This window comes from Cryptomeria japonica, chromosome 9 (assembly GCF_030272615.1).
Source record: "Cryptomeria japonica chromosome 9, Sugi_1.0, whole genome shotgun sequence".
NCBI lineage: Eukaryota > Viridiplantae > Streptophyta > Pinopsida > Cupressales > Cupressaceae > Cryptomeria > Cryptomeria japonica.
The window spans coordinates 559,120,314-559,264,492 of record NC_081413.1 but is presented as its reverse complement, the minus strand read 5'-3'; the positions used below and the strand labels follow the sequence as shown (position 1 = coordinate 559,264,492).

General features: G+C 35.4%; 1 protein-coding gene across 1 annotated transcript; it reads left to right on the top strand.

Moving 5' to 3' along the window:
- The first annotated feature begins 38,698 nt into the window (after positions 1–38,698).
- LOC131070818 (glucose-1-phosphate adenylyltransferase large subunit 1) lies at positions 38,699–132,325 on the top strand. The gene is made up of 15 exons (XM_058006480.2): positions 38,699–39,267; positions 51,223–51,336; positions 51,939–52,112; positions 52,261–52,353; positions 52,490–52,573; positions 52,751–52,806; positions 65,057–65,150; positions 65,273–65,385; positions 65,680–65,752; positions 65,929–66,009; positions 106,746–106,832; positions 106,936–107,040; positions 107,144–107,250; positions 107,330–107,390; positions 131,967–132,325. The coding sequence occupies exons 1-15, from the start codon at positions 39,085–39,087 to the stop codon at positions 132,066–132,068; spliced, it is 1,527 nt and encodes a 508-aa protein (XP_057862463.2). The 5' UTR covers positions 38,699–39,084; the 3' UTR covers positions 132,069–132,325.
- The last annotated feature ends 11,854 nt before the right edge of the window (positions 132,326–144,179 follow it).

The window sequence follows — 144,179 nt, the reverse complement described above, 5'->3', positions numbered from 1 at the left end:
TGCCATTTGAAAGTTTTCAAACCCTAAGAATCTTTTGTTAAGTGATTATCCGAAATTTGAAATGGCACCGAAGATCTAGAAGCCCGTTGTTGTTGAGAACATTGAAAAGCCCTCACTGAAATACTCTTTAACTCCCAAAGTAGCATCTGAACCGGATGATAAAACTACATTTTCACTCATTCCAAATAGGGTTTTACTAGTTGAGGATGTTAGATTCTTCACTAAGTGTCGTGTTGAGGAGCTAGGTCATGTTGAGATCAAGGACACATACGATGAATTATGTACCGATGGGAAATTGGATAGCAAGTGTGAACACATTAAAATAAAGGGATTGACCAAAGCCCTAACCTATCTCCATGTCTTCAAACCCTAATGGGTCAAGTTTGTTCTTAGTAGAGTTCATGATGATTTCATGTGGTTAGAGGAGCAACCATTCAAAATCACCAAGGAAATCATTCATTTGATCACCGGTTACCCTATTTTTGATCATGCCCGAGCTCAGAAAATGATATCACAAAAGGAATTGATCACTTTAACCGGAGTTGAATCTGATTGCAGAGGATTGAAACTGAACAATGTGACAGATGCAGAGCTAAAGTTTTCCATTAGAGTAATAGGTTATTGTTTCTTTCAATCAGCAAGGGAAAACAGTGTACCCTGTGCAGTAGTCGATTTAGCATATAAAATTGTGAAGAAAGGAATGAAAATTGATCTTTGTGAAGTATTGTTGAAAAACCTATTTGAGAATCTAAACACCATAAGGAAGCCGAAGAAGAACAACTCGGCTAACACACTGAAGTTTGGATCACTTTTGGTATGCATATTTTTCTATTTTGAGAAATTCTTTCCATCAGTCGGTAATGTAGTTTGGGAGCTACATCGACCAATCACCCATCAAATCAATGACTTCATCAAACGGCTAGGTGATAACTTTAATGATGTTATGGATGATTACTTTAGCAAGTTTCAGGACAAGATGCATAACAGGTATAGGATCCCACCCCAGTTAGTAGAGAAATACAAGGATGACATATGCTTTGAAGTGGACACTGACTACTACTATGTTAATGTTGTGGAACCAAGAACTCAGTCTTTGCCACCTATGGGTTATGAGATTGATTTTGACATCACACAACAACAGATAAATGCTTTTCTTACATTACCAAGGCATGCTACTGAGCTGAGATATGGTACATATGAAGAAGTTAAAGAGAAAGTTAAGATGAGTATTGTAGTACCCAAGGCTACAAGGAAAGCAACAAAAATGATCAAGGCATTAACGGAGAAATTTGGTGAAGGTTCTTCCTCCACACCTGTCAAGGGCACTCTAATCATCACCAAGGAGGAATATGAAGCCCAAAAGGCAGCTATTACATTGAGCACCGAGTTACCTAAAGGGAAATTTTTGAAAAGGAAGAAACATGATACATCAAAGGTATCACCGACTCCTTCAGTAAAGCACCCAAACACAAGATCATCTGCAGCGTCACCGAGTAAGAAACCAAAGAATGTTGTCGCACCAAAGGTAACAAAAACTTATAAGAAATCTACTCGGAAGCTCATTTTGACTAAAGAGTATAGTGACACCGAATCTGAAGATGCAAGTAAATTTCAAATTATTAAGAGCAAAATGGAAGAAGTACATAGTGTTGATAACTTCTGTGCTAATCTGAAACTATATGGTGGATTTGGATCATTTAGATATGTAAAATATGACTCCAGATCTGATGTAGAAAAGAGACAAATTGAAGAAGTCGTAATCTGCACACTTCTGAAATTCTGATTGGTCCCATTGGAAGTAACTAATTCTCTTCCAAAAGAATTGTATTTGCATATTGATAACAAGTGGAAATATGCCATGGACTCGGAAAAGAAGATGAGAGAAAGAAGTCTGATACATCTCTTTCCAGACATGTCAGTAGATGAAATAAGTGAACATCTGAAAAACTACTACTCAAACTTCCTAGTCAAGCAAAGAGCCTCGAAATTAATGAATGGCCTTTATTTGGATGTAGAGAATGAGACCAAAGAAAAGTGGTAGGAAATCTTTCGAATCAAGAATGATGGTGAGCAAGTTGAAGTTGAAACAATTGATGTTACCGAGCAAGATCCTGATATCATCGAGCAAGACCCTGCTGACACTATACAAATTGATGAGGATATCATGGACACCGAGGCACAAGAACAGGAAATGATAGAAGGGAACGCATATGCCAAACTGGTATCTAGTGAGTCAGTTTTGGAACAAGTTCAGCCCTATCCTCCAGTCACTCAGCCTGTCTCAACCGAGGCCCCTCAGCATACTGAACAAGGAATAGAGGGTCACAAGTCTATAGAAGGAGAAGCTACTTCTCAAGCCACCAAGGAACAAACCTCTCAAGCCCCTTCTAGCACTAAAAATGTTATAACTGAGACCCCGAGCAAAGATTCACCGAAGGCTACGTTAAAGAAATTGATAAAAGTGTTGCCTCTACCGAGCAACCTACTGAGAGTCAACAAGCCTCCCAAGCCATTGTATTAGTTCAACCGGTGAAACCTAAAGAAAAGAAAATGAAAAAGCATAGTTTCAAATTAGATTTGTCAAAACCAATAGTGTTGCCAAATGTAGACATATCCAAATTAAAAGGGCAAGCACTCATTGAATTTGGTGAACTATGCAAAGCCAAAGCAGAACAGGAAAAATAAATGGCTATTCAAAAGAAAAACACAGTACTTTAGAAGGTGAAAGCACTACTAACAGATATGCTAGCTGAAGCTACAGTGACAACATATGCAGCCATCCATATTCAACTGGATGAACTCCTCAATCAGATCGAGACATCTGGAGTAGACGCATCTGAATATTTGAGCAAGTTAAAGGACAGAGCTCATTGCAAAAATTATTGAAGAGGTACAGAAAGCCATTGCTATTGGCAAAGTAAAACTTGTCAAATTTATTGCTGAGTTGTCCCCTCAACTCAAGCACATTCTTTATTTATTTCAGAAACTCTGTACATTCTCTTTATTCATTAAAGATATAAAAAATAAAACAGAAGTGGTTGAGAAAGAGATCACCGCTCTCTCAAATAAGTTGACCACTAAGCCAAATTCTATTCAGAATTTCTATACAAAGTTACAAAAGCTCATGGCTCAACAATTGGAACTTAGGAATGAAGAGCACCAAATCAGGATGGACATTATGACTCTTCAAACCTTATTCATTTCACACTTGTCCTCCGTCCAAGAGTAGATCAACAAGGCTACCTCCCTATCCACTCAACAAGAGGGAAGCACTTTAGATGGACTAATTTCACTGTTAGCTGACATTATAGCTCATAATTCACTCATGAATAGTGTCAAAGATGTCCTCTCTGCCGCTCTCACCGAAGCAAGGACAAAGTACAAATCCATTTTTGACCAGTTGCCTCCACCGAATTGTAACTAAGTTTTGATGTTTGTGAAAAAAGGGGGAGTATAGAGTATAGAGTATAGAGTATAGAGTGTAGTATACAGGGGGAGTATACCAAGCAGAACAAAGTATCAAAAAGCACAGTTAATTTTGACAGGGGGAGCAGTAGGTAGAGCAGTGAACCGAGCAGTGACAACCGAGCAGTTAATACAAAACATTGATCACCGAGCATGCAAAATCAAAGTTTTGTACAATATATTGATAAGGGGAGTATATCTAAATATACTATTTTATTGACTAATGTATATACTGTCAGTTTAGTCAAATTTTGTAAGTATATAGATCTTGAGTTATGACTTTGAAAGAAGTTTTGTCAAACATCTCAACTAATGTCAAAAGGGGAGATTGTTACTACTTACTAAGTTGCCATTAGTTTTATGTCCAAAGTCATTCTATATACTCTAGTCGGTTACTACTACCGAAATATTCAGTCGGTAAGCACAGAGCAGTCGGTTATAGAAGAAAGTAGTCACAGAGCCTAGTATACACCAAGCTGTCTACCGAGTAACACTCTATGTCTACCGAGCAACAATAAAGATATACCGAGTGAACACACACCGAGTGAAACGTGTTACCAGATTCATTGAACCTGGACACTTATGTGGAAACGTGTTACAAGACCGAGGAACAAAGAACCGTTATCACATTGGAAATTGTACTTAAAGATCTTGTATGATTTTGAGGTCATCTATCCAATGAAATATTTTGTATGGTTATTCATTTGATAAATCATGTTTGTAAGATCGAAGCAATGAACAGATCACCAACATAAGAGATCTATTTATACAACATGAATTGGGATCAGATATAAGAGATATAGAGGTGTATGAAGCAAGACATGTGTAATACATAAGGAAGCACTGAGTATTGTGATTGTCAGAGACACAGAGGTCACCGAGAAGGATTTTAGAGAACAGTCAAGGAACAGAGTAAACAGAAGGGTTTACCGAGTTAATCTATGGGTTACCGAGGTATGCTATAAGCAAGGTAATCTCATTTTGAGTACATAGAATCTGCTATAACATTTTAGATGTGAAGTTGCAGATATTTGTAAAGATTTTATTGTAATATTTTGAGTTGTAAGAGAAACCTTTAACAGGGTAAAAGACTCTAACAAAGTCTATAAATTGTAAAGCCTTTAACCAGGTGCAACATTTAGAATAAGTGTTGTAAAATCCTTTAGCAAGGTAGATCTAACGATCTTGATACTCCTAAAAAGGTAAGCTATTAGAAATAGCTAAACATGTAGCTCTAACCGAGCACCCTTTATTATTGCAGTAGTGAAGTTGTGGGTGCCATCCACACCACAGTTTTTCTCTCTAACCAAGAGTTTCTGCGTAACCAAAATATATGTGTTATGGAGTGAATCATGTATGATTGTTATTTATTTGTTTTAGCATTATATTATGTTACAGTAGTTTTTGGTTTATGCATAACAGTAAAGTTATTGTTGAAGAAAAGATTTGAAGTACTGATTCATCCCTCCCCTCTCAGTACATTAGCTTTTCATATTGGGTCTAACAATATATAGCAGAATAATTACCTTAATGAAGTTATGTCAATCATGTATTTTCATCCCTGACCCAAATTCACCTTTCTTTGTCATGATATTGTTTATGTTCGCAACAAATCCTGTGGGAGATCGAATTTTTCGTATGACTTTTTTTTATAGCATTGTTTTACTGCTCCGTTAATAACCAAGGAAGGTTATATTAATTTGGCCTCCATCGCTATTTAATTGAATGACATTTTTCATTGCACGATTGGCTTCCTGAATGCCACTACAAATTTTGACATTTTTTTCTTTTTCATGCCTTCCATCCAATATTTTCCATAACGCTTATGTTAAATTCTTTTTGATATGCATTGTATCAAACACATGCACAATTTGTAGCTACTCATAGTAGGGCAACCTACTAAATTGTCTAGGATAACTTTTCAATCCCTGTGGAATCCGACCATTAATGCCTTGACGACCTTCATGAAGCATATAAGTTAAACAAATTAACAACAACAATCATTGTCAATTACAACATGAGTCAACAAAGCACAATATAAAAATATAAATTCCAAACATATCATATATGATAGATAAACAATTTGATCCGATGTATAACCTTGACGATTAATTTTATTATATTCCAACTTCCATAGGCGAGGTGTCATTCTTCGTGGTTTTGATGTTGTCTCTTCTTTCCCATTGAAAATATGTTTTTCAATAGTTTGATACTTATGATTTCTGTGGAGGAAGTACCTATACTCATCAAACACCTGCTTTCCTAAACTTGTTGAACGATGAGATTTCATCTTTGGACGACAAACTGGACATGCTAATTTTCCCTTTGTTTGAAGATCTGTAATATCATATATAATTGGATTAAATATGTCAACTTTCATAATTATATATAAAGAATAGATTATTTAAAAAACATGTATGATATCTACTTCACAAAATTAAATATCATTAAGGTGCAATTGAACATTATAACATACCACAAAAATGTGTTAGCCTCGGTGCATCATGAATTGTCCATACACGCATTGCATGGAATTGAAATTGTATTTGTCCTATTGGTCTAGAGACGTTGATACATAGTGACACCATTCCATAACTTTAGTAACTCGTCAATAAGAGGCTCGATATATACATTCATATCTTTAACTTGGTACTTACCTAGTTGAATGAAGATAAACATTACATAATTATTATAACCATTTTACTACAATATATATAAATTAATCTACATGACTATTAAATGAAAAAGATATGTCATTATGTAACAAATAAGACAAATGAGATGCTACTATGTTAAAGAAAATTGATGTAAACAAATACGTGGAACAATCATTGCCAACATTATGTACTCCATCTTTATTGACATCCATGGAGGAATGTTATTGTTGATAACAAAAACATGCCAAACCGAGTAAATAGATCTCATCTCTCCAAATGGATTGACACCATCCGCTGCCAATGAAAGCCTGAGATTATGAGGTTCTTCTTTAAAGTGTGGCCATTTTTCCTCCATGTCCCTAAATGCAAAGCCATTTGCAGGCATTCGAACAATGTCATCTCTACTTCTATTTTGTGCATGGTAATCCATAAATCATGCTAAGCTTTCGCACCTAAATAATTGTTGCATATGTGGAACAATGGGAATATAACGAAGAACCTTGCGAGCCACCTTTTTTGTTAGTTGATCTGTTCGATATCTATTGAGATGACATTCTGGGCATTCTATTGCAAATTCATGTTGTTTATGATATAAAATATGATCATTGGGACATGCATCTATTGCTTGATACTCCATTCCAATATCTTCCATAATGATAGATAAATCTCAGTATGAGCGAGGTAAAATATTTGATGGTGGTAAAAAAAATTCACCTATCAATCTACAACAAAAAAAATAATTTGTTAATTAATATAACGAACATTAATGGTACATATTTCATCCTTTATTTACTAGTGATGAACTAACAACAAAAATATATGAAAAAAGATGACATATATAACATATCTTAACATCTGTGAGATAGCTATGTTGGATAAACCATAAATAACCTTCAAGTTCACTAGCAACAATACAAAAGAGAAAAGAGTTGTTTGGGAGCCTTCATAAAGGGGCTCATATGCCTTCTCAAGTACAAGTAAATCATGAACATCATCAAAGTCATCTAGATCATCATCATGATCAGCTGCGTCACTAAATGTGCCATGGATCAATATATTTGTACTATCATCTTCAACTGTGTTTTCTGGCACCTAATCATCTTCTTCCATAGGATCATTAACTTCATCTTCAATATTCACAACTCCATGTTCCTCCGCTTGCAAATCCACATTCTCCGGCCCATGATAATCCATATCATGTGCCCTAGGGCGCCCCACCTCTATAATAATGATCGACACAAATAAACCATGATCATGATCAAGTGATCTATATATATTAAAAATCATGTTAAAATGATATAAATATTTACAAATTCAATTAATATAAAGACATATAATGAAAAACTTACCAATGGATGATAATCATGCCCCCCTTCAACATGACCATGTTGCCTACAATGTTTCTTGGTTGTTGTGATTAAAAGTCTTCTCGTCTTTAAGCCCTTGCAATTATTGCAAGGGCAATAACATTTCCCATCACCCTTTCTTTTTAGTCTAGCCCACAATCTAGCAAGCATTTCTTCATTTTGTTCTGCACTAATATTGTCTGACATGATTTTTCTTTACCATAAATTGTCAAAACAAGGCTCCAATCAACAAACCCACCCACAAGGCCTTCTTGGCACAATGTCTCATCAGGATTTAACACATAACAAGGCCAACTTCATGGATACAAGACTTGAACAAAGGAACAACATGTTCTTCAAAGGAACAATACTCTTGATAAATAGGACAATAGGGAACAATGAAACCATACTTCAAACATGTTGCTTTACACATCCACTCATGATATCAATGCACCTTCACAAGGACTATATATGAACTTTGGATTCATAATTTTGCCACAAGGATCAAACTCTGGGAACATTGACATTAAACCTTGTAATGCAACCTTTTCCAATATGCTTTTGTTTTGTAACAACACCCCATCAAGTTTGTGAACTTCCTGTCAAGGGCCAGACTTACAAACTTTTGTATGCTCATTACAATTGTTCACCTTCCACATGGATCACAAGGGGAGTCAAGGTACTTTCATGGATGTCTACATGCACTTGAGGCAACGTTCAAAAGGTCCTTAAGGCCTATAAACAATGGAAGATTCCAAAAATTAGAAGAAGTCAGACTTTTAAAGTTTACTGTGAAGACAAACCTAAATAGTCATCATTTGTTCGTCATTATCAGACAACTCCATACACTAGAAGTAATAGTACATTTGTGATAACAATCATGGTTCTTTAAAGTGAATACAAAGTGAGAGACGACTGTACTTAACAAAACAAAACTTCTAAATAGTAACTGTCACTGTTTTTGGGATAGCTTGACAGTGGCCTTCAAATCAGAGACTAAAACAACATAAAAAATCCTTGTCAAGTGACTATAAAGGAATGTTTGGATTACTCACAATATTATGTCAACCTCAAGTGCCAATTGGAATCATCAAATAGGTCTGTAATTAAACATATTAGAATACTCGGCTAGAGAATCAAACTATATACCTGTCGACTGACCACACATTAAGAAAGCACGTGCTAACAAAAAAAACACGTTGGAAACATGTTGACTTTAAGCGTCTGTCAGAATAACGTCGGAATAGCGACGAAAATTCTTGTTCGTCGAAATTTCGACGAACGTTGGGGACCAATTTAAAGAAAAAATGAAAATCTTGCATTAAATTGAAAGGTACCCGACGAAAAACAATAAATTAATTCACTTTCGTCGAAGTTTGACCTCAAATGAGTTGGTGTCATTATTTTCATGGCAATGTATTTTGGATAATTGTGTTTGGAGCTCTGATTTTATGATGTGCTTCTCTTTCAAAACTTTAGCCAATGTTGCTTGTTGCAATATAATATCAGAAAGTAACCCATGCATAATTACTTCCATTTAAAGAAAAGTGTTACAAAAGATAGGTTTACATTAGATCCTCCAAATATATAAAATGATGCATTAACAAAAAGATTTTGATATCATATTTTGTGAGTAGTGCGATCCTAGAAGAGCTAATTTTTTATTAATAAGGCTCAAATACGAGTCATGATTTCTTGCCAAATTTGTTGACTATGCTTGTAAGTCCAAAATGCATCGATAGTCTCTAGCTTGTGACAAGAAGGGCATTTAGTGGAATGGTTGGGAAGAAAAGTGAGACATTCTCCCACAACAATTTTGCAATGAATAACATTCCATGCTAGCAATTGAGCTTTGGCCTTAGCTTTATATTTTCACACTACAAAGCTCAAGTTGAACCATTTGAATTCATGCCAATTCAAACTCCGTTACAGACTTAACCTTGGTTGGATTTGGATTGCAAGGAGGATTTTAAGGTAAATTATTTTGAGGGGGAAGTTGTCAATATTATAATCTGGACACCTCCTCCAATCTTTAAAGAAGTTGCATGAAATGGGGCTATAAATTTTTAGTTGTAGACTGAAAGGAACAATATCTTGCACCTTGCTAATGTAATTGATACTTGAGCTTTGGACAATTCAAAGTCATTCTTAATTTACAAGTTATTTTTTCTAGTTAAGAATGTGAACTCCCATAAATCCCTAAATTCCATAATGCCTTTTTTGAATGGAAGCTTGCTATGCGATTGAGGATTAGTGGCAAGAGGTTGCTCATGAGAGTAGACCAATCTATTCCACCAAATAGAAGAAGTAGAGAAACTCATGACATGACTAATATCTTGAATTTTCCATCCAAGAAGAGAAGAGGAGAGATTAGTTGCCAAGCTTTCCATATGCTTAAAAATCGACTAAAGGCTTTGAGGTTTGAAGTACTTAGCAATAAGAACTTTATCTTTCCATCCAACCACTTTTCAAGCATTATTGGCTTTCTAAGCAACAATTCTATGTCTAATAAAAGTTGTTTTCCGTCCCTAATGAAATAAATTTAAGAAAATCTTTTAAAACTCTAACCAATTACAATGATCAATTAGAGAGATGAGATTTCCACAATCCGTGTTAAATTCATATATTTTGCTTCTAGATTCCCCTGTGTAGATCAAGTAATACTCAGTACAAGGATCCTAGATAACCCTCAACCCTTAGCGCTTAGCCAAAAAAAATTCTAATACTCCGACTTCAAATAACAAAAACGAATTTGTGCACAAACCCTCATCATAAAAAAAAGTTTACAAATTCATTAGACCTAGATATATTGTAGGGTGCTATTGATATAGCTGTGCAGCGCATTATTTGCTTTTGACCAGGCAGGCTGTATATGACAGCGGCCAAATTTCCCGCTAGTCCTTTTTTGAAGAAAATGAAAAGGACGGCTTCTCAAATAATGATCTTCGATCTGTATTTGACCAGACAACCAGCCTGTGAAATACCCATCTATTCATTTGCCGAAGAAAATGAAAAGGACGATTTCTTAATAATTCCAGGTAGTCTTCCAATGCCAACATACCAGAAGGGTATTGTGTATCCAGACATCAGGAAGCGTCAGGCTGCAGCCAATAACTTTTCGTAGGATTTGTTCTGATTTCCGCATCAAAGCTGCCGGTCGTCGTTTATTGGCTTCAAATCCCCTCACGGTACGCTTCGAGTATGATTACCAATCAAGGCACAAGAGATTTGAAGCCCTAACACATTTTAAATATGGTGAACTGGTACGAAATGAGGGATTTCGGGCAGATTCATTCTATTTGACCTGTGTGTATGAAGATGGAGATAGAGCTCAAGAAATTTAGGGCTCCCAAATCCCAATGCTTAATAATTTCATTGAATCGCGTTGTTAATGGCGCGTCTCCCAATGGCTGGCCCTGACAGGACATAAATCTTCAACATTAAGAGCAAAAGCTAATGCTCTGTATTCTTAAACGGAGTGGAACTGGTAACTTTCTTCTTTCAGGTACAGGGGAACACTGGTTCGCATTGTCGCTGTAAAGCTTCACAACCCTTATCAATATTAATGGAATGATCATTCTGCTTCTTCCACCTTATTTGCTAGCATCACACCTTACTGTTTAAGGGCTCTGAAGTTGATGGTTTGACAGGTAAAATTAATTTTCATGAAAGCGGTATTTTTGTTGTGTAGTATATAATGAATAGTTCTAGAGTACAAAATTTGTAGGGGATTTTGTTTTTAAAATCCTGTAAAATTTGAGGCTGATTGTGAGTAAGATTCTCTAATATTTTAGAAGATTAATATTGTTTTAGGTGATCTCCTTACAAATCTGGACATTTGACGCTTGTAAACATTATTTAAATGATTACCCACTCCACTACGAAAATCTGACTCTGCTCTGTGCAGAGTCGGATTCTAAAATAGTTTCTTACTATTTGCATCCGCATGTTTATAGATAACCCAACTCCAAAGATGTAAACTCGTTTGTCTTCTTTTCATGTTTATTTGATGTATTTGTTTTGTTATATGTTTATAGATAATCCATTTTCAAAGATGTAATCTTTTTTTTAATAAAGAGTTGTTTATTTGATGTATCTGTTTGGTTATTTGAAAATTGTGTTTTGAGTTGCAGAGAATGTGAACTGAGTTTGTTTTCTGTGGTTTTAAAATATCTGTTTTATTTTTTTTTTCATTTTTTCATTTTATCATTGAATTGTTTGATGTTAAAGTAAAGTAGTTGTACTGTAAGAAAGAGTTGTTTATTTGATGTATCTGTTTTGTTATTTGAAACTATTGTGTTGTGTTTTGAAATTCAGAACATTCAAAATCAACTTAAACTCCTCTAAGGATTTTAGCAACCACTGGTGAATTTCTTCCACCATAATCATTAAATTATTGCCTTCCATAATAAAATAAAATGGGCAAATTGGTAAATTATTTTCTTAGTAATTTCAAGAGGGGGCAAATTAGTATTTTTTTTTAGTTATTGTAATAAGCATGCTCCAATATAATGTAGAGATTCATAGGTCAGAATTATGATTTTCTGTCTAATTAAAATATAAATTTTATTTTATTCATTTTGAGATATTATCTACATATTTTGAATTCTCACAAATTTTGCATACATGATAATCATTACATTAATAATAATCATTTTCATAAGATTTTAGTAATAGTTATAATTTGGTAGAGTATCCATTTGCATTCATAATAATCATTTCCCATAGATTTTACTAATAATTATAATCTAGTAGAGGATTTCCTTATATAAATCATTGCATAAACAATCCTACATTGAAAACATTTCAAACCTTAAAAAATTCCAACAAACTTCCTCAAGAACATCTTTTTTGGAGCTATTGACATGTAGTTGTTGGAGCTAACAGTTTGATTCAAACCAATTCAATGTGTGAATTATCTTTTTTTTTTAGATTAACGTATTCCACAAGTTTTTTATTTATAAGTTTCTACAAATTCTTATCCTCCACTATTAAATGTGATGTTATTTGTCATGTATAACTTTTATGCTTTCGTTTCATGATTTTTTAATAGGTAATTAAATTGAACTATTGTTTGATACAATGTTATGTAGAGAAATATATTTTTAAAATGTAATAATATGAATTTTAGAAACCAAATTGTTTAGAAAATCTAATTTAAATTGAAGAAATGTTAATAACAAGAGCCAATTCAATTTCTTAGATCACCTATGTAAGAAGAGAGTCATTAAAAAATAATAGTTATTCTTAAAAAAATTGAAAAATATAATTTTTTGATGTATAGATCAATTGAACAACATACCTCATATAAAATAGATTATAACATATAAATTAATGTTTTATTGTTTTTAATTATTAACAAACAAACATTATCTTTTTAACCTATAAACTAAAAAAAATCTATCAACTTAATCCTTGCACCCTCTTCTGGTGCAAGTGCTAGTAGATAATCCAATTTCAAAGATGTAAACTAGGTTTGTCCTTTTGTAATAAAGAGTTGTTTATTTGACGTATTGCTTGGTTATTTGAAAATTGTGTTTTGAGTTGCAGAGAATGTGAACTGAGTTTGTTTTAAAATATATGTGGTTTTAAAATATTTGTTTTATTTTTATTTTTCATTTTATCATTGAATTGTTTGATGTTAAAGTAAAGCAGTTGCACTGTAAGAAAGAATTGTTTATTAAATTTGTTTTTCATGATTTTAAATATATATTTTATTTATTTATTTAGTGTTAACTGTTTAATGTTCAAGTAGAGTGAAGTTAAAACAGTTGCATGAACTGTTTTCTGAAGTAAGAGCTTAAGATTTGTCATTTTATCAGAAACAGTCATTATTTGATGTAACTGCTTTGTTATTTAAAAATATTGTGTTAAATTGAAGTAATGTAGTTTTTACAAAGATAAGTAATAGTCTCTAGATTGAATTGTGTACAAGTTTTTACATCAATATTTCAGATCATGCATGATCCATCATCAAGATTATATGTATAGAGAGCAAAGAGATCATCAAAACTAAATTAGTTTTTTGAGATTTTAAATAATGTAGTTTCCACAGTACATGAAGATAAGTGGTAGATTTTTGAATTAAATTGTGTACAAAACTTTTGCATCTCAATGTTTATAGATAACCCAACTCCAAATATGTAAAGTCCATTTATCCTCTTGTAAGAAAGAGTTGTTTATTTTATGTATCTACTTTGTTATTTGAAGATTTTGTGTTGTTTTGACTTGTAGAGAATGAAAACTGAGTTTGTTTTATGTGGTTTTGAAATATCTGTTTTATTTTTATTTTTTAATTTATCATTGAATTGTTTGATATTTAAGTAAAGCAAAGTTAAAGCAGTTGCACTGATTATTATTTGAATTAATAATCTAAGATTTGCCACCTTATAAGAAAGAGTTGTTTATTTGATATATCTGCTTTATTATTTGAAAATACTGTGTTGTGTTTTGAATTTCAGAACATCAAAATTAAATTTGAAAATATTGTGTTAAATTAAAGTAATGTAGTTTCCACAGTTCATGAAGATAAATAGTAGTTTCTGGATTGAATTATTAAAAAAAAAATTCATCAATATTTCAGTTCATATTACATTATCCATCATCAAAATTAGATGTATAGAGAGCAGAGAGAACATCAAAATTAAATTTGTTTTTTGAGATTTTAAATAAAGTAATATAGTTTCCACAGTCCATGAAGATAAGTAGTAGATTTCTAGATTAAATTGTGTACAAATATTTTCATCAAAATTTCAGATCATACTAAATAATCTGATGAGATTTACCAAAAATAGAGTGAGAACATCAAAACTAAATTTGTTTTCTGAGATTTTAAATATTTATTTTATTTTTATTTTAAATTTGTTGTTGAACTGTTTAATGTTAAAATAGAGTGAGGTTAAAGCAGTTGCACCCGATGTTATCTGAATTAAGAGCCTAAGATTTGCAGCATTTGGAAACAGATTGTTTTTGGAAAAAACAGTTTGGGTGCAATGGATTCGTTGAATAACGGGGACAGATATAGTAAGGTGCAGACCTGCAGAGGGCTGAGAGATCGAAGAATAAGGTTGACCTCTGAAACGGCCATAAAATTGTATGACATCCATGATAGGCTTGGCTTCAAGCAGCCTACCGAGTCAGTGGAGTGGCTTCTGCAGCAGGCCCAGCCTGCAATGAGTCATCTTTCACCGACCCAATTTCTGGAATCGGAAGAAAACATTCCATCTTCTTCTTCTCCTTTTACCCATAACTCCAATCAACAGTCTCCTACAGACAACAAGTTGCAGAGAAGAGTGTCTCGTTCAGTGCCGTGTAGGAAGCACAAAGAGAATGACAGAGAAAGAGTTGAACGCAGAGCCAAGGCCAGGGATAGGGCTCGCGAGAGAACTAAGCAGAAGTTGAACATTAATATGGAGTTGCATGATTCAACTTCAAGCTACCCGTATCAGGATGCCTCCATTTTGACAATTGAATCATCTCTCCCCCAAGATGAATCAAACCTCTATGCTTTTGTTCAAAGCCCTGCTCGGGAAGACACATGCACACAACATGTTTGTTCTTCAAATGATACGTTATCACCTTTACTTTCTGATTTTGGATTTCCCTCCCCAAACTATGACAATGCATTTGTTTTTGAAGATGACTTTTATTTATGATGTGCCAAATGTTCTTTGTAACAATCCATTGGAGTTAAGATATTAGTGCTAATGAAGAAAGTTCTTGGCCATAATGCCTCTAATTTTCTGACTTTGGATATCGTATTATTTCTCTGTGGTACAAAATTTGTCAAATTGATAATATAAACAGTTGTAGCAGTCTGTAGATAAGCATTCGGTGTCAGAACAATTGTATTAGAATGGAGGTATATTTCTTCAGAGGGCATTATTTTATCCATATTCTTTATGGCGTCCAAGTCTAAAACCCACCAAATTTGAACTCTCGATAAAAAAAATTCTGATTTTTTCATCATTTGTTCGTCCAATTCTTTTGGGGCAACATCTATCCAGACATCAGAATAGACTCACTTTTGGGCAACATCTCCTGCTGTGAACACCAGGAAGAAGTCTGTTTGTGTACTCGAGTGTTGAATGCATCACTTAATAAGTGATCCATGCCTTAAAATGTTTATTTCCTTAACATAGTTTAATTCAGCTGATCATTGCTCTAGCTTTTATGATTTATTTTTAGTTTTAAAACCAAAAATGGACGTTTGATCTTTTGCATGGCTGACTCATCTTGGAAAGGCAGAAATTAGAAGAATAAGTACCATTTTCAGAAGATGGTGAAATAGAAGACATCGCACAGTTGTGCGTACATGATGATGCATAATAGTGCGCTTTTCTTTGGGTGGAATTTGCATACAGACCATCATTAGCTGATTAGGAGAAGGGTACTAGTAGTGGACATAGCTAACTTCGCACACATGGTACTCTCAAACCATACGTCGGATTTCAACTTTGTTTTTGGTTGTCTCCGTATACGACTTAACTACTTATAACTAAGGATCCGGCTTCTAGGTAGTGACGATGCACGCTATGGAAATCGTTATGTGCCGAAATATCAAAAAGTGGTCATTTCAAAGTGTCTACCCATACATAACTCCTTTGCGCCAATAGTAGATAACTCGTAATTTCCAATAGTAGTCCAGTAGTAATGGACAAATGCCCCAGTAGTTTTGCACAAATGTCCAGTAGTGGTGCACAAATGAGCTAATAAAGGGCAAAAAAGTTGAAAAATTATCCACTATTGGTGCATGTGATATTCACTACTGGTGCACTATTGTTACATTTTTTGGGCTCCTTTACGATCTACTATTGGAGGGTTGGGTTGACAAAAAGGTGTCCATTATTGGAACTATGTCCACTACTGGTACCCTTCCCCTAGGAAGGCGTTTGATATAAATCAATCACTTTCTTTTGTCTCTTTGTTTTATGGTGCGACTTCATCACTTACAGTGATGATAAAAACACCCCACCATAGTTGTCTTCGCATAGACGTGTCTTTAAGAGAATGATTGCCAATTTTTCAAACTGATAAAATCTTTTTGAAAGTGCACTTTATTTGGGTACTATTTCTCCATTAGGCGACTATTCTTTTATTTAATATATGGTTCGATTCATTCACTGAAGCTTCTTTGTCTTTAGCAGCAAAAATCAGAAAAGCCAAAACACTTCATAGAATGTGCATAAATGTTTAGTATGCAATACCTAACTTCTTTTTATTATTATAAAAGTGATTTTTAATCAGAATCACACTCTGAGAATAAAATGTCTTTTTGATTAAATTGCCGCTATCGTACAAAAGATTTAAACTCTTTCCTCTCATTCTTCTTTAGTAATTGTCAAACTTATATTCAAACAAGACATTCTAAAATTTGTGTCAAAACTTTTATCTTTGAACCTTCATTAGTGTCATTTTACTTGTCAATATATATTTTTTTCAGTTCCCCAAGTAATTTTCATCATTGATTAAGAACTTATTTATTGTTGGGATCATCATCTACATAGACTTCATCATCATTCATTCTTGATTAGCTTGAAATGATATTTTATCCTATAATGACTATTAATACAGAATAACAAAAATAACATAAATTACTAGGGCCTTAAATTATTATGTTGTTTGAATGTAAATGAAAGCAAAGTTTTAGCATTAAAACTTGATAGAATGTGAAAATTTTGATGAGTGTACAACAAAATTAATAGAATAGTCCACGAGATGTAAAGAAAATAAAAGATTATACTATTTTTTAAATTTAAAAAAAAAATTCTTTTAAAATATTTATTCTTAACGAATACTTATATACAAATATCTAAATGCAAATAAAATTTAGGTATTGTTGTCTAGGTAGTTCTTGACAAAAAAACTCATATCCTTCAAAAAAAAATCCTTTTACAAGTCAATCTCATTAGTTCTTTCCAATTGATCATTTGTTCTTGAAATCGAAGAAATGGTATTAAATTGCATGTCTTGGAAATAAGTCTAAGTATCATGAAAATTAAAATTAAAAAAACTAAGAGAGTGGATTTGAATATACCTGAGCTTTAAAGTTTGTATGCATTTTTGTAGTTTACAAATTGCTTTCTAATCTTTAATTTTTGACAAAATATAAAGCAGAGTTTTCTTGTCATTTTGTATTTTTTTGCAAACTACTCTCTAATCTCTAATTCTCAATCCAATTTTGTAGTTGCGATTTCAAACTCACCAATAGTTTTGTAGAAATGCTAATTGCTTCTCAACTCTCTATTCATAATATTTTTTTTAGTAGAACATTGGAGATAAAATTGTATAAGTGCAACCCTACAAAATTACTTGGCAAGTCTACAATTTTGATTCCTTTCAAAAGTGAAATTTCAAACTCTAATGCAACCTATCAAGATTGTAATTTTTTTTTTACCTCTAAACCTTTGATGGCCAAAGATTAAATGCACATATTCTCTCATGCACACAAGCACCTATATACTCATTTGTTGCATTATTTCAATCACTCTAATTTTATATGCACGACTTTGCTCTCCTTTGCAATTGATAATTGCAAGATAAAGCTTTTTTACACTAACACATCCATCTATCATTTTATTGTGATCTCATCAAGAAGCCAAAGTCTAGTAAGATTTAAAAAAATTATTTGAGGACAACTAAGGTTTCCACAAACCTTAATTAATTATAGTGATATTTTTCATCCTCGAGATTTGAATCCAAGTATTCTCCCATCTGATTGTGATTTAATTATTTACATGTATTCATGTCCATAACAAACCCTAGTTTTCAAAGCATTCTCAAACCCTTGTTCTCATGTAAAATTCCTCTATGTTTTTCTATGCTTTTAACAATCACACATGCATGCACATTATATAAGGTTTAAATAGGCTCCTTTGATTTTTTTAAATTATTCTTTATGACCTCATCAACAAAGGCTAAGTTATCTCAGAGATGAAGTATAAAGATAAAGGCTACTTCTTTACCTCAAAAATCACTTCCATATACAAATTGATGATATTGATCTTAGACATGTACATGTCGACAAGTTCATTCAAATGATAAATAAGACACATTAGACCACTTTTATAGTTCAGAGAGATATTGTGTAAATTCTTTATCTTTAAATTGAAAAAATGAACTTATATTTAAACAACCATTATGCTGACCACAATGAAAAAACATGATACATACCAGATACCAAAATTGCTTGTCTTATCCACACCTTATCCACACCTATTTCTCTTTGGCTACCTAATTCTTTCGTTCCATAAACGTTAAACTAAACTCACAGCATACAATGTATCAGGTGTAGTAGCAATTATTGCATAACAGTACGCAAAAATCTTCAGTTTTACTACAAAATGTACCTTGTTGGTGATATTATCTTTCACTGGATTGTCCCTCAAAGATTATGGTATAGCAACTGATTCACAATTCACCATCATCAATCTATGGGGCAAATCTTCCACCTACATGCATTTCACTTTGTAAAATGAAGATGTCATGCTAAGGAAATACTGCATTACTTTTAAGCCTTATCCAAATTCACTTATCAGTTATCCAAGTAAACGTCATCAATCGCCAGCTTATTTGTTATATAATAAATCATGTCATCTACATAGAGTCAGACTGTGAAGATTATTGGGCTTGACACAGAGAATAGACTAACTTTTGGGCAACATCTCCTGTTGTGAACAGCAGAAAGAAGTCTTTTTGTGTATCTGAGTGATTGAAAGCACCACGCCTTCAAATGTTTATTTACTTAACATAGTTCAGTCCAGCTAACAATTGCTCTAACTTTTATGATTTGTTTTTATTTTTAAAGCCAAAAATGGACGTTTGATCTTTTGCATGGCAGACTCATCCTGGAAAGGTAACATTCTTAAAAGATGTTGAAATAGAAGACTGTGCCTCTGACGAATATTCAAAGAGGTTTCTTTTGGTTTGGAGGAATATCAAATGACAAAAGACACATGATTCCCAGGGTGGAATCCCCATACAAACTATCATTTCATGAGCTGACTAGGTTGGCATTTGATATCAATCAATCACTTCTTTTTTTTCTTTCCTGAGCTCTCTTTATTGTTTTTTATGGCGCGACTTCATCACTTACATTGATCTGATAAAACAGCCCCACCATATTTGTCTTTACATATGAGAATGACTGCCAGTCTGAAACTTTTTCAAATGTATAAAATCTATCAAAAAGTGCGCAGACTGGCAATTTTGATATTTACTTAGGTGCGATTTCTCCATTCAGGCGACTGGCAAAGTAGACATTCATTAGGCTTTCCAAGATGTTAAGGGAAAGTAATGTCTAAATCGCAGTTGTTTAAGAATTTTACACAAATAGATTTTGTTGGCTTGCTTGTTTTGTTATTGTCTTCTTACCCCATGTTCTTATGTTGCTGCTTAAATGTAAAATCTGCTTAAAATTAAACAATTGGAATGTTCCCATGGAAATTTTTAATTAAGGGGAAAGGATTAGAATCTTTTCCTATTTTTGTGTAGCAGCCACTGCTTAAAACATAAAAATAAGGGCATGTTCCCATGCGGCTGCTTAGCTTATTAGCTTATTTTGGCTAGCAGCCGCTGCTCAATATTTTTAGGGATTATTTGTGAAGCAGCTGACCCCATTAATATTTATCTTTGCTGCTTATTTTTAAGCAAAACATCTTAAATTTGTATTAATAGCAAAGCTGCTTATTGAGAAAAATGACAAGTGGCTCCACAATTTTCTTTCCCTCTGTTTATGTTTCCATTTTTTTCTCTAAAATTTAGATGAAAATTTATTATTATTAAAGATTATATTAAAAATATAATTTAAAATAACTGTTTGTTTTCATAAGCAGCAAAATCTAACTTTCATGGGGCTAAGCTAAGCAGCCGCATGGGACCCTGCCCTTAATATCTAACTTTTTGGGGGATCTTAATTTTAATCTTAACAACCTCTTCAATTTTTATGGTAAGATATTTGTCATTCATATTTTTATTTCTTAGTAATGGAATTATTCTTTTCCTTACCACTATACAAATTATAAACCTTCCAAAAATAAGTTTTAACTAAAATAATAATAAATATATTATTATAAATTAATGCATAAACTAAAATAATTATAAATATAAATTAAATAGAATTAAATTTAATCTAGAATACATTTGATCGATAATGATACAGGTACGAACAAGAAAGAATTGAAATATTCAAAAGAGACACTCTAGAGTCTATCTAAAAGTATGAGATAAGTCCTCATGCTTATTGCAACATTGAGAAATAGAAAGTAACACATAATTCTTTTGAAAAGAATGATTGACTACTACCTACCCTTAAGATAAGTTTGACATTTTGTTTTTGTTAAATTTTGATTTGTACATTACTCCTTACAAGAGAGTGGAAGGTGTGTTAGCATGATATCCCCTTCTAAACTCTCCGACCTTAGTTGATCTATGATTTTGGCAATCAATTAGGGTAAAAAAAAAACCTTTATAATGATTGCTACGGAGGTATTTCATATATTTATATAAGGTTATATAAATATGTCATTTCATATTAAAAAAATAGGACTACATGAAATATCCTCTAGTAAATCAAACATTCGACATACATTGCACTCAACCCATCTACGAATTGATTCAAACATATCAATTCATAGATGGATTGCAAGGTGGTAATATTAATAATTAAATATTTTATTCAAGCACTTAATGTGGAATGATATACATAGGAACCCTAAATCTACAACAATAATCATTAATCAAAATTTGAAAAAAATAACTAGTAATATTTCGAGTAATTGACAAGTTAATAAATTCCTTAAGTACAAATACATAGAATCTATAGAATTAGAAAGCTTAATCATATCATTGATTTATGATGAAATAAAATTATTTCATTTGTTGTTATCACACAAAATAGAATCTCTTCATTTGATTGTAAATGTTGTTTAAAAATTTAAAACACGATGATGTCTAAACTACATCATCATGATTTTCTAATCATAAATAGTTATCTCTTTTTGTATGATAAGATTCAGTATTTGGTTTTATAGTTGACTATTAAACATTACACATTTGCAAATTTTAAGGTCAAATTTAACTCAAAAGGCATAAAAATAGTGCAATAAGAAAAGTGGTTATATTTCTATATGTAGAAATTAGAGTGGAATATAAGTCTTGTTCTTAATCTCCTAATATAGAAATCTAACATTGGCCTTCATATTTTAATCGAATCCACCCCTCTTTCATAGGTCTTAAATTTTCTTTCACATATCCATAAATGCTAGATAATTGAGTCCTTGTATTCACATTACATTTACAAAAAAAAATCAAATAGTTGATTGAGAGTCTTGTTTATAGTTTTGCAATAAAATTACACCAAGTTTGATTACAATTCAAATTCTAAAAAAATGCATTATGAATTAATGTGCATGGAGGAAATACGAAGACTAATTGATTGTAAAAATGAATGAAACACGACAACAATTAATTGAAAAAATTACCAAGTGAACACTTTTGTTACAAATGATTAAATGCATGAGAAATCAATCTATTTAATGAATTGTTCAAAAAAAAATGGAAAAACATAATTTTCTAGTAGAGTAATAATATACAAGTGGAAATGGTGGATAGATTAGATGGTTAAGTGATTTTTATTATCTATTGAAAATATTTATGTAGATTTTGAGGATGAAAAAATATCTCCAAGTAAAGGAAGATTTGAAACAAATAATTTCAGAGAGTGAAGGGTCTATTAAAAGATGGATTAAAATTAATATATATTTGATGAAAAAAGAGCAAGCAGTTATTACAATAATAGTAGAGAACAAAGGATATTGCAATGGACATAGATATTCATTAGAGTAGGTTGAAGCAATTTGAAAATAATTAGTTTAGAGAAAAATAAATGTTTTGGAACATAATAATGGAGTAACATAAACATTTATGATATACTATGGAGTAATGAATAGTCACGATTATTTAAGAAAAATAATAAATATATAGGTAGAATGAACAAACAATTATAAAAAAAATTACACAAGATGTGTGTATAACTATATGTATTAAATGACAAAAAAATAACAATTTTTTAATGGATATCTACTTTATAACAATAAATTATGAACATGTTTTTTATAACTCTGAAGAAATTTTGTATAATATAATCTATCAACCAAAAATCATCAAATTAACAAAAAGTAACAATAGAATTTAAATGACATTTATATTATTATACCTAAAACAAATCACAAACATCCTTGACTATAACAACAATATTATTAACAAAATATGATTGAATAAGGGTATTTAACACTCTTAATCTTCTCTTTTAAAAAATGATTCTCTAATCATTGATAATTAATATGTTTCATTCGAGTTGCATTGATATGGTTCAATTAGTCAAAGGGTTAGTATTACAATTCATTTAAGGTTAGGGTATATTTTTTAAATAGACATTATTTTCTCTATGATGCATTGATATAATAGCTGTTAGGGTTACAATCAAATTTTAACACTAAACCTAGCCTTAATTAATTGAAATCTAACTGAATTGTAATACTAAAGCAAATTCTTATTTGAACCTAACCCAAAGAATATTTTTAGAATGGTAACCCTTATTATGACCTAACATCAACCCTAACCCTAATATAATCATAATGAAACCTTAAAAAATACAAACCTTAAAATTTTAATCCTAATCATAATTAAACCGTATCTTGAATTTAAACCCTAACAATACCATAACCTTGTCCCTAAACCCAACCTAGCCTTGATTATCTCCCTAACCTAAACCTAATTGAAACCTAACCATAATTAAACCTTTACAAAAGTGTAAAAGATGCTAACCCTTTTTGAACCATAACACTAACTCTAATCTTAATTTAATTGCAATACTAACCCTAATCCTAAATGAAGCCTAATCTAGCCATAATTGAACCCTAATTGTAATTAAAATATAGCCTAAAATCTAGCCCTGATGCTATTGAATAATAACCTTAATTGAATTATGATACTAACCCTAACTATAACTAAACCCTAACCTTCATAATATCCCTAATCTAGAGCTAATCAAATCCTAACCCTAACTAAATATTTATGCTAACATACCATAACCCTAATTAAACCTTAACCCTAACCTTGAACTATAGTTCAAACCCTAACCCTAACTCCAAGCTTTATCTTAGAATAGCAACTTTCATTTCCATTAAAAGTATATTATTCGATTACTCACAGATATGATTTTGGCAGTGTCTAGGCAAAAAAATTAGGAATTTATGGTTATGAAATAGATTTTATTCCTTTGAATGCTCTTTCATTTAGAACTTTTGCACTCAACAAGACTTTATCTCTAGTGGGAAGAATGCTTCTAAATGGAAAGCTTTTCATAATTATTTGAAGTGGACAATATGTAAAAATTAAATTTTAAACTAAGATATCTCTCGGCGTACTTTACCTTTATTTCTCTAAAGATAGGTATACTAGTAGCACATGTTTAGCAACGGATCATACTAATTGATTTATGGATTGAGCATAGTTGTTTTATTTCCCATATGTCCTCTCATTGCATCAACATTCTATACTCAAAAAATATAGTGGGGCTTATTTGAATTAGTTAGTATATACAAGGATTTGGAATACCTAATAAAATAGAAGGAATTAGTTGTCCATAGTCCATAGAATTAGAATGCAAGCTTTTGGGATATACTGTGTTTGTTTATTTAATAGACATTTCAAATTATACCTAGTGATTCATCATCAAGTATATGAGAATAAGAAAAATAAATTGTAGATATGGCCTTATAAGATAGAGAAAATAGTATTCTAATTGAGAAAAAAGATAGATATATCTAAAACGAAAAGAAAAGAAAAAGAAATTAAAAACTAAAAGAATCCGAATAATAAATTGGACCTCAAAATGTAATTGAAAAATATGAAATTAAATGAACAATTACAAAGGTTAATATTCAAAACAAAAAAAGAATGCCAATAAAAACAATTAAATTAAACATAAAAAGAAGTGAAAAGAAATTATCAAATAATATATAAAAAGAAGAAAATAAAGAAGGATTAGACCAAAAAGTTACTAATAAAGCAATTAATAATAATAATAAAAATAAACAAAACAAGAAAGAAGGGATGAGATAAAAAGCTTACATAATGCCCAAAACAAAGCAAGTGAGTACAAGCCTATCAAGAGAGTTGAGTTAAAGAAGAAGAAGAAATTTTAATGTTCACAACACTAAAAAAACTTATGATGATGATAAACGCCCAACTTCTCTACAAACACCTCATTAAATAAATTGTACCAAAAACCAACTGTCAAAATATTTTTAAGCCAATAGGCTTTTAGTGGGGGATGTTTGCCCCCGAAGTGCAAGACAATCCAGTCAAATTTTTACCGGTGGCCGAAATTTCTCCCTCGGGGCGTTATGATGTGTTTGTGCCAAGCACCGTGAGCCCGCACGCGATGCTCGTATTGCAACTTGCGACCATCGGTCAGCACACATCCCCAAGTGTCGATTTGTTCCTTGCTTTCCCCTTGGTCCATGGGCACACATGTCGAAGTTGGTCAGAGAATGTTATAGCTGCCGCGTAACCCTATTAGGTATTTTTCTTTCTTCGTTGTGTGAAGTGTTTTGCTCTGCAAGTTTTGTTCTAAGGTTTATTGTTTCCATCTTTGTGATCTCCTTGGATTTTGGTGTCGACTTCTTAAGCAAGTTATGAGTGTTTGTCGCCTTCAAAACAAACTGTCATGAGATATGTTACTATGCAAGGTATAACCCTAATAGGTATTTCACTTTCTTCATTGTGTGAAGTGTTTTGCTCTGCAAGTTTTGTTCTAAGGTTTATTGTTTCCATCTTTGTGATCTCCTTGGATTTTGGTGTCAACTTCTTAAGCAGGTTACGAGTGCTTGTCGCCTTCAAAACAAATTGTCGTGAGCTATGTTACTATGCAAGGTATGTTTCCTATTTTAATGCTTTTCGTTTTGCAATATTTTAGGTTTTCTATTTTGTTTTCATTGGATACCCTTAATTTGTAGGGTTATTGCGTATTTGTTATAGTGTCATTAGATTTTGTTTTCATGTTATGCAATTTTTTGTGGGTGTTTCCTAATGCAGTTAATTTGCAAGGTTATTGTTGTGACGCCATTACCAGTGTTAGTGACAAATCACAGCAATAACCCTGCAAATTAACTGCATTAGGAAACACCCACAAAAAACTGCATAACATGAAAACAAAATCACAACAATAACCCTGCAAATTAACCGCGTTAGGAATATGTGTGCATATGTATATTTCAATAATGCCTTTGGAAGGGAAGTCACAACATAGCATTGATAATGGCGTCACTTATTGCACATATATAGTATAGTAATGAATTTCAATTGACAAAGTATACAATTACTATATCTATGCATATGTATATTTCAATAATGCCTTTGGAAAGGGAAGTCACAGGTAAACACTACAGTCAACAAAACACACCTTAAATACATTTCGCAACAAAATGACCACAATAAAACTACACAAAAGAACAGTACAGATTAAATTAACCAGTTTCCAATACCCATACCTTTCTAAATACTACCCAACCAACCATGTATATACTAAGAAGCCAACGCGATTTCTATCCACCCAATATACAAATCAAATTCTATAAAAAAATATATTTATACACAGTTATAGAATTTTATATATATACACGTCTATTTATCTATGTGCATATCTATGTATATAGGTATTCACATACTTCATTAACATGTATATATACATGTGTACATATATATACACATCTATTTGTATGTATAATTTTATATATCTGTGCATATGTATATTTCAATAATAGCTTTGGTAGGAAAATTCATAGGTAATCAATATATTTAGCAAACAATACATTAGTAAATTTGAACACTTACACAACAAATACATCTCATAAGAAAATGACCGTCACCAAACTAAACAAAAAACAATACAGATTAGATTAAGCAGTTTTCAATTCCCATTCGTTCTGAATACATACTTCAATGCTTTCTCTCTTCAATTATGAGAATTCTAACGCACCTCTATTCTCTTCCAACTATTAGATATCTATTGAGCCTTCCACTCAAGAAGGCGATGCCATCAAATGGATGAGAAATCAAACTAATAGAACTTACTATGCAAAGAATAAAGGGAATATCTCCAACAAACGCCAATTAAAGCGTCGTGCACAACAAACATCTGATAGTAACTCAAAAATTCTATTACAAACAGAAAGCAATGGCCTTGAGAAAAGTAATGTGCCCAGGAAACACATTCTACTTCTCCTGAACTCACCCTAAAGACACCTTCATTCCTACATGCATTATCTAACTTCTGAAAAAGAATTGATATGTTGGAGGTCATGGAGGCATGTAATGTTTGTAAAGAAAACTATGTGGGCATGCCTATTAAAAATATCAACCACACAATAATATGCATGAGATGTTATGTTGAAAGGGGACTTCACCATTTCTCATTATCAAACAATATGGACCCAGGTGAGCAACCTTCTATTTTAAAGTATCTTTCTCAAGTAGAAGAAATGCTCATAGCAAGGATTGCCCTATTTTGCAAGTTACACATGCAAGGGGAGGACAATATAAGTATTCTGGTCACACAATTAACTTCCCACAAGATATTTCAGAAAATGCATTGTCATTGCCCCGCAAAATTCAGCATTTAGAAATCCTTATTGTCTGTAGAACTAATCTACAAGGACTATCCTATGACTGTTATGTGAATAGATTTCACGTCATGAATGCATTGACTTACAAAATAAAGCATGAACAATACTATAAAGATGTTGTCATTGATTTAGATGCAACCCGACTATTACCAGAGCACGACACTGACATTTCAGACCTTTTGCATTCAGTACCTTCACCTCAAGAAGAACATGTACAAGAAATTCCTGATGTGGCCAACATTAACAATGAAGAAGAAATAATAGAAAACTCTTCTTCATTCATTCCACAACTTCCATCCTTAATACCTGAACTTGATGCAATCAAAATAATCCTACATCTAGATAATACCAACAACAATGTTGTCCCCTGGCCACAAATTAGTACATCGCCTATCAATGAGTACAATACAAAAGACCTACTTTCAATGGCATTCCCCACACTGTTCCCTAATGGAATGACTTTACCACTTCAGGACATAACAAGTCATGTACATTTGCATTAATATGCTTTGCACTTGATCAAATATTTTGATCAAAGATTTGGCCAGCATGTTTGTTTTAGATATTATATCTATAACCTTATGATGAGACATTGATCTCAACAATCAGTTGTTGTTTTCATAAAGACGAATTTAGAAGATTCTTTTCCATTGAATCTTCATGGTCTAAGAGAATACTTACAAAACACGCCATCAAATGAATTACCAAATCACATCATGTGATATGTTGCCTCCTTGTGCAGAACACGTGCATTTTGGAGCAAATCTCGTAGAGACCTTACGACAATGATAGAACAGTTAGGTGCACCTATGCTATTCTTTACTCTAAGCTCAGCTGATACAAAATGGCTTGACCTGCATAAGTTGTTCCCAAAAACACAGTCAACTACTGTGCACCACAACAGAAGGCAGTCTATTGACAATTTAGTCAATAACCCACATATAACAACTTTATACTTGCACTTAAGATTTCAGATCTTTCGTGATGAAGTCATCATCAAACAGTTGCATGCCACTGACCACTGCTACAGATACAAATGGCAACATCGAGGCTCTACCCATATTCATGGCTTTCTTTGGTTGCCACAAGCACCTAATATTTACAACCTTGATTGGTCACACGATGAAAGTATCCAATCAGTTAAGAACTTCTTTGACTAGTACATCACAATGTGGAATCCACGCACTAAAGTGGATCGCTTAAACAGGTAGTATATACCTGCAATTTCAGATCTATGTCTTTCAGATACATATGCCATATTCAGATCTGAGCCTTGCATTGATTACACTAAATTAGTGAATGTTGTTCAACGACATACAAAGTGTTTAGAGTATACCTGCTTGAGAAAAAAAAACTCAACACTTGAATGTTGGTACAAACCACCTTGGCCTGAACAACATGACTCATCATTGACTTTAGACCACAATAATAACCCATCATATAAGCCAACAAGGAATGATAGTCGCCTCAATGTTCACAACCAAATGATGCTCGCCATATATGGAGGCCTAATGTTGATTGTTAGGCAGTATGCTCCAAAAAGGCAGTTCTACAATATATCTCAAAATACGCATCCAAAACTGAACGTAAATCAAAAAGCTATACTGACATGTTAAAATGAATTGTTGGATCAACAAATTCAGAAGATACAATTCTATTAGCATATCAGAGATTCATGATGGGAATTGTTACTGATAGGGACATTAGCGCTCATGAAACATGCCACATGTTTAAACTCCCCTTGATCTCTTGCACACGTCAGTTTGTGACCCTCAATGTTGGGAAAAAAATCTTTCAACTTATAATAAACTATGATGAAGGTTCACAGACATCCATTTCTTTCGTTTCTAATTACATGAAAAGACCATCAGAGTTAGCAAACCTAACTTTGCTCCATTTAGCTCAACATTATACTTACGTTGAACAACGCAAATCATGTAAATGGATAAGAAGAAAGGTACCAACAATTGTAAATGTCTACCTACAATATAAATCTTTGTTAGGGTTTCAAGCAGATCCGAAGCAAATATGAACTAACAATTATATGCAGATTTAAATACAAAAGATAAAAAAATAAAACATGACACAGATAACACAAAGATTTAACGTGGTTCACCCAGAATGGGTTACGTCCACCATACACAGTCGTCCAATCTTTCTTATTATCTAGCAAAAAAAAGTACATCAACCTTACAATGCCTTAAGCATCCCAACTGCTTATAACATGCGTTTTTAGGGCAAAAACAAAGTCAGCCTTTTTAGGGCTTTATTACAATGTCGGTTTTCATAAAAAAATACCCAAAAAAAAATTTCTGGGCCCCGGACCCCGGCGAGGACACATGCTGAGTGTACAATACTTTGCTGATTAGTTGCCACATTTCAACAATCTCCCACTTGGAGACTGATCAAGCTCCACACCGAACAATCTCCCACTTGGAGACTAATACTACATGACACCACTGTACATGCAACATCCGCTGGATAAAACACTAGGACTTGACTGGTATAAATTACACAATTATCAATCAAGAAGATCAACAGAAACTGATGAAGAAATCAACTTCTCCTGTGGAACTACCTTCGTGAACATATCGATAGGATTCTCACTTGTGTGAATCTTCTCAAGCCGTAACTGACCCTCCTCCAAAACAGTCCGGATGAAGTGGTACTGGAGCTGAATGTGCTTTGTCCTTGAATGAAAAGCAGAGTTCTTCGCAAGATGAATGGCACTCTGGCTATCAGTATACAATGGGCTATCCTCTTGTGTCTGACCCAATTCCTCCAAAAAACATTGCAACCAAATCATCTCCTTGCTGGCTTCTTTAGCAGCAACATACTCAACTTCAGTGGTTGAAAGTGCAACAACCTTTTGCAGCCTAGAAATCCAACTGACTGTAGTTCCCCCTCTAGTAAAAGCATACCATTTAGTACTCCTCTGTGAATCAATATCACCTGCCAGATCAGAGTCAACAAATCCACTCAGAGCAGCATTGGATCCTTTGAAACATAATGCCTTCGTAGTAGTTCCTTTCAAATACCGAAGAATCCATTTCACAGCATTCCAATGTTCCATACCCGGATTACTCATAAACCTGCTCACAACTCCCACTACATGTGCAATATCTGGCCTTGTGCATACCATTGCATACATCAGACTGCCAACAGTTGATGAATACAGGATGTTAGACATTTTATTAACCTCTTCCTGTGCCTTTGGGCACATCTCCTTAGTCAATTTGAAATGACTAGCCAAAGGTGTACTAACTGCTTTTGCATCTTGCATGTTAAATCTTTTCAACACCTTCTTTATATACTCACTTTGGGACAAATTCAAGGTTCTATTTTTCCTGTCCCGTGTAACCCTTATACCGAGAATTTGCTTAGCTACACCCAAATCCTTCATAGCAAATGACCTGACTAATTTCTGTTTAAGATCATTTATATGTTGCATGTTAGACCCAACAACAAGCATGTCATCAACATAAAGCAACAGGATAATATAACTGACATTATCAAATCTCTTAAAATATACACAATGATTAGAATGACATCTATGATAATTGTGTTCAGCCATGAAACTATCAAATTTTAAATACCATTGTCGGGATGCTTGCTTTAGGCCATACAGAATTTTCTTCAACCTGCACACCAAGTTCTCCTTACCTTTGACCTCATATCCCTGTGGTTGCAATATGTAAATTTCCTCCTCCAAATCTCCATGGAGAAAAGCTGTTTTGGCATCTAATTGTTCAAGATGTAAATCATCTGCAGCCACGAGACTAAGTACAGTTCTAATTGAAGTCATTTTTACAACTGGAGAAAATATTTCATCATAATCTATACCCTTTTTCTGTGCAAAACCTTTTACCACAAGTCTAGCCTTATATCTTTTCTGACCTCCTTCCTCCTCCTCAGCCTATAAACCTATTTGTTAGGCAACACACTTTTTTCTGCAGGTAAAGGGACTAGGTCCCAAGTCTCATTTTTCATCAAGGAGTCCATCTCCTCTTTCATGCCTAGCTCCCACTGTTGTTTGGCATCTACCAGCATTGCTTCTTCATATTCTTCTAGTTCACCAGAATCCGTTAATAAAATAGAATACAAAGAAGGAGAAAATCTTTCAGGGGGTCTACTTGACCTCATAGAACATCTAACACTTGTAGGAGTTTGTGGGACAATTTGTTGTTGCTGAGCATCAGGTACCTATGGCATTTCATTTTCAGGAATCTCATCCAACACCACATATTCTTGTTTGTCATGTTCATGCATCTTTTCCTGCATCTGTTCTTTATACATGACCTTCTCATTGAATATAACATCTCTACTTCTAATTATTTTCTTATTTTCAAAATCCCATAACCGATAGCCATATTCATCTATCCCATACCCAATGAAGGTACATTTTTGAGATTTAGTATCAAGCTTGGTTTTGTTTTCTTTATCAACATGGACAAAAGCTTCACAACCAAAGGTTTTCAGAAAAGAATAATTTACCTTTTTACCAGTCCATGCCTCCTTTGGAATACCACCATCCAAAGGGGTTGAAGGTCCTTTATTTATCAAATAGACAACAGTATGTACAACATCTACCCAAAAATGTAAGAGCAATCCAGCATGCAATCTCATGCTCCTTGAGCGTTCCATGATAGTCCTATTCATTCTCTCTGACACACCATTTTCTTGTGGAGTTCTTGGAACTGTCTTCTGCTTTTGAATCCCATTTAAGGAGCAGTAATCTTCAAATGCTTTGCTGCAATACTCACCTCCATTATCCGATCTGAGACACTTCAACTTTTTCCCTGTCTCATTCTCAACCAAAGCTTTCCATTTCTTAAAAGTTTCAAAAACATCTGATTTTTGTTTTAGGAAATATACCCATGTTTTTCTGGTTGAGTCATCAATAAAAATAACATAATAACAAGAGCCACCAAGAGATGATACCTGAGCCGGTCCCCATACATCTAAATGTATAAGCTCTAACTTCTCACTCTTCTTCTCTTTCCCAACCTTGAGAAATCTGACTCTTTTCTATTTACCATAAACATAGTTTTCACAGAACTCTAAATCAATCTTCTTTAGTCCTGGCAATAGATTTTTGGAGTGAAGGGTTTTCATCCCTTTCTCACTCATGTGCCCAAGCCTATGATGTCATATTATCGAATATGTTCTTACAACATTTATTGTTGTTGTCCCTGCAGTAACTTTATCTGTAGCAGTTAGGGTAGAGTAAGTGTTACCTGTACATAGATATAATGTGCCTACCTTCACACCTTTAGCTATTACTAATGATCCTTTACTGACCTTCCACATACTGTCTGAGAGGGTAACTATGCAACCTTCACTACCTAATTGCTCAGCAGAAATTAAATTTCTTCTTAAATTAGGAACATGTCTTACCTCCGGAAGAAACCAGTCATTTCCATTTTGCAACTTGATCTTTATCTTTCATTTTTCAACAATTTGACAGGGCTCATCATCACCCAAATATATCTGTCCAAAATCACCTTGAATATAATCTAGAAAATATTTTCTATGGGGTGTAGCATGAAATGAAGCCCCATAATCTATTACCCAGGAATCATTAACATTATCCAAACATAAGATTAAAGCATCTTGTAAAGTATTACTTGCAATATTAGCTTCCTTACTGTCATTTTCATTTTTGTCTCCTTCTTTGTTTTTCTCAGACCAACAATCTTTCTTTAGATGACCGGGCTTTCCGCAGTACCAACAATCTTTCTTTCCTCTAGATTGAGAGCGTCCTTTCTTTGACTTCCCTTGCAACTTCTCATTCCCATGGCCTTTTCCTCTTTCCTTTGATCTTCCTTTGTTCTCCACATTCAAAACACTGCTTGATGATGTTGGAGTCCCACTTGTGCTTTTCCTTCGCATTTCCTCGCTTAGGATAACACCAACAATATCATCAAATACCAAAGTATTTTTACCAGAGACAGAGTTACTTACAGCCATAACCAAGCTATTCCAGCTTTCTGGCAAAGAACATAAAATCAAGAGAGCCCTAACCTCTTTTGCAAAGGTAATTTTTACCGAAGACAGTCGACAAGTAATTGTATTAAATTCATTTAAGTGCTCTGCTACAGATCCTCCCTCACTCATTTTCAAATTAAACAAATGCTTCATAAGAAATACCTTATTCGAAGTCGAGGGTTTCTCATACAACTTTGCCAATGTCGCCATCAAATCTATAGTCATTTTTGCTTCTGTTATATTGAATGCTACAGACGGTGCAAGGCACAATCGAATGGATCTCAGTGCCTTTCTATCTAAAATGTCTCACTCTTCATCTGACATTGTGGTCGCTTTCTTTGTCTTTCCCTCCAATGGCCGCCACAAATCCTTTTGATACAAGTAATCCTCCATCTGCATTTTCCATAACCGATAGTTCTGGTTGTTAAACTTTTCAACCTTGAATTTGGAATCCTCCATTGCTCCCACTCAAATCTGAGAGTCCTTCCAATTTACAGAAAGCCTCACTCTGATACCAATTGTTAGGGTTTCAAGCAGATCCGAAGCAAATATGAACTAACAATTATATGCAGATTTAAATACAAAAGATAAAGAAATAAAACATGACACAGATAACATAAAGATTTAACGTGGTTCACCCAGAATGGGTTACGTCCACCATACGCAGTCGTCCAATCTTTCTTATTATCTAGCAAAAAAAAGTACATCAACCTTACAATGCTTTAAGCATCCCAGCCATTTATAACATGCGTTTTTAGGGCAAAAACAAAGTTGGCCTTTTTAAGGTTTTATTACAATGTCAGTTTTCATCAAAAAATACCCCCCAAAAAAATTTCTCGAGGGCTCCCGCCCTCGAACCCTCACTTTTCTAGGGGGCTGCCGCCCCCGAACCCCTGCCCAAGGCCCGACTTAGCCCCAAACCCCGACGAGGATACATGCTGAGTGTACAATACTTTGCTGATCAGTCGCCACATTTCAACAATCTTTACCTTCGAAAGATGACAACACTTTTGAAATTTTCTATTGGAGTGAATTACTTTTGTACAAATCATTCTGCAGCTTCCCTCTACACATAGGTACCTTAATTGATGAAATTAGAATAAATTGGAAACATATTCAGAGTACACATTACATCTGCTAGCATGTAAATGGCATTGAAGAACACATGACCACAGAGAATAGCGAAGACCTGCAGTCACAAGATATTCCATAATCTACTAATCAAGACCTCTACGAATGGGAGTTCTTTTCACAAATGGGAGCATCAAACAACTTTGACGTTGCTACTCTTCAAATGCTTGGCAAATGTGACTTTGATCTTCAATTTAATTGGAGTGCTTCCATACCTAATGAAATGCTGCATATAAAAGCATCTCAATTTATTTCAACAGAGAAAAGCCAATCAACCCACACCCTAGCCAACATACATTCAAATGCACCTGCTAACTTTGAGCTTGTAGCAAACCAAAATATTGCACTTGATATTATAAATATCCACGCTGCACAAAATTTGAATTCCTCACCATTACAATTAATTATTCAGGTACTGGAAAGTCATTTCTTAATTACTGTATATGTAGACTGTTAAATTCCCATTTAGATCCTGCATAATACCCATTACTTGTACTAGCACCAACAGGTATATCCACATATAATATCCAAGCTACCACAATCCATGCTGCCCTCTGTATACCTATTCAAGAATACAAACCCTTAACAGACCATTCACTATTAATGTTTCAAGAGCAATGCAAACATTTATGCTACATTTTGATAGATGAAATGAGCTTTGTTGGTCCTCAATTACTGATGAAGACTGATAAGAGATTGGGAGAAGTTTTCCCCACCAAACAACATGAATCATTTGCAACACTCTCAATCATCTTGGTTGGTGATCTTGCACAACTTCCCCCAGTTATGGATAAACCATTATATGCATCCCACTCAACAACACTGGCTCTATGGCACACCTTCAATAATGTTGTCACCTTCGATGTTTCGTTTCGACAACAAGGTACAAGGCCCTCTTGGATGCAAATCCGTGAAATGTTTCTTAATATACGCAACACAACACCATTGCAAACAAAATGGGAAAGCCTACAGATGCAGTCAACCCATGCTTTGACACTTGATCAGAACAACCACTTCAACCAACAGAAGCATTTGTTTGCAACAAATGCAGCTTCAAACACACACAACAATAAAATGTTGAAACAATTGCACTCACCCATTGCACGTGCAACAACAATCATTACACATCAGAAAGACAGACAAACACACTAAGAAGAACAACTATCATTTGAAATCCTTCTTTCTATAGACCATGAAGTAGTGCTTATTGAAAATTTATGGATAGAAGTCGGCCTTGTCAATGGTGGTTTGGGTCAAATCAAAATGATTGTCTACGATGCAGGTTCTAAGCCACCCAATCTGCCAAAATATGTGGTGGTCCTCTTCCAACATTATACTAGCCCATCATGGGATCCAACAAATCCAAAACATGTTCCCATAACGCCAATTACTAGGGGAAACCACACACAAATTTCATTAACAATGGCATGGGGTATTACTATTCACAAATCACAAGGTCTGACACTTGACTTTGCAACAGTTGACATTGGCAAAACAGAGAAACAAGGCCTTACATTTACAGTGCTTTCTAGAGTGAAATCAATTAACCACCTGTGGATTCACCCGACTTTCACTTACGAAAGGTACTCAAGGTTGAAAGGTGCTGCATCAACCATACTAAGGAAAAAAGAAGAAGCTCGTTTGTTGAACCTTTCCTAGATCACGAAAGAAAATTACTTGCAACACAAACATAAATAGGTACTGCAAATACAAGTTCATTGCAATTTTACATACTATATATTTTCTATCAATTATTTCAAGACATTACAATATTCACACTTTGCATGATCAACATGAAATGTAACCAATATTAGATTCAATTAAAATTGAACGAGGCTGTTGGATGTGAAAACTCTGATACAACAAGTACACATATGCCATACATTGTTTTCTCAACTATTTGAGTTCCTTGCAAATATGCTTCTTCTTATAGTTACCAAACTTGTTTTCTCTTTTTGTACTTGCAAGTCTTCTTGTACTTGCTGGGAATCAAATAAGAAACCAATTCAACAAACAAAACCTACAAGGGTATGCAAATAACTGTAACTTTTACAATTAATGATACCAACTTTTGTTTCTACTCTCTCTATACATTGCAAATTGCAGAACCACTACCAAAAACAAACTTTTGAATTTAAAACACTTTAACTTTTCTAATATAATGTTATTTATCACATGTATCAAATGGCAGGCAACGAAGCAACCTACAAAACAAAACAAGCACATTAACCAAATACAACACCAATAAAAAATATAAATACCTCCAATTAATATTATTTATATTTTACAACTGTTACATACATTCGCAATTTCATAACATACTTTATTACTCACAAGAAAATCTTCATACAATTACAATTTCCTAATATAATTTATTTCTCACAGGTTTAAGATGATATACACCAAATGGATATACATGTCTACAATACAATCCATTTAGAATAAGTTCTCTTTGTAATCAACTTCTTATTTTGGGAACAACTATAAACATTGATTGGTTTTGTACAGTGCCAATACTATATACTATATATCAATAAAATTACTCAATTTGACTTTAATTACATTATTTCATTATGATGCATTAACATTTCTAGGTTGCCACTGCTTTTACATTTAAACTTTCACTAATGATCAACATCCAACACTCTAATGTCATTTCTTTGAAGGTATGTATCCTGTATAAATATGTTTATAAATACAAATTCAATGACAAAATAACAACCACATTACAATGTTGAACATCATTTAACTTTGTTTACAAGTTACAAGTGTTTGCCATTTCAAAACCAGACATATACTTATCGTCTAACCGTAATTGCTTTTCATTGCCATCATCTTTGGTACTCTGCAAGGTAAATGCATATGTTTTTTTAATTATTTGCAAACTAAACTGCTTTCTGTTTTAATAGGATTAGATTGCAGTTCGTGAGTCCTTATTCCTTTCAAGGCCTTTCATTGTCACTGTTACTTAATGCCGTTAATTTGTAAGGTTGTTGCATATTGCTAGGATTTTCTATGGTTTGCCACTTTCTCATCGTGAACCCTTTTAATTTGCAAGCTAAATTACTTTGTGTTTTATTAGTGTTTGTTTTTTGACTTCCTCGAAAGTGAGGTTCTAATAAAATTAATTTCTCACATGTTTAAGATGACATACATCAAATGCATATTCACCAACATAGGGGATAGAAGGTGGATAACAAAACTTTTCTGGGTCCAACAAATAGTATTGGTTGGGATTGATACAGTCTACAATACAAACCATTTAAAATAAACACTCTTTATAGGACTTTCATTATGTTGTAAAAAATACTCTTCATGGCTCTTTCTTTCTGTACATCATTTTACTTATAACCGTTAATTTGCAGGTTTTTTACATATTGCTAGGAATTTCTGTGATGTGCCACTTTCTTGACTTGTAGCCTTTTGCTCTGCAAGGTAAATGCCTTTGTGTTTTATTAGTGCTCGTTTCTTGATTTCCTTCAAAGTGAAGTACTAATATAATTTATCTCTCACGGGTCTTAGATCATATACATCAAATGCATATCAACAAAAGGTTGTATAACATGCTACTGTTCCCAGCATGGGGGATGGAGGGTGGATAACAAAATTTTTCTGGGTCCAACAAATACTATTGGTTGGGATTAATACAGTCTACAATACAAACCATTTAGAATAAGTACTCTTTATAACACTTTCATTTTGTTGTAAAAAATACTCGTCATGGCTCTTTTTTTCTGTACATCATTTTACTTATAGCTGTTAATTTGCAGGTTTTTTACATATTGCTAGGAATTTTTGTGATGTGCCACTTTCTTGACTTGTAGCCTTTTGATCTGCAAGGTAAATGCCTTTGTGTTTTATTAGTGCTCGTTTCTTGATTTCCTTCAAAGTGAAGTACTAATACAATTTATCTCTCACGGGTCTTAGATCATATACATCAAATGCATATCAACAAAAGGTTGTATAACATGCTACTGTTACCAGCATGGGGGATGGAGGGTGGATAACAAATTTTTTTTGGGTCCAACAAATACTACTGGTTGGCATGGCAATTTCTTTTTATACATCATGCTACATTCAATAGCATGGAGGATGGTGGGTGGACAACTTTTTCTTTTGGGAACAACTATAACCATTGGTTGGATTTTGTACAGTGCCAATACTATATACTATATAGTAAAAAAAAAAACCAATTTCAAATTTATTACATTCTCTCATTATGATGCTCGCACAAAAAACCTTCTTGTAATTTTATAAGTCATTTACAATCAGACCTATCAGCCCCTCTTGCAGGCACTTCCCTGCTAGTCATCATAACTGTCGTATCCTTGGAAGCATTGCATAAATAATTAAAGAAAAATAACAAAAATATGCTAATCTATAAGAATATGCTAAAGGTATTCTATGACAAGGCAAATCTAATGCATGGCTGCAATTGTCCAAAGTAAATCTCAAAAAAGTAGTGAAAAGGCAACCTGAATTCCAAAGTACAGGTGCGGAAAAGGACAGGGACGCACTTTTCGCCTATAGAAGGCGAACGTTCTGAAACCAATTTAAAATGTTGGCATGTGGACGTTAAAAACATTTTATTCTGTTTTAGTCCATTCTGAATTCTATAAAATATACCGATCTGAACGAGGCGCCAAATGACGAATAGGGAAGGGCAGTTGTAAAGCCCTCATTCAATCGGTAGCTCAACATCTCTACATTTTTTCACGCGGGTCGACAGCTTATGCATTTGAGTTGTGATCGATTCTACTGCATTCCTATCAAATCCTTAATCAAAGCAGTTCTTGGAAATTGTGTGAAATGGTAAGAGCGATTGGAGTGTCCGGGGCAGTACCAGGTGTTCCTTGCCCGGGGTTCGAATCCCGTACGGTTCAGTCCAGAAAAGCTTTCCATCATGGCTCTGTGGTGCTACATTCCCGCCCATATCGTAAAAGAGGAATCATCAGGGTGACAAACTCCGTAGTTGGTCACGTTCCCAATGAGGTTTGGTTAACCCCTTGCAGTCTATTTAAGTATTTTATATAGTCTATTCGAAAATACAGTACCATCAAAAACATCCTTAATGTGATCCATTTATGCAGATCCAGTTCTCTTTCAAAGTTGATTCCCATATACTTTTTAGAGTTTGAATAAAATTCTTATGATTTCCTCATCTTCAAAGTGGGTGGATGGACGATTGAAGGAGAAAGGATCTTACAGTCGTATACACAATCTCATTCTAATTGTAAGCTCTTTGATTAACAACTTTTCCCACGAAGAAGACAAGAGGTTCACATTGATCTTAGCAATAAATTGTATAAAACAACTTAAGTCCACGTTCTGAAAAATACAATAAGACTGCAAAACCCTAGTAGTAAATAGTGTTAACGGTGGAGATTGGACCCTGGGTGCTAGGTCTAGTGATGTAATGAGTAGTTTTTAGATTGGTTGTGCATATGGAATGGACTAAATACGGGAGAGCTTAAAATTCGTTAGCGCTTAAACGGTTGGCACATTACGGCTGTTTAGGCTGGGGAAGGATCCCACGTAAAGTACAATGTGCCTGCTGTTTACTTCAAGCCATAATTTTTTTCAGAGTATATTTTGATTGGTGGTTTTTCTCAGTCAATTTGTTGACAACTGTTTCGACTTTTTCAGAGCACTATGAGGTGCAGGGTGCTTAAAAGCGTTGCCGTGAGGCTTGTACTTTTGGGCCCTTGAGTACTCATTACAAAAATGCTTTCTTCCCATTTTCATATGCAGGACCAAGGAGATGGCCTCTTCCCTTAGCAGGATCAAATCATAATCACGGAACCATAAAAAACTGAATAGGTTGATAATTTGCAGATAGAGACGTTCTTATTTCAGGAACAATTGCAGCCATGCATTACACAATATTAGGCTCCATAAGATCAGCCCAGCCTCAATCGCCAAGAAATCATCCAAAAGATAAATAACATAAACACCAGACAAACACAAACCAACTTTAAGAGATAGGATAAGAGTCAAGAAGCTGCCTCTGTCACACTCATGCCCATTCCACTATCTACGCCAGTCTGAATAGTGACTAGCCTTCTCTGGATTGTTTCTCATGTCTGCAAGAACTTACACTCTTGGCCACAACTACCTTGTTGACAATGAGTCCATTGATTTCATCGACCCTACATTTTCTGGCTAAGTTCATGTGACTAGATTTATCCTTTTTTATAAAGACTTATTATTAATTTTGTGAAGCTAGCCTTAGCCGTCCTTTAGATGGCACCGCAAGTCTATCGAGACTTCAACAAATACTGAAATGCCCCCTTCTGGATTTACCCTAGTATTTGCACAAGAATCACAATTTCAATAAAAGCAAGAGATGGGACATGGTTATAGATATATCTTTACCAAGTAAACTGCCCTTTTAACAAGATAAAACCTGATTTAAATCCTGCAACCACAATCTATACATATGCACTTTTCAGTCATTAGGGTTAAATGAGAACATGCAATTATCTCAAATCAATAAAATAGATCATATCTATATTACTGCCTAGTATTCAATCACAATAGGGTTTGGAGGAGGAAGCATGAGAGGTCTGCTCGAAGCCATCCCTGCACTAATAAGCCCAAGAGTGGACACTTACCCTCTTGGCCTCAGTGGCAGGCACATTGGACATCCACTTGGTGTGGTCTACCTAGTGGGGCGCTTGTATCTACTTTCCCTATTCATGCCTCATCCCTTTAAGTCAATAGTCGATCATTGTAGGGTTGGGAGAGGAAATTCAATAGCGGGCCTTGTAATCCACTCATCTAAGCCCAAGAGTGGACATTCACCCTCTTGGCCCCAGTGGCGGGCACATTAGATATCCACTCAGGGTCTGACAACTGCTCCTCTTCCTTACACCTCCTTTCCTTCCCTATATGATTGCTTTTTACAAACAGATTTATGTTCATTCAAATGTATTTTACATTCAACATATATATATATATATATATATATATATATATATATATATATATAAGAGATTATATCATAAATGCTAACTTATAATGCATAGGCTAAACATATACTTAGGCATACCACAAAGATAATTATTAATGCTATTATCTGCTTGGTATAATAAATCTGGATCTGATCTGTTATAGGCCTGATCTTAGTTCGTACTTGCTGCTTAATATGGTCTTTCTGATCTGGATCAATGTTTCCTTCAACTGATTGCTGGATGTGTGTTTCTGATCTGGATTAATATCTGACTTCAGATTGATGCTTCTTTCCATTTCATTGATCCTTCCTGATTCAATTTAGGTCTCCCTCAAATCTGCACATTCTACCTTTCAAATCTACCCGATAATATATTCAAGTCTGTTGCAATAATCTGCTGTAATGATATATTTATATCTGCTGCAAAGATATATTTTTATCTGATATATTTCTGTCTGCTCTAATGCTCATCCTCTCCCCATTTCTGTGTAGCATAGTATGTATGTTGCAATTCAATGTTAAAGCCAACTCTCATTGTTATGTGTCCTCAAAATTGATGGAATGAAAAATAGCTATATTATGATATGTTGGAGAATGTAGGTTACAAGACTTGTTTGTGTTCGAACTGCATGTAATTTGGCTGTGTAGGCGTGGACAACTATATTAGCAAGTGATTTGCAAATTGGATTGAGAAAGTTGCTTTGAGCGACCGAAGTAGTCGATTTTCATCAAAAGTTGTTGAAAGCTCAAAATTCTTTGAAAAGACAGATTCAAAGCCAACAATTGGATTTAGTGATGAAGATAGCCTTAGGGTGATTGAGAGCATCTTAGGAAAGTGAAACAATAGGGAAGCAAATGAAGAAATAGTGTATTTTACAGTTGGCGATGAAATTGTTTGTTTTGCGGCAGGGAGTGTTTTTGCAATCACACTGACAATTTCTGCAGCAATTGGTTCATTGTAAGAACCCCTGCTGGTTCTGACTTAAATTTTCAGTTTTAAACACTTAGGAATTTTGTCAAACAGTTGGCAAACAATCTCTTTCCAGCTGGTAAATGTTTTTCTTGTTTGGTTTCCTCCTTTAAGAGTGATGATAAGATGCATAAAATTACTTACTAAGTTTGCCGAATGACTGCAAATGAATTAGGATGTAATGCAAGGTAATTCTCTGACTTTCTCAAATTATATGATGACTGGAAATGATATGCAGCTATATGAATGAACATCTACAGCTAAGAGGTATTTTTACAAACATTTAGCATGGAATCTTCAAGACTCCAGGTGACTGAAAATGAAATGCATGTACAGCTACAGCCATATGACATGATATCAAACAATTTATATGCGAACTCCCCAACTCTATAAAGACTGAAACTTATGCAAATATGAAGCCACAGCTGTTAGGCATTTTGTCAAACACATGCCATGCAACCTTTTAACTTCAACTTGATATTTAGTACTGAAATTCTGATTTGCATACAACTGATTACAATGCTCAATAATCTGATTACAATGATTTGACATTCAAGAACATTGATATCAAACGAATATAGCAATGCAACATTAATGGCAGCGATTATACTTCAGACCTGGAAGTAGTGAATTGACTGAAATGTTTGCAGCAGATAGAATAGACCTTCAAATAACGGCTTCCAAAGATTGTGCCTCCAACAATCCAAAAATCGCTTTTGAAACCCCTGATGGTAAACTTCAGAAACTTCATTGATTAAGCCCAATGGTGGACTTTGATATAAATCCACTCTACTTAGAAGGTCTGGGTTTGCATCCAACCTTCAGCTTCCTAGGATTTTCGTCCTTAGAAACTAACCAATCACTGACTTTCAACAACAAGAAGAAATGGCTTCAATGAAATAATCTCATAACATGCTCTTGAAGGAAGACAAGGTTTGTTTATAAAGACTCCTAAAACTCCAAATCAATCTCCACGTTCAATGTGGGATAAATCCTCCTTTACTTTTAATTCCTCCTTATGAAGTCAGCCATCTAGAATCTTCTAATAAATCATTAATAATATAATTTATATTTGCACTTTGTCATTTAATTTCTTCCTTGGCTAGGCGCTCAATAATTAATTAAAACATGGCCCCATTTTAATGATGAGTATGACCCTTTCTTTATGAAATAATAATAACTTATAATATAACATTAAATGGCCTCATAATAAAATTTATTAATAAAGTTATCACTTTATTAATAATCAAATAAGCATAACTCCATGATTTATCAATATTTCTTCATTTTGTCTGCACCGAGGAGTTGACCATTTTGTCCTCTGTCCAACCCACTTACTTAAAATAGAAAGGGTCCCTCTCGATTGCCTCCTGACTTACTATAAATAGTAAGTATATGAAACTGAGCCCAAACAAAGTCCAATTTGAACCAAATGAAGAGCATTCTTGAACACTTCTGATCTTTGGAATGGGAATAAGCCTCCTGCACTGCCAATTGGAACCCTCTAATCAGCAATCTTAGCCTAAGAGGCCCAATAATAGGCTAATCCAATCATAAACCATATCATCCGAAAAAGGGGACATTACATTCATGTAGAAGGCAATTTTGCAATTGCCTTGAAAGTTTTGTAAATGTTGGTCTGTTGGAAGTGGCATTTTTTGCGAATATGTCTCATGGATAGGTTAATGGATATAGAGAGTCCTCTTCCTCTTTCACATGATTGTTGAATGGAATACATTGATTTGAAGTGTTTATTATATGAAAAAGGGGGGATAAAATGTTCATGGGTTGACACTTTTGGGATTTGATTCATTTTTGTTCAAAACTTGGAGCTGTTAGTTGGAGAACAGTTTTTATATGGAGATGCAGGCAGTTTGTGGATGTGGAGCTGAAATTTAGTTTTCCATGAGCTCATTTGTATTCATTTATATGAAACATTTATCATCTTGTAGTTGATTGGATTTAGTGATTTAGGAGTTTCAAGCACATTTCACTAATTTGTAAATTTTTCAATAGAGTTCAAGAGTCAACAAATTGTTTTTAATTACTTGCCACTTGCTAATGCAAATATTGTCTACTTAAGCAAAGATAATATTGTGAATAAAACAAAAATCAAACTTGGAAGATTTTATCTTGGAAACCCCCAATGTGGAGGAAAAACTAGTCTTATGTTAGTGGTAATGACCTTGCTACCTTCTTAATTATCGTGGGAAGATAATTACAATAAGTGGGACTTCAATTTTGCCTTGTACTTTTGTATATCTCCTTTAAACAATTGAACTCCACAATATTTCTTTGATTCTCTAATCTCCAAAAATATACATGCTTTAAATCAAAGAAGTAATAGTCTGCAAAAAATCGCGGTTATACTCGATTAATCTTGAATCTTGGAGCTAGCCGATCTATTCCTCGAAAAAATCCCAATTCACGAAAAAATTGTTGACCCAATTTTCAACGATTTTTTGCATTTAAATTGCATTAAAATCATTTTAAAACCCCTAAAAAATGGCAAAAAGAGTGAAAAAAATCATTGTAAAAGCTTGCAAAACCCTAGAAAAATTCATCAAATTATTGAATTGCTCGAAAATAGGGCCAATCCAAGACGGATTCAGAGTCAATGTGGAATCAACATTGAAACAGTTGGTTATTTTGTACTTTAGTTTTCTTTCCGAGCTTTGAAAATCCCTAAATAAAGGAGTGGAGGAGCAATGGCGGTCATCAATTGAATTTGAAAGGGCCTCAATCATCCTAAATCGTGTAGGGCATATGAGATAGTGTCAAAGCAGCTGGCAAATCTGCTTTAAATTGCGGCTTCGATATGACTTAAGCTCTTTGGACACTCCGCCCCATGGATTTTGTTGTGAACAAGTATATAATTAATATTGTACACTAGATTTAAAATTAATACTATTATGCACTATTATAGATGGCACTTTGACGAGGAAGGAGCGACCCCTATAGTTTATAATTAATACCAAAGAAGCAATAGTCACCAAAAAATTGCGACTGATCGTGATTAATCGTGAGCTGGGTAAGGGCATGATTTTTTCCCCAAAAAATCATGGGAAAATTGGTCAACAATTTCACAATTTTTTGCATTCAAATCACAATTAAACTATGGGTATAGTCAGCTGCAAAAGTCATGAAATATCAACAAACCTAAAATCGGTGCAAAACCTCAAAACAGTGAAAAAACCCTACGAATGTCTCATAAAAGGTGTCGCATGACATCTTTAGTGCGTTCTTGGTCGCGGAAGAGTATTCAATCAATGGAAATTAGAGGGTTTTTAGCGACGTGATAGGCAGAAATTCCAAGTATTCATCTCCGCAATACTATTTCTTTGTTGCATTTTTCTATGATTTAGTTATTTAGTTGAAGGACCCCTTGTTTTTCTATTTTGTGCCTTATTATTTTTCTATGGTTATTTTTCAATTGGCAAACATATACCCAAATGTTCTTCTCACCAAAAAACACAATAACATTCCAATTGTTCATATTAAAGCCTAATATGGGCTAGACATTATGAACATTTTTAGTTGAAAATGGAGATTGGTATCGACAACTTATGTGATTCTTTTTGATGTTTGTACGTGATAATATTCATAGCATAACTCATAAGTTTGTAATATTAGATATTATTTTGCTTTCCATCTCCCTTTTGTGGTCTAAGTTTGATTTACTTTTTTTTGCATCCAAAAACTCTAAAACGCCTCTAAAAGCATCATTTCGCCTAATACAAAGATCATTTTGCTCTCTTCACTTGCTCTTTTCGCATTTTCTCTAATTTTCTTTTTTGGGGGCATAGCCCCCGAACCCCCACTTTCGACCCATGGGGAAACAAAACGTTTCCTTGCACCTCTTCTATCGTTGGGTTTTTTCTCACATCTACACCTTGTGAAACTTATCCTTACTACTACTCAAACCCATTAAGGTCTCCAATCCCAAACCCCTACTTAGTGGGATCTCGTACCCATACTAGCAAGTTAGCTATTTTATAATACTTTTGTTGATTAATTGATTGACATATCTCTAAATCAATATATGTAACCTCAAACTAGATAGTATGCCATCTCTTAAAATCATCTATTCTAGTCTGCAGATGTCCGTAACATAAAAGGCATGCATAGAGAAAAACTACTAAACTTTATACTTAGTTTATAGGTTGACTTTATAAAGTCACAAACTATATTATAATTGACATTTTGACAACTGTAACTATCTAGTTATTATTTATTCTGCTGTGGTATGATTTGTGCATTGTAATTAGCGGTATGAATATAAACTACAAAAATCTATTTTCTAGAATTCATGGGTTGAACTCTCTATTTTATTTGCTTTGAATATCTCTATGCTATTGAAATGCCCTTAAATATATATAAAACGTAGTTCTTGATTGTTTTTCTACAATTTCCTACGTTTTTTTATAAATTTTTCCTTTATTTTTTCCCTATTTTTACAAAAAATATTATACTTTTGGTTTGCTGATTTTTTCCCTAAAAGATTAATGCTGCTATGCTTTAAATCCTCATTTCAATATTCTTTTATAGATTTCTATGAACAATTGTGTTCTATTTGCTGCTCTATCTGATAAAATAAATACATGAATGAATAATACGAATGACAATGCATACTAGACATAGGAGTAAAATCTATGTTTATTCGCACATGAAGTTATTACAGAAGAAGATCAAAAGATGGTTAGCCAAGGATCAAAGTTGATCTGACGAGATCATACTACTTTCCTTGATGGTACACAATCTATTTAAAAGATCCGATGGTTGCCAAAAGGAACACAACCGACACATAATAATAGACATTGTACATTGGCTACAACATTAGTGTTAGTGACTTCAATTCTGCCTTGTACTTTTGTTTATCTCCTTTTATATAAAGTTTAAACAACTGAACTGCACAATATTTCTTTGATTCTCTAATCTCCAAAACAATACATGCTTTAAACCCTCATTTCAATATCTTTTTATAGATTTCTATGAACAATTGTGTTCTATTTACTGTTCTATCTGATAAAATAAATACATGAATTAATAATTGAGATGACAATGCATACTAGACAAAGGAGTAAAATATATGTTTATTTGCACATTAAATTATTACAGAAGAAGATTAGAGATGGTTAGCCAAGGAACAGAGTCGGTCCGACTAGATCATACTTCTTTCCTTGATGATACACAATCTATTTGCAAGACTCGATGGTTGCCAAAAGGAATACAATTGACACATAATAATAGACATTGTACATTGACTACATCATCCCCTTAAAAGAAAAAAAGTCGTCTTCCAGAGGACAAGGAAACATCGAGTAACATTAGGGTAGACTTTCCAAATCGATGATGATATTGTAAGCAAGGATTTGTAACAAACTTGGAAGCTTACAATGTGAATTTGGACTTAGATTGTATTTGGCAAATCAAATAAGTGTGGTGGGGGCTTAGGGTCAATGATCCTAGTGGAGTCAAGGGGTAGTGCCCCTTGTGGGTCCAAGGGCAACGCCTTTGGCGTACACTTTGTTGTGGTGCAAAGTGGGGTTGAGGGGTGGAGCCCCTGCCACCAAGCCCAAATTAAAACCTTTAAAACCACACAGAATTTCATGGTGCATATCATCTTCATGATTTTTTAAGATGCAGAAAACAATGTTGACAAAGATAGGAAATCTCTTTAACCAACGTATAATGTTGATCAAGGAAGGAAGTTCTATGATGGTTGATGGCCATACGATGTGGATGCAAAGTGATTTTTGCCCAAGGATTGATGGTGCAAGATGATGTCGTGGGTTGTATGATGCAAGATTTTGTTAGGTATATGATGGAGGATCTGCTACTAAGAGACCGCATGGTGCTAAAAAATGAAGCGAGCAGGTTGTATGATGGAGAGTTGAAACTGATGTTGAATGTCATACCAAGCAAATTGATGATGATGTGCGTTGAGAATGCCATACAATGTACCTTGATGGAGGGTGTCATATGGTGCCATCAAAGGATAGCCATACCTTGCAAGTCAAAGAAGATAATATGGTGTAGTGAAGTTCTACAATGTCTATTGAGTGTTTTGCAATAAGTCATATTGTGAAGGGCCATATGATGTACAGGAGCTTGACTTGCCATGCAATGTGAAATTGACTTCTTTTGTGTCGTATGTGATGATTTATTTCCTTCACCAAGAGGTGTTGTACTTTATGGCATTGCCATACAATGTGGAACTTTTTCCATACGATGTGCTCAATGAATGAATGCTTTTACCATATGACTCGAACAAGCTATACAATGTATTCTAAAGGAGACAACCATATGATTTTGAGAAAATGGTAGCTGAACGATGCACACAGAGTGTGAATGACTGTAGCTGCTGTACTATGTAAAGGCATTTAGGAACCCGCTATGCTATGTAGCTTGGCCATACAACGTAATCCAACCATTTAATATAGTTGGGCTATGTAATTGGGTTTTTTATTATTTTCAACTTTGATTGCGGAATAATATTTTTGCCTCTTACTTTCCATTGCTTTTCTATTTTTTAATTTTCTTTTTCGTTTTCTATAAATTTAATGTGAAGTTGATTTGAATTGACCAATATTTATACACTCCACGTTAAGTACTTTTCTCTTAGTACTCCAAGATGTATCGTTTGTACTGCATTTTGCAAAGTCGGATACCTCTATTGCAACTGTTGTCTTTTGCAAACCATGGATTGCATCCCACAAAAATAAATTGTCCAACTTTGTAAAATCATTTTTCATTGGTTACTCTTCACTGAGTGTCGTAGCTTTGAGAAAATTACAAGTCAATGGAAATACTTCATAATCCTCCATTTGTCAATGAAATAGGCGATGGAGAGAATTTGTTTCATACTCTAAACATGATTGTAATTCCAAAATTCCTTTGTCAGGTTCCATTGAAACCTGATTTTTTATCCATTCTTTTCTAGAATCTGAATTTGATGAATTACAGAAAGCTGCTTCTTCACTTACGGCTTGGTTCTTTAAATCAATTACATACTTCTGTTCCTTGTTTTCAATGGGGATTGTATTCTTTTTCCAATTGGGGTCAGCTTTGGCTGCTACTAGCCAACCTTGACCCAACAATGCATTGTACACTTTTTTCCTTACTGAAATAACTATAAAGCTCAACAAAAATGATTGGGTTCCAATAATTTCCTTTTGTCCCATTAATACCTTGACCCTAGTGGAGCTCTATTGTCATTTTCTAAATGGTTAGAAGTGGCATCCCTCCCATTAGTTTGGTTGGGTCTAAGAGTGTTAATTGTGTTGTTCATATTTTGAAGGTTTTGTTGGAGTAATTGGGAGGAGTAGGCTAATGGGAAGCACAACTGACTAGGTACAAGAAGGGGACATTACAGAACATAATATGGTCCTGCTGACAGGTGCTACTGAAGTTGCTGGTTGTTGTTGATCACTTAAGATACAACTGCTGTATGTGATGAAGATCTTGCTACCATTTTAATTCTGCCCTTTTTTGTGCTCTGATAATTTTGCAAAGAGTATGAATCTTCTGCTCTTTGGATGTTGCTGAAGTCTGATGGCAGACTGCTGATATGAAACAAAGGTGTGACAGCTCGTCAAGCACACACCTGTCAATGCAATTTTAAACTCGAAAAAGGAAATCTCTCTTTCTTATAGAGGTGCACACTTTATAATAGAAATTTGTCTTTGAAAAGTAAATTATTGTCTTCTTTATGTAGGTGTGCACCTGATAGTGCAATTTAATTCTTGAAATCGAAAACCTGATTTCTTTCACAGAAGTGTGCACTTGTCAATGGAATTTTGAACGTGAAATTGAAGACTTAGTTAACTTCACAAAGGTTGATTTGAAAGCATTTGGGTCCACAAGCAATCCCGCATCACCAAACATTTGTAGGTTTTGTTTTCAGTTTTCCTTTAGTTTTGGTGTGTTTGTTGATTTGTAGTTGTCTTCTGAACTTGCTTCCTTGGGAGAGTGCTACAAAAATGTTTTAGGTTTGTCTTTGTTTCAATCATCAATGGTAGTGTTGAGAAATTATTAGTGAACTATTTTAAATTCAAATCTAGTTGCTACAAGTCTTTTTTTTCCTTAAAAAATGGGCTGCTATAGAGGGCGACAGGAGTATAGTTCATTTTTTGCTGCAGGACCTGTTTAATGCTACTACAGGGACTCTACATTTTCTTGTTACAGGAGTTACATATTTCTGCTACAAGGACTGTATTTTTTTCTGTACGAATTGTGCATTTGCAGGTATTTTCAACTATAGCAGATTTGTATATTTTTGCTTCAGGGATTGTGTATTTTTGTATAGGGCCTGTGTATTGATGCTATAGGAGGGCTATGTGTATCTGTTTTTACAATGTTTAGTACCTTTTGGCTATGTGTATTGATGATTTTGTTCTTCTAAAGGTTGCTACAAGTCTACATTTAAGAAGTGATGCCAGTCCACATCATGTGGAGGAAGTTCTGACCCTTTTTGCGAATTAACTGTTCAGAAGACTGAATGCTGATCCAAGGAAGATTAAACACTTAAGAATGACTTAACAATATTTCATCTTGCTGCTTTCTGTACTTTTAAAACCTATTATTATAATGTTTTTACAGAAAAAATAAAAACCAGAATGCTTGAAAACAAAATCATTTAAAATGGAGTCTATCCTACTGTGCTATGGAGATAGAAGCATTATCATTATTATTAATTTCCAAAAAGAAGATGCATTCAAAGGTGTGTAGAATACATCGATGGACTGCTTTACTGTTGTCAAGAAACTTATTAGGAAGCACTTTGATTGCACTATAATCTAGCAATATTAACAATAGGTTTCCAGTTGAACATTCCACAAATGCTATGCTTTTTTTCTTGTTCTTACTTGAAATTGGTTAGTGTTGAGTGATATATACTCCAAATTACCTTTTCTATCATGTCAACAGATTGTGTGAATGTAGTCCACTTCAAGTCCATCTTAACCTTGTGAGTTTTTTTATTTTCCACATCCATTAAGTCATATAACGAGTTTGAGATTTGCAGGTGCACATGGAGGAGAAACTTGATGCAGATCCCAAAACTGTCCTCTCTATCATACTAGGTGGTGGAGCTGGAACACGACTCTTTCCTCTCACAAGAAGAAGAGCAAAGCCTGCTGTATGTATTTCTATGCAATACAAAATACTTTTGTACAGAAATTGCTGAAATGTATGAAAAAATTGTTATAGATGCTAAAGTTTTTTTGTTGTATTGCTCTTGTTTCATGTCCTCCAGTATCCTTGTCATTCATACATGATATCATTCGAGAATTTATATAATTGTCAATTGTTTATATTGCTAATAAGGTGCCAGTTTATACTTGTTCACAAATTCTGGATATTATATATACAAATTGCAAAATAAGAAGACTAGGTCCCAATTTCACCTACATTTGTTCTTGCCTACAAGAAAGAGAACCCAGTGATTTTATTTATCACATTATGGTGGATTGACAGTACTGGCATAGAGAAGACTGCATTGGTTGGATGTTAACTGGTTGATCTGGTGTGCTTGGAATTGATTTAGTTTGATAACCTTAGTCAACACTTAACCTTTTTATCAGTTTCTGAGTTTGCTTCTTCATCATTTTTTAACAAGTTGTTTTGTCTGTGATTTGGAGCATTCTTCTGTTAAGTGTTGAGTTCACTTAGTATTGATGCTGGGATTTCATATTATAGTTAATCACTTATTATTTCTCTTTTGTTGTTATGATCTTGCAGGTACCAATTGGAGGGGCATATAGGCTTGTCGATATACCAATGAGCAATTGTATTAACAGTGGAATCAACAAAATATTTATCTTAACTCAATTTAATTCACAGTCACTGAATCGCCATATTTCCAGGGCATATGGTTTTGGAAATGGTGTGAACTTTGGTGATGGATTTGCTGAGGTTTGTGCTTTATCTTACATAGCTTAGATAAATCTTTTATTGTTTCTCTCATTTGAGCATACAGTAAGTAATATAGGGATCAGTGGTTTGCACAATGAACTTGGTTCACGCCATTACCTGATTCAATCACAAATAATTATGAGAACAGGTCCTAGCAGCTACTCAGACTCCAGGCCAGGAGGGTATGAATTGGTTCCAGGGAACTGCTGATGCTGTGAGACAATTTATTTGGCTTTTTGAGGTAGGATTAGACTAAAGAACTGAGAGTCTGATTGGGAGATTGTGGAGGAGAGCTTTGGCCATTTATATGAGATCTGGAATAATATTTGAATGTTCTCCTGCTCTTCTCATGATTACATTCAACTTGCTTGTTACAGGATCCCAGGAACAAATACATAGAGAATGTTATTATTTTGTCTGGCGACCATCTCTATCGAATGGACTACATGGATTTTGTACAGGTTCTTATTAGTAGAAGCACAATTTCTCCACTGGATCTATTATTGATTCATCATATCATCTCTATGCATATTTCATGTGTCGCTGAATGCATTTTTCCCTCTATAGTTTCTAGGTGCTTATATTCCTTCGCATTTTCATCTGTTCATGCTGGTTAATGAAAAATACTGTATTTGCAGAAACACATCAATGTGAATGCTGATATCACTATTTCATGTGTACCAATGGATGACAAGTAAACCATCTCTAGCTCTCAATCATTGCAATAAAACATTTTTCCATTTTTCTTTTGATCGTTGGGCACTGACTAGATATTCTGGAGTGGTGTAGCAGTTGTTGATGAATAATATATAAATAAAATTATAGTTGTGGGAATGTGTCAAATATACAGAAGCAAAGTACACTTACTAAGGAATTAAAGATGCATTGAATACAATATAATGTTTTAATAGCCATAGTGTGGTATCCCTTGACAATCTGACCCTGTTTTGCTGATTTGAGCTCCAAGGAATATTGTCAAACACTTGGCTTGCAATGTCTGTACTTGCAATTGTAGTTCCTTCTTTTGGTGTTTTGGTTTGTTTTGATGAATGTTTGTGATATATTGGCAATGTTTATACAATAATTTAATGCAGAAAAAGTAGGAGATGTTGCAATAATAATTTTCAACTCAAAACTGAAATTGCATTGCGAAGACAGCTGAAAATTCCAGATTTTTATACCAGCTTAAATACTCAGTATTTTCATAATATATTGACAACCCAATTCATAAAATAACCCTTATTATCTAAAACAACAATACCGAGAAAATCTAAGAGTTACAATTCATGAACTCGTAGGAAACATGCCTTGAAAGTTTGAAACCTTCTGAAAATGGATGCCAGAATAAAGTATAAAGTTGCAGCAGTCATACAGCAGAGAGAATAATCCTCACACTACTGAAAATGGAGTCTTCGATCAGCTATTTTAGAACCCCTGCTAGTTCCAGAGATAAATGCTCTAAATCTGCACCAGTATGATTCCCACGTGCCAAAAGAAGAAAGCTCTAACAGCTGGAAATGTAACAGCAGCGTATATCTCAGTTCTTCCAGTAATTAATCTTCAAACCCTTGTACAATCTTTCCAATCTGCACACAATGACTCCCAAGTGCCAATGAAGAGGGCACAACCAGCAATAGAGATTTACCAAATAAGATTAACCTTCAATTAATTTCAGATCTGCGAATAGATGTTCTTTAAACCCTTCACAACTTCTAGATCTTTCACCAATGAAGCTCAGTGTTGACTCCTGGATGAAGCCAATCTCACAGGCAATCCTTCTGAAGATCTTTCACAACCTCAGGTATGCAAATCAATGAGAGTTTTCATTCTCAATGATCAAAGAAGTGCAGAAACCTTAGGTTTCTTCTCCGAGAGAGGAGCTCTCCAAACACACAAGTATAAAAAAGATCTAATGATGCCTTTTTTCATTTCTTTTGGTGCTTTTTATATTCATCTCCGATTAGTCAATTTCTCTAGAAGGCTCTTTGAAATCATTTAAATGATATTTACTATTTGCCTTTCACTTTAATAAATGCTTTAATAAATGGGCTCACAAATAATAATTTTTTTTAATGTACTTAAGTGACCTTTTTGAGGGTCATGGCCTCATTAGACATAAAGTGAATTTAAAACTTTATAATTTATTATTAATAAAGTAATCACTTTAATAATAATTAAATAACATAACTCCACAAATTATCATTATTTTTCAATTCCGTCTCAACCTGGGAGTTAACCATTGTATCCTCTGTGCAACCAACTGCCTTACTAAAAATAGTAAGGGCCCCTCTCTGACATCCACTGACTTACGATAAATAGTAATTCCCTCAAAACCAAACCAAAGACCTCTGAATATCAATGCCTCTGAACATATGAAGGGTCTGGAGATGAAAACACCAACAATTGTCCTTTGGAGAGCCAAAAAAAACTGCACAACAAGGTCCTTTAATCACCAGTATTAGCCTACAAGGACCCAGTGATAAGCTAAATCCATTAAGTCTGATGCATGCTCAAAATGGGGACATTACACATAGCTATTGACAATTAAATATGCAAAGGATTATGAAAGAGGGTTACTGAAAAAAGACGCCGCCTAAAGCATAGTAGTGTCATATTTATGAGGCAACAGCATGACAAACTGAAAGTGTAAATGAAATTCAATTATACGGGTTTTAAGGGGGAAAAACATGGCAAATTAAGAAATGCTAAAATACTCAGAAAACATGGAAATAAAACCACAATCGTTATTTCATGCCAAATAGAGTGCTTAGAATCCTACACCTTAAACCTAAAGTTTTTTTTGATATAGCAAACCCTACAATTTGTGCATTATGGAGCACTTGCTGATCCACATAGAATACAAAAGGAATCACAAATAAATAATGTTTGAGCCTGTTGATGTTATAGCAGCAGGAAATATCTTTCTCCTGTCTGCTATCTTAATTATTAATACTATATGTTTTGCTGTCTTATATCAACGATCTCCTTATTTATTCTCTAACTAGTTCTAAATTGCTTCTACATAATAACTCTTTATTATTTTCATTAACTAACGTATTTAGTTGTGATTATCTTTTCGGCACTGTTGGATTAACGCACCCCTTTGGATTGGTCATGTTCCAATTATCAAGTCGTGTCATTTCATTTGATCGGGTATATAGGTTCCTCGATCGGGAGTATTGAGGGAGAATTAATGTGACGTACGCTGTGAATATATGATTTCTACCTTGTGATCCGTAGATGGTTAATTTGCTGTAGAAACCAATCAAATCCGCTGTGTAATCACATGTGGAGACCAATCCATGATATCTGCTGGGTGATTCGTTGATGATAGATATACTATATATATTCAACCTGCAAACACATATACTCAGATTGTATACATTGTTGAAAGCCAGTGACTAGAAGGAAGAGTGTAGGTCTTCAGTCGAATCAATATCCTCAGCATAACAGATATATCAATTGAATTATATCAGAGATATAATTCTCATACTTCTGAATTTTTGTTTTAAACCTCTGATCCAAACTTAACAGAGCCTATGGGCTTAGTATGCCACTCCTAATGCTTCCTGCTTTATTATAGTATGGTTAGTCTTATATTTGACATAGTGCAATCTGTGAGTTTCTTTTGGAGCCAATGTGTAATAGATCGCATAGTTTGGGGCACCTTTATGCAGTTATAACTCTGTCCAAGTTTGGGTAATGCAGAATTATGTCATGGATTAATCAAACCTTTACTTCAATGCTTTTTATTATACCTTTGTTGATTCAAATGGTGCTTCTATCTTGGTTAGGTGCAACAATTGGGCAAAGTTCTTGATGTCTTACTTGTAATACCGTGGTCAAGCAGGAAATATTTCACTGCTATCATATAAATGGTCTTGATAAGGGCTGACAGAGGTGAAATCTTTGGGGCCATTGTTGTAAAGTGAGGCAATTGTGGTCGTTCTTAAGGATTTTTCATTAATGTTCCCATTGCATGCAGTTGCTGCATGTAGCTATGTTTGGGTTAGGAGGTTGTTCCAACCCATTTAAAGGTATCTAAACATCAATAAAACTCATGCCAACAACATATCCAACCCATAGAATGGAATCACAAGCTCTATGAATAAAACATGTCAACGAAGAACAGGAACCTTTAAGAATTCCCACTCTATGGGTATTGTCAAATCCAAAAATAGATCAAGGCATACCATGTCTTCCAATCAACACTCATAATAAATTGTAGTTCATAATCACACCATGTAGTTACAAAGAAGAATCACAATGTTCCACACACATAATGAAAACCGTTGCATAAGCTCTCACAACATGTTACAATAACTCTCCCAAGTCCACCACACTGAACTATGTGAACGTGAACCTCCAAGAAGTGACCATAGTACAAGGAGAGAAAACATATAAATCATATCACATAACATGCCCTTCTACCATCATTTTAAAGTGCTACATTGTGTAAATTTGATCTCTTTCACAACCCCGAATGAAACGCCTTAACATCACCTAATTGTTCAATCCTTAAGATCAAACAAAACATATGTATCTCATATAACTAACATGGATGCAAGCCTCTCTAACCAAGGAAGATAAAACTCAAATCCATTCCCAAAACTAGGAATAAGCCCAATGACATGTAAAATCTTCATCGTAAATGAAATCATAAATAAAGTCATATGCAAAAGGAGATAAATGTGCCAAACACTACTCAAATAAATCCTCCAGAACTAAACAATGTGTTAATGCATGTTTTGTGACACTCGTCAATACAAAATAAAATACCAAGTATTCTATCATCTCTTGAACAAGGTAACCTCGAATGGTAAAGAATGTGATCAAGTAAGGTTACCCCAAGGTTTACGATGCGAACAATGTGACTTTACGATGGATAGGCTTAGTGAAAATATGTGATTTGCTGATATCATAAAGGGACTTACACTTATTTGGAACTTGAATTTTGAATTCTGAACTGATTCCAACTTCAAATAAAAGACAAAAAGGGATAATGTTTAGGAAATCTAATCTAAGAACCTAAGGACAACGAAGATAATGGATTTGCTTAGATAAATGGATTCCTTAAATCCAGCTTTGCTTCGTCATGATAACAGCTACACAAAACTGATGCAATCTCCCAAGGTAATGAAGGATTTTCATATTGTAACCATCCATCCGAATACCCAATGTTGACACAATCCAAATGAATATTCACAATCAAACTATTGCTAAAATGAGGTTTAGACTAAACATACACTGCAATTTGCAATCAACAAACTACAAATGGTATGAACCAAGGAATTCCATCAAACATCTTCACATTTCTCCATTGCAATCAATGAACTGCAACTAAACATTGAAAATTATGCATCAATTTCGACATAGTCCTGGCAACAATTTCTGATCTCCTCCTCCTACTAATTCTGCTAACTATTCTTGCTTTCTAATGCTCTATTCTATTAACCTTTACAAATGAATTAGCCAAGCCTTTTATAGTGCTCTCAATTACAAATGAAGGGCCCAGATTGATTCTAAATCAATGACCAAGATAATTTGATGAAACCCTAAGTGAGGTAATTACAACTACCACCTCATACATTTAATATCAACCAATGAGAAAATTCAAGTCCTTGAATGCACGTCTTTTAGGAAAAGGACCAATATAAATTAACAAGGCCTCAATAGCACAACTTACAATGAGTAGATGATGACACTTCATTCAATGCACCCACACGTCCACTTGTTGATGAGTCAGGTTCAATGAATCTAGACATGCTGACTTGTCGTTATTTGATTGGTGGAGATGAATGGGTGCCACCTTAGCTTGCATATGCCTTGTAGTATTAATCCTTCATCACAGAGAAGTCTTTGCATCTCTTAGGAATATCTCTTGATACTTAACATTATCTGGTCCTTTAATTGGTTGTGATTGTTCATATTCCTAAATCACATCATCTTGATCATCTATAGCCCCTTTGGATGAGTTTCTAACTTTGATTAACTCTTCTCAAACTATCTTCCTTGCAATTTCCTTGTCCTTGGGCTTCGTAGTGCATTTGTAATGTCCCTATTGACGTGCGTTTTGTGACCACACCAACACAGAATAAAGTTTCCCAACGGTCACCTTATCCTCTCTTGATCAAAATCAAATGTATGCTAAGATTGTAGGAAGATCGTACTTTGACTCCAAGGTTCCAACTGCGTACTAGCAATTTTATGTGGATATAGGCTCGTGTGGTAGATGTTGTTGGTAATCCAAGGGGACTTACGTTTGGATCATTCTTTCACTTCTTTGCTATGGTTGGAACTTCATCATCAAATATGGCAATTTTGTGATGAAAAAACTTCAAATGAACTGAAATTAAAGGGAAAGGGTTGGAAGGATCTAAATTTACTCCTAAGGGCAGTGATATCAATAGATATTGCTCTAATGGACGAATCCCAAATAAACCAAGTTTCGCTTCGCCAAGATTAACTACAACTCCACAAGAAGTGGTGCAATCTTCAAAGGATGTTGAAAGATTTTCACATCAAGAAAGTGCATTTGAATACCCAAAACAATGCAATCCAAACGACTATCCCCAATCGAACTTATTACAAATTTAGTGGCTTAGGCTAACTTTACACTGCAACTTATAATCAACAAGATGTAAAAAGTACGAACCATGGAAATTAATCAAACACGATTACATTCTCCATTGAAATCAAAGCACTACTCTACTTCTACTCTAAGTGAGGAAGGTGAAACCATGCAAGTTTTGAAAAAATAACTTTAGTGGACAACAATAGAGAACAATGTTTCACTGTTATTATCTCAATAACTTATCGTAACAATTTCATACAAATCTCCCTCCCTTTACAAATGAAGGGGTCACCCCCTTATATAGGTCTCTAGCCTTGATTACATGCAAACCCTAATTAGGGTTTGACCCAAAAGATTCAACACACATGATGCAACAAGGTGGGAATTAACATTAATAACCCATTATGCCCATTATCCATTAATTACATTCTTGCCAAAAATGGCGTCCATTGTGCATTAAATGTACTTTCAAATTAGCCCAATGTGTAATAAATGCTCCTTCATGCAATAAATTGTCCATAATGCTCTGAATGCTCCACCATCTCCAAAATCGGCCATACGCAATAAATGCTCCATTATCTCGCCATGCATTGACTCAGCCGCCGTTTGGTCAAATATTCTAGCAATGAATGCACCACCTTGCTGCCATGCACTCAATAGATTCTCCCATGCAAGTAGACCCCACCATCATTTATAATTTTCTTGGTTGTGCTTCATTAATATGGAATATTCTCTTTGTTTGTCACCAACTCATCCTTTACAAGAATCTTTCCATTTTGGGCTCACAAAAGACATTTTGGAAGATTTTCTTGCCTTACAAGAATTTTAACAAATTTATCCGCTCCTGCAAGAATCCTGTTCATTCGGAATTCTTGAAGACAGAAAACTATTAGAGAGAGAAATTTTATCCGGGAATAATTTTTTGTGCTTTTTGAATTCATCTTGTTTGCAATTCCACCTCGAGGATTTTTTTTTTTGAATTTTGAAGTTTTCTTCTTGAACCTTGATTTTCACGTCCTGCTTCCAACCTTGGGCACATTTTGAGCTTGAGAAGAAATTTTGGAAATTTTGGAAATTTGTATTTTTAACACTTAGTCAATTTATCACTTTTTCCAAGAATTCTGTCTTTAAGTGGGGAATTTCCAACACTTAGTCAATTTAATATAATTTTCTACAATTGATAGAGGCACAAACCTGCCATTCAACTTAGAGGCACCAATCTCAATGTAAAATTCTGCTACAAATTACTTCTCCAATCTGATGTAATGTACAGAATAAATCTGCCACAATATATCCACAGCTATCCCTTTAGCTCTGCTTCAGACTGATCTTTATTTTTACTACAACCTGAACATTATATCCTCTGATAATCTGCAACAAGTCTCTCATATACTCTTTCTATTACAAATTACTTCACCAATCTGATGTAATGTACAGAATAAATCTGCCACAATATATCCACAGCTATCCCTTTAGCTCTGCTTCAGACTGATCTTTATTTTTACTACAACCTGAACATTATATCCTCTGATAATCTGCAACAAGTCTCTCATATACTCTTTCTATTAATTCTGAGATAACATACACATCTTCTTCCCTTTCAAAATCTGGTGTAATATATATTTTATCAGAATGACTTTCTTTACACACACACACCTTATGATCTTTATTTTAATTCTTATTTACCGGTCATATCCATGGGTCATCTTCTTTCATAAATCCTTATGTGTATTTTAAAATGCACCTTTTCATGAATCGTTCTTTGTTCAGGAAATTATTAACAAACAAATTTACTTAACAACTTGATACCAATTGGTACCAATAAGCCGATACCATCCTTAAACAAATCATATCCATGTTTTCTTGGGCTGAGTCAATTTAATGTTTTGATGTCAATATGTAGTTTCTTTATTACCTTAACACTGCTGTAGTTTCATTTTTTTTTCAAATCTTATTGTTAATAGATCAAACCAAAGAAACATTAATTGTTTGGGGAATTAATCGGCAAAACAAAAGTATAAGATTTTTCAAAAAATCGGGAAAAAATGGGGAATTAATTGGCAAAAAATTGGATTTACAAAAAAAGGTAAAAAATAGCAGAAAAACAATCAAAAACTACTTTTAAAAAAAATATTTTAGGGCATTTCCATAGCATAGAGATATTGTAGGCAAATAAAATAGACACTTCAACACATGAATTGTAGAAAATAGATTTTTCGTTGTTTATATTCGTATCACTGAGTACATTGAAAAAAACATACCACAACATAAATAATTCTAGATGGTGATAGATGTCAAAATGTCAATTAGATTTACTTTTATAACAAGCATCTATACAAACATCTATAAATAAAAATAATTTTTATTAGATTGTATAAAAATTATATATACAAACATCTATATATAAAAATAATTTTTATTAGATTTACTTTTTTAATTTTTATTAAATTTAATTACAAGAATCTATGCAAGCATATATACAAGATTCTTGTAATTAAATCTATACATAATTTTTATTAGATTGTAGAAATTTTGTAATTAAAAATTCTATAAAAATTGTAATTAAATCTATACATGTAGACATATTTAAATCTAAGTTATGGATTCATATGTATAAAAATTATAAAAGCATCTACAATTTTTAATTATGTATAAAAACATCTATATTGTAAAAGCATCAGTTATATAGATTTTTATACAGGTAGATTGTTATACAATATGTATAAAAATTAGCTTAATTCAAAACAATCTTTAAATTTTTATACAATTAGTCTTTGAAGTCACTGTGCCCAGTTTGGAGAACTAGTAGACACGTGTTGAGTAGTAATACAGTAATACAGATAAGTATTACTGTATTACTATAAACAAGGCTAATATATGTAATCGCAGTAATAAAGTAATACTTACTATAAACAAGGCTAACATATGTAATCGCAGTAACTTCGGTGAAACCAGAAAGGTATCAAGAAATATTATACAATATCAATATCTTAGAGTCTTATAGGTATCAGATGTATTTGGGTTTAGAAGGTCCTGGTTTGATAGTCAAATGCACAAAGAAGCAGGCACATAATATAGATGAAAAATGGAAAAAGCCACATAATTTGCAGGAATGGTGATCATACTTTTGGGAAATGTGCTCGAAGATGGAGATATTATATTCAGTATAAATGAGGTGTAAAATTGCTACATGTTATACATGGGTTATTGGGTGCAACCTAATTTAACTGAACCAAACTTAGCTAAATATAATTTGATCCAAACTATAAGCTTGCAAGGAGGAGGATTCAATTGAAGATAAACTTAAATAATTGTAACAAATATTTGTTGGTCAAGATATGTCTATAGATCACATATGGATAACAAGTAAAGACATTCAATCTAAGAAAGGATGTAATCTCATTTGATTTTCAATGATTATTTGTTTTAATAAATATAATTAATAATTATAATAAAAATGCATATCAATATAAGAAAAATATATATTTAAAATTATATGTGAAGTTTGATAAAATTGCATGATTGCAATTCATAAGATTTAAAAATTTGATTCAATATTAATAAATCATGAGATCAACTAAATTTAATCAAATTTTTTTTTTAACAATTTTTTTTTTGTCAAATGTATAAAAATATTTATTTTAAAACAGCTTAAAAAGCCAATGCATATGAACACTATAAAAATAAATATGTTTATACATTTGATAAAAATAAATTATAAAATATATAATATATTGATGGCTTCATATATTCATTTATGGGAGGAATGCAAATGACATCACATTAAACAAATAATAAAATCCCTATGTATTATAAATAATATAATTGGCTTCTGACGTGGAAACGGGGGTGGAGTCCGTCGCACAAGTGGGCTTCATATTAGGTTTAAATTTTGAAGATTTTTGGTTGATACTTTTAGCCATAGTTGTTTTCCACTTTCTGAAACTCTTCTGCATCGTTTTTTTGTTGTTTCCCGACTAGCTATGGTTTGGGTATGTAGCGCGAGGGTTTTTTCTCTGTTTCGGTTTTTTTTTTCTGTTTTTTTGTTGATTTTAGGGTTTCGCGTTTTCTGCGATTTTTACCCGATCTTTTGCTACAATTTAAACGTGTAATAATCTTTGAAAATCGTTGACTCAAAAAATGCAATTTTTTGAAAAGAAATCGGGGAAAAGATCGGCTTCTCAGGCGATTCCCAATTAATCGCGAGCAATCGCAATTTTTTCCAGACTTCTGTTTCTTTGGATCAAATGTCTAAACCATTGCTTATGTGACGTCTTTGCTGAGGATCGATTATATATCCATCTTTTGAGTCGGCTGTAAAATAGATAGCAGACTTCCATGAATACAGATTGCCATCTTCTAAAATACTTTGTACAGGGAAATGAATATAGACACATCAGGTTTGCTGCATATAACGTATTACCTCTGCATATTACTGCTGCTTACACAGTCATGTACTTCTGAGTAAGTTGACAAATCTTAGAATAATCTCTTGTCATTCTGAATCTTATTCATCCTTTAATGCTCTCTGTTTAGTCTGATCAAGAGTACAGTCTGATCAGCAATACAATCTGATGAACAACATTTGACATCAATGACAAAAACTCAACACAATCCACTCAAACCAGCCAACCAGACAACCTCAACCACTAAACATTTTCTTGCTTTTATAGAATCACGCTCACAAAAACAACTAAGTGGTAAGGTAAAACCAAGTGCCTCAAAACTATGAATACACAAAACCATTTACCTCAACATTTCACTTTTTGGTACATAGTTTCTGAATATTAAATATTTTTTCTATGTGCAACCCACACATAAAATATCTAACCGATAATACAAGTGGACCCAAATAAATATTTAATGTGGCTAAACGCATCTCCTAAAGATGCACCACAAATAAATATTATTTTACATGATTAAAATGGTTCTTTCTTGTCCTAATAGTGAGTCCCTTGTGTTTGCCCATTGTAGTACTCGAGCACACTCATTTATCCCTTTCAAGAGATTTTGTTTTGTTTAAAAATCCAAAAGGCTTATGAGGTTTTTTTGTGCCTAGGCATCTTAGGCTCCCCTAAGCGAACCCTAGGGAGAACTAGATAAGGACTCAGACCTGGACTAAACACATATTGGTATTGGAGAATGTTCCTAGGGGACTTGGTAAGGACTCAGACCTGGACTAAACATATATTGATATTGGGGAATGTTCCTAAGGGACCTAGTAACATAGTAGCATTAGTGGTGGAGAATGGTACAACAAATGATTGTTCTCTCTTTGGCTTGGAGAGGTTACGATACATGATTGCCCTCCTTTGCCTTGGTGAAACCCAAGCTCATATTCTATAGAGGGAAATTCAAGTAAGAAATGAAGAGATGTGACCTTTGAACTCTTCATCCCTTATGAATTCTCATATACAATAGAGTCTTTGAAATCCTCTGAGAAGTGTTATAGTCGTAGGAAATTCCAAACAATGTGAGATCACTTCATATTCATAATTAGAAAATGTTTTTGTGGACGAAATGACATCTACATAGATATCTGTTCAGTTGCATTAGTGCCCAATGTACTTTTCCTTGCTCTGTTCCTTCACAACTTGATTCCTCATCTTTCCTTTTACTGAAATCTAATTTTTTTGTTAACATTTTTCTACTCTGTTTATGACTATACCAAGTGATAACCATTGCGAAATCCATTTGGATCATTTTCATGGACATCCTGGCAGAAATTTAAATTGTATATGAAAAGAACAATTCTTTCAACTGTATGTGACAGAGTAGAAAAAATGTATGTGACAAAGGTTTTATTAGCCACAGTTGATGAAGATGTAATAATTTTCAGTTATTTTAGGTTTTGCAGTATCAGATAGTGATTTTGAATCATTTATTGGGAATAGTTGCTGTCTAGCAAACCTTATTCTAGTAAGTAGTATGCCAGCTAGAATATGTTTTGAGAATTGGATTCCTATCTAATCAATATAGCATCAAATAATAAGAAGTGTCTTTGAAATAATCACTCGTTTGAACACTTCCAATCTATATTGTTAGCTAATGTTTCTTATTTAAAATGGTAGAAAGAAAAAAAAATTATATTAATGTCCACAGATGACCAAAAGTAGGTCAATGGAACTAAAGAGTACAGCAATTTACAATAAAGAACTTCTAGGAAGAGAAACCTAGAAAGGCCCCACCAAGGGGAAGAACAAAAGCAAAGAATAGGAAACAAGGGGCCACCAACACAAGTGGTCAAGGAACTAGTACATATAGCATTTTAATCGAAATCCTTTTCTTCAGTTGTGGATACTTGATCTTATTTCTCTTTTTGGTCATGATTGATGATGTTCAAATTGATCCATCTTGTATTTTGTGTCAGCCGTGCTTCTGATTTCGGTCTCATGAAAATTGATGATTGTGGACGGGTACTTTATTTCAGTGAGAAGCCTAAGGGAGATGATCTAAAAGCAATGGTAATTGTATTTCTGTTTTGGTTTGTTTTGTGCTTATATGAAATTGATGGATTGCAGTTAGGTTTTTGAATTTTTTCACTTTAATCTTTGATTTAACAGACTCGTACTGAAATTGGATACAGCAAGTGGATACAACAATTCTTGGTTTGTCACCTGAGGAGGCTGAGAGGAAACCTTACATTGCATCCATGGGTATATATGTTTTCAAGAAAGATGTCCTTCTCAACCTTCTCAGGTATGGACAAACTAAAACACATGAGTACTAGTAGTTTATAATTGTAACCAATTCGAATATTAATTGAGGATTTGCAGTGTACTTATACAGAATAAGGATGATTAGATCCAGACCATCTATATTAGACAAAAATTTTAGAGTTACCATCCTAATTAGCAAATTTTTTAGAATTACCATCTTAACGAACAGAGGTTTTTAGAATTATCATCTTAATTATAAATGATTTTGAGGGCTTTAGATAATTTTTTTATCATGACACTGATAATAACTTTGTCATATGTGCCGTATTGCTAGGCGGGCATACCCAACTGCCAATGATTTTGGGTCAGAAATAATTCCTGCATCCATGAAAGACTGCAACGTACAAGTAGGTAAAATTGTCAATTTATATGTAAAAGTACTTACAGTGATTGGGCACATTGCAATATAATGTACTATTCTCATAGATATTGTAAAAGAAGACATCATCATAGAATATTTACTTGTAGACGTGGATATTATCTCTGTTTGGGGAAAACTAAGTGTTCTTTCTTATATTGGCAGGCATATCTATTTAATGATTACTGGGAAGACATAGGAACAATCAAATCATTCTTTGAAGCAAATCTGGGTCTTGGAGCTCAAGTATCTCTCTGTTTCTCTCAGCTCTATGCATGCACACATCCCAAAAACACTTGCATGGACATGTAAATTTTTCTATGGATGGAGGTTATAGTCATAGATTTCTAGTATAACCATAGATATTTAATATTCTGATTTTAACAAGTTTCAAGGACATATTCTTTCAATTTTTATAACTACCACCAACATCTTGACATTTCACAGAGTTAATTAAAGTAGACATAGACCAATGAAATTGACAAGGAGATACTACGGTATATTGCAAAAATCTGTATTGGCTACATGGTCTTATTTGACCGTATCAGAAAACATTAACAATTCATTGTGCAAAATACATAAAATTAAATACTCATTAGATGCCTGAATTAAAATTCATCACTCATCAGATGCCTGAATATGTATTGCATATTTAAATATCAGATACAAGGAACAACAGTTATTCAACAAGTTTCTAGCTTCCATTTCTTTTTTTTTATATTGCTAATAGTTAATAAATATTTATCTCATATGAGGATCAACATGAGACCAATACAAGCTCTTGCGAGCACAATTGTGACATTAATATTAGCTCATTTTGAGAAACCACACTAGAATTAACCAATGAAAGACCCAAAGTCACAACTTAGAATTCCACATTAGATGTCCCTTTTGGGATTTGAACTTGGATCTCCTCAATGAGAACTCAATGCTTTATCCAGTTATGCTCAATCCCTTGGACTTCCATTTCTATTTTGTTTTCAAATATAGAATTTATAATTACCATCATAGATACTCTTCATGATTGGATCTGCACTGATAGTTGTGTATAAAGCCTTGACACTCAATTGCTTGGATTCCTTTTTCTACAAAATATGCCTGGAATGAGCTTTGCCCCACTGGCTTGCATATACAGTTAATACAAGTACAGCTGAAATCAGCAATGTGTGTCAACCCATAGTTTACCATTTACATTGGAGATGTGGCCTCTCTCATAAGCTGAAGTCTTACCAATTTGGGTATGTTAAGATTTTTGTCATTGATGTCAATTTTGGCCAGCTTGATCTCTGAAATTTGATGGTTGTATTTCAGTTTGATGCTGGACACATGGTATTGTTGGTTGAAAATTTTATACACCTAGGGGATGTGCAAAATTTTGGTTTCAGTCACAGTGTGTGAGTATTATACTCTCCTGATTTAGGGAAGGCTCCCCCTATCTACAAACTAAACTAATCTAATATGGGTGGGACAACAATCTTTCTTCTTCTTTCAAGAAAAACTATACTCTTTTGTCTTCACGGAAAAGTAATAGCAATTGGAAATAAATAACAACAAATACAGAAATGAGACTTTTTTGTAGAATTTTTGGAACACTAAGGGAAGCAAAGTTTCCATGAAAGCACAAAGACCTCTGTCACTTCCCCGGGACAGGAAAACAAAAAGAAAGCTCAAAGTCTTCAACTACCTATTCTCCTATCAACCTTTTTAGATGATTTTCTGCTAACCAAGCACAATATCTAGCAGCTCAAAGTCTAACTACTTGATGCACTTCACTTTACATGCACAAGTCTTAAAAATAAAAGTAGCACACAATCTACAAGCTATCTTCCCACTTGAGTTTTCCACACTAGTTTCAGATATGATAAGCAACTCAAAGTCTGCAAGACCAAATCTGAAAACCAAACATATAACTCTAAATACAATTAGCAACTCAAAGTCTGCAAGATTGAATTTAAATCCCTCTTTCACAAAAGAACAAAACTCACAATCAACTCTAGAAAATGTTGTCACATAACAACTTGAATTGGCACAAAGTCTCAACACAACTTGCCTCTTTTATTGAAAGCAATCTGATTTACATCTAAGCTCAAAGTCTTAGAGTGCACATACAAATTGGTAGAATTTTTGTTGCATTGCCAAATGATATCCATTACAATAGACCCCCTCAAGTATTTATAGGAGAGGAGTGTTGAGAAAAAGGTGGGAAGATCCTAACTATCTTGAGAAATTCTCTCAACCACCAAGACTTATTCAACAACTAACTATGACTTATTCCAACGACAATCCTAATTGAACTCAACTTGTAGTTGCTGTACATGTAATTACAAAAGTGCAAGTGATGAGTTAACTTGCAATTACAAAGTTATTTTTTTACATGTAACTTGTCAAAACAAAATTACAAATGCTTAACTAAAACTATTCCATGTGTCTAAAGACACGACTCTAACTGCATCATCCTTTGTCTGTGATGATCTTCATGCTGCTAGAACTTGAAGTATTCTGGATCAGTGAAGACATCTTGAACCGGAACGGGAACTTGCATCCTTAATGATCTTTGTGTCCTTGGCCAACGAACTTCAACCTTGTCTTCTTGCTTGGGGTAGTACTGGTTTTTCAAGAGGGAAAGGGCTGCCTTCCTTTTTTCATGTCATGACCATCTCTGTCTTGAAAGTATTTTATGCTTTCAACCATGAAATGTTGTTGTATCTCTTCTTTGTATCATCCTCCAATCTTGAAATCTGCTTGCAAAATAAGGCCCGTGCCTTAATCCATTGATTTGATAGATTGTGTGTGCAAACCGAACTGACAAGGGAAGGGATAAATTGATGCAAAAATGGGCTCACAAGTGAATTTCGGGTTCTGGAAGCTGCATTACATGTCTGGGAAAAACAAGAGCATTAACTTGCAATTGTGGAGAACAAACATGCAACTTCATATGTGTAATGAGTAAACACAAGTTTGCACTTGTAATTGGACCTTTAAGACTCATTTTCAAGTGTTTTTGAGTGCATTTTGGATCAATTTCGGATCTTGGGAAACGTTTTACAAGTATACAAGTGGGGAAGAACAAATGTGCAATCGGGCTTACGAAACCCGAATGTAAGTATACTTGTAAAAAGGAAAATGAAGTAGTGAATAAAAAAAGAGATTTTGACATGTAGGAAATGGTGGGAATGGTATGTACGGATGATGGCAATGAATATGAGTGAAAATGGAAAGATTTTGGGAAGATCATCTCTATGAAAATGGGAAGATCTTTCAGCATTTTTCCAATTTTGAAACTTGGAATTTCAACAAAAGATGGTTAAGATTTTCAACCAAAGAGGTAGATCAACTATTTTCATCTTACTTGCAATCGGGTTTTAAACTCCCGAATGCAAGTAAAGAGGGAAAATGGGGAAAGACAATGCAATTCACAAATTGCTTTACAAACTTGGAACAAAGGGGAAAATCTCTCACAAAACCGATTTTAGGCAAGAACTAACAAAACTAACATATATACAAATTGATCAAGGAAACTAAAACAAACAAAAACAAGAAAGGAAAAGAAAATACCTTGATCAATCAAAACATCCTCCAAGAAGCAAGAAGCAATCCTTGAAAGAGAAGATTGAAACTCTTAAATAGACATCAAACCACACTCCAAACCCTAGCCACGTTTTTGCCAAAACGCCATATGTATCAAAACGCTCATCAAAAGCATGAAGAATCCGTCAATAAAGACATCCAACCTCTATGCCTAGGCAAGACAAGCAAAAATGATTCAGAAGAAGGAAGATTCGTGGCATTTGCATGAAGAAAATCGTGGCATTCTACAAACACGTGTTTGGTGTTTGAAAGACACAAAACCAGCAATAACGTCCTCCAAATGGCATGAAAGGAGTTGAAAAATGCTTGAAAATAGCAAGGAATGAAATCCTCAACAAAAAATGGTGGAAATCTTCAACAAAATCCTCCAATATTGCTGGTCGGGTTCTTGAGGAGGAATGACAAGTTTAAAATGCATAGAACAAAAGAAATCGGGTTTCTTTCACCTATTTGCAAGTTAAAAATGTTCGCTTTTTCATGCATAAGGCAAAATTGGGTACAGCAAGTTTAAAATGTATGTAAAAGGGAAATAAAACTCTCTTTACAAGTGTTTAACAACTCAACAAAAGACTAGTAAAGGGAAAATAAAATTTCTTTTACAAGTCACAAAAATAACTTAAAAATAAAACTTGTAATAGGGAAATAAAATCCCTATTACAACTTAAAGTGATTTTATAATACTTGTAATGAAGGAGAAAAACCCCTACCATAACTTAAAATCACTTAAGTGGAACTTTTTAAATATATTACAAGTTTATTTAAACTTTTAAAGTTCACTTGTAATATGTCTAAAAAGTTCTTACAATGACTTAAAAAACCAAAAAGCAACAAGGGGGAAATAAAAAGTAAGTTACAAGTTCTATTTTTCATACAGTGCACTTGTAATTAACTTAAAATTTCCCTACAAACACTAAAACAAAGGAAAACATAAAACTTGCAACTTAAGGAAAATTTCCCACCTGTAGTCAGGGAGAAAAAACTCAAAATTGAAGGAAAAACATAGCAAACGAACCCAAAATGCGATGAAATTTGAAACGTGGTTTGAGGATGGACTGAGGATTAAGCTAGTCCAAGGGTGAAGCAAAATTCTTCATCAGGAAGTGTGCCTTAGAGTAAAATTTTCATTTTTTGACAAAAATTTCTATGTAATAGTCCATATTTTTGAAAACAAAAATGAGGACAATAGGTATATCGCTAAGTCTTGTTGTAGCTAGTTTGACTGTGTGATGCTTACACATTGTTCTTTTCTCTGAGGTTGTTTCTTCAGTTAGTTTGACCACAGGTGGCATTGTTCAGAACAGTTACACAAGCGGCAGTGTTCTTCTCTCTGTCTATTTTCTGCAACGTCAGGTATAACTGTGCGAGTTCAGAGTTTGGTTTGAGGGCAGTGTTCTCAGAACAGTTACACATGATTGCTGTCTCTGACGACAGTAACAATATTCTCTGCAATTTCAGTAAAAACGCCTCTATGCCTCTGTTATTTTCAGATTAGTCTGCGGGTTTAGTTTGCAGGTTTATTCTTTCTTTGATTTTTTGAGAAAGAGATGTTTTGTGTGTGTAACAGGTGTTACGGGCTCATAAGCCTTTATTTATGACATGGTGGTTTCACTCTTATATGGCAGGTTTGCATGAGATATTATTTGTGCCTTTTGTCTCGGTTTAAAAAAAAATAATGTTTTAAAATCTGTGTGCTAGATTACATGTTGATATCATTGGAGAAAACATATTTAGAGGATAAATGTTGAGAAAGTTTTTTTTTAAGGTTGAGAACTTTTTGGTGTAAAGGGGTCTTGTTTGATTGTGTTGTGTTGTGTGGTTTTTGAAGAACTGAAGGAGAATGTTTTACTTTTATGATATGTTCTGATCATGGATTATTAAAAATTAGTTGTGAAGTTTCAGCTTAAACATGTAGCTTACTGGTTAAGGAAATATCCTTTGTTTTTGACACTATAATCTGATGGCATAATATTGAGTTGCTGAGTAGAATCGTGTGGTTACTTGTAGCCATGCTAAAATAGAATGTGTGCTGGTCGAGGTTAGTTTGCTGAGTGCAGATTATCATTTGAAGATTCAGAAATTCAGGGCATTCATTTTCTGTGATTTTACAGAGCTTGGTCTCAGGATATCTTTTGATCTGAAAATTTTCAGAAGTCATTGACTTGAAGCTGGCTATTAAAACATTTATATTTGTGTGCTCACTCAAGTCTACAGATTTGATACTTTCGATGCACTAGAGCTGTCTGATTTTGAGAAGAAAATATCTTCAAACTAAGAAACAGCTGTATTACTGAATATTAGAACAATCTGAAGGTTTTTGTGCAGTCTCAGATACCTCAATGATTATTTTTATGTAAAGGAGAATATGTTGCTGTGTTATGTATAGTAAGAGTTTTATGCACCGCTGCATAAAACAGTGAGCTCTCATTTGTGTCTCTCATAAAATTTGAAATTTATTCTCAGTGTGTTAGTTTTTTCAGTTTGAGGTTGGAGCCTCATAAACCTTGAGTTGGTGCTCTTCTTGTAAATTAGTGTTGGTGCCCGCTTAATTTTAACGGAGTTTAAATGTGTCGTGGTTTTTTACTCGAAAGGGTTTTCCACAAGATAAAAATCTTTGTCTCTGTCTTTCTTGTTACCAGCCTTTAATCTTTGTTTCAAGTTGTTAATTGTGTTAAAACATTGATTCACCCCCCCTCTTAGTGTTTTTCGTTTGCTTTTCACGGTATACACAAGTTGTCCAATTTATATAGAAGGCTTTCTTTGAGGTACTGTGTAGATGTTCCTTCTGACATGTGCTTCTTTGAACCTTGCAATTGTTGATATACTCCTCAAAAATCAACATCCTATGCACATTTCTTCTTATATGCCATATGAGTTTCAGGTTCCAATTGCATTTTTGTACCCATGGATGAATTCTTTTCATTTTTGACAAAGTAGGCCTAGATAGCATATCAAGTTCTTATTAGAATAATATCTTTATAATTAATTAGTTAATGGTCGATGATGTAACATATTGTACATATTAGATAGTTTCTAATTTCTTCAGTTTACGATTGTTTCTTAATAGAAACATGGTCTATGTGAATGCTATATGTACACTTCTATTCTTTTAATAAAATCATTGCATTCCGTAACATGGCAGCAGAGCGGGAAAACACAAATTTGTTTTTCTAAGATGTCGAAAGAAATTTTTAAAGTGTTTTGAAAAACGATTTTTCTAGTTAATTTTTTTTTCTCCCGTGGGTCTGTGTAGCGGGTCTGTGACGTAGGTTCTCATGCGTTCTCGTTTGTTTTCTACCTTTTGCGAGGGTCTATTTGTGTTGCTTTGTTTCCTCTCATGGTCTCTTCTTTTTTAGTGACTTGCATGACCTTGTAAGACCCATAATTTCTTCTGGCTGCAATGGGATTGTCTCTACTGTATGTGTGACTCTCTTGTGTCAGATTTCGTCGGGTTTCTGCAGATTTTTTCTTCTACGACGGCCTTTTTTTTTCTTGCGGATTTTGTCGCAGTTTTTGCTTGTGATTTTCAGCGATCTCTTGTGTTTATTCCACATCGGGCCTGTGTTTTTTCGCACGATTTCTGAATATCGGATCTTGCAGTTTGCAATTTCGTGACGGAACCTGCATGACAAAATTTTTATTTTCTTACCCACAATTCTTCTTGTTGTGACAACCCCTATAAATTCTAGCTTAAAATGTGTCCTATTTGTCTCTAAGGCGCGTTTTACAAGGTGCAAAACTCATATTTGTTAGTCAAATCAATCACGACCTTATCTTCCATCTCTGTGAAAGTTTTGGTGAGTTTTGGCCTTCATTTTCCTAGCTTTATGTGCAATTTTGGGCTTCAGAGTAGTAATTGCAAGTTGGAGATTCTATCTCTAAGGCACACTATTCGAGGCAAAAATTTTGCTCCTTTCTGAACTGGACTAATCTTTGGTTCATCCTTGATCCACGTTTCAAATTTCATCATGTTCTGAGTTCGTTTGCTTGGTCTTTTCTTCAAAATCAGGTTTTTTTCCTCTAGACCGCGAGTGTGAAATTTTCATTCTTTTGCAAATTAAGAGATCCTTTATGTTTTTAAGTTTTAGGGGTTTTATTAAAGCAATTACAAGTGAAAGTTTATTAAAAATGTGTAACTTGTAACTTGCTTTTTCTTTTCCATTTCCCTTTTGGTCTTTTAAGCTGTTTTGTAGGAACTTTTTGGTCAAATTACAAGTAAATTTAAAAATACAAGTTAACAAAAACTTGTAAGTTCTTGAAAAAGTTCCTACTTTCTTTATTGTGAACTTGTATTAGGGATTCTAAAACCTGATTTCAAATGTTTTAAGTTCTTTTTGAGTTTTATGTGTTATTGCTTCTTCAAAACTAGATTTTGCAAGGATGGAGGAAAAGTGAGTTTTAAATAAAACTTGGAAGAGGGTCTTTAAAACCCGATTGCATCTCTTTTGTTCCAAGTTCTTGTGCCCTTTACTTGTTATCGAATCTGCAAAACCCGACCATGTTTTTCCTTCAAAGGGAGCAATTTGTGTTGGTTTAGAAGCAATGATTTGTAGTGTTTTTCTCTTGAATCGATTCTTATAGGAGTGGTGCCTTATATGCATGCTCACGTGGGGATTTTTGGCTCCACTAAAATAGTTGGTTCTTCAATTTCATGTCCTTAATTTTCTATCATGATGGATGAGCATATGTCCTTACAGAAGCATCCGATGAAGATTAAGGACATTCGAGATCATCTGGAAGCAATTGGTTAGAAAATGGAGGAAGAGTATATGGTAGTCATCACCCTGAAAAGTGTAACTAAATCCTATGAGCACTTTATAGAAATGCTCAACATTACTTTAACTAATGTTGACTTGAAGTTTCCAAAGTTGTGCACCAAACTTCTATAGTAGGATTGTTGGAAACAATAGTTTGGTAGCAATGCCACTTTGTCCCCCACAGAACAAGTCTTCACAGTCAAATCTTTTCATAAGGATAAAGACAAATCTCAGTCCTCTCAGCCAAAAGGCCCCAGTCAATCTCAGGATAGCTCGAAGAAGAAGAAAGTTCAGTGTAACTATTGCCACAAGTATGGTCACTTGATAAAGGATTGTTGAAATCGTTTGGCTTCTGAACAACGGAAGCAGGGAGGGTCTCAACCAAGGCCAATGTCGCAGAGCACTTAGAGTAGAAAGAATCTGCCTTTTACGCTCACATGGCGAAAAGACCTACAGATCATGTGAAGTCTTTTGCTTGGTGTTGACGTGTATTTTGTACATAGCCAAACATAGAATAAAATACCTAAAGGTACCTTATCCTCTCTTGAGCAAAGTTTCTCGACTGCTGAAGATCTTGCCGAAGGATCAGTCGAGGCAACTCCAAGGTTCTTGTATGTAGGTTCTCTACTCGTGGATAAGCTCTTTGTGGTATGATGTGATTTTGCTGGAATCACAAGGGGACTTACACTTGATGACTGAACGCAGTGTTCCACGGGCGTCCGGGACGGGGGGACGGGGGGACGAGGGGGACGCGTCTCGGGGACGGGGGGACCAAGGGCCTAAATTTGGGGACGGCGGGGGGACGGCGGCGGGGGGGTGGCGGGGTGGTGGTGCTCATATATATGCATATAGTACTTGAAAAACTAGTTTTGAAAAGATGTATAACAGTATAACAGTATAAGAATTAGATTTCAAATGAAACTATAGGAAATACCAAGATTACTTAGATTAGTGATACGTAACTAATTGCTAATTGCTAAAACTAAAAGTAAATAAAATTTGACAAATGAAATTGTCAAATTGGAGATTTCTCATTTCTATCATATGAATATCGAAAAAGGAAAACGAAAAATATGAATATCTGATGCCATTGCAAAGTCTATAATAATAAAGATGATTACATGATTCATCATTACAATGAGTAGCCAAATACAAATACGTGTAGCAATAGCATTACAAAAGAGACGAGTCAAATACAAAATGACAAAACTGAAAAGTGAAAACTCAAACTGTAGCTAATGGAGGCCTCTAATCATCTGCAAACTCCTCCTCACTGGAACTGCTGGACTCCTGAGGATCAAGGTCCCTCAAGCTCACACCAACTAGCCCTGCATCTGAAGTGGTAGGATCATCCTCATCAATCTGTGAAGGCTCCTCTGGCTCTACATCCCATCGTGCCGCTGGACTCTCCTTGTACATAAGTGTCTTGCGGTCAATGAGACGCAAAGCACTATGTACAGCCACAAGCTTCTCTGCTCTCTTAGAGGTAAGTCTGTTCCTCTTAAGAGAGTGGATGAAGCTATATGTAGACCAGTTCCTCTCAACAGCTGAAGAACTGGAAACCTGGGATAGCAGACGGATGGCTAGAGTGGTGGTCAAAGATTTCGGGCCATGACATTTCCACCACAAAAGTGGGTCCTCCTGTGCCATAATGTCTATATCCATCTTTGCTGCATCTGAATAACCTCTAAGAGTGGCAAATCTTCCCCACTCAGTGCGTATTGTACCGGCATCTCTGGAATCAAACATCTTCTCTATGCACCTAAAGAAACCTGCCTTCACCTCATCATCCTCAATCGGTGTCGTTCTACCCGGTCTAGCCTTGTACCACTTAGGATTCAAGGCAAAGGCAGCCATATGCAAAGGAGTGTTCAACTTGTCCCATCTACTCTGAATGATAGGCCGGATTTGCTCATTGTAGAATGCTAGAGAGGGGTCCTTCACTCGCACAGCAGCCCTCATCTGGCCAAGCATAGAGTCAATGCACTCATACACCTCTCCAAGGTTAGGTGCATCCCCATCCCCATATCTGATCACCTGGAATACTGGAGAAATGATGGAGACAATGTATTTCGTATCAGTCCAAAACACATCACTCTTCACTATCTCCTTCACCCTTCTCCCTTGCTCTGTCTTGGCCTCAGCCCACCTATTCCACTCATTAGTCATAACCATGAGTTGCAATGCCTCTTGCAACTCAATCATTCTCTCCAAGAGAATGAAATAGGATGCATATCTAGTCTCAACTGGTTTCAAGAACTCCTTCTTCGCGAAGGTCCTGAATAGTGCATGTGAAATGTGGTGGTTGCAGATAAACATCTGCACATCTCTCGCATCGGTGACCACTCCTCTAATCCAGTCAATCTTCCCCATGTCCTTGAGTGCATTGTTCATGGCATGCACACAACATGGGGTCCACCAAATGTGTCTATAGGCTGCCTCAACGAGTCTCCCTGCTGCTCTACACACATATGCTGCATCTGTCACTATTTGGACCACATTTTGTGGCCCAACCTCCTCAATAGCCTCCCTGAGGACCTGAAACTGGAAATCAGCATCTTTACGATGCCCTGTACAATCAACTGCTCTAAGGAAGTATGGGCCCTCTGCACATGTGACCATGATGTTGATGAGTGGACGATGGCTAATGTTCGTCCACCCATCCATAACTATGCTGCACCCCAATGCCACCCAACATGCCTTCATCTTCTCCATCAAAATATTGATCTTGGAATAGCTTTTATCCAAGATCGAGGTCCTCATTTTCGTCTCCCCTGGTGGCACATAAGATGGTCCTCCCTTGGCCACCATATCTATCATCTTCCTATAATAAGTAGACCGTGAAACATGAAATGGAATGCCATTGGCAAAGAAGAAATTGCCAATGGATTCATCTATCTCATCTCTCAGCTGCACATTAAACATATCAGCAATGGGGTTGCTCTGTGGTGTATGCAACTTACGTTTCCCAGTCCTGGCAACAGTAGAAGTGGAAGTAGATGGAGATCCAAACATCATTCCTCCCGCCTGCGAAGCATGATAAGTATGTGGCACTGGCACATTCCGGCTGTCGTGAAGTGATGCCCTAGCAGACAAAGTAGTAGGCATTGAAATATTTGTGTCATCTGGAACCCCCCAAAGCCTGTTAAACTCAATTCTGTACTGTATATTTTTGGGTTCCTCCAAAAACTTACAATGTTTCACGCCTTTTCCTCTCCAAAATAGAAAGTGTGCATTCACCCTGCTAATGCTACCGAACCATTCTCTGTCACAAATATTGCACTTCCACTTCCTTGTTCCCCCACTTGAATGTGATGCAGTGCCTTGTACTGATATTTGTGAAGCAAACTGTTTTAGAGGAGACTTAGGATCAAAATGACCCCTAGCATATGGTGCCAACAACTCTGAAGGGCAACCTGTACTAGCTGCTGCACTTGCCATAGAACTAGATTGGGCTCCAGGATCAGCCCCATGGTCACCCCCCTCATTTTCAGGTTCATATTCTGAATCATTCTCACTATGAGAATGGATTTCCATGTTATCTTGACTCGTGCCTTGGGAGCTCATTGTGAAATTTTCAAATTGACACTGCATTTCACAAAATAAAAATAAAAATAAAAATAAAATCAGCCTTGTTTAACAATATATTTTTAAATTTTTAAATTTTTTTTCCTATTCATCTCAAAATGAGATTTGATGTTGAATCTTGAGGGCAAAATGATGAATCATTTTGCCCTCAAGATTCAACATCAAACCTCATTTTGAGTCTTAAGATGAATAGGGAAAAAAAATTAAAAAAACCAAAAATGACATAGAACAATGAAAATCAGAAAGTAAAACAAAAAAAAAACAAGAAGAAGTTGAAAAACCCTACCTTGTGCTTGAAAAATCTCTCCAAAATGTAGAAGAATCTTCTTCTTCCTCTTCTTCTTGCTTCTTCTAGCTCCTATCACACTTGTAGTCACTTTTCTCACCTCTTCAATCAATCTTCTTCAAGCTGTTCCTCCTCTTCAAGCTGCTGGAAAAAAAATCAGTTTTGCATAATGAGAGTGAAATCCAAACTAAACATGTTTTTGTGTTGTTTTGGGGGGTGGGGTGGGGCCCACGTCCAATTAGGGTTACCCCTTAACCCCCCCCCAAAAGCACATGTCATAAAAATTTAAAAAAAAAATGAAAACTGCGCTTTTTATCCCGTGCGAACGCGGGAGACGCCTGGGCGTCCCCCCGTCCCTCGAGAGACGTCTGGGCGTCTCTCGAGGGACGGGGGGACGCCCAGGCGTCTCCCACGGAGACGCCCAGACGTCCCCCAGGAGACGCCCAGACGTCTCCGCGTCGGGGACGTCTCCCCGTCCCGGCGGAGTTTGGGTGGCGGTGGCGGGACGGCGGGGGACGTCGCGTCCCCGTCCCCGCGTCCCCGAGACGTCTCTGACGGGGGGACGCGCCCAAAAATGGGGGGGACGCGTCCCCGTGGTTCACTGACTGAACGTTTGATTTGCTGGAATCACGAGTCCTATTTACTAACTAGAAGACAAACAAATGGCAAAAGATGCAATGTTCAGGAAGTCTACTCTACTACCTAGAATGTGAGAAGATGGATGAATGACTAGGTGGAGTCCTACTGGGCTGGGTCTCACCATCAGGCTTGATCAATTCGACACCAACTCAATGCGATCTTCTGAGGGGTGCTTCCAATATGTTCAAATCGTACACCATCAGACACTGATCACCATTCAAGATAATGCATGAAACAATAGACATGTAACGACTTAAGGTTAAGCTCATTTTATTCCAGTTGACGACGCAAGGTGCACTTACCATCAGCAAGAGGCTAGTGGTTTGGATTAGACGGATTCCACACAGGGGCATTCAACAATTTCCTTCATTCGATCTAATCATCTACCATCTAGAATTGAAGATTCAACAAGAAACCATGCATATTGCAAGAAACGACACACTTCACCATTACTTCAATGAAAATGGAGATTATTTACAATCAATGGCAACAATTTCTTGCCTTGTCCTCCTATTCTACTCTAATTGTTATTCTATCAACTGACTACTCACCTTCTAACTATTGACTAACTATTTTCTATTCACTAACTCTCTTCTATTAGCCTTTACAAATGAAGAGCCGGGGCTTATATAGTGCCCTTAATACAATTCAATGGCTAAGATCAATTTGAGATCAATGGCCAAGATTCTACAATGAAAACCCTAATTAGGGTTTGTTACAACGAACTCAATTCTGACCAATGAAATAATTGTACTAATTGGACACATGTCTTCTTTGGAATATTCGACCAATAGATAGCTGGGGTAGGTACATCGAAGTTTGTGCCATCTCCCATGAGTCAGGTACATTGAATCTGGACATGTTGAGGTGGACCAATCCGAATGGAGGAGGGATGACTGGGATGCCACCTCGTCTGACACTTGTAACTTGGTAGATATTCAACTTGATGTTGCTAAGAAGCTAGCTTTAATTAACTCTTCTAAAACTATCTGCTTCCCGAACGAACCCTTGCTCTGACTTCTTTTGTCTTTGATGTGTTGATGATGTACCTCGCCTTGGAATGCTGGATTGGAAGAGGTTATTCTTGATGATGCTTGACCGAAGAAGGCCGTCCTTGTCGATGCTAGACTGGAGGAGGTCGTCCTTGTCCTGACTTTATCTTCTTTGATGGGGGTCCGCCAAGTGGTTGATCTTCCAACTCCGGGGTCTCCATTTCATGCCTACACAAAATATTAAAGTTAGTCTTTGAGCATCAAACCTTAAAGCATGAAATTTAATACCTTTCAAGGGTATAACTTAAGATATTGATTTGAAAAAGTCATGATAAATCAAGAATTATACATTTTCAAATTAATTACGAATGGAAATTGGATTTTCAAGACTTAGAGTTTACAAAATTGCAATGAGATCACAATAAGTCTTGAATAAGAACTTCAAAAAAATGATTCTTCATACCTCCTCCTTGAATGCTTAACTACAAAACCTTGGAAAATGATGAAAGAAGACCGGATTTTGATGGACAAGGCTTAGATTATAGTCTTCCCTTGGATGAATTATGCCTCCATTAGCCTTCAAAATGAATTTCACCTTCTTTAATCTCCACACTTAGCAAAATTTCGCCTTCAAACACCTTCCAAAATCTCGAAATTATCCTCCAGCTTGCTCAATTTCGCACCTCCAAATATGCTCTTCAAGTTCGCATGAGAGATAATGCAAGAATGATTTGAATTTGCTAAAGAATCTCTCCCATTATATAGAGCGCTCACCTCTTGTATCCCCAAGGCCGACTTGATAATAAAGAGGTAAAAAAATAAATAAAACCTTTAAAAAAGGTGGGCCGACTTGCCAAATAAAGGCAAAATAATACCTTAAGCGCTCATTAACAAATTTTAATTCAAAAAATTAATTTTAGATGCCTCCAAGATGTCCCTTTTGATTATTTCAAGGTCAAAAATTAATTTATTAAATTAAAATGCCTTTAATTTAATGCGAATTTGATTTAATCTTTCCAAAGGCTGCGAAGTTAGCAATTTTGGGGAATTTGAGGGATATCAACACTCGACTAAGGTGTCAATGAAGAATGCCAATAACTTCGCCCTGGACCCTTAGCAAGGGTCAGGAGCGATTTTTCAAATTAGGCCTTGAATACCCCATTTTTACAAATCCAAAATTTAACCTAGGCATTTTAAATGGCATCTTTTACTAGAGTTTGGGTTTGATTTCACTTGAATTTTGGAGGGAAAGTGCATTTAGGCTTTTTTCGCCCTGGACCCTCAGCAAGGGTTAGGAGCGATTTCTCAAATTTGTGCTTACTCCTCCATCATTTTAACCCCAATCTACCTCACAAGGTTAGGCAATGATCCCTTTCATTCATCTCATCCAAATTTGCTTTGTTTCTGCAAGATGAAATAAGATTTTTTCAAATTTTCACCTTGGGCCCTGTTGACGTGTATTTTGTACACCATCATACACAGAATAAAATACCTAAAGGCATCTTATCCTCTCTTGAGAAAATAGTCTCTAACTGCTGAAGATTCGCGTAAAGGATCAGTTAGGTAGACTCCAAGGTTCTTTTAGTAGGGTCTCTACGTGTGGACAAGCTCCAGTGGTATGATGTGATTTGCTGGAATCACAAGGGGACTTACATGTGATGATTGAACTTACGATCTGCTTTGCTGGACACAGGCTCTTACTGACTTGGATTTGAAAAAAAATGAAAAAGGATAAGGGCGAAGAGAGGATCTAATCCTAATACTAAGAATGTAGGAGCAATGACTTGATTTTTTGATGAAACTCTAACTAGATCTTGTTTTGACATCAATGGAACATCTACACAAGACTAGTGCGATCTTCTAAGGGAGCTTTATGATGTTCAAATCATCACCACAGGCATAGATACCATCCAAGTTGATGCATATCAATGAAGAGGCAACAAATTGAAATTGAGCTTAGGCTGAATGATCCAGTTGACTACACAAGGCAAGTCTGCAATCAACAAACTGCTAGTAGTATGGATGTACGAATTCCACCATCAATCAATCACATTTCCTCCATTCATCTAATCATCTACCATCTAAGATTGAAGACTCAACAAGAAACCATGCAAATTGCAAGAAAACGACATATTTCACCATTACTTCAATGAAAATGGAGTTTGTTTACAATCAATGGCAACAATTTCTTGCCTTGTCCTCCTATTCTACTATCTATCTACTAACTACTTTCAACTATTTCTATACTATCTCTCTAATTATCTCTAACTCCCTTTACAAAATGAAATGTCTGGGCTTATATAGTGCCCACAATACAATTTGATGGCTTAAATCAATTCGAGATCAATGGCCAAGATTTTACAATGAAAACCCTAATTAGGGTTTGTTACAAACATTACATAACATTTAATGCTCGACCAATGAAATAATTGTATTGCTTGGACACATGTCGTCTCTAGAAAAATCGACCAATGGATAGCCGGGGTAGGTACATCGGAGCTTGTGCCACCTTCCATGAGTTAAGTATATTGAATCTGGACATGCTGAGATGGACCTCATTGATTGGAGAAATGATGACTAGGACGCCACCTCATTTGACACTTGTAACTTGGTAGATATTCAACTTGATGTTGTTGAGAAGCTTGCTTTAATTAATTCATCTGGATCTATTTTGCTTCTTCAACGAACCCTTTGTTCTAACTCCATGTGTCCTTGATGTGCAGGATGATGATGTACCTCGCCTTGGAACGTTGGATTGAAAGAGGTTGCCCATGTCCTTACTTGATCGTCCTGGCAAAGACCGTCCTGGATCCGGCTTGATTTTCCTTGAAGAGATCTCCATTTGATGCCTACACAACATTTCAAAATTAGTACCATGATTTTGCAATACATAACATAAATTAGAGAGCAAATTTTTAGGAAACTTAATGATAAGTCCTTTATTAATCATTTCCTAAAAACGACTGAGCTACTGGAATTCAAAATTTCAAAATTCAAAATTTAAGCTATGACGATCAACGTTCAAAATCAAAACAATAAATCCATATCGCCATACCTCAATAGAGAGCTAACTCTAGAATGCAAAATGAAAAGGATTCGCCCAGGCAAAAAAAGATCGAAAATAGTCTTCGATGCAATCGCCTCTCCAAAATAGCAATTCGCCACCCTTTTGTCTCGGACGTGATCTCCTCTATCCTTGGCAAAGTTCGCTCAAGTAGAAACCTCAACTTCGCACCACCTTAGATGATATTAGCGCTACCTTTGTCTTCCTCAAATCGCATGTGGAAAGATAAAATGATAATGTGAAAATGAAGATTCTCACCCTCCCTTTATAGCGCTCACCTCATACTTACCTTAAGGCCGACTTGGTAATTAATAAGGCAATTTAAAACGATTTTTTTTAAACAAATAACAAAGGCCGACCTCTAAAATACCAAGCGCTCCATTTGATTTTTATTAAAATAATTAATTAATTATTTGCCAACGTTTTTCAATTTAACAATTTCGATTTTTTAGAAGGCAAAAACAATTAATTAATATTAAGCGCAATATTTAAATGCTAATAAATTGAGTTTCAAAGCATATCGAATTTTAGCATTTAAAAATAAATTCAAACATATTTATTTGAGCGCCAAATTTTGAAGATGAAGGATACGTACCTCATCGCCCTGGTCCCTGATTGAGGGACAGGAGCGATCCATTACCTTGGTCATGATCCTTGCATATTTTACGTCCAAGGTTTTCATTTCTACGTTGAATTTGCCATTTTCCTTGGGATCTTCGAACTTGATTGACTTATCCTTGCGATTGAATGTCCTCTTGTGGTGATATCGCCCTGGTCCCTTGAAGAGGGACAGGAGCGATCCTTATGTCCTGGCTCAAATTGGCAAGTTTTTGATCTTTTTTTTTCGTTCATTGCCTTCCAAAGGACATCCTTGATCTTGTGTGAACTTGCCTTGACATGCATTTGAAGGAAAATGAAGGATCCCATGCAAATCGCTCTGGTCCCTTGGAGAGGGACAGGAGCGATATAGCCTCTTTGTTCGATTTGATGATTGTTTAACGTTCAACCCCTTTGCATATCACCTTGTTATGATGCCTTAGACCTTGTGTGATCCGCAAAAACCTTGACTTAACGTGAATTTTGAGAGATTTAGCCAATATGATTAATATCGCTCTGGTCCCTTCCTGAGGGACAGGAGCGAACTTCATGATTTTGAGCTTGTCATTGCCTCGTTCAACTTGTCATCGCTATCATCGTGCAAAATAAAGTTCCTTGATCCTTCGTGATCAGTTGACGCTTGATAAACTTTCAAATTTTATGCCTTTATGCAAATTTCGCTCTGGTCCCTTCCTGAGGGACAGGAGCGAATTAGGATATTTGGTGCAAATCCTTCATCTTTGGCAATTTTTGATGCTTTGTGCTTGATTAGGACGCCTTAAAATGTCTTCTCCACCTTGTACTTCGTCTTGGAGTGGTCTGAACTCGGATAAAAGGCAATACAATCATCATATCGCCTTCGTCCCTTGGAGAGGGACAGGAGCGATTTTGCTCTTGTGGGCTTCATCTCACTTTATCATCTTCGCAAATTATCTTCAACGGATCCGTTGTACCTCCTTTCATTCATCCACGCCTTGAGATCCATCCAAACTGGGCAAGAAAATCATCTAAAACAAAAATCGCTCTGGTCCCTTCCTGAGGGACAGGAGCGAACTTAAGCATTTAGGGTCCTTGCTGACGTTTCATAATCTTCAATTTATCTTCAATGAGTTCATTTCATCGTCTTCCTGGCCTTCAAACATGAACTTGACTTGATTTTTGCCTGAATTTTGCCTTATGAAGAATTTCGCTCTGGTCCTTCAGTGAGGGACAGGAGCGAATTTGACCCTCTAGGCAAAAACTTCATCATTTCATTGTTTTTGATCAAGTCTGGATGCTCTATCATGCTCATTTCGTCCTTCACCATGCCTTTGATGTCTCGATTCGTCCAAACAAGGTCAGGAATGGCTCAACTAAGCATTTTCGCTCTGGACCCTTGGTGAGGGACACGAGCGATTTGCCTTGGTCCCTTGGAGAGGGACAGGAGCGCTTTTCGCTCTGGACCCTTGGAGAAGGACACGAGCGAAATTTGACTTTTCGAACTCTCTATCAGGATAAATTTTATGGACATTTCCTTCTATGTTTCTTCTTTCTTATACTTTAAGTTATATTCCATATATACTTTCAGGATGTTTGAGAGTGGTTTCAGACCTCCAGGAGATATATTGCAAAATCTAGTTTTTGGAGGTTTTTTCAGTTTCCAGACTTAGTCAAATTTCAGGATCAGGACATTCCAGACTTAGCCAAATTTCAGGATCAGGACCTTACTCAAGCCGGACTTGCTATCCATGTGATCCCCTGGGCGACATTCAAAATGCAAAGGCTAGCTAACAAAACCCTAAAAAACCTAAAGAACAAACCCTAAAAAGCAAAAAACATGGGTCCCCATTTGCAATGGGGCGATGTGTGAAAACGTCACAACAGGCCCTCAGCAAGGGTCAGGAACGATTTTTCTTCCCTGGCTTAGAATCATCAAGTTTTGGAAGCAAATCTTTATTCATCATGTTTTTGAAGGCCATTTTTACCCTAATGCATCCTTGCCTTGGCCAAAACTCAAAGGAAATAGGTTGATTTTGCAATTTTCGCCTTGGGCCTTAAGCAAGGGTTAGGAGCGAATTTTGGGTTCTAGGCATATTTCTTCATGCTTTTAACTTGAAATCACTTCTAAGGCAAAGAACATCATACCTCCATTCCATCCAAATCATAAGATCTTGTCTTAATTTTGCAAAAAAAAGGGAAGAACTTGGAAATTTCACCCTAGGCCCTCAACAAGGGTCAGGAGCGATTTTTGCAATTTTGACTAAAAATCTTCATTTTTCCAACTTGAAACTCCTTTGCAAGGTAGGTTCTCATCTTTCATCATGCTTTTGACACTTCATTTCAACCAAACCAAGCAAGAAAGCCTCCTTCTAAGCCTTTTCGCCTTGGACCCTCAGCAAGGGTCAGGAGCGAATTTTGCAATTTAGACTCAAAATGTTTCATTTTTCACCTTGAAACCTCTTTGACATTCCAAAACTAAGCAAAAACATCCCCCATAAAATTTTCGCCCTGGACCCTCAGCAAGGGTCAGGAGTGAATTTTAGGTTTTCAACAAAGTCCTTCATCTTTTCAAGTTGACACTTTCTCAAGTGGGTAAAGGGAGATGTCCTTATTTCACTCATGTTCAAAACTTGATCTTTTTCATTGCAACATGGGAGCTATTGAGAATTTCGCTTTGGACCCTCTGGAAGGTCAGAAGCGAAATTGCCTTCCTTGTTCAGAATTCATCATTTCGCATGCTTCCAAATCTTTGAAGGATGTTCAATCTTCATTCCAAGAGACCCTGCACATAAAAAATTTAACCAAAATTAGTGACAAATAAGCTCAAATAAGATTTTCGCTCTGGACCCTCTGGAAGGGTCAGGTGCGAAATCTTCATTCCAAGCTAAATTGCTCAGTTTTTTAAGTCGCAAACCATTTCACAAGGCAAGGTTAGATCATTTTCCAAGTTAGGAACAAGGTTTCAAGCTCAAACAAGGTGGCAAATGAAGTTTATAATGAATTTCGCTCTGGACCCTCCGGAAGGGTCAGGAGCGAAATTCCTAATCTTGGCCAAAATCCATCATTTTTTCAAGGTTTTCAAACATTTCCAATTTTCCCTTCAAAATGCCTTGCAAGTCAAAATTTGGTCGAATAAGGCAAGTATAAGTGACATTTCCTTCTATATTTCTTCTTTCTTATACTTTAAGTTATATTCCATATATACTTTCAGGATGTTTGAGAGTGGTTTCAGACCTCCAGGAGCTATATTGCAAAATCTAGTTTTTGGAGGATTTTCAGTTTCCAGACTTAGTCAAATTTCAGGATCAAGACATTCTAGACTTAGCCAAATTTCAGGATTAGGACATTCCAGACTTCATTTTAGGATCAGGACATTCCAAACTTCAGCACTCACCAACTTGACCTAACTCAAGCAAAACCTGCTATCCAGGTGATCCCCTTGGTGACACTCGAAAGCTAAAGGCTAACAGACAAAACCCTAAAAGACCTAAAAAACAAACCCTAGAAAGCAAAAAGCAGGGGTCCCCATTTGCAATGGGGCAATGTGTGAAATGGTCACAACACTTGGTACATAGACTCCAATGCATCTCAACACTTCACTCATCGTTGTGATTGGTTCACAAACTTCTCACCTTTCACTAATTTAGTCATTTTTGGAGGACAAGAGTATATTGTTGTCGGCAAGGGCAACGTTTAGATTCAATTTGGTGGGAGGAATCTCATTTTCCTCAATGTATACTACGTTCTTAGCATGGAACCGAACGTTCTCTCTGTGAGCTAGATTATGCTGCATTCTCCTCAGCTTGATGTGATATTCAATTCACACAAGTGTTCGATAGTTGATCATGCGACTCGCACTACTGTGGCCGTTGGCATGGAGGTAATGGTCTATATAGACTTGTGGATACGATTGATTCTTTGGAGCATGCCTTTGCAGCTAAATCATCTTCTATCAGCGATCACTGGCATCAACGGTACAACCACCTGAACATTCACTATCTTGCTTAGCTTGTTTGGGAGGATTTAGTTCATGGCTTACCTGAGATTCAGACTCAAAATTAGCGAGTTTGCAGAGCTTGTCAGGTTGGAAAGCAGTATAGGACACCATTCTAGGATGGTGAGTCATGGCAAGCCTCCAAGGTACTACAGTTGGTTCATGCTGATGTATGTGGACCAATGAATACATCTTTTGTTACTGGTTCCAGGTATTTCTTGCTTTTTGTAGATGATTTCAGTCATAAAATGTGGGTGTACTTTCTTAGACAGAAATCAAATGTGTTTACTATATTTCAAAAGTTTAAGGCCTTAGTAGAAAAAGAGTTATTACACATGACATCAAATGCTAGTTAACCACACCTTACACTCCTTAGCTGAACAATGTTGTAGAGCGTCGCAACCACACTATAACTGAGATGGCTAGGTCAATGTTAGAACACAAGAGTGTTCCCAAGAAATTTTGGGTAGAAGTCCTATTCTCTGTAGTCTATCTCCTTAATCGGTCTCCCATAGGCTATTAAGAGGAAGACTCTCGAGGAAGCTTGGACTGGTCGTAAACCTAGGATCAATCATCTGAAAGTCTTTGGCTCTTTAGCATATGTTTGGATTCCAGATGCCAAGCGCTCCAAGTTGTATTTTTAAGAGTCAGAAACTTATGTTCAAAGGGTATAGTGACAACCACAAGGCTTACCGGCTGATTGATGTAGATATCGATCGTCTCATCTTCACTTGCAATGCTGTCTTTGATGAAGAATGACAACCTTTTCAGCTATCCTCGTACGTGCAGAATTTTGAGGATCAACCTTTGAAGGCTACTGATTTGGGTGTCCATCTTCCATTAGGTTCACCTGATGGGAGGGATGATGTAGATTTTGAATTTGATGATGCACAACCTAACTTTCCTCTGGATGATGTTGATCTTCCACCTATTGAACCTATTCTAGATCCCGTTCCAGTTATTCCTCCTGCATCTGATCTTGGTCCCTCTACTCTACGACCTAAATGGTGGGCTAAGACCATAAGTGATCTTCATGCTGATGAGCTCATCGAGGGTAGATCTTCTAGAAACAAGAGCAAGCAGAAAACTACAGTCAACTTTGCTCTCATGGCCAACATTCATAGTGTTTTTGAGCCTCAAACATATTCTGAGGCTAAAGGAATTCCTGAGTGGGAAAAGGCTATGCAAGATGAATAACAGTCTTCTAAAAAATAGCACTTGGGTCCTTTCTAATCTTCCTCCAAGGAAGAAGCCCATTAGCTGCAAATGGGTGTATAAAGTTAAGTACAAAATTGACGGAACCCTTGACAAGTACAAAGCTCGTCTCGTAGCTAGGGGGTTCTCACAGAAGGAAGGCATTGACTATGAAGACACTTTTGCTCCTACTGCCAAGATGAGTACCATACGACTCGTCCTTTCCTTAGCATCTCAATTTGGTTGGATAGTCCATCAGATGGACGTTAAGAGTGCATTCCTCAACGGCAAGTTGCAAGAAGTCTACATGACATAGCCTCGAGGGTTCAAGGTTGCTGGAAAAGAACATCAAGTGTACAGACTAGTGAAAGCACTCTATGGCCTGAAACAGACACCTTTGGCTTGGTACATCAAAATTGAAAAGTACCTCACAAATCATGGCTTTCAGAGGAGTCCATTTGATTTTAATTTGTATGTCAAAAACACTGGTGGTGATATTCTTATTCTTGTTGTCTATGTTGGTGATTTGATTATCACTGTAGTTCGGCATTTTTGATCGATCAAATCAAATAGAGTTTGTGCCAGTCCTTTGACATGTCAGACTTGGGAATTTTGAACTATTGGTTAGGTGTTGAAGTTTGGTAGACTGAAGGTAGCATCTTCACATCTCAATCAAAGTATGCCTATGGTCTGTTGGACAAGTTTCAGATGTAAGACTGCAAACCTGCATCCACACCTATGGAGAAGGGGTTGAAGTTGACAGCCAAATCAAATTCACTTGTGGTGAATGAATCAACATTCAAGCAACTGGTGGGCAGTCTCATCTACCTTACTGCAACTAGGCCTGATCTTAGTTTTGCAATGAGCTACATTTCACGCTTCATGACAGCCCCTAAGGCTGATCATTGGGTAGTAGCAAAGCGTGTGCTATGTTATGTGAAGGGCACTTCTGATTTTGGTCTTCTGTACAACAGAAGTCACAATCCTAGAATCATTGGTTTAATAGACTCAAATTTGGTAGGTTCTGTTGATGACTAAAAATCAACATCTGGGTATGATTTCAGTTTGGGATCTGGTGCAATCACATGGACTAGCAAGAAGCAACATGCAATGGCTCTTTCCTCGGTAGAAGTGGAGTATCGAGGAATAGTTAAGGTAGCTTGTGAGGTAGTTTGGCTTCGGAGGATGCTTTTAGACATGCAAATGTCTCAAGCAGGTCCTTCTCCCCTTTACTATGACAATCAAGGGGTGCTCAAATTGACCAAGAATTTGGTCTTCCACAAGAGAACCAAGCATGTTGAACTTCATTGTCACTTCATTCGGAAGTTGGTTGAAGATGGATTAGTTCAGTTGCTGTATGTTCTTACAGAGGATCAAACAACAAATATTCTCACCAAGTCTCTGAGCCCAGACAAGATTGTAAAATTTAGGGGGCAACTTAGTGTAGTTGACAGATTGACCATTAAGGGGGGGTATTAAAATATGAAAGGAAATACAAGAGCAAGAAAATAAAAAATAAATTCAAGTAAGTATATTGATTGAAGTAATGTTACCAAAGTAGAGAGCAACTTTCATCAACTCCAACTTAAACAAGGATTAGTAACCTGCTCTGATACCATGAAAGGAAATACAAGAACAAGAAAATGAAAAATAAATCCAAGTAAGTATGTTGATTGAAGTAATGTTACCAAAGTAGAGAGCAACTTGAGAGCAATCACCCAAAGCTTGAAGAGGAGACACAAGAGCTTTTGAAAGGGGAAAAGCAAAGAAAAACCCCTTATGTATTATGAATGAAGGCAAAGCCTAAAGAGAAAAAGAGAGAGAGAGATAGAGCAAGAAGCTCATTACAATGATATCAAAAGTGAAGAATGAAAGGAGAAGCATCTCTTAAATAGAGATGAGAAGAGGAGATACAAAGTAACTCCCAAATCTATGAATGCCACCATTTATAATATGTGTGTGCAATGTGTCAACATCCTCTTAAGGAGGAAATCTAATATTCCTTAATAAAAGAAAATAAAAGAAATGACTTGTCTTTACACATGTACTAGAGAACAAATTACATGTAGGGATTCCAAAGGAATATCCCAAACTAAATACAAATAAACCTAAGCCAAGTAAAGATTAAATATTCTAACAGAATAATATCTTTATAATTAATTAGTTAATGGTCAATAATGTAACGTATTGTACAGATTAGATAGTTTCTAATCTCTTCAGTTTTCGATTGTTTCTTAATAGAAACATCATTTATGTGAATGCTATATGTACACTTCTATTCTTTTAATAAAATCATTGCATTCCGTAACAGTTCATAATTATGAAGTTTAATTGTTGAAGAATACCCCATCTATTTGAATTATTGTGTCTGTTGAATTTATTTTGTGTATTTAAGTGTTGTAGTGGTTGATGATCATTCTAACCATGGTTTGCATTTCTATTGATTAGTGCTTCACTTCTTTACCACATGCAGTATTGCATACAGTTCCTTGTCATATATTGTGTCTTGTAGTTAGTGCATGCTCTCTGAACTGGTAGTGATAACATACCATTCTTCTTGTATTATCTGTCCAATGGCATGCCCTAATGCATCTATCTTTATGTGAAATATCAGCTGCAAGTGTGGTGAAACCAAAACTAGAGAATCAGTGATTTTATGCTTTATTTTTTAAAAGAAAACTTGCCTTTCTATATTAATGTTTCACTTTTCACCACTTGCAGTAGTGCACACAATTCCTTGTCATATGTTGAGTTCTATGGTTTAGTATATCTCCCCTTAGCTGAAGGCCATAAACATATCAATCTTCTCGCATTAGCTGTCTTCAAATGACATTGACCAATGCATCTGCCTTTATCAAAAATGGTAGCTGCAATTGCGGTGAAACGAAAATTGGAGAATTGCTGATTTTATGCTTTTAACTTTTAAAACAACTTGCTGATTTTTCCTCGATGAAAAGACTTACCATAAGAGCATTCAGAGTAGCCGTAATCTTGGAGAAATAACTTACAAAGATTTTAGACCTGCAAACTTGGAGAAATAACTTATGAAGACTTTAGATCTGCAAACTCAGAGAAACAACTTGCAAAAGGCTTCTTACTTTGCTGACATTATGAGGATTAGACCATCTTAGAATAGCTCAATCTTTGCTGGACCAATTCTTGGCTCTTCTCCACCAACCACATAGCCTAAATAGATCAAGCCTTGCAAATTCACATTTCCTCAAGTTAAGCAGCAATGTGCTCTTTTGTCAAAGTCTCCAGTACTTGATGCAAATGATGCATATGCTTCTCCCATATATTGCTAAAAATGATAATTTCATTGAATTATACTGTCCATGTATTGCAAATGAATGTAGCAAATTCATTGTATGATACAAAAAGTATTATAGAGCAATAAAATAATTCTTGCTTCTTTTTGAAGGTGTCTTCTATATGCCCCTTTCTTTCATTTTCTTGATTGGAAAAGTGGTTTGTTCTAAAATGAAACAGAATGTATGAAAACAAAACAAACAATTGTTTAGTCCTAGACTTTTTATGAATAATAATTGAATAAAGCATGATAAATGCTATGGTTTGTGATGTTTGTTAGTGTTTTAAGTCAGACCTTTTAGTGCATCACAGAAAGGAACAAATGTGTGGTGAAGGGGAAGCTTCATGTAAACGAAACTAACTTAGTAAAAACATTATGTACTTGCTGCTTACTATCTATCCAATGTTTTTCGGGTGGTTTGCGCTCATGCTAAACAAATTGAAAGATGTGTCTTTTGGATTCACATGGGGCAAAATGCTAATTTTGACTTCAACTTGTGTTGAGAGTTCTTTGATAGTTTTTTGCCATTTTATTGTCAAATTTGGGCCCATTAATGGCGTTCTTGGTCAACCATGATGGTCGATGGATTCCTTTGTTCAAATTGTAGAGTTTCATGAAAGAACATGCCAAAAGGTGGGGCATTTGAAGAAACAATTGCCAACAAATTTAATAGAGAACACTCTCCTGAAGGATGCAATATTGTAGTGGTCTAGGGATTTATATGCCTAAAGGATGCAATGGTTGGAGGGAGTAGGGATGATTGGTTAGCAATATCGACTGCATGGAGAAGTGAAATTCAATGAGTTTGTTAACAACAAGGCAATGGGAGGCTAGGGATTGGGGTTTTGGGATATTCAATACCCATGGTGAAGTGGGAATTGATTAAAGGTATGGTCGTTTTAGAATGTCTGAAGTCCTGCCCAAGGTTAAAAAGTAGCGTAAACACTTGAACTTACATGGATTAGAAAGCCAACATTACAATTCTATCCTTCCCAAAATTGCGTGTCTTTAAGCAATGGCAAATCTAGACGTGCCTGATTTTTTCTTCTTCCCAAACAGTATCCTTTATAAGTAGGTTCCTTCAATGAACTAGATCATTTATGATGCCTCCATTTCATAACTTCTTCATCCTTGTGACACCGATGGGATTTGGAACCCATATAAATGACACTCTACTGTCTGTGAACCCTAAATCAATGAAAATTAGTTCATCATAAGCATTTAATGTCATAAATGGAGACATACCAATAAGCATATGATGATAGAATTGTAGTAGCAATCTACTAGGTACAGCCCTTTAATCCATGCTGCCTATTGACTTGTGTATTGTCCACTTGTTTGTGCGTTAAAAGTTAATACAAGTATTTAGAGTGAGCCTTGTACTCGTAAAGTAAAACAACTCCTGCTAGAAAAAGTTGAGATATATACTATCCCTATCGCTGATAATGTTTTTTAGGCCAACCATGTATCCTAGATACCTCTCCAAGAAATAAATCTGGCCCCTAAAGAAGGCTTGTGATGAGCACAAACTTCCATGTAGCAAAATTGGGGAGAAAATATGCTTGACTTCATTTTGTTGGTAGGTGGGTTACTCCTTGATATGCTTGAGGTCATCTTCCTTAAAGCTTTCCCAAGAGAATCTCACCTTTATTTTTGTTGATTGTAATTAGGTAGGAATGGCGAATTCCAATTGCCTTGGGCAACATTGGAATCCGCCCAAAGGACTGGCCCCTCCTTCAACGCATAGGGATGGGCCCTCTCTCACGGCACTTCCTAAAAACCTCACGTCACATTCAAGGTAACGTGCTCCCATGAATAGGGCCGATCCTATCTAATAAAGCATTTCGGTAAAAGAGATATTAATAATTAAAGGTTATTAATAAAGTACAGGCCGACATATCTAGATCTTGCACCACATATAAATAAAGGGCATCTTCACCTCATTTAATACACCATACAATACATCATTTCATGCGAAATATATATCTGCTTAATGCGAAGTCAGAAGAAGGAATGCATGTGAGTCATACCTGCCATTGAAGGTGCTAACATCAAGTACATACCATCATAAAGAAGTGCGAACTGCTCCAAATTCAAGGTGTTGTGATTACAGACCAGTTTCAAGCATAAGAGTAGACTTAAGATGCACTAAAAGTGCAGATCTAGTGTATGAACCTGATTGCTGGTAGGTGTGCTAAAGGGGCATATCTAATGCTTATGAAAGTGAAGACTTGTTGAAGATTTCATCAGCCCTAAGAGTGAATATCTCAGACCTCTACAAGTACTTGAGATAAGTATTGTAATCAGAATATTGAATATAATCCATAATCAGATCTGAGGATCTTTTCTGGTTGAGTTTTTCCTCCTAGGAGGTTTTCCCAGGGTAATTGTGTTTTGTTCTTATTTGTTCATTTCTATGTTATGCCTAAATCTAGAAATCTCTAAATCTTACAACAAACAATTTAATTAGAAACTAAATTTTGATTTCTGAGTTTTACATTAATCTGAAAGCACAAAATCAACATGGTATCAGAGCTATAGGCTAGATCAACTTTCAGAGTTCAGAATTTAGTACTCCTTTATTTCTAGATTGTTGTCTCATTCGCAAGTTAGGTCAATGGGGCTGAAAGTTGAAGATAGGCTTGATGGAAATCTCAACTTTGCTGCATGGAAGGTTCGAATCATGGTGGCTCTAGAGGAAGAAGATCTTCTTCACTTCATAGAAGCAAAAGAGCTAACTGAACCTACGAATGCAGCTGAGCGAAAACAATTCAAAAGGGATGTTGTCAAGGCTAGAAAGTTTTTCATTGATTCAGTTAAAGACCACCTAGTCACCTCAATTGCCTCATTCACTACTGCAAGGGAAATATTCAGTCATCTACAAGGTACCTATGAAATTAACAATCTCAGTAGGGCAATTACCTTAAGACAACAATTACTTAATATCAAAATGTCAAAAGAAGATTCTATTATTTCTTATTTTATGAGAATTTCAAAACTAAAGAATCAGTTAGGTACAACTGGACATAACATGGAAGACAAGGATCTTGTTATGATTGCCCTAAATGGTTTACCACACTCATGGGAGTCTTTTATTCAAACCATAAGTGGTAGAACTGAGTTACCTACCCTTGATCGCTTTAAGAATGATTGCATTCAAGAAGAGTCACGTCTTATCACAAAGGGGCAACTCAAAAGTCCTCATGTAGATGATCAACACATGCTTGCAGCCCAATGCAAGAAAAATGGAAATTGGAAGAAGCATTATTCAAAGAGAAATAGAGAATTTAGACCACCTAGTTCTCAGCATTTTTGGAAGAAACCAAGAGATATCTCTCATGTTTGATGTTTCAAATGTGACAAATTTGGTCACTATGCTAAAGAATGTCAGAATAATCCTACTCAAAGATAAACCAACCTAAATGAAGTCTCAGAACAAAATGATGACTTCTTATTCATCTCTGCCTTGTCAAGCAGCATACCCATAGACAGTAATACATGGTTGATTGACAGTGGTGCTTCCAAACACATCACAGGCTACCATGATCATCTTTCAGACTTAGTAGAAAAGAATACCAGTCTTCACGTGGTAATTGGTGACAATGCTCGATATTTGGTAAGAGGTTCTGGCACTACTTTAAATTTAGACTCTGGTATTTCACTTCACCTTAGTGACATCTTATTTGTTCCTAGAATTAAAAGAAACTTAATTTCCATTTCTGCTCTAGAAGATAAAGGTTATCAAATTGCATTTTCTGAGGGAAAAGTACTTGCTTGGCCTAAGAAATCTAGTTTTAAATCTGCTCGTGTAATTGGTAATAGATATGATAGTTTATATAAGCTCTCTACTAACCTTGTTCAAGACCTCATTAATGAGGCTCCCGAATCTTGTGAGCTATGGCATAGAAGACTTGGACACTTACACTATCAAGCGCTTCCCTCTCTTGAAAAGTTAGTCAAAGGTATGCCTAAACTCAGTCAAATTCATGATAATAGATGCAAAGGTTGTGCTATAGGTAAAAATGTTAAAAGCCCTTTTCATAAAAGTGAAAATAGAGCTAAAGATAAACTAGAACTTGTTCACTTTGATTTATGTGGTCCTATGTCTATAGCATCTCCTCGTGGATTACTTTATTACGTAATCTTCATAGATGATATCTCTAGGAAAATTTGGATCTAATTTTTGAAATCTAAAGAATCTGATGAAGTCTTAAGTAAATTTAAAGAGTTTAAGGCATTGACTGAAAACTCCTCTGGTAAAAGAATTAAATGTCTAAGATCTGACAATGGAGATGAGTATACCTTTGGTAGCTTTTATGATTTTTGTGTTGAGTCAGGAATTAAGAGGGAGTTCTGTGTTCCATACAATCTTCAACAAAACGGAGTTGCTGAAAGGAAGAATAGAACTATTGTTGAGGTTGCAAAGGCTATGATTTGTGATCAAGATTTGCAGACCTTTTTATGGGCTGAGGCTTCTAGAACAGAGATATATATTCAGAATAGATGTCCTCACCGTGTTCTAAAGAATATGACTCCTGAAGAAGCCTTCACAAGATCCAAACCGGACATCAGTCACCTCAGAATTTTTGGAAATCCTGTTTATGTTCATGTGCCCAAGGAAAAGCGAACCAAGTTGGAGCCCTCTGGGAAAAAAGGCATGCTAGTCGGATACAGTGAATCCTCCAAGGCCTTCAGGATCTATATTCTAGGTCAAAGGTATGTTGAGGTAAGTAGGGATGTTACTTTTGAAGAAGATATTGCCTTTAAGAAATCAAAAGGTTCTTCTATTATTGATGAAGTTAATGACAATCAAGATATGAATGTTGATTCTAACCCTAAGATTTAGAGGGAGCCTGTTGAAACTCCACCTCAAGAACATAATGATCCACCAAAGCCTATGAATCCCACTGATATACCTAGTGACATTGTTGTTACCAAAAAGAGGCCACTTTGGGTAAGAAACACCATTCAAGAAGCCCAAAGATTTGTTGCTCCCAGTGGCACTTTCCAAGAAACCTAGAGACCTCAAGTATTCTCCAACTATGTTGCATTGATGTGTAATCTCATTGAATCTGAACCTTGCAATGTTGAAGAAGCCCTGAACCATCATGCACTATGGATGAAGAGTATCAGTCAATCATCAAGAATGATGTTTGGGATATTGTGCCCAGACCCAAAGGTAAATCTGTTGTTTCCTCTAAATGGTTATTCAAAATTAAACATAATGTTGATGGTAGTATTGAAAAATATAAGGCTAGATTTGTAGCCTGTGGTTTTTCTCAAAAGGAAGGCATAGATTATGAAGAAACATTTGCTCTTGTTGCTAGATATACCTCTATTAGAACTATAATAGCTATTGCTGCTGCTAGAGGTTGGAAGCTACATCAAATAGATGTTAAGACTACCTTCCTTAATGGTGTCATTGAGGAAGAAGTCTATATTGAACAACCTAAGAGTTATGAGATTCAAGATAGAGAAATTCATGTGTGCAGATTGAAGAAAGCTTTGTATCGCCTCAAACAGGCCCCTCGTGCTTGGTATGAAAGAATTGATAAATACTTGTTAAGTTTAGGATTTTGTAAAAATGATGCTGACTCTAACATCTACTTTAAGTTATCCAATGATGAAATGCTAATTCTAGCTCTATATGTGGATGATTTATTTCTTACTGGTAACAATGAACTTATCATTAGATGTAAGAAAGAACTAGCTTCAGAATTTGAAATGAAGGACTTAGGTCTAATGCATTATTTTCTAGGTCCAGAAGTATGGCAAAGATCTAACGAAATTTTTCTAAGTCAAGAAAAGTATACTATTGATATCTTGAAAAGATTTAGAATGATGGATTGTAAACCTATGTCTACTCCTATGGAATCTAACTTAAAGAAGTTAAGTGTTTCTGTAGCTAACTCTGATTTTGCAAATCCATCGGAGTATAGGCAGTTGATTGGATCACTGATGTATCTAGTTAACACTAGACCAGACATATGCTTTGCAGTGAATGCTCTCAACCAGTTCATGAGCATGCCCAAACATGTTCATCTTGTTGCAGCCAAGCACATCCTAAGGTACTTGCGAGGCACAGTTGGTTATGGGTTGAAGTATCCACTGAACACTTCAATAACCTTGGAAGGTTATTCAGATGCAGATTGGGCTGGAAGTGTCAAAGATAGGAAAAACACTTTCGGCATTTGTTTCAGCTTAGGATCCGTAGTGATCTCTTGGGCTTGCAGAAAACAATCCTCAGTTGCACTAAGTACTGCTGAAGCTAAGTATATTGCATCAAGTGTTGCTTCTAGAGAAGCAGTGTGGCTTCGTAAGCTTCTTGCTGGGTTGTTTGGACAACCTTGGGGACCTACAGTTATTCATTGTGATAATCAGAGTTGCATCAAAATGTCTCTCATTCCAGTATTTCATGACAGGTCAAAACATATGGAAACTCATTATCACTTCATTCGAGATATGGTGCAAAGAGGCGCCGTTCAGCTGAAGTATGTCAGCATTGATGAGCAGGTTGCGGATATTCTTACCAAGCCTCTGTCCAAAGTAAAGTTTGTGTACTTCAGAGACAGACTCGGTGTTTTGAAAAATGAAACCCTGATTGAGAGGAAGTCTCAACCTCAGTGATATATTGTGTTGTATCAAACCACCCTCTGCGAGCAATGTAAGGTGGTATTGTAATCTTCTCAGGGAGAAGAGTTATTGTTAACCATCCTCTGCAAGCAATGTAAGATGGTAGAAAAGATCCTCTCCACCCTCTGCGGGCAATGTAAGGTGGATCCAGTCTATGTTTGTGTGCGAGCTGGAAGATTATATTATGTAGTTCCATTATATGCTTGTATGCAAGATGGAAGACTACAATATTCTGATTATGTAATCCATTCTTTGCTTGTGTGCAAGATGGAAGATTGTGTTTATGTTTTTCTCCTCCCTAATTAAGAGGGAGTGTTGATTGTAATTAGGTAGGAATGGCGGATTCCGGTTGCCTTGGGCAACATTGGAATCTGCCCAAAGGGCTGGCCCCTCCTTCAACACATAGGGCTGGGCCCTCTCTCACGACACTTCCTAAAAACCTCACATCACATTCAAGGTAACGTGCTCCCATGAATAGGGCCGACCCTATCTAATAAAGCATTTCGGTAAAAGAGATATTAATAATTAAAGGTTATTAATAAAGTAAAGGCCGACATATCTAGATCTTGCACCACATATAAATAAAGGCCATCTTCACCTCATTTAATACACCATACAATACATCATTTCATGCGAAATATATATCTGCTTAATGCGAAGTCAAAAGAAGGAATGCATGCGAGTCATACCTGCCATTGAAGGTGCTAACATCAAGTACATACCATCATAAAGAAGTGCAAACTGCTCCAGATTCGAGGCGCTGTGATTACAAACCAGTTTCAAGCATAAGAGCAGACTTAAGATGCACTAAAAGTGCAGATCTAGTGTATGAACCTGATTGCTGGTTGGTGTGCTAAAGGGGCAGATCTAATGCTTATGAAAGTGCAGACTTGTTGAAGATTTCATCAGCCCTAAGAGTGAACGTCTCAGACTTCTATAAGTACTTGAGATAAGTATTGTAATCAGAATATTGAATATAATCCATAATCAGATATGAGGATCTTTTCTGGCTGGGTTTTTCCTCCTAGGAGGTTTTCCCAGGGTAATTGTGTTTTGTTCTTATTTGTTCATTTCTATGTTATGCCTAAATCTAGAAATCTCTAAATCTTACAACAAACAATTTAATTAGAAACTAAATTCTGGTTTCTGAGTTTTACATTAATCTGAAAGCACAAAATCAACAATTTTCTTGCAAGTCTTGAATGATTTGGATTGCCCCACCATGAGTACAACATTCAAAGCTTTCATAATCTTATGTTTCATCTGAGACTCAGGCACTAAAAAGATTATGTCGTTAAACAAAAATGTGGTCATTTGCTATCATATACTCGTCATTATTCACATTTCCATATAAGATACTAGGAACAAAAATATATTCTTGGCATATTCTATCATGACAAAAACCATTCAACATGCAGAAATAGCATCAATGTAGTAGAGGTAGGAACCCTAGAAAGAGTGCCGGTAGTTGCTACAAAATCATAGACTTAGAAGCTTACTCACCTATTCTTGTTGTTGATCATATCAGTTATGTTGGCCAGCTTCAAAATGCTACAATTTGTCTTAGTCACAGGTCTACCACAAACCAAATATTTGTCTAAGTTTTGCCAAAGCATGCATGATGGCAAGAATCTCCTTGTCATAAATAGAAACCCTTTCCTAAATCTCTCAAGTTTTTGTTTTCCATTGCTATGGGGTACCCCTTATTTATTATATCTCCACTTCCCTCTCTTGAAACATTATATTCTGTAATAAAAATTTGTGAATCACAAGTTGTTTACCTCCCTAATCTTATCATCAACTTCTTGTGTTGTTTCTATCCATGCAAAAGTGTAATGCCCCCTTCCTAGTCATTGATCTTGGAGGACCACTAGCCTATTCCTGTCGAGCCCCATAGGTTAATGAAGGAAATTAAGGGACTCTGGTGGTAGCTATGTGTCTCCAGTTGAGCTCAAGTTTTCTTGCCAGGTGATTTGAAGTCTATTTTTAGCACTTACTATTTTACTAAGTCAGATTAGGGGTCTGACAGTGCCAGTTCATCTCTTCCATATCCGGCAGTTAATTGACTTGATCAGTGGCGAAGTTTATTTCATCCATTTTGGACTTGTAGATCAATTTAATAACATAAGTTATAAAGTTTAATATTTAATATTTAATATTGAACTTATGTTATTAAAAAATAGTTTACAAAAGCAAGTTAAAAAGGCCCACGGGCATCATAAGTTGTTTTAAACGGTGGGCTTCGTAGGAGTGAGCACCCAACTTGAGATTATAAGTCTCAAACTTAGTAAAGTCAAATGTTTTATTTCAAGCCTTGGATGTGGGTTTAGGGTTAGGGCTTTGGAAGTCCAAAGAGAAAAGTTTATAAGGAGTTTTGTGCTCTTTTTGAAGGGCATGTTGAATGTTTTCATATTGCTGGAGCATATTGGAGAAGTTACAGGTTTGATGGGACGAAACCCCCTTCAAATGACAAGTTTCATGCTGTTGGAAGACAGAGTTTGAAGGTTTATGAGTTTTCATTCAGGAAACCCATGGAGCTTGCTTGAAGATGACAGTATTGGTGTTGCAGACTTAGTAAGGTTTGTTTCTTACAGTTTTGGAGTGTTTTTATGAAGTTTTCTGGTTGCTGTTTAGACTGCCCAGGCTGGCCATCCATCTCCTATGCTGGCTGCCCATCTTTCTTGACTGGTTTTCCTCTTTTGGAGGCTGTGCTGTTGAGTTTTGGGGTGTCTAGGGTAAAGGAATAAGACTGTTCCTCTTCCTTGGCCTATCATATGCATGTCACATTGCTGCGTGTAGATTTGGAGTTTCCTTTCCTGGCATTTGGGATAGCAGCAAGTGAACGAAGTCACAAACTCTTTTTGGGTATTGGTGTTTCAGATATGTTGATATTATTCATGAACTGGGTAATTGTATTTTGTTTAAAAAATTGATTATTGTAGTCTAGGTAAAAATCTGGAAATTTCAGCTTGACTGTTCTTGTTAAAATTCCATTTTTACCAGCATTATCCTTGCTACAAGGTTGTAATTCTTTCTATGCTAACAAAAATCAATTTGCTGAAAAAAATGAAAACCCCTTCTGCATTCTTTTATCTAGTCTGAAAAATCAGGCTAAAGAAAAAAATTACGCATAGTATTTAAAAATAAATAAAAATTAAAATCTATCAGAATGGGGCAGACTATTACAGTGTTATTGGAGCTTTAGCATGTCCTGCCATCCAGTGGGTTAACATGCTCTTATGAGCATCAGCGACAGGGAAAGAAGGATATGGAAAGAGAGAAAAAAGGAAGCAGAACTTTTGGAGTAGTGGCCTGCAGATACTGAGGATCAATATTCAGGAAATAATCCTCAACAGTCAGTTAATTCAGAAGATATGGATGACAGAGATGAAAGTAGTAATGGGAACCAAGGAGCTGATCGTATGGCTCTCCTTCTTGATGCGTTGCTAAGGAGTCAAGAGCAGGCCAATTAACGTATTGCTCAGTTAACCGATGCAATCAGTCAACTAGGGATTAATAACCAAGGGAATAATGGAGCAGCAAACCCACCCCCTCGACCAGCAGTTGCTCGGCCTCTCATGCCAGTCTTTCCCCCTAGGACTCAACCACCAGGAAATGACCTTACTCTGGTGGAGTTGCAAGATGAATTTAGACAAGATTGGCAAAATGCAGGACCTGATTTTCAGAGGGATATATCACTGAGGGATTATATGGACCTCCGAATGAGGCATTTGCCGAATAGAGGGAATAGAGATCAGCACAATGACTTGTGAAGGAAAGTTGGGAAGTTCACTTTACCTTATTTTGATTGCTCCGGTAAAACTTCAGCCAGGTCTTGGGTTCAAAAACTGGACACTTACTTCAATCTCAACCCTATGCCAGAAGAAGAATCTATCAAATATGCAACTATACACTTGGACCGAATTGCTCACGAATGCTGGCACTATGGTATGCTGACTATGGGACATGCATAGATTACATCCTATGCTGTGTTTACAGAGAGACTAATTGAAAGATTCGACAAAAAAGATCCAGAGCTGCACTTTGAGGAGTTAGATCAATTAAACCAGTGGGGATCTGTGGACACTTATGTCGCTGATTTTCAGAGACTATCAGTCTTGGTAACTGATATTTCAGAAAGAAGAATCATTGTGCTTTTCAGTGATGGGCTAACTGAACCCTTGAAAGGATGGATTAAAGCCTTCAACCCTCCAACACTCCAGGAAGCCATTAAGAAGGCTCATGGCATGGAATTTACCACCTCTAGGAGTAAATTTCAGTCCAAAGGGTTCACACAAAAGAAGGACAAGGACAAAAAACCCTACCATAGAGATTCACAACAGTCAAGAAATGATCCTAATAGGCTGGATAGTGATCAACTAAATGATCTCGGGAGGGAAAAGTTGTGTTTTCATTGCAGAGAACCATGGGATCTTTCACACAAATGTAGTTTGAAACCCAAGGCCAAGCAATTGGAATATTTCTCAGTGGAAGAATCAGCATCGGAAGCTTTTGAACAGCCATCCGAGTCAGAAAGTAGTGAAGAGGAAAAGGTTTCAGAAGATGAGTCTCAGAAAGATAAGGCTCTTGTACAACTCTCAAGTGCTTGACAGGCAATCACCTTCAAAGTGAGAGGCGTAATACAGGGGCAGCAAGTTGTTTCTCTCATAGACACCAGGGCAACACATGATTTCATTGATGAAAGATTTGTGGCAAGGAGAGGGCTGCAAACAGAAGAACATGATGGGTTCAAAGTGATGGTGGCAAATGGGTACAAAATACCTTGTACTTGAAAAATTTCAAATCTGCATATGCAATTAAATTACTCTCAGTTACAAGATGAATTTTATGTGGTGGATGTGGGAGATAATGATGTGATTCTTGGAATGGCTTGGATGATGCCCCTTGTGGAGTTTTCATTCAACCTACATAAGTTAGAAATGAAGTTTGAACACCAAAGACGGAAGGTTGGTCTTAGAGGGTTATCTACTGGAGGCCCTAAGGTTGCATCTCTTAAGAGGATGGAGCAGCTATTTAGATATGATCAGGTTGAGTGGACAACAGAGTGTCTTATTCTGCTCGCAGCCACAGAAATTCCAAACCAGCAAAAAGGAAGTTACCATCCAGATATTCAGTCATTACTGACCAAGCATAATAAGGTGTTTGGAGATATCCCACTAGGAGTGCCACCGGGAAGGGGTGTAGAGCATGTCATTGAGTTAGAAGATGGGGTCAAACCAGTGATCACAACTGCTTATTGGCACCCAAACATACACAAAGATGAGATTTAGAAGGCAATCAAGGAGTTGCTGGAAATGGGTCATATTAGACCCAACAAAAATTCCTTTGCTTCAGCTGGAGTCTTGGTGAAGAAAAAAGATGGCACCATGCAGATGTGTATAGATTACAGGGCCTTAAACAAAAAGAGCATCAAGAACAAATACATGATTCCCAGGATAGATGAACTCATTGATGATTCAAATGGAGCTAGATTTTTTATCCAAGATAGACTTCAGATCGGCTTATCATCAAATTTGAATGAGGCCAGATGATATTGAGAAGACGACCTTCAAATGCCATTACAGACACTTTTAGTTTTTAGTCATGCCTTTTGGCTTGACTAATGCCCCTGCTACTTTTCAGAGCTGCATGAATAAGACATTCAGGAAATAGTTGAGGAAGTTTGTCTTGATATTCTTCGATAATATCTTGATTTTCAGCAAGACATGGGAAGAACATTTGCAACACCATACCCTTTGAGTTGCAGTGTGATCCTTAGGGGAAGGTTTAGGAGTAGTGTTGATGTAGAATAAGCACCCTATTGCTTATGAGAGCAGGAAGTTGAGAGGAGTGGAGAAGAGCTATTCAGTGTATGACAGGGAGATGCTGGCCATAATGCATGCATTGACAAAATTCAGGCTATATTTGGTTGGGGCCAGATTTGTCATCAAAACAGATCAAACGGACTTGTTTTTCTAGAGAAGAAAGCACGACTTCTCCTTTTAAACAAAAAAAAAACCGCTCTCAGAACTATTTCGACATTTCAATTGGCATTTTGGAGGATCAAAAGAAAGAGCGACTTATCACCTTTCGTTGCAAAATGCCGAATTTGTTTAGAGATATTTTTTTTTAAATTTCGACTTTGGTTGCTTAGAATGAAGCTCGGGGCTTTCTTCGGCATTATTATTGGCGTTGGAAGGATAAAAGCTTCCTTTCGAATTGCAAAGGCCAACTTTGGTACATATTTTGAAACTTGTCTTTTAAAGATTTTAAGATGAAATTCGGTGTTTATTTCAGTATAGGAAGGGTCAAAGAAAACACGCTTTAAGTCACTGAGTTTGCAATGGCCAATTTGACTTCCGCCTTTTGAAAACTTGACCTTCAAATGTTTGAAAACAAACTTTGGCATTAATTTCAGTATTTCCTCGGCCTAGGAAGGGTCGAAAGAAAAACGATTTAAGTGCTTGACAAAGCCGAGTTGGCTTATATTTTTAAAACTTTGATTTTCTTAAATGTTCAAGACAAAATTTGGTACTTTTTCGGTATTTTCACTCTTTTTGGAAACAAAACGTTTTTTCTTTAATTACAAAAACTCCGAGTTTTGAAGTCGCTTTTTTACTTTAAATTTACTCTTTTAAATGCATGAAGGTGAAGTTCGGTATCAATCTCAGTGTTTTCAAGGGCTTTGGGAGAAAAATGTTTTCATCTTATTGCTAACAGAATACTGAATTTTGAAGGAAACAACATTAGATGGACTTGTTTTTTCATCTTATTGCTAACAAAATACCGAATTTTGAAGGAAACAACATTAGATGGACTTGTTTTTTCATCTTATTGCCTACATCGTAATGATTTTTCTAGAAAAAATGACACGCTCATCCTAGTACATGTCTCCCAAATCCAGTACATCCCTTGTCTCCATGTGACTCTAGTTTTTAGTATGTCTTGACATCTATTAATTGTTACAATTTAAAAAGAGATTCGTACAATCATCAAGATCCAACCAATAATTGTTGATTTTTATTTGATATGAGAGAAAAACTACCATATCTATATTGCTGTTCAATCTTGGAGTTAGAATCCCAAGTAGGATTTGGAACTTTGGAGTCTTGACAGTTTTCCCGTGTGGAAGGGTGTAAGAATCCTAAAGATTTGCACCATAGTTTGTGTTTGACATTGTTTAGGTACAATTTAAGTTACTTGATTGAATGTACTATGATATACCCTTTCCCAGTGCCACATGGATTTAAGATTTTCATTCTCCTCCTTTAGTGTTTCCACTCCAAGATCATGGTCAACTATGTTTAACAACTGTCAAAGGATAACTTCTATAAACAATAATGTTCTTTCATCAAATTATAATCTATTTCTTTAAGTCACAGCACTTAATACCTTGTTGGAACACTTTTTATTTTTAATTGTAAAACTATTTGAAAAACCCTTTCAAATAAATATATGGTTCTTCTATATTTAAAGGTTTTTGGTCAGATAACAATCTACCTTGGGTATTTGCCTGACTTAATTCTTAGAAATCTTACTTTGCAAGCATCAATTAATTGATTTCATTTTCTATGCATAAATATAGAAAAAAAATTGGCATGGGATGCAAAATATGAATGGTTGAATGAAGGAATTTTAATGACGTCCACGAGACCAAGTAGTCTAAGGGACCAAGAGCAACCAAATTGGCACATTTTCAGATTTCTTTCCATGTCAGCTCTTCTATTATGGATCTTGACCAAGAAGCTCACCATTTTGTGAAACTTTGTCTCCTCAAAAAGCTTGTTCAGACTGCCCACCTTCAAAATGTTTTCAAACCGATTACGGATATCACCATTTTGATTATCATAGAAAACTTATGCATGGTTTTTTCCATCTGTTTTAGTTCGCATGTTGAACATTCCTAGTAGTGTTGCTAATCATTGTACATCTCATTGTTGTCACCCCTGACAATAGATCAAGTCTTGTTGCCTAGGAGTTATTTTTATTTATAACTATCTCCATGTGGCTCCAAATATATACCTACCATACTTTGCTGGAAAGACTTTTATCTGTATTTTCCAAACTTATACATAATAATGACACGAGCGGTTGAAGATTTCCTTTCCCAGGACTATTATTTATTAGCATGTGTCAAGGCTTTCACACATCTACTTTGCATTTTCTACTTTTCTATGCAATGGTGTAATACTTAATTTATTTTTGTATATGAGGCAGTGTTGGTTATAGTATTCAATCTACAAAAAGGTGTAATACTTAATTTATTTTTTTATATGAGGCAGTGTTGGTTATAGTATTCAATTTACAAAAACTGCAATCTGTGTTTAGCTATAGACTTGAACAACTCTTCACTTTAACATGTAGGTTCCAAAGTTTTGCTTTTATGATGCAGCAAAGCCAATATTCACTTCACCTCGTTTTCTACCACCAACTAAAATAGAGAAATGTCAGGTGAGCATGGTTGAAATTTATAAAATGATCCGTCATTAATTTTTTTAATTATACAAATTTTGGCAAACACACCTCCTGGAGATTATCTTGGTTAGTCTTGCAGGTACGAGATTCAATAATTTCACATGGATGTTTTCTTCGGGAATGTAGTGTAGACCATTCCATCATTGGAATCCGCTCAAGATTGGAATCTGGTGTTAAATTAGAGGTAGAAATTTATTTTTAGGCTTCTAATAAAAGTTGACCCATTTGTAAAGCATGGAGATTGTTTTCACCCTTGTATCTGATACCCTGGATGCTGCCCTTTCCAGGATGCCATGATGGTTGGGGCTGATTACTATGAAACAGAATCTGAGATCGCATCATTACTAGCAGAAGGGAAGGTTCCTATTGGAATAGGGAAGAACACAAAAATAAGGTTGGAATGACAATTTTTCAGTATTTGAGAGTATTTTTAGTCTTTATACAATTTCTTATTTGACCTCTTCCTTCAACAGGAATTGCATCATTGATAAAAATGCAAGGATTGGGAAGGATGTTATGATATTGAACACTGACGTAAGATTACTCTTTCTTCATGTTGTATTTATCTCCATCCTCATGGTTTGCTAGTTGGTGTTCTTGTGGGTGCTAATAGTTTCCTTTGCTTACAGCCTCGATATTATTTACTCGACAGATGGAAGTTTCAAAATAATCTCATATGTTATTACACCTGAAGAACATAGATAACAGAAGATGAACTAGCATGGTATATGTAGAAGCTTATCGATGTTATTATAAGCCATTGTATGACCCAATGCAAGAAATCTCTAGGTGCCCATGAAAATTTAGAGTAAAAGTAGAATAATATTATATATGACCCCATACGTAAACCAACTTGCTGAAAGCCCTTCTTAACTGCCTTTGCATTAGAAAAAAAAATTCATCTCAAATCCACAACCTTTTGTTCCCTTTGGACAATTTAACTTATAAATGCTACAAAAACTTCACCTCTGAAAACAACTAACAAATAGGTAAAGTTTTGCAAATCAGAAAATCAAGATACTGAAGCCTACAAATCCAAAATATGAAAATAGCAAAAAATCCAACTAAGTTATAAAAATGCAACGCATGATGGGAATTGCAAAAAATGTACCGTTAGGACCAATTTCCTCAAAATGGAAAACCCTTGAAGATGCAACAAACGAAACTTAATGCTCAAAGCCTTTGTATTCTCAGCTTTTTGCATTTTTAACTGTACACACTTTTTTTGGCATAATTTTCACATTTGAAGTTCATTTCTTGTTCTGTTTAAAGCATAGGAAAGCTCTTTCCGCATATTATCAGTGGAATGATTTTGGATTTTTTTTCAAGTATAAATGATGCAAAATATTTGTGCAATGTACTCTTTCTTTCAGGACTTTCAGAACATTTAGGTCTAGAATTGGTGTTGATGTTTGCCCTCAAACATGGTCATTTCTAGATGTTTATGAGGTTCTCATGCACCCCAAGCATGTGACATTTTGAAACAAAGCCAATTATCATCCCTTCATTTTGTGATTAGGACTAACTCCTCTAATCGCTCTATTTTGAAGTAATCAAAGGCCTAGACAAAATTGCTTTTTCTATTTTGAGCATTCCCTCCCTTGAGATATTTTGGGGATGTCTCAAAAGTGTCCCTGGGCTATCCCTTATCTTTGCAAAAAGATTGAAAAAGGCTTGTAGCCGTCCTAAGATGTTATGGAACAATCAGGGATGTTAAAGATGACCATGATCATCTTGGGGATGACCGACTGTCCCCTAGTGAAAAAGCATGCTTTAAAAAATCATCTATGATTTAGAGATTAAAAAAATTAAAGGGGTGCTATGCGTGAATCCACAAGGCCCCTACACCCCTTTTAAAATGCTAAATGAGACTTACAAATCACATTTGACTATATTCTTTGACATTTTCATGTGGAGCAACATTTGGTTTGGCATTTGGAGTAGCATTGGTAGTGTGTTGGATCCACATTTCCACCTTATGGAAGCCCATGTTTGAAAGAACATTGGATTATATCTGAAAGCTTATGCAGCTACTTGTAGGGAGAAGATTTTTTTGTTGATATTCTGTGTCGGATCCATGGTTCCACGTCATCTACACCTTGTTGTTTAGTATATAGATAGTGATCATTTGTTAATAGTTGAACAATGAACACTAATAATGAAGAGAAACTTTTCAGTTTGTAGTTTGAACAGTAGGTTGCTACACTGAATTATTTTTTTGTAGTTTGTGATTTGAATGCTAGGCTAGCAGCCCAATTTTCTTTATTGATTTGAATTTCTTTTTTCAGCTTGCAACTTGTTATTTTTTAAACAACATGATATCTTATGCAGTTGGACAGTTTTAGTGATAGCTGAATAATTAATAGTGAAGAGAAATTTTGTTGATATTCTGCTGTGGATCCACAATTCCACCTCGTATATTCCTCGTTTGATATAGATGGTGATAGTTGAACAATGAGCACTAATAATGAAGAAAAAAATTGCAGTTTGTTGTTTGAATGGTAGGTTGGTAACACTAAAGAAATTTTTGTATTTTGTGGTTTGAACGTTAGGCTAGCAGCCCAAATCTCTTTATTGATTTGAATTTCTTTTTTCAGTTTGCACCTTGTTCTTTTCTAAACAACATGGGCAGCAATAAGGGTAGTGGACATGAAAATGTTGGCATGGAACATAGAAGAGTTAGCTTAATGAGGGTTTCATTAGAATGTGTGAGTGTTATAGGTGGAGTGGAACATCTACATAACCTGTTTGAATACGCTTCTGTCCTCTTTAAGACCTCATGCAATGGGTTCATTTAAACCCTCTAAATCTCTTTTGTAATATGAAAATCTCTTTTACGTGGGATGTAGAGTTTGGTTGTGTCATTTGTGCAACAAAGATTTCAGAGACAATTACACTAGGGTATCCAGTCAGCTTTTGGGCATTATAGCACATGGGGTTAAGGTTCATGACAAGATACCCAGAGCTAAGAAGGTAGAGATAAATAGATTGTTTATGAAGGGCAAAGAAAGATTTAAGGTTATGCCAATACAGTTTGCACAAACTGCTATGCCATCTATGGTTGCTAGTGGGAGGCTTTTACAAAAGGAAAACAAAAGAGTAGCGAGAGGTTCGGGACATTTGTAGGGATATTGAATGTACAATCATGGGAAATGGTAGATTCTTTAGTTACTAAATTTTTCTTTTCCCATGCCATCAGATTTCATGTGGCATGGTCTCCCTCTTTCAAATAAAAGTTGAAAGATACAAATGCCATGGGTCTCTTATATGCCTCCCTAAAGAGCATAAACTACACACCAACTTATGTCATAAAGAGTATTCTAAGGTTAGTTTGTTGGTGTACACGAGGCAAACCTGGTTAAGGATGGGCTGCTCTATTATCATGGATGGTAGGATCAATATTAGACATCAAACACTCATCAATATCATAGTCATGTGGACAATTTTTATTTTTCTAAAGCTATTGATCATTCAAGGAAGCTCAATGATGCAAACTTTCAATTTTGAATTTTGAATGATGACATAGAGAAGGATGGGGCCTCAGATTGTCTAGGTGGTCACTGATTTAGTACATTGCCTAAAAGCTAATTGGCACAATGGTGGAGGGTTTGTATAAGCACATTTTTTGGAGCCCATGTTATTGTCATGTGTTGAAGAGTGCATTGAAAGGCATGGTGTCAAAAGCGAGAGATATATAAATGTTTATATGCAACCAGCACACCTCATTAGCTCTCTTCAAGATATATTTTAGGAAGGAATTTGTCAAGTTTGTGGAAACTAGATATGCTAACTATTTTATTTTATTAGAGAGGATGCTTGAGTTGTAGGAGCCTCTACAATTAGTGGTGGTTAATGAGATATGACCAAAGGAAAATACAATTGAAGAAAAAAGTGAGAAGAAAAAGATCCTTGATGATGGTTGGTGGTCCACTATGAGGTAAGAGATTTATGAACTATTGCAACTAAATTATTAATTTCTTAATATTTGTAACTTGTAAATAACTTTTAATTTTTGTATTAGCATTCACTTTTTATCATTTGAGTCTTTTTTATAAAATTGTTTGCAAATATGTTTGCTCCTTCATTTCACCTATTGTGTAGGTCATTAGATATGTTGATATAGGTTCTCCTCGGCTTGGGGGAACTCATTAGACATTTGACAACACACTTGGGAAGATGAAACAAGAAATTTATAGGATGGATCCTAATTTGAGAATTTATGAGTATATTAGATCCATTGCGATGTGTGGGGTGATATACTATGAACACCCTACTTCATATGGTAGCCTATGCTCTAAATCCCAAATGGCATCTATCAAGGGTTGGGAGAATGCCTCCTTTTGATTATGAAGATGTGAAAGAAGTGCTAATGAAAGCCCTTTGAAAATGTATAACATTGAGAAGGCAACTCCCTTTGAATTGCAATGGTTGTCTTTGTCAATCTTTAGCATCCAGTACTCAACAAGCCAAAGGTGAGGACGAATAGAACTGCATTAGCTCAATCTGACCCTATTGGATGATCAACAAGGCATCCCAAGGATTCAGTAAAGCTTTGTTACCAAGTTTTATGTTGTACTCACATGAAATTTTGGTATTGTGTCAAGCATAGATGGAAAACTCGCTGAGTCTTGAAAAACTCGCTCTTGGCAAGTATTTATGACATTAACTCGCACAAAAACTTGCAGAGTTTTTTGGGAAAAACTCATCGAGTTTTTGGTGAGTTTTTCACAAAAACTCAGCAAGTCTAGCAAAAACTCGGTTGCATAAAAAAAAGAGGCTCGGTTACGTCAAAAAATGATCTTTTTTTTTTTTCAAGTCACTCATTCTCTTGGTCAGAATATATACATGAAATATAATATTTAAGTATTATACTTTAATTTATTTTTCATTTGTATATTGGCAAGATGTTTGAGAATGGTTTAAGATCTCTAGGAGTTATAATACAAATTCTAGGTTTTAGAAGACCTTTTAAATATTTCAGATACTCAAATTTTAGTAATTAGTAGGTTCCTTTCAGCATTCTCTCGCTATCTCTATCTCACTCACTTTATTTGCCTTGAATTCTAGACCTATCTATCTCCCTATCACTCTTCCTTTATCCCCTCTCTCTACCACTTTCTATCTCACTCTTTCCTCTCTCCCCCAAGATCTCTCTCTACCTCTCTCTCTCTCACCCTTAGACCCCTGCAAGGGGTGCTACCCTCAACCTCATTTTGATGAGGTGGAGGAACCACATTGAACTCCTAGGACTAGACCCTCTAGTTTCACTACTCCCCTAGTTTTTGCTAGAGTTCGGAAAAGAAAGATGTAAAATATTTTGATGCAGTATTTACTTTTAGTTTTATAAAAAAAAATTATTATTTCATTTTGTTGTAGACTATCAGCCATCGACATTCCACACGAGGATGCAATTTTATATTTGCATTTAAATCAATCAAGTATATATGGACTCAGCTTGTTTTTTTTGTGTACTCATTTATTGACTCATTGGATGCATCTCATTGAATTTTGCAAAAAAATGCATTTTAATTAAATTTAAGCAATTTTTTTAATTCGCCAAGTTTTCACCAAGTTTTTTATTCGGGCCTTGGCAAGTTTTTGCATTTGGTGTGTGTTGTGTTTGTACACAACATGCCCCATTTCTATCACAGAATGGGGGCCCACTTAAATTTTACAAACTTAAGTAGGAAGACTCTAGAGGTGAATAAATGACCAAGTGAAATAATCATGGGTTGCGGAAAGAAATAGAGTTTGTGTCAACAAAGCTTACAGGAATGAATGTTTTCTCAACTACGAAATGCACCGAGGCCCACAAAATGGAGTCATGTGATGTTAAGCGGAAGGAAATGAGATTATCGCACGAGTCTTGAGTAACGAAGAAAGGAATTCCATATTTATCAGCGATCCCGCATTCCATAAAAGTTCAAAACCTCACGAATACACTTAAAGGGAATATTCCGATAAAGAGAGTAAAGAGTAAAGTCATAGTAAGTCTGCTACCCAATATTTTAGGAAACTTACGTAAACTTGATTTCGGGAACGCCTTGAAAGTGATACACTAAGTAAATGCAAAAGATAGATTAAAATTCACTAAGGAACGTCTTAGCGGAGAATGGGGGGATTTAGAGAAATGGAACATGTGAAATGTTAACATAACGATCATTGAATCAACCCGAAGCCCGGCGGATGAAGGTTGCGAGTAAAAGGGGAGAATTTTGAAAATGAAAGGGCACGTGCATTCGCATTGCTGAAGAAGTTACATCCTAACAACATCATACGAAGGACTTTGAGAGGACCGTTGGATTTATCGTTCGAGCCACTATCCGTAATTCGAGGTTGTTTCTATTAAAACATGAGTAAAAATCTTTGTTTGTGCTGCAACTAACTTGTGTAGGGTTCTCTCACGAAAAGTATGCAACAGTAAAATTGAATAAGGGATTTGCAATAGGGATTACATGAAGGCGCAAGAGACATCTCAACTAGTACCTTATTCGACATCTGAAGGTGATTTGAACAACGTAACAGGTAAGTACCCTCTGCTTGAGCATTTTATTTGAATAATTAAGGTACTAAGAATGGTGATGAATGATGAAATCAATTAATTTAAGTACTTAGAATAAAATAGTGGTGTGCATAGTAGTAACTGGGAAAATTTATTAGGGAGCATAGAAACTGAAGATATGGGCACACAGAGGATGGAGCTTAAGCGAGAATTCGAGTGGAAATTAACATGTGATACCCCATGGGAGATTTTATATAGATACACATCTGGGTGACTGCAACCTTAGGGATGTTAGCGATAGAATAAGGGAGCCAATTGCGATAGAAGAAATGAGAAATCTAGAGGAAAGCGGATTGATACAAGCCACAAGGTTTCCTATTGCCGTAGAGGCTCATGAACTGGTAAAACAATGCATCCAGCATTATGGTGCTCGACTTCGACAAGTAGTTTATAACCACAGAGTATATGCGGATTTTAACACTAGGAGGGTTTAAGGAGTTGCTGGTAATACCTGTACTTGCATCCGTAATATCCAGGACGAGCTCAGATAGAAGAAGAATTTAACAATGCACGACTAGCCTGTGAGAGAACTATAAGAGAAGAGTGGTATGTTAAGAAGCAAGGCAAGATACTATCTAAATTGCCTACTCCACTGTTGAGACGGGAAATGCACTTGGAGCTATCGGCTGCAATAACCTTTTTGAGCAGGATTGCAGGATTAGAACTAAGCGGGCAGTTCCATGAATGGATGTTCGTGTACATACAAAGTATCAGGTGGAATTTGGGGACTTTTGGTTGGACCCAGTTAATCAGTGATTCGATGTATTGAGGAAACCTCGGGAAACTTCTTTACGTCTTCTTATATAGTGTATGCATGTGCTATTAAGCCAAACATTCAAGGTTTGAATACTGTGAGTATTCTAGGATCTGAGCTTGGTATGAATTTTGTTTATGATTATTATCCATAGCTGCAGAAAGAGCAGTCCATGTTGCATTTTAAGGAAGTGAACGATTATTTTATAATGAAAGTTGCAAGGGAATTGGAAGGAAGAGTAGGAGAAAGAGTACCATAAGAAGTGCAAGATGTAATTAAATATTACGAAGGATGGTACATTGAGTTTCCCGCTTGGTCTTACTTGAGGGCACAGGGATTCTCAGGTCATCCTTTCAAGTTGCCAAGATACCCTTCTACATGGGCTTGGTTGGCTGAATTTTGTAGACAAATTTTGGAATTCCACAATAATTATTTGAATTCTCATAGAAAGCTACGGTTCAAGTTTCCTAAAAAAATGGGTGATTTGTATGTGGAGCACTGCAAAATGCAAGAAAGGCAGAGGATGACCTATTGGCAAGGCATTTGTCCTATTTTCAATATAAAAGGAAAGACTATGACCCTTTAGGGAAAATAAAAGCATACATTGCTAGGAAGGTGAAACATGTTCCTGATATGGAAGATTATCGGATAGATTGCAAAGATGAGGAGGTTAGGAAGAAGAAATATCAGAGGTTAACATTGCACCAATTGCGGACACTAGGACTGGACAAAACTAGGATAGAGGTACCTCCTGAAATAGTGGAGGATGATGAAGAAATCCTAAGGCCAGATTATATATCAGACAAGATAGAGGAAAGGCTTGTCCCAAAGCCACTGCCTAATGAACCTGAGATAATACCCATGGAACAAGTAAACCAACCTATTTTAATGGCAACAAAGAAGTGGTTAGAAGAATATAAGGCTAAATTGGTGAGGCAAGGACACAAAGTTACCTTGAAAAGGAAGAGGAAGGTTACTGAAGATAATGCTGATTTCTTATTGCATAAAAGGGACATTGATATGACTAAAATAATAGAGCCTGGTACCTTGATGGAAGAAGAGATAAATCAAGATGGGGTTGAAGTAGTGACTATAGATGCAAATTTAAATCAGGTAGCATGGAGCAAGATGGCAGATCTGTAGGATCAAAGTAGCAGGAATGTGCAAGCATTAACAATACCTTGGGTACTTTAGTGGGAATGCTTAATAGAGTTGAAGAAGAAGAAAATCCAAGGCTTTTCACAGAGCTAAATAAAGTGCTTGAAAAGTATAACAAAGGTAATATAGAGGAATTGCGGAAGAAGTTAGAACAAGGGAAAGCTCCGCCAAAGGTGACATCAAAAGTTCTTGATGTATGGAAAGGGACAACTAGTCAAAGTATGGTAGAGAATCTAGTGAATTTGGATAGAGAGTCTGCTGAATCGGAGGGTGAAAGGCCAGTGGATCAAAGTGAAGAAGGCCCACCCAATGAAGAGCAGAGAGTAATGAGCAAAAATCCAACACTTGGCCGAAATAGCCAAGAGGCGCGAGCAGAAGAAAATGAAGAAATGCGGGTCTTGGAAGACAACGAGAAGTGGGTTGAGGATGAAACAAAGCAAAATAAAATCCAAGATGTAGAAGCACCAAAATCACTGCAGCAAGAAACATAAGAGTTGCCGCAAAAACTCCAAATAGAAAAAGGAGAAGGGAGCAAAGTTGTAGTGAGATTGGAAGTCTCATTAGATATAGTAGGCGGCGAACCAAATCTAGAAAAGGAAAAGGAGCATCATGAGGTGGATGTATCAAAGAACAATCCGATTGGAGACCCCAAAGTAAATAAAGGAGAAAATATAATACAAGAAGAGTCCAAGGTGAGTCTGCGGGAAAATGAAGGAAAAAGGGAAACGCCACACAGACGGAAATTTTTTAGCAAGTATGGAAAGCGGAAATATTCCTGATTGGTTGCAACAACAAACTTTGCTTAGAGACAAAATAGAAATTCTTTCGTTGGATTTTAACAGCTTGTTGATTGAGGCACCTAGCACAAAGAAAAGGAGAAAAGCGAAGGTCAGGTATGCTACGTGACTCAATCTCGATGGAGACCAATACTTCATATTGCGGAACCAATAACAGATAAAGGGGATGAAGAGTTGACTACCTAGGATTATCAAGTTACAACAGTGCAATTAGGGCAACCCTCAAGGTTTGAAGGTGCAAGGATCGCCCGAGAAGGCATAGCTATCTATTACAAAGGACTGATTGTGGAGAGACTTGAAGAAGCTTAAAGAGCAAAAAAGGCAAATAGAGTAGTTATTGCAATTTTTTAGAGGAATTGTCCAGTCGGGAACAACTCTGCAAACAATTCTGCAGCATCCAATATTGATGTCCAAAGAAGAAGCTGAGGCAGTAAGCACCTTGAAGCGTAAGGAAGAGTTGGTAGATGAATGTATCAATGAAGTATTAGATCACGCCAATTCCTCACTACAGGTAGCATCAACTAGATATTTCATGTGGGCTAAGTTAATCAAAACGATAGCTCGAGCCAAAAGTAAACATGAGGAACTATTGGAATAGATCGAAGAGGAACATACCAAACTGTTGGGAATAGGAGACATGACTAAGGATGAAGTTGTGGAGTGGGGAATAATAAATGCAAAACAATTACATGAATTGAGAACATGGATTGCTTCAAATACTTGGCAATTAGAAAGATTGCGAGAAGGTATTGATAAGTTGCAAAAGGCGGGAAAAGAAGCTAAAGATATTCAAAGGCAGAATACAACACTCGTACAGATATTAATGGAAAGATTGATAGAAGACGTGGTTTGCTTGGGGAAAGAAGGGATTGTCCTCGAGTCTGAAGATGCTTGGGATAAAAGATTGTGTGATCCCACTAAATACAATAGTCCGCAGATTTTAAAAGACATCGGGCAGTTGCAGTCCATAGTAGGGGAGTACAATGAAAAGGTCACTCAAGGAGAGCAAAACACCGAGCCTCTACAGAGTACTTGCAGAGTCCAAGAGCACAATCTATCCATAGTAACAGATTGTGAAAATGAAGTAGCCCAAGTGTTAGCTAACTTCGAGAAGTATCTACTGCGAAAGCAAGGTGCCAATGAACCTGGCACTAAATAAATTGGCGGCGATTAAACCCTAGTCAAGATAGTCCAGTTGGCAATTTTGTCTTTTTTGTAACACTGCTATGAAACCAAATGAACTCTCTATTTTTCAGAATGTTCGAGAGTATTAGACTTGAAAGAGCTTTGGTTATTTTGTCTTTGTTCTTGATTCTCTTACAATTGTAGCTATCTCAATTGTGTTCTCTATTTGCAAATGTTTGACATGATGAAGCTTAGAGTCAATTAATGGTGAAAATCAGATTGTAACTCATTGCTTTTTGGTGAAGAAATATATAACTCTACACAACATTTTTGGTGTGTTGTATACCTTTCTTTGTCAATTACAATATTCGTTTAAAGATTGCACAATTTTTGTGAATGGTTGAGGAAAAGTTTTGATTGTTCATGAAAGTTGTTCTTTATCATTTCAATCATTTCAAAAGGACATTTAACTGTGAAACTTGTCGTAGATAGGAATTTATTTCATTTCATGTTTGTTTTCTTTTGTTTTTGTTCATTCAAAGGGAAATAAGTCACGATAATTACTCCAGAGTGAAATATCTGTAAAGTCTAGAGAGATTAGTTGGAATCCCTTCGTTAAACAGTTAATGCGAGCTGTACTGAATAAAAACCACAGGGTCTAACAAAGACTTTCCTAGCCTTGGGATTGAGATCTTCTCAGTCTCTCAAGTAAATAAACTTCATTTTGAGGTGAAAGTTTATTAATGTTGAGTGAACTCAAAATCCACATCAATAGTGAGTAGTTCAACTATGGTGTCAAGTTTAATCTTTATTTACCTACCCTTGATATGTGTGAAAATATCTACTACACATCATCTTGTTACTTCTTTTTCCTAACCCTCGTAGGATCATAAATTCAAGTACTTGGAGAAATCAGCATACCTCTACAAAGGAAGAGCAAAGATGTTATAGGATGTTAAAAAAATGCCAAATAGAGACATGTCAAAAGTAGAATATTTGAAAAAAATAAATCTAGCGCATTGGCATGTGTAGAACCTTTAGCGCACGCCTCAACAAGAGAAAAAAGTGAAAATTTTGAATGAAGTATTGGTCCACATCAAAGCAAAGAGCTACTTTGAAACTAAATGATCACCTAAGGTATAGGCAAACATGTGGTTAAAGGTGCACACCTATACTTAGAGAATGTGTTTCGGTTTTTTGAAAAATGAGTTTAGGAAGATCAAAGAATGCCACCATGAAGATTAATGTTATAGAGTAATGGCACACATGTGGTTGAAAATGTGTGCCTCATAAAAGGACATCATTTCTTATTGACATTGCTATTGTAGGTGTTTCTGTAATGGTCATTTAGTTTAGGATCTTTTTATTTTGTAGTTAGTTTCTGTTTTAGAAACTTATGTATTGTAATTTGTTTATAAGTAGTATTCCTCTCTTTTTTAGTTCATTCAATACCATAACAATTTCTTGATATTTAAGCGGGTTAAGTTTTTTTGACATTAAAAAAAAAAAATGTTGTGGGTGGTTGGATTTTTTCTTGAAGTTCTTTTGACCGATTATTTTTCTAAAATAAAATTGTTTTTTTTATTAGTAAAAATCGTGGGCATCTATACGTAAATTTTGGCTTGCGTGTTTGCAACTCATATGAAGTTTTTTCATGATTTTTTCCTAAAAAATCGCAAAGGTTTTTTTTTTTGCACGTCGTTTGTGCGTTCGAGGGCGTTTTTCGCTAAAAAACATGTGGGCTCTCTGTGAAATCACATGGACTCTAAAAAAATCATGCAAGCTTTGTAAAAATCACATGGTCTTTCTAAATAGAGCGTGGGCTTTGAAAACTGCAAGGAGTTAGTATTTTGCAGAGTTCTTTTCTTCGACATAAGATCAGTTCTCTTTGCACAACCTTTGCATTTTGTGTGCGAGGGTTTGTCTGAGATTTTGCAGGTTGCCAAAGGTCGCAAATTGGAGTTTTTAGAATTTTTTTTGGGTTCCTTGCAATGAGCGTCTAGGATTTTGGTGCATTCTTTTGATTGTTTTTGGTTGCTTTGCAACTTGTGGACTGCAGGTATTTTTTTCTTTCTAAGCTGATCGCCTTGCGATTTTGTGCCAATGAGGGTTTGTTTGATTTTTGACAGAAAAATCAGATTTTTGTGAAAGTTTGGTGCTGCATTTAACTTTAACCTTGTTTTCGTGCATTGGAAGACAAGGGGATGGCGTCATTGACCAACATCATGTTGGAAAGCAGTCAATGCTTTAATGACAAGAATTACAACACGTGGAAATAGCGCATGCTCACCAACGAAGAAACTCATTGGCTATAAATGGGTCTATAAACTGAAATACAAAGCTGATGGAACTCTTAATAAATACAAAGCTCGGTTGGTGGCTAAAGGATTCTCACATAGAGAAGGCATTGAATATGACGAGATCTTTGCTCCTATAGCAAAGATGAGTACCATCCAACTGGTTCTAGCCATTGCAACACAACATTGTTGGAAAGTCCATCAAATGGACATGAAGAGTGCCTTCCTCAATGGTGATTTGGAGGAAGAGGTATATATGATGTAGCCTAAAGGTTTCATGGTTGCAGGCAAAGAGCACCAGACATGTAGACTAGTGAAGGCTCTTTATAGCCTAAAGAAAGCCCCTAGGGCGTGGTACATCAAGATTGACATGTATTTGATTGCATGAGGCTTTCAAGAAGTCCTTTAGATTCCAACTTGTATGTCAAGAGTGTTGGTAATGACATCATTCTGCTTGTCATCTATGTGGATGATATCATCATTGTTTGTTGTGGGGCACATTTACTTAAGTAGATCAAACTGAATTTGTGTCTAGCATTTGATATGACTGATTGAGGTCTTTTACATTAGTCTCGATGTAGAGGTTTGTTACACAAGTGACAACATTATCATTTCTCAATCAAAGTATTCCAGGAGTTTGTTGAACAAGTTCAAGATGACAGATTGCAAGCCTTTATCTACACCTATGGAGAAAGGGCTTAAACTATCAACCAAATTAGATTCACCATTGGTGAATGAGTCCACATTCAGGCAATTAGTTGGCAACCTCATCTATCTTATAGCCACTAGACCTGATCTTAGCTATGCTATGAGCTACATATGTCATTTCATGATGTTTTTAAGGAAAAACATTGGGTTACAGCAAAGTGTGTACTGACATATGTGAAAGGGACATGTGACTTTGGCATTCTGTACAGAAGAACCAAAGACCCTTGACTGGTTGGTCTTGCAGACTCAAATTGGGCAGCTTCAATTAATGACAGGAAGTCTACTTCTAGGTATGTCTTCAATCTTGGTACGAGTGTAGTCACATGGACCAGTAAGAAGCAATAGGCAGTAGCTCTTTCCTTGACCAAAGCAAAGTATTAGGGAACTGTTAAAGTAGCATGTGAGGCAGTATGGCTTCAAAGGATTCTTTTTGAAATGAAAATATCTCAAGCAGGGCCTTCACCCTTGTTTTGTGACAATCAAGGGGTGCTAAAACATGCCGAGAATCTAGTCTTCCACAAGCGAACCAAACATATTGTGCTTCATTGTCACTTCATTTGATAACTTGTTGAATATGGAACTGTGATCTTGCAGTATATTCCAATTGTGGATCAGACTGCAAATATTCTAACCAAGTCTTTGAGCCCGGACAAGTTTGTAAAATTTAGGAGGCGACTTGATGTAGTTAGTAGAATGATCACTAAGGGAGGGTATTAAAGTAATGTTGTAGATGTTTCAATAATGGTCTTTTGGTTTAGGATCTTTTAATTTCATTTTCCTTTTCGTAGTTAGTTTCCGTTTTAGAGACTTTTGTATTGTAATTTCTTTATGAGTATTCCTCTCCTTTTCAATTCATTCAATACCATAACAATTTCAATTGCTTCCAATATATTGGCACATTTCAAAGGAGGATGCATTTGAGCAAAGGCACTACAAGTTTCATGTGCGTGTCACTACAAAAACATTTTCAAAAGTGTGACCATAAGCATGTGTGAGAGTTTTGACATGTGCCAAAACAAGGTGTACACAAATTGACATTTCCTTCTTTGTAATGCTCAAATGTATCAAAATGATTTAAACGCACATACTCGAATGTTTGAGCACCTGAGGAGGTAGAGGCACACTACAATAAGGGTTGTAAACGTTAGAAAATTGCAAGTCTAATATTTAGTTGTGTGCCAACGGTTGATTGCACACAAATATAAAAAAGCACTTTCTTTTAAGGTATCTTTCATAGTGTTTAGGCACATGCTAATTAATTAGAAGATACAATGAGCAAAAAATAGGTGATAAGATTGTATTTTGAGCAACATTATAAATAACAGTAAGTAGTCGGTTAGAAAAGGAAGTAACCAATAATTGACTATCACCAAGTTGACCAACTATAAGTTCGTTATGATGTAATAGAAAATAAAATGCTAATAATCCCCCTCCTTATTGCGTCATATGTGCAAGAGAACAAATTAAGAAAGTTTGAAAAGCTTCGAACTTCACAGTTGCAAGATATTTGGTGAATATAATCTAAACATTGCTCTTGAGTCGAAAAAAAATTGGAGCCAAATATTCTATTGCTAAAAGTGCTTATGGATAAAGTGACATTGAACCTCATTATACTTGGTACGCTCATGAAAAATAGGATGGTGGATAAGCATCAAAACACTCTGATTGTTGCAAAACAAAGTGGTATGACCTGTCTCAAGAACACCCATACTTGTCAAAATGTGACATAACCATATTACCTCATAGATAGCTCCACTTGCAATGTGGCATTTGACCTCTATGGAAGAGTGAGCAGCAATGGTCTTCTTTATGCTCTTCCAAGATATGAAACTAGGTTCCCGAAAAAAAATGAAGCATGAAGTAGACTTCCTATCATCCACTAAACTTGCATAGTTTGCATCCAAGTATCCACATAGAAAAATCTGCATTTTTCTTGTATTCAAAGCCATATGCCACTGCACCACTGGTATATTATAAAACATGCTTTTCTTCTTTCCAATGAACAACCTTAGGTTCTTGCATAAACCTAGAAAGATAGTTGATAGCATAGTTAATATTTGGCCTAGTATAAGTTAGGTAAATAAGACTACTCCTCAACTCACAATAAAGAGTAACATTTACCTAAGTGATGGATCATGAAGGGAAAGTTGCAAAGTTGTCTCAATGTGTGTTGACATAGGTTTACAATCTTCCATGTTGGTGTATGTTTTATCATTCACCGAACATTAGAATAAAATATCCAAGGATACTCTATCCTCTCCTGAACAAAATCACTACTTGTGCCAAGATTGCGAGAAAGACCACAAGGCAACTCCAAGGTCTATATGTGCGAACGAGCAACTTTATGTTGGATAGCTTCCTTGGTGATGTATGCTGAAATACACGGGGGACTTACGCTCAAGTATGTTGATCACAAGTTAAGACTTAGACGAATTTAGCAATGAATGCTCTCTCTTTTGTTTTTGGATTTTCAATCATAGACTTAAAAAAAAAAAGGATAATGGTTCAGAAGTTCTATGCTACTCCTAAGCTATTCCTATGAACTCAAGAGACGGTAAAGACTAGGTGAAACCAATAACAATACTTTGTTTCGCCACACTAAGAAAACTACACAAAGCAAGTGCAATCTTCCAAGGGTGTGCTCAAGATTTTCATACTTGAATAATACCATCAATCGAACAATATTTACTCGAAACAGAAGTTAAGCATCCACATTATAATCTCAGGCTAACTTTACACATTGAACGAAAATCATCCATCCAAAGAAAATATGAGCAAGATTTCGGCAATCTATACTATCAAATCTTTCATTCATCTAACAAACTTTGAAAGCAAATTTATTCTACGCAAAACTATGCTATTGTTGAAGAAAGATACACAACCATGCAACCACTTAATAACAATAAGATTTCAAAGCAAACACTTGCAAATGAACTTTTATTATTCAAGTAGCTCTACGCAACAATTTCATAATTCTCATTACAACACTGAAAATGAGAGAATGAGAGCTTATATAGAGTTTTTGAGGAACAAATGAATGGCCGAGATCAATGTAAGATCAACGACTAAGATTAAGACAACACAACCCTAGATAAAGTTTCCAAAAATAAAACTAGAGACAAATGCATGCTAGACAAGTGGTGTAGTTAGCCATCTCCTAAGAAGGCACACCCTTATCCTTGCGGGCAACAGTGTTTTCAATGAATCTGGACACAATTGAGTCGACCTCTTCCATGGTGACATGTGGCAACATGTTGATCCTATATTCCCATCCATCCAAATCATCTGCGCAAGCAGCAAAAACAATCTCCCACTCCAGCTCCTGTTTTTGGAAGGCATCTTGAATGGACAAGAATTCAGATGCCTTAGTTAAATTCTGCCTTAGGACTGGTCCAATGACGGGGAAGAAAATCTCTTGAATTCTAAGCTTCAGGCTTTCCATCTGCATATCATTTTCTCTGATTGTTTCCTTGTCAAGTACATCTGCAGCTACAAGGAAATTCTTATCCTGAATCTCTGTTATCTGCTCCTCGGCCTTAGCACTATTTGGCCTCACCTTCTCCGGAACTTCACTGCGGCAACTAATGTCCAATGCCATGCATTAAATTCATAGGCGGCCCTTGCTGCAATTATCTCCCTATCAATCAGCTCTTGCTTATGCATGCCTTTCAATACTCTTAAGGCATGGGACAAGTTTGTCTTGAATATCTTGGAGGTCATCCCATGTTTCCACCATGCTTGCAATTTTGGAGAGTAGGAAGGAGGTCTATCCATATGTCAGCCTTAATTTATCTACAAATGTTGTTGCTTCTTCTTTTCCATTTGCCATCCATTCTTTGGTTTCTCTTGCCGTTGTCTTTTCTTTTCAAGATTTTCAGTTGCTTCTTGTGAGGAGTTCAAAAGTTGAGGAGTTGCTATATCGCGCTAGTTGAGTGGTTTAGTCAAGTGTTGGATATATTCCCTTAGGCGCTCCACTTCCTTTTTGTATTCCCTCTTCTTTTCTACCTCTTTGTCTAATCTGGCCTTCATGGAAGCAACTGAATTATCTAAATCTTCCACTTCTTGACCCTTTGTACTTGGTCCCAAGTCAAAAGTGGTGATCTCATATTCTAGAGGAGTAATATCCTCTTTTGATTTGTTTACCTTCGGTACAACAATATGGACTGTATGGTTGCTTGCTTCATCTCTCTAGATTGTGAAAAAAAAAATTGGCAGGCTTGTTTACAGCAACCTATTCTAATCTGGCCAAGAAGTCGGTCAGCCATATCATCTTCTTCTTGAACTTCTATTACTTGTGTCTTTACTTTCAATCTTTCCTTTAGCCAATCAAGAATTGTAGGTTGTTCAACGCCTTCCACTTTCTTATCATTCTCTTCACATGGCATATTTTGGCGTCCTCTTGCCCAGAATATCCATTTCATTATCTGACTCCAATATTTCCGTGCTCGTGGGAGATGGTGGTTCTTTATCTTCTTGATGGATTGACTTTTCATTTTCCCCATGAACTGGGGAAGGAATCTCCATATCTACCAATGACTCATCAATAGCCGATGTATCAATTATGTTCCCTGATGCGGAAGAATGAGATGGTTCTATCCTTTGTTTCCTTTGAGAAGGTCCTTCATTTACAACTGTCTTCCCTTTTGTTCTTGAAGCGCTTCCTACTTCTCCTTTCTTTTTAGCACTTTCAATCTGTCTAACACTTTGAGATGCTTCAGCATTTGAAGAACATTCTTCTGCTTCACCCATCAGGCCATAAGTCAAGATGAAATTTCTTTGTCTTTAGTCCCATGAATTTGCCGATCGACCCACCAACGAGAATACTTCACAACTAGCTACATCAAAGTAGCCAAGTCTACATGCTCAGGTTCTGACCATCTAACAGGCGAAAAAGGTGCATTCTTGTCAAAGCTCAATTGAGTGTATTCCGCATTATCTTCCAATGATTAGTCACACAGAAAAGTTCAATTATTCCAATCAAGCTTACTAGTAGTCTGGACCATAGTCTCTTCCTTGTGTCAAATTCATCTATAGCATCTGCCCAGAATTCTTATAAGTCCACTCTATGCCCGTATCTCTCTCCATTTACTCTCCCAATATTGCCGTGAGGATCATAGTTAGCTCTGGACCGATAGAATGTGAAGGGATACCATTGCATCTCTAGCCTGGCACTTTTAGCAGCTTGTGCCATTGGACAAGACTCCAACATATTTCCAATAAAGAATGGGAAGGAAATAGTTGCCTTCTGCCTTATTTTTTTGAAGCCTTGATATGTCTCCAACTATCTAAGAACTTCCAGTAGGACCATTCTATTGGTGGGATGGATTGGAAGTTGGTAAGGAAAACTAGTAAAGCCTTGAATTCTTTATGTATGTGAATTTTGGAAACTGGATAAACTAGGATCCATACTTGCTGATTAAACTCCTAGCTTCAGGGGATAGCCTTTAATGAGTTCCCCCTTGTAGTGTCCTTGTGATATACATCAGAAATCCATCATTTACTCTCTTGAAATGGCTCTTCTCACTAAGCTGCAACTGCGGGTAACAGTCATAAGACTTGAATTCATTCTCACCATTGCTAACTATGCCTCTGCAAATTAGTCTGGAATATCTATAATTTTTGGCCAACAGGTAGACAATGTAAGAGCTCACGTTAAATGACTTTGTCCTTTCTAAATCTATCAATTGTTCGTGAAGGTTGTTTCTAATTATGCGGGACCAATTGAACATCTTGACTCCCGAGGTTATTTCATCAATGAAGTAGTACATCCATGTTTCAAATGGCGCACCCTGAGGGCTGCCAATTACTCTATTCAGCAGTAGGATAATGTCACCATATTCCTCTTTGAAGTATGGGCGTAGTAGCTTCTTTGGCATTTTCTTTTGAGGTCTTGTCTTTTCCAACCATTACTTGTTGATATTTGCCGCACAAAGTTCATACTGGTCATCATAGATCTTTTGGGCATCTTCTTTAGTTTTATATGAGGTTGTATTGTAGTTTGGTATTCCAAACGCTTCTTGAATGGCTAACTCTGAAAGATTAGCTAATACCCTTCCATCAGGTGCAATGATCGCTCGTTCTTGTGCATCACAGTGCATAGCACATTTAACCATTAGCTCAGCACATTCTTTAGTGGGTGGGAATCTAGCTACTTGGACAATGCCATTCCTCATCATCCGGCAAGTATCCATCATGGTCATACATTCTCTTTTTGAATTCTTCAAAATCCACAAGCCCAAGGTCAGTATCTGTGACATTCTTCCACTTGAATTTGATCTTTGATTCCGGCTGCAATCCTTTGTTGGCGAACTTCATCTTGAGCTTTCCTGGAAGGAACTCTTTTGGTGGTCTTTAACCTGCAAAACACATGAAAACTTACTTTTGTTTTCAAGAAAACTTGAAGATTTATTTCTGATTTAGACCATTTTAACTTGAAAATTTCACTTTCAGCTTGTTAAAAAGCTAATTATTATTGAAAAATCAGACTGAAAGTGGATGAAATTGGTCAAGTTATTAGTAAATTCTGAGAAATAAACAGTTTAGATAGAAGAAATCAGTCAAGAATATTAGTGAAAAATCAGACTGAAAGTGGATGAAATGGGTCAAGTTATTAGTAAATTCTGAGAAATAAACGGTTTAGATAGAAGAAATCAGTCAAGAATATGAATTTCTTGAACTTCTGCAATTTTCTTTGACTGATTTTGATGAAAATTTGCCTTCAACTCTGAAAATTCTGTCTCAAACTCAGAAAAAGCACTTATGTTCTTCCTTCCAACACACAGAAAATTTTGCTTCAACTCAGAAATTTATCTTTGTCTTCCTTGAAAATTTCACTTCATCTTCAAGATTCACCTCCAAAACCTGTCTTTTGAAAACTTGGGAGAAGAAAAATCCTTCAATCTTCAACCTTCAACTTGATAATGAATTTGAAAGTGACAGGTCGAATTAATATGGAGCTTGAGAGGTTTGATTTTAGGAGCTTTAAATGTTTTTTTTTTGTTTTTTTCGTGTTTTTTAAATTATTTTTTTGTGTTTTACCGCTAGTAATGAAAACCCAAATGATTAGATATTGAAATTTTAATAATTTTTACGTTGATTCATGAATTTTCAAATAAGTTCTAATGTTTTATTTTATGATTAGATAATTAATTTATTGTGTGCTTTATCATATAAATATTTGAAATTTTTTATATTTTAATATTCCATTTTTTTAATTGCCATCCTATGTTGTACCCCTAGAAAAGGCCCTCCTCCTTGCAATGTGTCCCCATGTTTCCTATTGTTTGCAGCTTGGAAATGCTGTCGAACTTAGTCTTTCATTTATCATAATGGTCAAAGTAATTATCGTGGGATCTTGTTCCAAGAAAAAATGCATGTTATTTCAATTGGATCTCATACATTCAAGCTTTATGGTACATGCTCTTTATCAACTCTCTTGCTCAATGGATAAGGTATTGGCTTGGTTTTCCACATTATCAGTCAATCTCATTGCAGTATCATGTTATAAAGGTCAAATGTGTCTAGGAAAATATGATATATTATGTAGTTTAACTCATTGAAAGGGCCCTCATTTAAGGTTTATTTGATTGTTTTAGAATTAAATAATTAATTAATTAAAATGTGCAAAGATATTTATTAATTAAGGACATGCAAATTCGAAGTTTGTGATTAGTGGAATGAGGTGGAATATTTGTGATGCAAACAATTTTACCATGTAGTGTAATCATAGTTCCCAAACTCGCCGCGAGTTGTGTGAGTTATCCGAGTCGCCGAGCCGAGCAGACCTTGCCAAGTTTTTATGACTTGGCCCGAGTCATGGAATATGATATATAATTTCATATATATATAATTGTAAAAGTATAGAATTTCAAGATTTTGCCGAGTCATTGCCAAGTCGTGGCCGAGTCACGAGTCGAGTTGGCCTTGCCGAGTCCGAGCCGAGTCCGAGTCTGGGAACTTTGAGTGTAATGAATAGGCTGAAGAAAGATGTAATAGAGGATTGATTAATAGGTTTTAGAACTAGAGAGCAGAGTTTTAAATGTAAAATGCTCTTTGGGATCTGCTAGTTTTTTTGAAGTTTTTGTCAAGTAGTAGCAGAATCGTGTAACTTATTTTGTAATATTTGTATTTATTTCAATAAAATGTAATAGCTAACATGGTGGAATTCAGTGTTGCTCATAAATGGAGATGTTGAATTTTTGGTTTACAAAACTATTTTTTAGCTTGTTAAAAGAAATTTAATCACCCAGTAAATCATTTTTTGTTCTCTCTCTTACATGCTTTGTGTTGCTAGAATTTGAAAGGTAGATCTTTGTATTATCTGCATGTTAATGAATTTGATATATGAAGACTCTGCGTTTCCATCAGGTTTCCATCAGGTTTCCATGATTCCATTATATTAATCATTCACACATTTTTATTGACATTGGAGAGGAGACTTTCAAATCTACAATACCTTCCTTATTACCAAGTTATTTAGGTATTCTCCAATGTGTTTGGTCCACCTAGGGTTCTACCTTCGCCATCTCTTCCCTTCTCATCCTTCTACTTTCTTGTTTGTTTTGTGCTTTCTGGTAGAAAGTACGCAAAAATATGAAGTTTCCATCATACAAGGGAGCTGCCCCTTTCAAATGTAGAGAGAAATCAAGTTGTTGGTGATATTCCCACATACTGTTATTGTATTTTTTACTGCCTGTTGGGTGAATCACAAACATATTCTAGGAAGTATTGAGGTTTTACAAATAAGAAATAACAATGTACATTTCCTATTGAACATTCCATCAAACAATTATATTCTCAAATTTTATAACCTAGGCATGCAAACCTTATAATTCTATTTTATTTCAAGCACATTGTGTATGACCTCTTTTAGACTTTTGTTAACAATTACTATCCAATCTTCTAGAGTACCAGTGGGCTGTGTTGGACTCCTGCCTTTTTTTGACAAGATTCCTCCTTCCAAGGATGTTTGGTGTCTTAAAGATTGCTTACATTGTTCAAAGTCCATTAAAATGTTTTCTTTTTTGCTTGCTTCCATTATTTGAATGATCTGGATTTGGACTTAGTTGCTTTAGAGATCAGTCTTATAGTTTGTGAATGCCTTTTTGGATGGCATGTGAGCTTTGATAGATGACCCATGTGCTTCGACAACTCTTTAGCATGCTCGAACAAACTTGGTCTCCTCTCAAAGGAACTTAGTCTCTTCTAGATGAACCTAGTGTTTATGTGGATGGGAGAGGATATTAACATTATCCATGAATTGTGAAAGATTTAGGATGGGTTAGAACGGGAGGAGGTGCTTGACAGAAAGTTTGAAGGGGATGGAGTATAGGGAGGTTGTAGGAGGAGCTACTAGAGGGAGGTTGGTTGAGAGTAGGACTAAGGATGGATGTTTTGACTGTAGGAGTCCTCCATAAATTTATCACCATGTCCCAAATGATTTGGATTGGCATCAAGAGCTTCTTGTAGGGACATTCTCATCTGAACAAAACAAGATGTTTCCTTAGGACAATCTAGATGTATCTGCATGGAGTGGAAGAGGTTACATGTGAACCTCTCTATGTCATTTTAACCCCTACTCATTGAGAATCTTCTCTTGCTTCTTAATAATACCTCATGGCTTCTTGATGAGTTTTCTTCACTTTCTTTGAGCCTTTTATTGTTGTCCTTCGCTTCAAAAGTTAAATTTTTGAATGATTTGTTCCTTTGATATATCTATGAACTGACTCCAATGTGGGACTTATTTCTCTGATGAATCTCCTTTGTGTCACTTGGCACAATTCTTCATGATTAAACAATCTTCCTTTTTGTATCTTTCAGCTATTTTATTTTGTAATGGTTTTTCTTTGTTTTCTTTAAAAAATCAACTCGTTCAAAATGTTTTCAGAACTGATCTGCACATTATTTACCCTTCCTTTTGTTAGAAAGGTGGAGATCAGAGCATATCTTTTTTTTTTTTTTTTAATTTCTAAAAATAGATCTGTCTTCAAGATTTTGGAAAATGATCTCCCCTGCCTTTACCACCTTTGAGATACTCATCTTCAAATTCATCCATAACAAAAATTTATCATGCCATACTGCTTGTCTTGTCAAATTACCTTGATTGCTCAATGTGCATTCAAACACCTCATGTCCAACCTGCTTAACTCTATGGATTGGGTAGTCAAGCTCGTACAAGCTATTCCTGAACTCAAATCCAAACATCAATTGGTATGGAGTGTGTCTTGTTGTAAGATATTTAAGAATACTGAAAGTTTCTTCAAAGTCATCCCCTTCCATTATGCACAACTTTTGTAATTATGATTTGAATACTACAATTTTTTGTTGGTTTCCTTTGCTTGGCCATTCCCGTCTGGGTAATACAAGCTTGAATTCTTGTCAAGCATTGCATAATCTATATTCCAAATAGATCTCCTTTATCATTTGTTGAGTGCAGAGGTATTTTGAATCTGGTGATTATCTTCTTATATATGAATTATTTTCTGTTCTTTCTTCCAGTTTCTCTAGCAATTCCCTTGCTTTTATCATTTTGTAAGATGCTCAGTTGTCAGGACGATTTGGTTAAATCACCATAAACTACTAGGCTTCTTGAATGGACCTATGAAGTCCATACCCCACCTTTCAAATAGCCTTTGCGGTTCCATGGGACACAGAGGCATGAATTCTCTTTTTACAAGCTTTCTCATTCTTTGGCAAGCTTCATAAGATAATACCTCCTACTTTGTATCTCCTTCTGTTGCTCCTCTAATGGCTAAGATACTGGAATCGTCACGTAGGGTCTGGGTGCGGGGCCGGGTTTAAGCCAGGTCCGGATCCAGTCCTGGTTTGGCCTTGGGTTTGTACCAGGTTCGGGACAGAAAGAAATTGTTAGAAATCTTGCCAGAAATCGAAAGAAATAGCAGGGAATCAACAGAAATTGCCAGTTAGGTCTTCCCGAACTTTCGTGATTATCTCGTTTATCCGCAGTTGGGTTTGCGTGAGAGAACATTGCCTTTTTTTTTAAAAACTTTAATACTATAATTATTGAGTTCATTTAACTTTATATTTATATATTTAATAATGTTTAATAAATTATGTAAATATTATTCATTGTCTTCGATGGGAATCTTCTTCCTTCCCTCTGAATTTTTCCCACGAGTCTTTATATCTGCCTCTGGGTTTCCTGCCGCCTTCTACCTTTCTCCTCTTTCAATGCAGCAAACACCTGCCCATAAAATAAATAAAGGTCTCATCAATCATTCAATTCTGATCTCCATGGCCAAAAACAAGCTGTTGCATCTTATGACTAGATAGAGGCCATAATAGTAGCATCTCAGAGATGTTCCAATTTCCATATTTGCAGTGTCCGTTTTTTTCGTAATATCATTGGCAGGTATTTTTTAGTAATCATCCTAGATATGAGCTTGAGAATAAAAATTGGGAGTTTGATGAGAGGTACTTACTAGCAAAAGAAATGAGAGATTGATCTTCTAATGCATGTTTTTGCTTTAGGCCCTAACTTTAATTCTTTTCAATCACTTGGTACAATAATCTACTTTCCCTTGCAAGTCAGAACAGATGAATACAAAACAAATAGGTAGTTATTTTGAGGTATGAGGAAGAGGAGAGTGATACTAGTGATCAAGATTTTTCATAACTGTATCTCTGATCTTGTAAATATGATTTGCATTATTCTGACAGTTCCATTTTGTTGTTTCTGATGTTGTGTAGAATGTACAAGAAGCAGATAGACCATCGGAAGGGTTTTACATCCGTTCAGGAATAGTTATAGTTTTAAAGAATTCGACAATTAAAGACAGCACTGTAATCTAGCAAAGAACATTGATTTTTGGTGCCTAAATTTGCTGTCCATAGCAAGATAAAAGCAGGAAATTAGCACTTGTGAATTAGTTTCAGTAGAGTTTTCATCCCAGTAACAGAGAGCATTTAGTTTTGCCTAAGGCAAGTTAAAGGTTTAGATACTGTAAATGGAATTGATTGAACAACATTTGTATTAGTTCAAACTCAATGCCTACATTTTAAACACTATTACCTAATCACAGAAATAAAATGATGATAACAGTTTAGTCCGTGTCTACGCATTTAGCACTTATATTTGTATAATATGCACTAGTATATTAGTGCACAATCTAGCAAATAATACTAGAATGAGAGCTGATTTAAACGATAGTTTTGTAAATTCAGTAATTGTTATATAATTAATGTTTCTAATATTAGTGCAACACCTAGCAAATAACTGAGGTTGAAACAACTAATTTAAATAAGTTATATGAATTTAGCGTTCTTTAAAACAATCTCAATAACTTGCTTTGACAATTACTTGGATCCTTGGATGATTGGTTCACTATTGAGAAGTGAATCAGAGAAGATTATTCTATGATTGCATATAGTGCTACCTTTTTTAAAATCATATATATATATATATATATATATATATATATATATGCCAAGAGATATTATTTTGGAGCTATTTTATTTTGCTGACACTCTTTTATTTAGTACATGTTAAAGTTGGATCAGATTTATGTATATAGTATTTTTTTAAAATTACAATGTAATATAGAATTATGCACAGTAGTATGTATGAATCAGAATTTCCTTTAAAGCTGATTACAGTATATCTATATCAAACTATTTGCAGTTCACAATATTCTGCATAATATCACAACTCGGTGTATTGCAGATCACTTCTGTATGCACAATGATATTGACTGCTCTCCTTATAATAACAACCTTCACCATCCATCGAATGGAATAGAGCTGATGATATATACTCTCGATGGTCAACATAGAGTCACAGCTCTGTGTGGAATCAACATGGTTCTACATAGAGTCGTGACTCCTATGTGGAGCAAATACCATTGATAACCATTGATAATCATACGCAATGTTTAATCAAACAACTAGTAATTGGTATAATTAGTGTGACCGATACTATGACTTGATAAACAACATTTAATCATCACTCTTGATAATCGATATACAAATATAATCAATGCTATGTATAATTGGTAATATAAACTATTAACGATTATACATATAATTGATGATATGTACGATCAGATTGTCATATAGATGATTATGGAGCAAATTGATCATCATATAATATTGTGATCTGTGATCAGAATATGCATATACAAAGAAGTACGAACAAGGGTAGGAATAAAAGAATTTATCATACAGATGTCTAAGGCTATTAGGCCAATTAGATATTAGAATGGTTAGAGTTATTTGACCGTTGCTACATATTTTTCAACACTCCCTCTTAGCTAGGGAGGAATTCTTCTATCCTTCAAATAAGTTATATCACCATATTGTGAAGACAATAGCTTCATCTATTGTGTGAGAGAAATATATCTCCTCACTGTGATATTAGGAGTTATGGCATATCCACGGATATCATGTCACATGATATCCATCATTATGGCTTGTGTATGCACATAAAAATTGGCTATGAGAAATTAAATAAATATTTTATATTTATTTAATAATTATTCTTCTATTAAATAGTTAATTTGAAAAGATTAATTTATTTAATTCATTTTCATTTTTTTTATTAATTAATTCATCTATTTTATTCTTCTAATTAATTAAATATCTAATATTTAATAGTTATTCTCTTATCCTATAGTCTCAAATATTAAATAATTTCTAAATTATTTAATCTCTTATCCAACTCATTCTTCCATCTCCACTTCATCTTCCCTTTGCCAACTCATCAAACATGTGGTTAAGGAAATTAATATATCTTAATATTAATTCATCATTTATTTCCAACTTCCAAACTTAATGAAAATTGTGTACGTATACATATTTCATAACTATTTTCTATATTCTCTCCAACACCCCCTACATCTTAGGAAGGACTTGAGTCTACTTGTCCTCTCATGCTTAAATTTCTTCCAACCATCCCTAGATTCCCTCAGTCAGCAACCCAGTCAAGGTGAGATGAGTGACACTTGTCTTCTCCTTCCCCCTTACTCTCAACCTTCACCTTTGCTCATAGTCATTCAAATCTGTAGGTCTGATCATGACCGTCGATTTGAGCCATGTCATCTTATCCTCTCAAAGTCTATAAAATCAAGAGCTTCAGTTGAGAGAGTTAGTCTTCAAAAATAGTTTTCAATCAATCATATGCATCCGTGAGTTTTTTAAGCAATTAACAAATAGCAAATATCATTTAGCACAATCATTTAGCATAGTCATGTAGTATTTGCATATCATAGTGTCAGTGAACTACAAGTTATCAGTCTATTCTTCATATTCCATCTTGGAGGCCAATGGTGCATTGTTTGAGAGCACACCATCTGCAACCAGGAACAGTGGAGTTAGAACACAATGAGACATAAGCCATGAAGGTAAAATAATGTTTTATTTTAGTATGTATTTCATGTAGTTTCATTGGTGGATTTTGGATTTCTTGTATGCATTTCCATTGTTTTTTGTGAAACTAACTTATTACAGGTAACATTCTAAGGATGAAATTCAAGTCGACACATTTTGGCGCCCACCGTGGGGCTCATGGACCTCGCATATACCTTTAAAAATCTCGCAAAAGAAAAATTAACACATTTGTAATGCAGATTCACGCATGTGTGAATTCTGACAGCGCTTTTGTTCGATAGTTTAGCGCATTTGCATTATAGGTTAGCACATTTGCATTACAGGTTAGTGCATTTGTCATGCAGGTTAGCGCTTTTGTCTAAAAATCTGCGCATTTGCATCATAGGTTAGCGCATTTGCATTGCAGGTTAGCGCTTCTGAACATAGGTTAGCGCTTTTGTAACGCAGGTTAGCACATTTGACAGATGGTTTAGCGCATTTGATAGATGGGTTAGCGCATTTAACAATTGTTTTAGCGCATATGTTCTCTAAAATAGCGCATTTGAAACAGAGTGCAAAATTTTTAATCAAATCTTGAAATTAGGCTTGTGCAAGGGTAATATATATATGGAATATAACATTTAAGTATAAGAAAGAGCTTTCTTATACTTTAAGTTATATTCCATATATATTGTCAGGATGTTTGAGAAGTGTTTCAGACCTCTAGGAGTTATAATGCAAAATCTAGTTTTTGGAAAATCTTCCAAATTTCAAACTTAGTCAAATTTCAGGGCATTTCAGGATCAAGAGTGAAAAGTTTGTAACCACGATTTGAAATTAGGCTTGTGGAAGCCCACCTAAGGTTTTTGGATTTTCACTAACTTCTTTTTTATTTCAGGTTTCTAACAGTTTCTTACAGATTTGGAGGAGTTAAGTTAGGATTTAGTGATTTCTTTTCTATCTTTTTCAAAGTTGGTTAAAAAGAGCTCATATTTCTTTTTGAGTAAAAAGAACTTCATTTTTCAATTTGGTGTTCTAAAAAGTACCTCACCTGTTTTTGGGCACTAAAAATAATCACATTTACAAGGTAAAAAGAACAACAAATCAAACATTTACTTTCTTGCAAAGTTGGGATTCAAACCTCAGATTTTGGGCTCTAAAAAAAGCAACAATCTTTCATTTTCTTGTAAAGGTAAAAAGCACAATCAATCTTTTTTTTTTTGCAAGTTAAAAAGAACAATCAACTTATCCATTCTTACAAAGCAAGTTACTTCTTACAACGATTTTCATTTTGTTGACCAGGATTTCCAATTCCTAGTTTAGAAAATCATTTGTTATGTGGGGCTAAAATAAACACCATGCTTGTTGGAGCAACATCTCCAAATAGGACAGCCAACAAATGCTTTGAAAAGGTTAAAAAAAAAACTTTGATTGCTTTGTCTTAAGTGGTAGGTACATGCTCTCCCTTAATTGGGTGACCAAAAAGCCAAACCCACTCTTTTATGCTTTCTTTACTTTCAAGCATTAAATCCTTTAGAGGGTCTGCCTTCTCGAAGACTCAAAAGGGCTAGTGTGAAGGGTACGACCCAAGTGGGAAACGACTTTATCGCCAAGTTTACCAACCCACTATAATCAAATGTGGAGGTTGATGAAAATCCCCTCCAACAGAAGTGTGTATTTGATAGGCTTCCCCTAGTATCCTTGTGATGTGAAAAGCCTTTGTTCTAAAGGTTGGGAAGCCTCTTAATTGAGCTTATCATTTGTCGCGCCGAATGAAATCTTTACTACAAACCATAGAAGTAGAAGCTTTGAGCCGAGTCAGTTGCCATACATTGGCAATATCATAGTGCAAGGGTGGGGAAGAATTCGCCCCCAAGATTACTCACCATATATCTCCCAAGATAACTATCCAACTGTGAAGCAATTCATTTTGGGTTAATTTCTGGCAAAAGGCAAAAAAACAAGCGCCCTTTAGGGGGTGACAAGGTTGTTTGAGCTGACGGAGTATCAAGACTAGTGAAAACATTGGAGATTTGAAAATATCCTCACAAAAACATACACTCAATGTTTAACATAGGGATGATCATTGTTTTCATGTGTTCCATGTCTTCTTGTTATGAACATTGAAATATCTTGCAAATCAACCAATACAACAATCAATTCAAAACAAAGAGAAAAGAGCAACCTTAGAGAGATAAGAATTTCAAAATCCAACAAATCACTTTTTTTGAGGTGGTTATCAACTTTTCAACTATCTTTAGGCAAGATTTTCATCCAACAAGATTAGGGGAGTATCAAACCAAGTGATCAAGAGTTTATCATCCAACTATCTCAACGACAACAATACCTAGATAGATATTCAATTTAGTCAAATCAAGTTTCCATATCAAGAGACTTTATCCATATCATTTGACGTACTTTGTCATAGGGGCATATCGAACAAACCCTCTATTCGACTTAGTGAGCTTGAGTATCTAAAACGAAGTATCCATCAATTCAACAATATCAACCTATCTAAATTGAAACTTTGATCACTCATGTGACTATCCCTTGTCACTTGAAAAAGAAGCTTATTCAAAGGAAATGAGTCCTAGCCCAAATCAATCTCAAGATATCATGGCTCTCCAATCTAATCCCATTTTTTATCAAGATTCTACCTATCAAGAATCTTATGATGATCCCCTAAAATTCTGGTATTCCATCCACGATGATCCCCTTTTATCTCAACAGCAGAGTCCCATTCAACATCCACCTCCTAAGAAAGAGCATGGTATCCCTTCCATCTCCTTCACTAATCTAATTCAAAATCAAGAGAAAAGCGAAAAATCAAATGATCCTACTCCAAGTGAAGATCAAGATCAAGAAAACTCTTCATCCTCCAAATCCATTTTAGGTCCTTTCGTTCCAAATTCAAACTCTTCATCCATTTTAGGTCCTTTCATTCCAAAGTCAAAGTCTTCATCCTCCAAATCCATTTTAGGTCCTTTCATTCGAAATTCAAACTCTTCATCCTCCAAATCCATTTTAGGTCCTTTCATTCCAAATTCAAACTCTCCATCCCTTCCATCCATCTTGGGTCCTTACTTCCCTCCATCCACCATTCCATCACCTCAAATGATCCATAAGAAAGATCAACAAAGGCACACATCTTTGAACTTCTTTCAAACATCTATCTAAACATCTTTTTAAAACTATTATTCCATCATTTTCTTTATCTATTTTGGGTTCTTATGTCCCAAAATTCAATTTTTCTCCATATCTTCATTACTTCTTAAGTTGTGTACCAACACTCATATTGAATACATTTCCATCTATCCTCGCACAAATATTCAAACATTCTATCTATTATCCAACACATCTTTTCTATCCTTCCACCCCTTTCATTCAATCCTTTGCATAAATTCACCATCTGTGAAATAGGCATTTGTGTCATTTTGTCACATGCTTTCCCATGCTCAAATCTAATGTTCAGTCCTTTTCCTAGATATCTATTCATGATATACTTCAGAATCTGAGGTTATTCCTCTTCAACATTGTCTTTTGGTTGGGATACACACTCAATCCAAAAAAGAACCACTTATTGTATCTTGGTACTGACATCCTTTGATTACTACATCTCATACACTTAATCAATTGCTCTAAATCATTGTGATCTCTTAGTCGAAGACATGGCTAGTGAAAAATCTAAAATCTTGCTTCAGTGCCACTGTGATTATTAGACCCATGTAAGTTTCATTACTTACAAGCCAATGCAATCAAAAGAAAAGAAAAAGACAATATCAAAAGATCCAAAGCATGATCAGGAAAAGAAATATCTAAAAGAAAAAAAAATGAAATATCAAAAGTTTGGCTATGGGAAAATGTGTATAACTCCATTGGGGCTATGGACGCCTGGTTGGCAATGGAGCAATATTTGTGATATTACAGCGATAACCTTGTTGGAGCTATGGATTCTTGCTGGCAATGAGGCTCTATCCAGGATGCTTTTGAAGTCAGGATAACTCATGTAACTAGCCACATTGGATTGTAAAGATTACAATGATCATATGAGCCAGAATGAACCCAATTGCACACACATGGGTAATCAAAGACTAAGTACCTTGATCCAATTTGGGATTCTTCTTCCTTTTGAGTCTACTTCCTAGTTTCTAAATATGTTTGGTTGAATTTATCAGAGGTTCTAAGTGTGGGTTGGGTCTCTATCTTTGAAAAAATCAGGAACATTTATTCAGGTGGTGCTAAATACTATGACAATCTTACATATCACCTCTATACAAATGGAGACTTCTATACTTGGGGTCAAAGTTTCATCCACTTTATTCTTCATACCACATCTCCCATTATCCTTCCTCCAGTATCCATTACTCTATCTAAGTTCATCCAATGCTATCTATGATCTTGCTTCATGCTAATCTATACCATCTATCCTAACTATTAATTTCTTCCATCATCTATCACTATCTATGATCTTGTTTCTCCTATCCATATCCCCTTTTCCATCCTTGATCTTGATCAAAACTATGGACAAAAACATGATTTCAAAAAAAATCTCTTGACGTGTCTCCTCATAAGCTACGTCCATCTTTCACCCATTCATCTTCAGCTCAACAATTCATCCATTTCTTGTCTTGGTATACATTGGGGAAACCAAATACATCTTTCTTCTAATCCAAAAAGCTCAAAAAAAAAAAAGTCAAAAAACTAAAAAAAAAAAAAGAACAAAATTGAAAATCAAAGCATGAGCGCATGGCTCATCCATCAAATCAACAATAGGGAAACTATCAAATACTGCAATCAAACTGATCACATGTCTTGTTAATCAATTCATCACTCGAAATCTATCAATATTAACGTGTCTTATACAGGGTTGGTACACTCGAAACCAAACAGATCAGTCTTACACGTGGTACTCACTCTTTGAAACCAGACATTATTATCAATCATCGAACAAATCAAAACAATGACATAGATCAGCATGACTATTGGATTCTGTTCTGGGTCGTCTTATCTTTATCAATTGATGGCAGGACATGTTTCATCTCTCAAAAATCAAGAGAGAAAAAAATCAGAAAAATAAATCAAAATGTGCAATAAAAACAAGTGGTTAAAACCTGGTAAACAGGCGCTATCTAAAACGTGAGTTCCTCCATCTATGAGATCGCTTTGCGCACCTATCCACTCCATCCTATTGCATCTATCGCTTCCATATGTCTTAGCTTATCTATTCCATCTTTCGCATCTATTGCTTTAAACCATTTAGCAAGAAATATGCAGGTTACCGATAGTTATAAATCTTTGACATACTTGTCGCAGTCACTATCTTAGATTTTATTAGAATCAACATATCTGCATTTGTATCCCGCCATGGTTGGGATCTTGATCAATTCATATATCCATAATAAATTTTTGTTTCCACTAGGGGCAAAATCCTAATTCTTTTTGCTAAGGTGATCTTTTGAATCTTTAAAATCCAAAAACATTCAAAAAACTTAGAAAATCCAAAAACATCTAGTGTTTTGAAACAGATAAAAAGCAACAAAGCAATGAAAATCAAGGCATTTCATAACAACTGAATCGTCAAACTTAGAAAATGAAGAATCAACCAGCAAGCTATAAAAGATTATCAAAGATCATTCATTAAGATGATTATATCAGTTAATGACCATTAGAACATGTGAATGACATACAAGGTTTAGTGTTTATATCTTGATTTTATTGCTAATCATGTACTCTATGCAACTCAAGGATGTCCATGACTAGAGAAGCTATGATGGGGCATGATTATTTTCTTTGATTGTTGTCTGTGGTTTATCTCTTACTACAGTATGAACTCGTCTCAGGATATGATTAGCAAAAGATCAAGGAGGACGTTCCAAGTCGTGCATGAAAGGAGATACTCCTTGTCTGTTCTGCAAGCAATACTCAGGTCAACTTGATTCATTATATCAAGCTGCTTGTATTAACTTGCTATATCAAAATCTATTTAAGAAATACTCAGGTCATCTTGAATCATTATGTCAAGTTGTTTGTATTTTCGTACAACATTTTAAAGCTCAATGATGAAATCAAGCACTATTACAAGATAGCATATGAAGAATGACAGTATAATTTTTAGTTAGATGATTTTGGATTAGCTCATTATTCATTTGCATTATACGCATTCATTTGTCAGTTGCATTATAAGCATTTCATTTCATTAACAAATCAACGGTCATAAATCATGATTGAGTATACTTGGACAAACAAAAACAAATTTGCATTCGCTCATTATAGGTGCATTCATTTCAGAATCATTTCAAATCATTTAGTTGCATTCCATTTGCATTAGTTTGCATTCAAATAAGTGCATTTCATTCATCATGTAGTGTATCATCATTATTATTTGCATTATCATTCCATTAACGACAATTTAGTTGCATCTTTGCACTTAGATTCATAATCATCATAAGCATTACATATAAAAATACAAAAATATTTCATGTAGATCATTTGTATTTACATCATCATAATCACATAAACAATCAATCATTGCATTTGCATCATTTAAGTTAGTAATCATTTTCATTTGCATCCAAGGTCATCAAAATCAAAAAACATTTATCATTGCATCATCCATATAATCAATGCATATAGATCATCATCATATAGGGTCCATGTCTGCATATCATCATCAAATAAAACTCCAAGTATACAATGATATCAGATCAATAATTTACAAAGTCCCATCAATACAAATCAAATCAAGAATCATGACTACCTCTCGAGCCTGTGGGTCTAACAACTAGATCACCAGCAACACCTGCACCAACATCATCATCCAATGGAATCATTCTTCAATTTAATAGCTTCATCATTCATTCAACTATCATCTATCAAGTCTTATACAAGATGTATCTTTCCTGAAACCAAACGTTTTGATCATCTATCATGTCTTATACAGGATGTATCTTTCCTGAAACCAGACGTTTTGATCATCTATCATGTCTTATACAAGATGTATCTTTCCTGAAACCAGACATTTCGATCATAATTTGTCTTATATGGGATGTGTCCTTCCTAAAACTAGACTTGGTCTCAATCCAATCAATCTTATCAATCTAATTTATCTGATCAATCTACAATCTATTCACTCATCTATCTTTCATATAACATTCTTCTTCTATCGAGAGATCATCCATGTCTTTAATGCACAAACGATCTCTCGAGGGGGCATCATCATCAAATCAATATCCAAAAATCAGTATCTGGGGCACACAATCAGGATTTCGAATCTCCATCAGGCGCACTATCGAGACTTGATTTAATCTTTGAAACAATGTTGTCTCGACATCATTTCAAAGAGGGGCAAAATGTATACACATAAAAATTGGCTATGAGCAATTAAATAAATATTTTATATTTATTTAATAATTATTCTTCTATTAAATAGTTAATTTGAAAAGATTAATTTATTTAATTCATTTTCATGTCTTTCTATTAATTAATATTTTATTAATTAATTCATCTATCTTATTCCTCTAATTAATTAAATATCTAATATTTAATTATTCCTCTAACCAAATTAATTAAATATCTAATATTTAATTATCTCCTCCAAACAATTAAATATCTACTATTTAATAGTTATTCTCCTATCCTATAGTCTCAAATATTAAATAATTTCTAAATTATTTAATCCCTTATCCAACTCATTCTTCCATCTCCAGTCCATCTTCCCTTTGCCAACTCATCAAACATGTGGCTAAGGAAATTAATATTTCTTAATATTAATTCATCTTTATCTCAAATTTTTAAACTTAATGAAAATTGTGTACGCACACATATTTCATAACCATTTCTATATTCTCTCCAACACCCCCTACATCTTAGGCAGGACTTGGGTCCACTTGTCCTCTCATGCCTAAATTTCCTCCAACCATCCCTAGATTCCCTCAGTCAGCAACCCAGTCAAGGTGAGATGAGTGACACTTGTCTTCTCCTTCCCCCTTTCTCTCAACCTTCACCTTTGCTCATAGTCATTCAAATCTGTAGATCTGATCATGACCGTGGATTTGAGCCACATCATCTTATCCTCTCAAAGTCTATAAAATCAAAAGCTTCAATTGAGAGAGTTAGTCTTCAAAAATAGTTTTCAATCAATCATATGCATCTGTGAGTTTTTGAAGCAATTAGCAAATAGCAAATATCATTTAGCACAATCATTTAGCATAATCATGTAGTATTTGCATATCATAGTGTCAGTTAACTACAAGTTATCAGTCCATTCTTCATACGCCATCTTGGAAGCCAACAGTGCATTGTCTGAGAGCACACCATCTGCAACCAGGAATAGTGGAGTTAGGACACATTGAGACATAAGCCATGAAAGTAAAATAATGTTTTATTTTAGTATGTATTTCATGTAGTTTCATTGGTGGATTTTGGATTTTCTGTATGCATTTTCATTGTATTTTGTGAAACTAACTTATTACAAGTAACATTCTGAGGATGAAATTCAAGTCGACATAGCTTGTCCACGGATATCACGTCTCATGATATCCACCATCATGGTATTTCTAAAGATATTACTTCATGGCATGTCCACGGATTTCACATCACATGAAATCCACCATGAATATCTCTTTATGTAATATCCATCATTATGGCTTATCCATGGATATCACATCTCATGATATCCACCATTATGGCATATCCATAGATATTACTACTAGAGATACAAACCATTATGACATATCCATAGATATCACGTCCCATGATATCCATTATAATCGTATGATGAATCAATATCGTAAGATCGTCACCTTACGATAACCATCAGATGTACAAGTGTTCATTATTGAGAGATCATCACCTCATAATAACATTCACAGGGGCTCATCAAGTACTAAATCAATGTTGTTATGGAGTCACACACATGACACTAATCATGAACCATATCAGTTTAATAAGATTGCATTAATAAGAGTTTACCCTTTAAACATCTTAGAGACTACATTAGTACTATTAAAACAAATCAATATTGTTGAGACTCAATCTCAGCTAGAGCTACATTTTCTACCATACCAAGCTTACCTCAAAAGTATGCAAACTTTATTCTAGCAAGAGGCTTGGTGAGGATATATGTAGTTTGTTCATCTGTACTAACATATCTCAACTGAATAACATTCATTCCACCATGTCTCTAACATAATGATAAGGAATCTCCACATGCTTAGTTTTGTCATGAAACACAAGATTGATAGAAAGCTTTATACAACTCTGATTGTCACAATGGACGATAGTAGGGTCTAAGGATTATCCAAACAATCCTACAAGAAGTTTTTTGAGCCACACAACTTCTCGAGCCCCTAAGCCCCCATGGATGTTGCAATATACTTTGCTTTTGTGGAGCTGAGTGCAACTGAAGATTGCTTCCTGTTGAACTAGGAAATCATAATCAAACCCAAACTGAAACAACACCCCGGTGTTCTTTTCAAATCAATTACAATCCCAGCCCAATCAAAATCAGTATAGCCATGAAGGTTTAGGTCCACATCATCATATTTTAAACCATATACAATTGTGTCGCGTAGGTATCTCAGAATATGCTTTGCCGCAACT

Bases quoted from the DNA above. Each gene is read 5' to 3' on its own strand.
- LOC131070818 (XM_058006480.2), top strand. From the start codon at position 39,085: ATGGTAAGAGCGATTGGAGTGTCCGGGGCAGTACCAGGTGTTCCTTGC. The intron at 52,807-65,056 runs GTAAACCATCTC...ATTTTGTGTCAG, and splicing joins TGTGTACCAATGGATGACAA to CCGTGCTTCTGATTTCGGTC. The intron at 65,753-65,928 runs GTAGGTAAAATT...TTATATTGGCAG, and splicing joins TGAAAGACTGCAACGTACAA to GCATATCTATTTAATGATTA.